Source organism: Momordica charantia (genome assembly GCF_013281855.1).
Source record: "Momordica charantia cultivar OHB3-1 chromosome 7 unlocalized genomic scaffold, Mcharantia_2.0 BLBB01000007.1, whole genome shotgun sequence".
NCBI lineage: Eukaryota > Viridiplantae > Streptophyta > Magnoliopsida > Cucurbitales > Cucurbitaceae > Momordica > Momordica charantia.
This window is the reverse complement of record NW_028275165.1, coordinates 2,104,240-2,236,963: the sequence shown is the minus strand read 5'-3', so window position 1 is coordinate 2,236,963 and position 132,724 is coordinate 2,104,240. Positions and strand designations below refer to the sequence as shown.

At 35.1% G+C, this 132,724-nt stretch overlaps 7 protein-coding genes across 23 annotated transcripts; 2 read left to right on the top strand and 5 right to left on the bottom strand.

Annotated features, from left to right (window-relative positions):
- Positions 1 to 4,419: 4,419 nt before the first annotated feature.
- On the bottom strand, positions 4,420 to 6,259 carry LOC111018593 (uncharacterized). Of its 2 annotated transcripts, XR_002602419.2 has the most exons (4): positions 5,711 to 6,259; positions 5,275 to 5,576; positions 4,999 to 5,062; positions 4,420 to 4,863 (listed from the first exon to the last, which is right to left on the bottom strand). XR_002602419.2 is itself a non-coding variant. In XM_022294744.2 (2 exons), the coding sequence occupies exons 1-2, from the start codon at positions 6,171 to 6,173 to the stop codon at positions 5,497 to 5,499; spliced, it is 543 nt and encodes a 180-aa protein (XP_022150436.1). In that variant the 5' UTR covers positions 6,174 to 6,259; the 3' UTR covers positions 4,420 to 5,496. The 2 variants fall into 2 exon arrangements, 1 of the variants encoding a protein (XP_022150436.1); XM_022294744.2 differs by having other exon boundaries at positions 4,420 to 5,576.
- A 21,923-nt stretch (positions 6,260 to 28,182) lies between these two features.
- On the top strand, positions 28,183 to 36,925 carry LOC111018570 (putative E3 ubiquitin-protein ligase ARI8). 2 transcript variants are annotated; one of them, XM_022294714.2, is made up of 15 exons: positions 28,183 to 28,553; positions 29,788 to 29,912; positions 30,052 to 30,157; positions 30,282 to 30,372; positions 31,204 to 31,376; positions 32,308 to 32,412; positions 32,493 to 32,581; positions 32,960 to 33,067; positions 33,382 to 33,472; positions 33,563 to 33,652; positions 34,542 to 34,589; positions 34,866 to 34,937; positions 35,449 to 35,548; positions 35,627 to 35,753; positions 36,305 to 36,925. In XM_022294714.2, the coding sequence occupies exons 1-15, from the start codon at positions 28,371 to 28,373 to the stop codon at positions 36,573 to 36,575; spliced, it is 1,779 nt and encodes a 592-aa protein (XP_022150406.1). In that variant the 5' UTR covers positions 28,183 to 28,370; the 3' UTR covers positions 36,576 to 36,925. The 2 variants fall into 2 exon arrangements, with proteins under 2 accessions (XP_022150406.1, XP_087982677.1); XM_088126551.1 differs by lacking the exon at positions 34,542 to 34,589.
- A 9,373-nt stretch (positions 36,926 to 46,298) lies between these two features.
- Positions 46,299 to 52,771, bottom strand: LOC111018589 (gamma-secretase subunit APH1-like protein). Of its 3 annotated transcripts, none has more exons than XM_022294739.2 (6): positions 52,522 to 52,756; positions 51,570 to 51,725; positions 50,055 to 50,140; positions 48,605 to 48,730; positions 48,194 to 48,321; positions 46,299 to 46,680 (listed from the first exon to the last, which is right to left on the bottom strand). In XM_022294739.2, the coding sequence occupies exons 1-6, from the start codon at positions 52,632 to 52,634 to the stop codon at positions 46,540 to 46,542; spliced, it is 750 nt and encodes a 249-aa protein (XP_022150431.1). In that variant the 5' UTR covers positions 52,635 to 52,756; the 3' UTR covers positions 46,299 to 46,539. The 3 variants fall into 3 exon arrangements, with proteins under 3 accessions (XP_022150431.1, XP_087982868.1, XP_022150432.1); XM_088126742.1 differs by having other exon boundaries at positions 46,542 to 46,680; positions 48,172 to 48,359; positions 52,522 to 52,771; XM_022294740.2 differs by having other exon boundaries at positions 46,542 to 46,680; positions 48,172 to 48,321; positions 52,522 to 52,759.
- Positions 52,772 to 63,887: 11,116 nt separating this feature from the next.
- LOC111018541 (uncharacterized) lies at positions 63,888 to 94,158 on the top strand. Of its 6 annotated transcripts, none has more exons than XM_022294654.2 (12): positions 63,890 to 64,057; positions 64,124 to 64,262; positions 67,034 to 67,337; positions 68,449 to 68,971; positions 79,111 to 79,261; positions 79,500 to 79,610; positions 86,986 to 87,406; positions 88,707 to 88,940; positions 89,302 to 89,371; positions 90,981 to 91,159; positions 93,196 to 93,262; positions 93,776 to 94,158. In XM_022294654.2, exons 3-12 carry the CDS (start codon positions 67,200 to 67,202, stop codon positions 93,922 to 93,924), a joined length of 2,043 nt encoding a protein of 680 aa, XP_022150346.1. In that variant the 5' UTR covers positions 63,890 to 64,057; positions 64,124 to 64,262; positions 67,034 to 67,199; the 3' UTR covers positions 93,925 to 94,158. The 6 variants fall into 6 exon arrangements, with proteins under 6 accessions (XP_087982567.1, XP_022150346.1, XP_022150347.1 ...); XM_022294655.2 differs by having other exon boundaries at positions 67,019 to 67,337; XM_088126441.1 differs by lacking the exons at positions 93,196 to 93,262; positions 93,776 to 94,158 and adding an exon at positions 92,287 to 92,579 and having other exon boundaries at positions 63,888 to 64,057.
- An 866-nt stretch (positions 94,159 to 95,024) lies between these two features.
- LOC111018594 (uncharacterized) lies at positions 95,025 to 99,395 on the bottom strand. 7 transcript variants are annotated; one of them, XM_022294749.2, is made up of 10 exons: positions 99,233 to 99,395; positions 98,656 to 98,837; positions 98,296 to 98,479; positions 98,029 to 98,204; positions 97,181 to 97,248; positions 96,943 to 97,044; positions 96,615 to 96,770; positions 96,155 to 96,279; positions 95,570 to 95,617; positions 95,025 to 95,421 (listed from the first exon to the last, which is right to left on the bottom strand). In XM_022294749.2, the coding sequence occupies exons 3-9, from the start codon at positions 98,448 to 98,450 to the stop codon at positions 95,572 to 95,574; spliced, it is 828 nt and encodes a 275-aa protein (XP_022150441.1). In that variant the 5' UTR covers positions 98,451 to 98,479; positions 98,656 to 98,837; positions 99,233 to 99,395; the 3' UTR covers positions 95,025 to 95,421; positions 95,570 to 95,571. The 7 variants fall into 7 exon arrangements, 6 of the variants coding, with proteins under 6 accessions (XP_022150441.1, XP_022150440.1, XP_022150437.1 ...); XM_022294748.2 differs by having other exon boundaries at positions 96,160 to 96,279; positions 99,233 to 99,394; XM_022294745.2 differs by having other exon boundaries at positions 95,570 to 95,699; positions 96,160 to 96,279; positions 99,233 to 99,391.
- Positions 99,396 to 102,091: 2,696 nt separating this feature from the next.
- LOC111018545 (cell division cycle protein 48-related / CDC48-like protein) lies at positions 102,092 to 114,780 on the bottom strand. The gene is made up of 12 exons (XM_022294665.2): positions 114,554 to 114,780; positions 114,345 to 114,400; positions 113,223 to 113,500; positions 109,666 to 109,755; positions 107,734 to 109,545; positions 107,461 to 107,649; positions 107,186 to 107,328; positions 105,982 to 106,227; positions 104,949 to 105,135; positions 104,728 to 104,793; positions 104,384 to 104,636; positions 102,092 to 102,661 (listed from the first exon to the last, which is right to left on the bottom strand). Exons 3-12 carry the CDS (start codon positions 113,436 to 113,438, stop codon positions 102,261 to 102,263), a joined length of 3,603 nt encoding a protein of 1,200 aa, XP_022150357.1. The 5' UTR covers positions 113,439 to 113,500; positions 114,345 to 114,400; positions 114,554 to 114,780; the 3' UTR covers positions 102,092 to 102,260.
- Positions 114,781 to 118,049: 3,269 nt separating this feature from the next.
- On the bottom strand, positions 118,050 to 121,882 carry LOC111018576 (uncharacterized). 2 transcript variants are annotated; one of them, XM_088126382.1, is made up of 4 exons: positions 120,845 to 121,882; positions 119,950 to 120,209; positions 118,672 to 118,761; positions 118,050 to 118,537 (listed from the first exon to the last, which is right to left on the bottom strand). In XM_088126382.1, exons 2-4 carry the CDS (start codon positions 120,058 to 120,060, stop codon positions 118,253 to 118,255), a joined length of 486 nt encoding a protein of 161 aa, XP_087982508.1. In that variant the 5' UTR covers positions 120,061 to 120,209; positions 120,845 to 121,882; the 3' UTR covers positions 118,050 to 118,252. The 2 variants fall into 2 exon arrangements, with proteins under 2 accessions (XP_087982508.1, XP_022150415.1); XM_022294723.2 differs by having other exon boundaries at positions 118,052 to 118,537; positions 119,944 to 120,209; positions 120,845 to 121,876.
- Between the last annotated feature and the right edge of the window lie 10,842 nt (positions 121,883 to 132,724).

Sequence of the window (132,724 nt, the reverse complement as noted above, 5' to 3'; positions counted from 1 at the left end):
AAATTTAATATTAATTCAACAAATCAAATCAAATCAAAACTCAAGGTCTAATATTTCATAAAAATTGGGTGTTAAATATTTAAAAAACGTTGTAAATACAGGGGCGTTGAGATAAATGTCATTTACAAAGTGAATTTAATTAATTCACAAACTAAAACTAAAAATGAAAACAATAATAATAATAATAAAATAAAAAATTAATGCTTTAACAATACAAATATAAAATTAGGAATAAACTAATAATAAAATTGCAAACAGCAATGGGGTGGTGGTGCAGTTGGCTAGCGCCTAGTCTCGTAGCTTTAAAGAGAAATCTTGAGGTTGAAAGTTCGAGCCTCTCTCACCACAATTCTTTTTATTTTATTTTATTTTTTATAAATATTGAAGAAAGGACAACAAAGGTAATTTAACTTTTAAAATACTATTAAAAAAATTCATTCTTTATTATTTTATTTTATTTTTTATAAATATTGAAGAAAGGACAACAAAGGTAATTTAACTTTTAAAATACTATTAAAAAAATTCATTCTTTATTATTTTATTTTATTTTTTATAAATATTGAAGAAAGGACAACAAAGGTAATTTAACTTTTAAAATACTATTAAAAAAATTCATTCTTTAACCCTTATATACGATATTCACTAGGTCAATAGCACTCCTTCAAGTAAAAACTTGGAAGGTCATCGACCAAAATGAGCGATTCTTGCTTTTGGTGAAAGAATATCAACGAAGTGGAGTGACTAAACTAATTATTAATATATCGATATTATTAATAAATAAATAAATATCTAGTTAACAATAAAAGAAAAAAAAAGTAAGGTTAACAATCAAAATGACCGTCTACCCTAACATTGAGAGAATAGAACGTTAACTTTTAAAAATTCAGAAACTAAAGTGACCTATTTATTAAAATTCATGGACTAAAATATAATTATTCCAATTATCTATTTAGGCTTTTATTAACAATGTTAATAGCTAGAGACTAATGGAATCCAAATTCAAAGTAATTGATTTTCTTTTCTAACTAAAGACTAAATAAACATGTCTATTAAAATTAAATAACTAAAATGGTTTACTTATTATTACAAATTAAATTAATGCAATAATGTGAACATAGGTAGATTTTCAAAATTGCATCAAGACCCGGTTTACTTAGAATTCAGAATGTGGAATGGGTGATCGAACTCACAATTTCTTGTTTGAAGATATATATCAATTACCAATAAGTTCTACTCGCTTTGACGAGATTTTCCATTTATTTGATGGTCTTTACTAAATTGTAGTAATTAATTAAATTAATTAGTGACTCATCTCAAATTTCGGAATCCCTCCTCCCAAAAGGTAATCTCAGCGCTCTCTTACAACTTAGATCAATTTCATTCATGTTCCTTATTTCGTGGTCCCACATTTTTTTAAATAATTACTTTTTTTTTCTTCCCTCTATTAATGATAGTCTAAGACTCACAACTTTTTAATTAATTATTTTAGATTTTTATTATTTCTTTGTTTATCTATATTACTAATAATTTGTATTCCTAGTTGACGTGATTTTATTGGAAAATTTTACAAATTTTGTTTAATTTTTTAATTTTACTTTGTTATTATTAGTTCATATTAATAAGTTGTTGAAATAGAATTCTTTATTATTAAATATTAGAACAGTAATATTTAATGATATTTTATATGAATAATAATTGTTTTAATAAAACATTCTTTTAGTAGATGTAATTTTTCATTATTTGTTAATATTAAATAATTTGTTGTAACAAAAAATATTTCCTATAAAAAAAATATTAATAAAATAAATTTAAAATTTTTATTATTTTAATTAAAAAAATATTAGCACAACAATATTTTTTAATTAGGTAAAAATAAGAATGAAGTATACTAGTAATTATTATATTCCGATTCTACACAATTTTGGTAAACAACATCAAATAATTTATGATTATGATTCCATAAAAGTTTCTATAAACAATATCAAACGAATAACATTCTAATTTTTTATATGTCAATTAGACCTAAGTTTTGAGCGTTTAAGATAAATGACAATAATAAAGTGATTTAATTAATTCATATACTAAAATGAAAAGAATAATTAAAAAAATATATTTAGATAAAATATATAGTAAACAATTTATAATTAAATAACATGGGGTGGTGGTGCAGTTGGCTAGCGCATAGGTCTCGTAGCTTAAAAGAGATATCCTGAGGTTGAGAGTTTGAGCCTCTCTCACCCCAATAAACTTTTTTTGGTTTAATTTCATTTATTTAATAATTTATATATCAAATAATTTGTACAATTCCCACCCCATATGGTAAATTATATATGGTAAATTTTTAGTTTTTCCTTTCTTTTCTTGTATAATTAATATTTACTTTTACAAATCCTTTAGAATAGACAAACTAATATAAAGGAAATAATTAAAATTACCAAAAAAATAACAATAAGAGAGTGTTCAAAGAATAGTAACAAAAGATGGATGTCTAGTGATTTTTTTTTTGCTTTTTAGTAGATCATAGTGAAAAGCTAATAAGAGATACCACAATATTAATAAGAGAATATATATCGGAGAGAGAAAAAATAAATACATATGGAAAAAGGGAAAAAAAAAAGTCTATTTTAGTCTCTTAAAAAAAATTAAAATTAAAATCCCTTCATCAATATTTTGTCCATGGCAGTTTAATAAATAGATGACGTGACTTTGATTATGTGTATTAACGTGTTGTCTTTTTTTTTCCGACCAAACCGAGCATAGTTCAAGTGACCTAAATTATATTCTTAGTCTGTATGTGTTAACATTAGCTTCAGTCTAGTCCGTATATTTTAGAATGTTTCATTATCATCGTTATCTTTTCATTAAAGTTTATTAGGCATTCCTGCTATAAGGAAGAAATAACATAAATGTTATAAGGAAGAAATAACATAAATCCAACGTGACAAGTTATTTGTGATTATATTCCAAGGAGTCGTAGAAGTCCAACGAGCATTATCGAGTTGCAACCCAAACAATATTAGCTAGCCCTAACCGGCCTTTTTTCTATCTTTTGATAAAAATAATGTTGTAAAATATAAACCAAAATTTTATTCTGGGTGAACCTTTAAACCAATTTAACTCATAGAGTTTTCATTTATTTAAAACCAACCTAATCCAAACAAGTCAACATAAATCGTATGAACTGAGTTGAGTTGATCAGGTTGTTCGGGTCATCAAATTTTTTCCAACATCCTATTTCTCATTCGGGATAAGATTGTCTAGTTCTTAATAGAAATGATCTCACCCAAAATTTAAATTCTTTGAGTGGAAGCAACTTGTTTCAATTTCTTGGCCATTTTTAAACCTTGGAAGAGAATTATCCAAAGAATTATTCCCCATCACTTCATGCAAAACACATCACTTTATGCAAAACACATCAAAACATAATTATTTTTTCTATGTCAAAAACAAGAATTTTGTTTTTGCAATGTTTGACTACAATTTTCTAACACCTATCCCATAAGTAACTTCTTGGAAGTTTCTTTCAAAATACCCGTTTGCAAGAATATCTCAACGATTTCTCACTCCACGTTTGTTGTATTAAAAATGCTCAACTACAAAAATGATCGACTTTTCCCACATGAGTATAGTTTGACAAAAACATCTACTCATTTCTTTGAGGTTGACGGTTCAAATCCCAATAACAATGAAAATATTTTTCAGGCTGAGGTGCAAGAATGACTTCAAAAATTTTCAACAAAAGAAAAAATAGTCCAATTACAATAATGAACTAAAAGCAAATTGGTGATTTACATATAGTCAATTTATTTAATTTACTAGTTTATCAGCTAAAAATACCATAATTTTATATCACTGGAGAAAAAATAAATTAAAAGAAACAAAAATTATCCACTAGAAATTTCTAAAGTTATTTCATCTTCAAATTCAGAACTTCATGAACAAGTTGCAAAATAACCTCAACATTTACAAATCTTAAAAGGTTTCTAAAAACTATTTTGCAGAAGAAGCTATCAAATAGAATTTCTTTCTTTTACCAGAATACATGGATTTCCTAACAAACAACTATGGACTCTATGAGAAAAATGATGCCATCCTTTACCTGCCATAGTTGTGCATCTCAAGCTTACTTCACACCGTCCCGTCCCGCCCCGCCCCAAATGATCAGTATGTTAGTATACAACTCAGAATAAGCTCTGTTCTATCTACATAACAATAAAAACGGGCGATTGATGGATCGTTCGTACTCCAGTTAAAGGAATCCATCATTCACAAGACAAAACCAGAAAGCATCAGGCAAATGGGTAAAAAGCAGTTATCCCCAATCACGGTATTGTCGGGTAAACGGGCATTCGTCCAGCCGTATGTGTGGCTGAACAGAGATAGTTAGCACAATTAAGAACCAACCGAACAAAGGGAACAGAAGTAAAAACAGATTGATTAATTGTCTGCTAGTCGTGTCATTACAAGAAATGATCATTCACAATACAGAACCAGAAAACACTTCCAAGTTAAAGATGCAAACCGATGATAGATCAAGACGAAGCAGGCAGTTCTTCTTCTCCCCTACCTCTCCCAGCAACATTGGGCAGCCATTTGTGTGGAACTAAACAGAATAGTTAGCACTCACAAAGCCACAAAAGTAAGAACCAACCGAATGAGGGGAAACACAAGTCAGAAGGATCAACCGATCCTTCGTTTTCTAGTCATGTCATTACAAGAAACCATGATTCACAATACAAAACCAGTAAACAGATCCTCAAGTTCACAATGTACGCGAATCATAAACCAAGAAGAAGCAGGCAGTTCTCCACCGCCTCTCCCAGCGACATCGAGCAAACGGGTATTCATCCAGCCATGTGTGGACTGAACAGAAATAGTTAGCACAATCTAGCATTGGTTAGCACTCAGGAAGCCACAAAAAGATAATTATGAAAACAAGACCAAAAAATGGAACATCAAAAGAACCATCATGGCATTCTTTTCAGTTGGGTTAGTTACCTCAGCATGTGCAGAGGTGTGAAGCAAAAGGTTGTTGGTGAAGCTTTGATGGGGCTTCTCACCACTGCATAAAAGCCACACTAAACTAACTAAGATTGGAATTGCAAAAAAAACACCAAATTAACAAAGCAGCAATTATAATCAGCAATACCCAACCAAATTTTGAGAGAAACAATGCTTTCTCAATGTTCTACTTATTACAATTTGTTAATATCTTATCCTCCAAAGAATTGAATCAGAATCATAAGTCAAATGGATCATTGGTTGATCTCAAACCTGAGACATTCTTCTTCTCCTTCTTCTTTTTTCTTCTTCCATCATCAAAATCAGACCAAACAGAGACTGTCTCATAAAACCCATCTCAGGCTACAAATGGAAAGTTTTATGGAGATGGTTTTGATTGCAAAGCACAAGCTGAAGAAGAAGATCCATGTCATCTTCTTTAATAATCTTGAAAAATGGTTCATTCACAACAGTCTTTTAACTTTGCAGACTCCTTCAGTTGCATAATCTGACAGTACAAGCCACCGCTTGTGCCCAGTACTTGAGCCTCGCTTTAACATCCTCCGGATGATCACCTGAACACATAACAACAAATTCAAAACTCAATGTTAAGCAAAATTCAATCATATTCAAGCCGAATCATCAGCCCCATAGCAATTCTTTTCAAATTCCGAACATAAACATCAAGATTCTTTTCAAAATCGCTCACCAGGGCTAGAGATCTTCCAGTTCGGAATCGGACTCGAAGGGGAATCCGCCGACTCCGGCGGAGAATTTTCCGGAACCTTCTGGTGATCATCCATAAACTTCTGGCTCATCGAGTAGCAGAGCTCGAGCGCCGGCAAGGTGTTGCAGAGCTCGGGAATCTCATCGTAGCAAAACGCGAAACCTAGATCCACACAGCCCTTAAGCTCCTCGAGATCGTCATCCGTCAAGCTCTTCGTCCTCGCCAAATTCTCCTCATCGGCGGCCTCCACGAAGCCTTCAAGCAAGATCTGGTTCTTCTTCTTCGTCGCCGTCGCGTTCTTCCACTCCGTCGCCTTCTCCGACTCGTCACGATCGTCTTCCGAGCTGAATTCGGATTGGAAATTGAAGATTTGAGCTTCTGGGTCACCTCCAATGGGGGTTCCGGGAGAAATCTGAGATTGGGATTCGTAAGAAAAGGGAGTCATTTCGATTTTTCAATCTGGATTCGGCGGTTCTTCGTTTGAAAACTTTTGATTTCTTCGCCAAACGCGTAGGGAAATAGAAACAAAGTGGCTGCTTATAAAGCTGAGCCCACCTGCTAAGCCAAGAGATTAAAAAATAACAACAACAATAATAATAATAAATTAAAATATGATTTCTTTTATTATTATTATTTTTTTTTGGTTATTAAGTCAATAGATAAATAAATATATTTGAACCATTTTTGTTCGAATAAAGATATCAATACTTGATGGAATGTGATTTTTTTTTTTTTTGAGTTTGGTTAAAATAGCATAAAATAATGGTAGAAACTAGTTTTAAAATTAACGGAAACTATATGAACTAAATTTTAACGTTTGAAAGCAAATATATTAAAATATAATAAGTAAAGTATAAATACCAAAATAATATTTTAATCTATTATCTTTAGTACCGACAAATAAAATTGAAAAAAAAATTTGGTTGCCAAAACTTTGTTGAATAACTTTTTCTTTTTCTATTTTTTCTAAAATCCATGTTGTGTGGAGTAACACGGCGACCAGGGTAGTATTTTAATAGAAGATCTCATGGTAGGTGATACTATGGTATTAAATATGTGGTGACACGTCAATATTTCAATCTACATTTTCATGTATCTATGAGTCCGGCATCGATATGAGAAATAAATCGATATTTCCATACTATTGATAAAATATGAAAATATCACTAAAATGTCGCACGCGCACACACATATATAATATTAACTATTTAAACTTATTTAGAAATTGAAAATGTTTATTTGTTAATTTAAATGTTTTTTACGATTTTTTAATTTCTCTAGCTTTTACAGAAATATCCATCGACATCAACATTTTATCGATATTTCTATGAAATTGAGACCTCGACATTTTGATCGGCATCAACACTTAAAATCTTGGATGGTACCACAAGGTTCCACGTCTTTGTCACTACGTGATCCCAGATCCCAAAAGGGACAAAAGCTACGTCAGATAACTATTTTTGTGTTTTAGTTTTCTGCTTTTTTAAATTAAGTTTTCAAGCACTACTTTTGTAATATGATGCTCTAATTTATTTTAACCAACTCAGGTACATCGATACTTACGTGTAGTCAAATCACGCCAACTCGATTAAGTACGATGCTAGTACACGACATTAAGAAGTTGTAATATGCTAATTGCTTGAACCCAAATAGGGTTAAGCAAACTCAGGGCATTCATTATGCCTCACTTTCCTTAATTGAATGGCTAAAGGAAATTTTAACCTAACAATTTGGTAACATTCATAACCCAACACAATTGTTTTTTTTTTCCCCAAAGGTTCTAGACAATCAATTCATGTTCTCTAACACCTTTCAAACAGGACGATCGTTTTTTTTATCTTAAATAGTATTGATTATTCTCCATTAGAGTACGTTTAGTAACGTTCTTATTACTTATTTCTTACGTCTCGTTTTTAATTTTTGAAAAATATAAGATTTTGGTAATTAAATGTTTTCAAAATTGTGTAATACTTTCAAAAAACAAAAACTTTCTTATTACTTATTTCTTACGTCTCGTTTTTAATTTTTGAAAAATATAAGATTTTGGTAATTAAATGTTTTCAAAATTGTGTAAAAATTTTAGAAATAACAAAATGAAGGTTTTTGTTTTTTGAAAGTATTACTTTATTATTCTAGGCTTACAAATGCGTAAAAAATAGTAAAAGTTAAATATAACATAAAAATTTTGGATATTTAATTTAAAAAATATTTTTTTCAATTTAAAATTTTAAAGAACAAGAAAACCAAAATATTTATGTTTTATTTTTCAATAAAATAAGAAACAAAAAAATAGCTACCAAACAGTTCTGTTTTTGTTTATTAAAAAATAGTAAATGATAAACAAAAACATGAAACGAGAAACAAGAAATATGAATGTTATCACCAAACGAACCCTTAGTTTAAGCATAATTTACATGGCAAAGACATTAATAATTTGTTTATAAGTCTTTAGTATAATTAGTCTTTAACTCATGGTTATGAAAATTATGCTTACTTTCGTGAAAGAAGTTGGGTGTGTGTATGACTCAACGATACAGAGGTGACAGCTATTCGAGATTGCTTGACAGAAGCGATTGAGATTGGATTCTTGAATTTGGAGGTGGATTCTGATTCTCTTTTAGTGGTCATGAAAATTAAGGACTCACACCCAGATAATTTGGAGCAATTGTGAAAGAGATGGTCGATCTTACTCATTTCCTGAAATTTGTTAGTTTCTCCCACTGCCCTCACTCTTGCAACAGAGTTTCACATGATTTGACAATGATGACTGTACATGCTGAGATTTCTCAAGCGCGTAGGAATAATGTCCCTCCCCTATTTTTTTTTTCATTTAGGAATAGTACACATTGCTAGGCCTATTTATTTCAATTTTTGAGTCAGGTTTGGAGTAACTTTTAAATTATAATTTTTATATATATATATAAAAGTCAGAAATTAATTATTTATATGATTTAATAAAAATAAAATTAAAGGGAAAATATTGTTTTTCTTGATTTCTCGCAATTCTCGCAGTTACATTTTTTATTTTTTAAGTGGTCTATGGGATGCATGTGATTTTGATGATGGATGTATGTATCAGCATGATGATATGTACAGCTGGAATGACAGGTTGGTGATGAATGACAACCACGCGTCGACGATTGTGTGGCTGTGATTTCCGATTCCACAGAGATGCACTGTGAGGATATCAAAAACTTTGCGGGTGCGTGACACGTGTTTCCGGCTAAATTACACCTAAAATTTTCATTTCTTGCTTTAACATTTTAAAAGTTTCCATAATGCTTGATACTAACAACTTTATTTTATTTTAATAATAATATTTAAATAAAAGATTAGTCACAGAACATTACAGAGATGCCTCCCAGTGGCGTGACCATCATCCGGGTTCGAGCTTAGGCATCTGACATGTCCGATCTTCAGACTGATACACATAACTGTATGTCTGACCCTCAATCTATAAATAGAGGGTCTCATTTCCATCTCAGGTATCGTATTCTATCATGAACTCTATATTAAATCTGAGCTTACTTAGTAGCTCATTCATCGTGCGAGCGCTCAAGCTATTCTCCTTGTCATACTTTGGCAAGTTTAACCAATTCGAATTTCGTTGCACAAACAACCTCTACTCTATCGTGCAACAAAGGAAACATGGATAAGGAGCGACTCTTTAACAAGTCTTTAGGCAAATATAAAAACGAAAGAATCGATATTACTTATAAGTGAAGAGGAATCTTAAAATTGTTGTTATGATGCAATATGTACATAGTAAAGGAAACGTTAAAATTTTGAAAAAAAAAACATTAAAAGTTTACTTGATGATTAGGCAACGCTCCACGAACCCAATACAATAATTGACTGGGATATAAGCATGTTGGTTGCTCCATTATTTTTAAGTCGAACTCAAAAATTAAGAACTCATTTTAAATATGTGAAATCACTATTCACATCAATTACATCTCATTTTTAAAGCGATGTTTCACTCTTTAAAAATTTCAAACTATTAAAGAGTAGAGTATAGGTTGCATAATTTCTTATTTGTCAAACTCATTTGACATTTTTTTTAATATTCTTGAGTGTCTGGGCCAGCACACCTTGATCGACTAATCTTACGGAACAACCATTTGACCCTACAACACATAGTGTCGGGAAACTCATTTGACATTTCAAGTTTATTTTGAAATTCAATTCCACAGAGCATTTGAGAGGCAAAGATTTGGAAGAAACAACATCATCCAAATGCATGGTCACAAAATTAGCAAGCAATGAGCACTATGCATCTACCTAACTTGCTTTTTCCCCCCTTTTTGTCACAAATTGCAAAAAGGAAAATAAAGCAAAAAACTCTTGATTTATTGTAATAAATTTAATAATCTTATCAAGATTGTTTTAATAATTAATTTCAATAATAGGGATGAAAATTCAATCTCCGTCTTCATGTATGATGATAGTTAATTTTGGTTTAAATACTATTTTGGTCCATGTACTCTCGAAGTATCATTTTGGTCCAGGTACTTAGAGATTATTTTGGTCCCTTCATTTTTCATTTTTATCTCATTTTTTCGATCATAATTTTAACATCACACACTTCATTCACTTAATTTATTGAAATGTAGCTATAATAATTTATGTTAAAATTTTGTAAATAAATAATAAATCGATCACTTTTTAGAAGTACAATGATTGAAAGTATACGTTATTTCGAGTACAGAAAGATTAAAATGAAAAAAAAATTGAAAATATAGGGATCGAAATGAATATTTTGAAATTTCATAAGCTAAAACCAACCAAACTCAAAAGTATTAAGAACAAAATAGGTATAAACTTTGTTCTTTTTTATTATAAATCGATAAAAGTAATATATTTTCTTAATTAGTTTGTTACTTTTAGACTAATAAATGGTTTAATTTAGTCATATAGTATTTTGAAGTCTAAAGTATGTATACATAGAGACCCACACCCACATATACAAATAGATTTTTTTGTTAAATATCTATTTGATAAGCATCTTGTTCTCACATGATCCACTTCAAAAAATCAATAAATTGATTTAGGGATATTGTTTTTATGTTGATAAGTCTTGAATTTTAGGAAAAAGTGTTTACAAATTGTGCATGTTTAGTGTCTTCTGAAATTAAATACGTGTGTTTCATGCATTGAATCCGGTATAAATGAGACTATTTCTTAGGAAAGACTTGTAGACTTGGTTTTGGATAGATAGATGAAATTATGAGGAAATATATATGCTTTATAGGGGAAAAAGAAAGGAAAAAGCAGCAATGCACCTGCTGCATATGACACAGAAGCTATCTTAAAGCTAGCAGCGATGCGTCTGGTGCATCGCCAACACTCCAGAAACTTCAGCATTGCGCCTGGCGCATTCTCCACCTACAAACAAGGGCTTTTGTTGACCGGGCAGTTGGAAGAAATCTCAACCCATCCCTTGATCTGTGCAACCAAATGCTGTTAAGCCCCATTGTAGCTCCTCCACTCAAATACCCAAGATTTTCTCCACCAACTTGCAAGGTTTAGCTTATAAATACCAAGTTCCATCAAGCTTTAAAGGGGAGCTCACTTGACATTTAAATTCCAGCTTGCTTTCTCTCTATAATTTATGCTTTTATAATTTGTTTTGTCTTTAATTGTGTTCAACATTCTTGGAATTATTTTTTGCAATCCCTTTTTGTTGTTATCACTTTTTTTAGATTTTGGTTCTCGATTTTAATTTAGCTATTGTAATTACTCTTAACTTAATATGACATTTTATTTCACTCCATTTCTTATTATTTCTATTTTTCATGTTTCTATGAGTAGCTAATTTGCTTTTCCAACCCTCTTATGAAATGACTTAGTTTCCATCATTTTAATTACATCTATCAGATAGCACGACGTTTACGCTCAAATTGCTTATCTTGATTGAGTTAATTAATCTAGTTGATTTTACTTGCTGACCACTTGTTTAAATCACAACAGTTGAGTTTAATTCTGAAAAGGTTAGAGTGAACAAAGTTCATCAAGATAAAATGGGAAGTTACTTAGTCATAAGAACTTAAACAAGATCCTAGACATAGGCTCTCTTACCCATTAAACGTAAGTTGAAGTTTTAATTACTTAGGATTCTTCTAGTATTTTACAGACATGTTTTAAATACTGGTCTAATCTTCTAAACAAACCAAAAGCGGTATGGAATAGGAGTTGAACCAGTTTGCAATTAGAGAGTAAATTTAGTGTGAGATTCTGATAGATGTAATTCATTTCTCTTAAAACTAGTCAGTAGTATGAGGGTTGGTTTCAAAATTCTATTTTATTAAATTATAAAACGTGCATTTCAACCAATCAATTATTTTTATTCCCAAACTCGATTGCTCATTCCAACAATTTACAAAATCAATTTTAAAAGAAAACTAGTCCCTGTGGAGACAAACTTGGAATATTTCCAGATTATTACTTGTGACAGTGTGCACTTGCACTCATCTCTCTTGCTATTAAGCGGAGGCGCAACATATGTCAAAAGATAAATTTTTAAAATTATACTTATTAAGATTATTATATTAATTTGTTTACAAATGAAGAAGTGTGATATAGCATAGAACAAGAACAATTGAAGAAGGAAACCGAGTCTTGTGTTAAGAACTAAGAAGAAGATATTTGATCCAAAAGATGAAACACACTCAAAAGTATGATCTTTCGTCTTTAAAAGAGGTATTCTAAGATGCAGTTTTGGAAGAAATGATCATCAAATGAGGATATATCTATCATAAAGAGTGATTCTTAGCTTCGATTCAATTTGCTACCATGTAAAATCAATTGAGTAAAAGATAAGAAATATGTTTCATTCTTGTATTTTATTGGATAATTTAAGAATCTCTTAGAAAAATAATTATATTAATCTTCAAAGCCAAAGGTGTAAATTTTATCACTAGAATCTTAATCAATGGAATAATAATTTTTAAGGCTTGAATTGATTGCATCACATATCTGATTTGATGGAAATAAAAAAAAAAAAAAGTTGGATCTAAAATTTTGGAATCAAGAAATGGCATTCCTTTTAACTTTTTATTTATTGGAAAAAAATGGATCTAAAAAAGAGTGGGACCCACAAATGGAGGAAATAAATAATTTACACGAGACCATGCCTTATCCCCCTAACATGACCTATCATTTGAAAAGAGTCACGTGCATAATTATTTGGTTGAGCTCAACTAAGTGTAGGGATCAAAATTAAATATCTTTTTCAAAAATAAATAAGATAAACAAATCGATCAGATCTATAAATTTAGGACCATTTTGCTAATATAGTTATTTGTTTATTGTTTTTAATTTTGAAAAACATACACATTTGGTCATTATTATATAGAATTCCCGACGAAGAAACAAACCTTGCTTTTCTTTTATTCCTAAAAAGTATTATTTTATCATTTTTTACCTTAGACATGCATAATAACTGTTCTAAAACAAATATAACATAAAAATTTTCAATATTTAGTTTGAAAAATTAAATTTCATACAAAACTTTTATTTTTTGAATATAAAATTTTAGAAAACGAGAAACAATAAAAAGTTACCAAACATTCTTTCGTTATTTTTTTAATAGAAAACAAAGAACTACATAATTTTGTTTTTTTTTATTAAAATAGAAGAAATGAGAAAGTCACTAGACATACTTTCGAACCAATAATTTTAAAAGAGACTCGTGCCTAATAATTAGGTGAGCCCATCTAAGTTTCGAGATAAAAGTTAAATGTTTTTCCCTCCCCTATAAAAACCAAATCTACAAATCTAGAATTGAAAAAGGAAAAAAAAATTATCATAAAAAAGAAGAATACATTGAATCCAAAAAAAAAAAAAAAAAAAAGTTGTGTGGGACCCACACGTCAAAAAGGATGAATGATTTATGCATATCCATACATGACATGACCATACATGATTTTTGGGATCGGGAGACACGTGCCTAATAATTGGGTGGGCCCCACCCGACAGAAAACGACAATTATTCCCCACGTGGCTTGTCTGTCACAAGACAATAATTCCCCACCAAAAAAAACCCCAGTCGGCGTAATTTACCACACCGCTAATCATTTCGCGCCACGTGTCGCGGGGCCCACTGACTTGACTGAACAACAGCCATTTGGAGGACGCCACGTGGGCCAGAGCAATTGGCTGTCATTTTACTCGGGAACCGTCCCGGACACGCAATTATGCGGCTGTATTTAGTAATATTCGAATCTAATCTAAGACTAAGGAGGGGCAGATTTGGAAGAAAATTTCTATCGAATCCATTTTTTAAATAATGTAATTTAAGTCGACTAAGGCATTGACAAAGTAAATTTAAATGGTCAAATGTGACTTAATTTTCAAATATATTTCATTTTTTAAAAATGATTTAATGTAATCTAAGTAATTACGTGTTAATTTTCTTCTTTTAAGCTTATTCAACTTTCTACCTTCAAAGGTAGAAATATTTGATTAATCTAAATGAGCTCATTTAGATTAATATAGAGTCCACTTTATAATATATTTAATATTTTTCAATAAAAAATGATGATCTAATTTGATGGTGTTGAAGATGAATTTTCCATCGATGATTTTTTTTCTTATTATTTTTTGAATTCGGGGAGGATAGCATTGGAGAGAGAGAGTTGGGATTAGATGAACGGTGGTGTTTTTTGTTTCTTAAAGAAAGATATACATTTTATTTTATTTCTTAAAGAAAGATATACATCTTATATTTATGTTTCAGGACGAAATTGGTATTTATATTATTTCCTAGTTGAGATTGTCAATTTTTAAAGTATTTAGTATTAATACTAATGGTTTAGTGAAAGATCTTAATAATAATAATGTAAGAAAAGTTGAATTTTTACCATTTGATGTAAGTGGACGAGTCAATTTTAGTTGTGTTACCATTCAAAATATATCCTTAAATAAGTGGCACAATGAAGTTTTTTTTTTTTCTTTTTAAAGATTTGTGATAAAATATGGACATCGAATTATCTTTCCAAGTATTTATAATTGTGTGGAATGCTTTTAATTGGTTTGATTTGAGTTTTTTTTTTCTTTTTTAATAAGTTTGATTGTTTATTTTCTATATCTATTTAAGTTTGTGGCTAGATTTGATTGAGTATTTTCATGATGATTAGGAGTTTGTTTTTTTTCTTTTAACATAATTTTAATTGTTTTGTTAGATGAATTTTATATGATTTATCAATTAACCTGAAATTTAACATTTCAGTATTAAGAAAGTATTAATTGTAACAATAATTCATGATTTAAATTCATGAAAATATAACAAAATCAACTTATCTAGAACTTTCCTTGTCTTGAATATAATTGATTTCTTCAACTATAGACGTTTTTGTCAATATGCGTGTAATAGTTAATTTTGTCTTGGTGCAATATTAGTGAAGTTTCCTACTGATCTTTCCTTCTTTTGCTTCATCAACAAACAATTCCACTCCCATTGATATTTCTTGTCAATTGTTTGGAACAAGTCATATTGTGCTGATAACTCATTTTAAATAGAAGTAGAGAAAAAAAAATTGGAACGGATAATAGGCTCATTCGGAGAGAGTATGAACAATTTTTTAAGATTTTTGACTTCACAAAAATAAACCATGAAAATCATGGGAATTAATAAATAAGACCTTATTTGTTGTTAATTATATTATAATTGACTATTTTTAATTATAAAATCTAAAAATAAAAGTAATATTTTATATGAAATTTTGATGTCCATACATATTCAGGAAAAAAAAAATAATGGAAAACAAAGAGATGTTGATAGAGATTATTTGAATTAATAAATAGAGACTTTTATTATAACTTAATTATGATGCAATTCCTCCTTTTAATCATAATTTTCATAAACCTAGGTTGTTATAGGAAGAAATCCGACTTGTCAGGCATATGGAGAGTGGGCCAGACCAGCCTCATTAAGGAGACAAATTAAACCAGTCATGATCCTAAACTTGTCAGTACATTTCCACCCTAAGTGCGTCCAAACAGTGGATTGACTGAGCGCAATCAACACCATCATAGACTGGCAGTTACACGACCAGAGGTAGGAATCTCGAACCCAGTTACCAAGTTCAACTACCGGCTACAACCTATAAAAGGACACAACACTCGAATATGTTTGAATCCCTTCTGATTCCTACTAATAGTATTACAATTCATTACTAACTTGAACGTCGGAGTACTACTCATCTCTATTTTGCAGGGCATCCACCTTTTGGGAGGGATAAGTCATCTTGCTTGTGCAGGACAAATTAGTGCACGAACATAAAGTAATATTTGTATAGTTACATAATTAAAAGCGATAATATCGAGATACGACAAACCATTAAAAATGTATGTTTCATAATATTAAAATTATATACATAATATAAATATCACAAATTTAATAAACACTTTGCGTAGGTAATTGACATATATCTCCAACTAATAGGGTGTGAATTCGATTCCCACCCCCACATGTTGTACTAAAAAAACACTTTGCAGAGCACGACAGATTGTAAGGGAGAGAAAGACAGAGAGTAATGAAGGGGAGAGAAGAGCACGACGTTCATGACGGTGAGATCAGACTAAGATCGACGTCCACGATTACGACGGTGAGATTCGCGACGCTCGATATTTTTTTTATTCAATAAAAAATTTCTCCCGACGTTTTGAAAACGACAGGAAAAGTCCACTTCTTTCTACGTTTTGAAAACGTCGGGAAGGATTTCTCCCAACGCAGTTTGAAAGACGATTTTCCCGACATTTTTTTTTTTTACTTTTCCCGACGTTTTTCAACATCGGGAAAAGTCTTTTTTTTTCTTGTAGCATGAGAGATTGTAGAGTTTATCGAAATTTCTCAATTTCCTCGAGGCTTGTTGATATTTCCTTGATATTTTCTCACTATCTCGAAAGAATGATATTAATTAACCGCTACTAAAAAAAGAACATTTTAAACAACTAGTAAGAAACACGTGCGTTGCACATAGAATCTTATAGTTCTAAATTAAAGTAAAATAATTAGTGTTTTTTAAGTTTATAATATTATCATTTTGAAGAAAGAAAGTGATTATATATAAATATAAATTCAAGGTATGATATTGTTGTAATAAAAGAAGATGATGAAATATTAGCATGGAAAGTAAGTACAAATTTGAAGTGTAAGAAAGCTGAAAAAGCACCAACGTGCAAGTTTTTTTTTTTTTTTAATGAATGAACGTTCTTAATTTACCTCTAATTTTCTTGATTATAAATTATTATATTACATTTTATCTTTGTTAAATTGTGTGACGTTAAATCATTGAGTTTGTTCATTCTAGAATGAAAAAGAAAGGTAAGAGTAAGAGAAAGAGCAAACCCTAAAATGTCCAACCTGATGATATTGAGAGGGATAAAAATTGTTTGTTTGCCCTAACTTTGTAAAAATAATTACAACATTTCACATATATAAATCAAAAGCATCAGTTTAAAAAATAAATAAATAAAAATCAAACTCATAAGCATTCTTATTATCCAAATTATGAGAATAATCGAATTTTGCTTTATCTAGATTCCATCGACCACCATCTCGACACATCGTACTCTAGAATTTCTTTCAATCTGAACGATGATAAATTTGGGGAAAGTGAACCGATGCCATCAACTCAGCTTTAATTTGGTTTCTCTTCACTATCAATTCTCCTCTCGATCACCCATATGTTCATTGTTGTTGTCGTTGCTAAAGCAAGAAAGTAATTTTCATACCTTCACACCACTTGGAAAATTTTTCACTTTGTTCCATCAACCACCTCTTGATTTTTGGTTGGCATGAGAAAGAGAGGACACATATTTATATATGGATTGGAAGGGGATTAAGAAGATGAAAGGATTGGGGGAGGGTATGTGGTAGATGAAAGGAGTTAAAAAAAAAATCAATGAGAAAGATAAAGTTAATGAAAGAATAATTAAGAGAGAGAAGATTAGTGAGAGAAAATAGGGGAATTTAGAGGGATGAGATCGTGATGGAGAGAAGAGATAAATTGAGAGAGAAAGTTTGTATTTAAATGACACAATTGTTATCAAAAGAAAAATGAAGAGAGTTATAATGAGAGGGCAAAAATGGTATATAGAAATTTCTGCTCATCCCACCGTTTATATATATTACTAGTTAGTATCACGTGCATTGCACGTGGTTATAAATATTTTAATATAATATTTCTAACAATTTAACATATAGAATAACAACTCAACGGAACTTTTAAATGGTACTAATATTTTGTTTCAAATAAAATATATTATTATTTGTTGACATTTTCAATAAAAAAAAAGTACAATAAAATAAGAGGTATAAAAAACATTGAATATACTATAAAATTGAAATAATTAATGTGGTTATCAATTTTTGATAATCAAGGCTATTGTTAATTGATACATAATAAATTAAATTAAATTATGTAACTAAAAATTCGAACCGTAATCAAATAATTTGTTAGATCGTCAAAATTATAATTAAATATTAAATGATTGGAACAAATAAAATTACTTATTTTTACTCTTAACCTACTTTCTAAAATTGAAAAATCAAATATATTTTTTCTATTTTTAAAAGGATGAATATAAATTATACTACACCATTTAAATATAATAATAATTAAAAAATACAATCTATACCTATTGGCACAATTATTAACAACTTTCTTTTTCTTAATCTAAATAGGGATACAATTTAAAAAATGGAGGGTATAATTAAATATATTAAGGTAATATTATGTAGTTAAAGAAATAATGTTTTGATATTAAAAAACTAAAAATAAAATAGACACAATACAACAATTGAAGTTTATGACGTAAATATAAATTAAACTAAAATTGTAAATAAGAAAAAAAATAATCTTATTTAACTATATGAACGAGGATCTATCTCTTTCATCTTAAATTTATTAATTATTAGTTTCAATAATTATTTTTTAAAATATTTTTAAAGTGAGAATTTTATATTGCTCTCCCCTGAACTTCTGCCCACAATGATTCATTACTATCTATGCAAACATAATTTCAATGCAAAATTCATTTGAACCGGACAATTCTTATTCGTTGTCAATTTTTTTTTTAAAGAATACAACAATAATCTTTTTGTGTTTTTTCTTAAATTATTTACTCGTTCTTTTATCTTTTGTATATTATGTAATAAGGAAGAACGAACCAAAATTAAAGAATTGAAATTTGAGAAAGAAATTGAATACTATGTACTGCCATGAAATCATCGAAAAAATGTAGAATAAAGAATCACATGACTAAGAAAAATAAAATAAGAACAATAGCAATCAAAAAGTCATATTAAGATAAATAAGAAAACTAATACTAAAATATAAATCAAACGTGAAAAGAACATTAACTAAATATTAAATTAAACTTGAAAATAACATTAACTAAATATTAAAACACGAAGGTATCATGAATATATAACTTAAAATTAATCCACATAAAAATATTAAAATAATCTAAAAAAATAAATGTTGAAGATAATACGAATATATAATTTTGTTACTCTACCTCTTCGATTAAATATATTTTTGGATTCTCAAATATTCTTGGTTCAGTTTTCACTCATGAAGATAAGAAAAATCTTCATTAATATTCTGAAAATGAGTTTTAGGTCATAGAAGAAAAAAACAATATAATCTTTCATTTTATAGATTATTTGTTATGACACGTATACATGGATAGATGCATCTCTTTATCAAACAGTTACTTTTCATCATATTAACTTCTCTCAACACACCTTTTCACTCGAACAGTTACAACTCTTTTGGATTAAACTCCTTGTTTCATCGAATGATCACAACTTTTTTGAATTAGATTGTTTGTTACGGCACTTATACGTGGATAGATGTATCTCTTCATCAAACAGTTACTTTTCATCAGATTAACTTCTCTCAACACACATTTTCACTCGAATAGTTACAACTCTTTTCGATTAAACTTCTTGTTTCATCGAATGGTCACAACTTTTTTGGATTTGTTATCTCAACAGACACTTTAACTCGAACAGTCGTGTCTCTCGTAGAAAATTGAAGGGCAAAATAGGTATGTATTTAAAAGTTGGGGGCAAAATGGGGAGGTAAAGTTTCTCCTCCATAGCCCCATTTATAAATATAGATATATGATCGATAATTTATCGAACGTTTACTAGTTTCATTGATAACCCAGTTTGGAAACCAAACATCTCTTTAAAATAGAGATTGTAGTCTTCGTTGTTGATATTAATATTTAAATTATCAATATATATGTGTGGGATATGGAAGGGAGAGAAAATTTAAAAAAAAAAACTAGCCATATAATTTATTTAAAATACATAAATAAAATAAAGGAACAATTTTAAAAAAAAGAAAGAATAATAAAACCAACATGTTACGTGTTAAAGATCTCACGTTTAAAAGAAAAGGCACCTTACAATCATTTATAATAAACATGGTTACTCATCTCATTGCCAATTGATTTTGAGATGGAACCGATAAATATTTGATATTGCATGTGAATATATAATAAAATAAATAATTAGTATTCAAAAAATATAATAAAATTAATTAATTAATAATTGTTACCGACAAGATGGGAGTGAAAGTTGGATCCAATAACATTAAAAAAATTATTTATAAAGTCAAAGTCATAGTAAACAAAGAAAGTATGATACCTGAGCTCCCATGGTATTGAAATTTTTCCTATAGGAGTACGAGATGGAAAGAGCAAACTTGTCACACACATCGAAAAAGTTGTGAGGGTGGAGGCAATGTGTACTTTGTGAAAGCTAGAGTCCCCTCTCTATCTCACCAATACGTGCTTTCAAGCTTATTATATGAGCTTTTTGCTAGTGAATATTAAATAATTTTGTAACGGTTGGGTTTTGCAAACAAAGTCTCACATTGGCTAAGTAAGGAAATGATTGTGGGTATATAAGATATAAGACAATTACTCCATTGATATGAGACCTTTTGGGTGGAACCAAAAGCAAAGTCGTGAGAGTTATTCCCAAAGCGGACAATATCATATCATTGTGGAGATATTCGGACAACAAGTGGTATCAGAGCCATGAAAACCAAACTGTGTGGGAGGAATTTTCGAGGGTCAAACAATAGTGATTGGTAAGCTTAATAATCATTACGGAACTTGTGATAGGAATAATGCGGTATCTTTGTTCGAGAGGAGGAGATTGAGGGTACGATAGAATGACACCAAGTGTTCCCATAATGTTGGTCGATAAAGTCTTCAAATGAAAACTTAATGGATCAAAAGATTGTAAATATGGCGACTATATCCTAATATTTTCTTTTCTATTTTTATTATTATTATTTTTTAAATACTTGATTCCTTATCGATGATTATTATTAAAATTTAAATATTTATAACTAAAAGAGAGAAGTGAAAAAATAGAGATTTTTTTTAAATAATGAGTTTTTTTTTTAAACAAAATATAGATCATTGTGGTCATTATTGGTAATTTACCATTGGGCTAACATGTAAAACTCTATACAGAAGTGAAAATATTTATAATTTTTAACATTTTTGAAATTGGGATCTCAACATAGACGAGTCATGTAGCTTCAAATATTTTATATAATGTAAATGAATAAAATACGCTAAACACATCAAATATTTTTTTAATCTTTTAGGTAGTTATCAACTTTGTCCTTAATCTTTTAAAATTCTCAAGTCTACCTTTAATATATATAAAAAAAAATCTAAATTAAGTCCTTCGATAAAAAAAATCTATTATTTTTTAATAAGAACTTTTACGACGATAGTAAATTTGGCATAAACAATAACATATTTATTTCATGATAAAATATTTTGTAACAATAGTACAAATATAATCATGTATATATCAATGATATGCATACATCAATAGTATTTGTATATTAGGAATATCAATGATATAAATATGGTTGGTATATAAATATCATATTTTATTAATTATTCAAAAGTTATATATAAGTGATATACATTGATCAACGATCGATTTTTTAGGTTAATATTGTGGAAATTGGGGAGAGTGGTATATAAGTGATTCTTTTGGGGTGTTCAAGCCAGAAGGTGGAGTTGTTAAGCCTAGAATTATTAAATCTTGGGAGTAAATTTGATGAGTTAATTAGTCTGGAGTAATTTAATATGTGTTCGAGTTGCAGAGCTTTTTAACTTGTAGTCTGAAGTTGGTGTTATGTTCAACTTGTAGAGTTATTAAGTCTGAAGTTGTATAATTTTTTTTTATTATTTAAGTTATCATTAGAGTTAAATTCTAATAATTTTCAATTATTTTTTTTAGAAAGATGTCAATCACTATTTTTTTTTTTACTGATAAAGTAGGGACATCATGTTATTTCTAAAATTTAAATGTTAAGTTATATTATTTTATGAATATTTTTCTAAAATTAAATGAGTCGTAATTACCATCATATGTTGTTTATTTCCTTTATTTCTATTGCATGATCTTAAAATTCTATTTAACAAATTACTTAATTTTTTTTTATACATTTTGTGATTTTAATTTGATGGCCTTGAAAATAAAATACATTCTCTAACTCTTTTAAACTCACTGTATTAAAAATAAAACAATAAATATTTGGATTATTTTAATTAATTAAATTTAAAAACTAAACATTTTTTTAATATAGGCTTTATTTTAGTAACTTCAAAATACAATACAATTTATTTTGTTATTGAATATGACTCATTTAAAACATAAATATATCATTTTGTTGTTCGTTTGAGATTAAGTATCTTTATTTGTATAAATTCAAAATAAACTATTATTTCTATTTTAAGCTCACTCATTTAAAATTATATATTAACTATAATAATAATTCAGTGAAAAGTAAGCTAATTACTTAATTAATTTGATTTTATAAATAGTTTAAATTGAACTATTTAAGCTTGGAATTTTAACTTTTTTATAACAAGACAACTACATATACATATTTCCTTTAAAAAAAACTTATGTAAACATAAAATTGAATTATAATTCAAAAAATCTATAAAATTAAAAATTATATATATATAATAGATTTTCCATTACAATCTAGAAAACTACAATATTGATAATGGTACGTATGGAGGTAGGTAAGCCGAAACAATTAAATTGTAAAAGAAAATTGAATAATTGGAAATTATAAAAAGAATGAAAGTAAGAAATGATATAAAAGAGAGAAATGGTAGAACGCACCAAAATTAAAAAAGAAAAAGAAAAAAAATTAAAAGATATTGTGGGACCCACCAAATTTGAGATGACGTGACCACATTGTAGGGAGATAGATAAGAGAAAAGATATATGATTTGATGTGAGATTCACTTGAATAAAGATAAATAGATAAAATAAAATAAGGTTAGAAGAGTTGAATAGTAAATTTAGTGTTAAAATATGAAATTTTTAAGTCCTCTACTCGAATAAGGAGCGGAGTTTTTTACTCAGCTCCCCTCCTTACAACTCCTTTGCTTGGACGGCCCCTCAGGTTAACATTATACTTTTCAGAATTTTAGTTAATTGTAATAGTTTTTTAGGTTGGGGTCTGATTGTAACGATTTTGGAGTAGTTTGATCAATTTGTAATAATGGCATTAAAGGAATAAATTTGGATTTAATTGATTTAATTGCAACAATTATGTAAGTTTTGGTGATATGATTGATCGAATTAAAATTTATGGGTGTGATTGTGATAACCCAATAATATAATTCAGTATAATTTTAACCATTTACCCTAAAAAAACACAATTTTAACAAGCAAAAATATTTTATTTATAAACCTTTCATTATTATAATTATTTTAGTTAAACAACATGGAAATTGGGAGGAGGAGATTCGAATCTTCGATCTCTTGGTCGATTGTATATATCTCGATCAGTTGAGTTATACTCAAATTGCAAAACGAGCTCTTACAATTTAAGAATGATTATTATTATTTATTATCTATGTTATATTTAATAATTTTAAAATTTTTACTATTAAAATATTTAAAAACACCTACAATTGCATACGAATGTTAATTGGTTACTTCTATGATAATAGGTCGTATTAAATTTTAAAACGCTTTTTATGGACAAAAAAGTGAAATTATCAACCCGAATATAACTTAACTAGTTAGTTAAGACATATATTGTCGGCTAAAAAGTTAAAATTTTGAAGTCTCACTTAATGTATTGTTGAACTAAAAAATAAATAAAAAGATGTCGAACTCACCCTCATTATATACTGTTTTTTTTTTCTTTTTTTTTTGTGAGATAGTGAAATCACTATACATATTAAAAATAATTAATGATGTTGCTTGACTATTTTAATATTAATATTATATTTATCAGTGCGTATAACTCAACTAACCATATTTTTTTATCTCTCAAAATGTTAGAAGTTCAAATTCATAACCGAGGTATTTAATTTAACATGGGGATAGCTTTTAAAACAAATGGTTTTTCCTTTGGAAATATGCATGAGAGAAAGCCCAATAAATGAGTTTTTTTTAATAGCCCAATAAATGAGACTTTAAAACTTAGGCCATGTGGAATCTTTTATTTTTTTGTAGTACAAAAGTTTGATTTAATTATAATATAAGATATGCAATTTTCGATAACTTCAATAACACGAGAAAACTAATGGTACACTTACCAACATGAGCATAGTTGAACGGTAATTGGTATATACTCTAGTATCCCAAATTGTTGTAGTAAAAAAAAAAACACTTACGATATATATTTCTTTTAATTTATAGTATTCTAAAAACATAAATTATTTTTGCATGCATGTATATTTGGGTAAATAATACAATGACAATATTTATCAAAATTTAATATGTTGATAGAAATGTCAACATGCTATACATCTATACAGCAGACTAATAACACTTATTTCCTTTTTTAGAGGTATAAATTAAAATATTTATCTTTTCAATAAAAAAATAATAAATAATAAATAAAATAAATAAATATCAAATGTTTGTTTCGATTTATTAAAAAATAGAAAACAATAAATGAGAACATATTACACTTAAAATCTCAAACTCCGATTTTATAATCAAATAATATGGAAGAATTACTTTCCCAGTCTCAATCTTATTCTCTTATTTAATATTTTGATTATTTTATTCTATATTAACTTATCTTATATACAATACAATAAAAGTTAAATAGTTTTACGTTTATGAAATTTTATTTTAATCTAAAATTTTTAACAGTGTTGTACTTTTTTGAAACCTCATGGGAAATTGACTCAAACGAACTAAAAAGGTTTTCATTTTACTAAAATGTCCTAACATTTTTAAAATTTATTTTTCTAACCCAAATTAATATTATATTCAACTAAAAATAACTGTAAAATCACAATGATACCCCTATTATCTTCTATTCACTCACTTCTTCCATTTATTTGTCTTTCATCCTCAAATTTCTCTCTTCTCCTTTCCGCTCCCATTTCTTCCGTACAATATCATTTCTCACTTCTATTTTGTAAAATTAATTGCAGCGGAACCTTTGATTCGAACTATTATGCTCCTTCTCATTTTATTTATTTATCCTTACTCTTGTTCTTCGATTTTCTTTCTCTTCTCCTATTTTTCAATTTCAATTTTTGTTACTTTATTTCGATTCGAATGAGAATTGATATACAACTCTAATCTCGAATGATTTTTTTTTTATTTGGGTTTGTTGAAATTAGAATGGACATAAATCTCAGACTTGGATCCATCCATATTGCATAAATCTCGACCTATTGATTTTTCTTTTTTATATTGGGTATATGACCATTAATATTAAGCTTGAATCTGACCCAAAATTTCATAAATATCGTCCAAAATTCATAAATCTGGTTCGAGACTCGTGTAAATTCGCCCAGTATTCATGTAAAACTCGGGCGAGTTCGAATATCCTCGCCCAAATTTTGAAATTTCCAGATTCACGAATGAGTCTCAATAACTTGGATGAATTTCAGATAAACTGAAATATTGTTTTATTAATATGTGCAGTACAATTCAAATAATTTTGCTTGGCTTGTTGGTCTTGTGTGCGAACCTTCATCCTTGAGATCGCGGGTACAACTCCAACCGTCGGGCAAGTTTTCTTCAATCTCACCCAAGTTTCACTCAAATTTTTTCATTGAATTAAGGGGTAATTTTTTATTTTCCGCATTTCTAACATGTCAGAAAAAGTTGTTTTAGGTTATAAAAGCATATTTTTAAATAGTAGGTCATAAATTAAAAAACTTATTAGGTTAAATTTATCAGTTTCCCAAACCTTATTGACATTAATTATTTTCAAATATGCACACGTGGCTACTCCAAATTTTCCACGTTGTTTTTTACATTAAAATTTCTCATCGTTTTACCTTTTAGATTTATTTAATTATTAATAATGTATAAATTTATTTATTTATATTTTGACTCCTACAGACAAAATTTCCAAATTTGTATGCTACTTTTTATTTTATTTTATTTTAAATATCATCCCACTTTTATAACTTTTCAAAGTATTGGTTGAAGTTTTTCTATTTTTAACTATTGATAGTTATTTATTATATAATCCTTTAGTATTTTTTAATTTAAAATTATAAAAATATTTAAAAAGGATAAATGGTAGTTGTTGGCAACTGTTTTGGGATCGTTCCATCCCTGAGTGGCTTTGTAATTTAGCAAGGAACGATCTCAAAAGCTTTTAACAAAGATTTTGATTTTTCATTAGTTTATTGGTCTATCTGTATTATAGGAACTAAATCATTACTAATCAATTAAATTGTTGAACATTAAAATTAATTGACTAAACTGTTACCAGTTTAAAAATATAGCGGTTAAATTGTTACAAACTAAAATTTAGACACTAAATTGTTACTTCAACTAAAAATACATGGAAAAAATGTTTGACTAAATTAGAAAAAAAAATACTCATGAAATTTGTCTTTTTTTAAAAACATACTCCTCTCATTTTCAAAAGTTAAATACCGCCATTAATCTTTCAAAAACATTTAAAAAATATCATTCGAACAAATATCTACAAATACTTTGAATGGAAAGTTGACGTGCAAATTAACCTCTCAATTTTGCTCTAAGACTCCGTTTTGTTACCTGTAATTGTAATCAATGAATCGTAATGAAAACTTTTGATTCATTTGATGGTGTTTATCAAATTGTATAAATGTAATCAAATGGTGGGACTCACCTCAAATTTTGTAATCTTATTACATGAAAAGTTGTAATTCCATTACACTCCGACAACCCCATCAATCTCATTCTCATTCCTTATGTCGTGGACCCTACATATATATTATAATTTAATGTACCATCTGTACCCTTTCTCTCTCATATATGGATTAGATCCATATAATTTTTAATTAGTTCTTTTTATACTTTTATAACTTCTACTCCATTTATACTCCAACTTTTATTAGATGAGGTGATTTTATTATATAATATGATAAATTAATATTAATTAATATCAATAATTTTTTTAATAGATATTATTACTTTTAAATATTAGAATAGTAAAACTTAATAATATGTTATATTAAAGTTTGGTTATTCTAATAAAAAATATTCTATTAATATGTAATTTTATTTTAATTATTTATTGAGTATTAATATCAAATAAATTATTATAATAAAAACTATTTACCATCATAGTAATAAATTAAATTAAAATATATTATTATTGTAATTTAAAAAAGGTTAGCACAATGATATATCTTAATTAGCTAAAAAGGAGAAAGGGTATATTAGTAATTGTCTTATATCCGATTCTATATGGTTTTAGTAGACAATATCAAAGGAATTCTAATCACAATTCCATAAAATTTGTAGTAATCAACATCAATAGAATAACATTAGGATGCCTATTGATTTCATTATGATTAATTTTCATTACTATTGATTTCTATTACGATTGTGGATATGTAAACGTGGCCTAAAAGTCTTATACTTTAATTGTAAATAGAGTTTCCTTTCCACTATTTACCCAATTGTCACGTCGTTATGGATTCTGATTTTTGACAAATCAAATTTTGTTCAAAATATTAACTTTAAAATGGTATTTTTGAAACGTTTATGAAAGGTAGTAGAAACAATAGAGGTATTTTTTTTTAAACAAATGGCAAAGCTCATAGAATATTTTTTTGTAATATAGCCGAATGTATTTTAACCTACAAAATACGAGAGTATACTAACCTAAACCTAACTCAACTAGTTAAAGCATATTAACATGGACAAGTATGAGAAGGTTTTGTTGTCTGAGCTCCTAAGGGGCAGTTCGACTAGCAAGCACTCGAGATCTCTTGATCATATCGACTTATAAATCTCATGTTCGAACCTTCCAATCAACTTAATACACAAGACTCTTTATGTCTCTCGGGTCCGAGCCTTGGGACAGGCGCGTAAAACCGAGTCACCGTTATCAAATTATTTTTATATTATTATTATTTTGCATGAGGGGCGTTTATAGGCCCATTTTCCCAAATGCAGCCTTCTGTTTGCGTACACAGAAGAAATCCTCTTCTTAGCTTTCCTCTCTCCCAAAACCAAAAACCAAAACCCCACTCTTCGATTCTCTCTCCTCCTCCACTTTTCCCCTTTCTCTCTCCTCTTTCTTTACCGAACCCCAAAGAATTTGCCATTCCCCAATCGCCAATTTCGACGATTTCCCCATCCGCCATGGATTCTGAGGACGATCTCCATTACTCCACCGACGTCGAATCCCTCGACGATGATTGCGATTTCTACTGCGGCGATATGGACATGGGTATGGGCTACTACAGCGACGACGACGACGATCCTGACGCCGAGGACTTCGTCGAGGACGACACCGATGATTACTTCGACTCCCGCCGCCGCGAGGTTTGGTTTTCCGATTCTTTTAATCGGGTGTCTGCTGTTGTGATTACTTGTGCCCCTTCGTTGCTTTTTTTGTCGAATTGAGGGGTAAAGTCGATCTCTTTGGGCGGCGAGGCAAAGGCAAGGCTGTGATTTTTGAGACAGGAACGGGAGTTTAATGGTTCAAATTTGATCTTTTGGTGATGTTAGTTTTCGAGCTTCTGCTGCCTTTCAAGTTAGTTTAAATGATATGCTTTTCTTTTGATTGGAAGCTAAGTAGGATTGTGTCTGGTGGAAACAAGTATTTGCATAGTAGAAATGACGGTAATTCAGTTTAAAGAAGAAGAAAGGGAGTTCAATAATGTATTTTTTCTTTTGGTGGTAAAACTGTACTATTGGGTTTTTTCATGTGTGGTGTTCTGACTGGTAGAGAAGGGGGAAATTAACTTTAACCTCCTGAAGTTTTATTCTCCACTTGTGTTTTTATAATTGGATATATTACTTGGAAATTATTTGGATAGACATTAGACTTAGCGAGGGAAGTATATTGTGGTAGAATGAAAAATGGGTGGTACTTCTCTCTCTTTCTCTCAATGGATCTTGTTCCTGCCGTTGGTTCTGCTTTGAGTGGTGTACTTGAATTGAAATGTACTTGGAACTCTGTCAAAAATGTCACTTAGCAGTATCTAGGCTTTTTTAAATTGGAACAGAATCTTTTAATCATGACAGACAAATAAATGTACCTTTTTTATTATTTTTGACCAATGTCTCAGCACTGGTTCCTCGTCAGTTGTCAATAGTTTCTAACCTTATCAATCATGTAACTGTCGCATTACCTTTCTTTACCACTTACTTCTGTATCTTTAGTTCAAACGTGGTTGAGCCATTGAGGGTGGAAATAAGCTTTTTTTAATATCAGGGACATGGAGGAGATTCTACTAATTATTGGTGATTAGATGCCATTTTTCAATTATAACCTCTTTTTTCATCTCCTTGATCCATGCTAAGTAGCTCCATCCCATGATCAAGATTTATTTTGAAAATCTCGTGACTTTCTTGGTTTTTCCGTTTTATTTTTAATTTTTAATTTTTATAAGAAACGGATAAGATTTCGTTATCAAAGAGGCCAATACAAAAGAGGGGCTAAGGCCCTTAAAAGCCTACGGCTACAAAAAAATGCTCCAATTGGCGATAATATTCACAAACTATTTTTGCTTATTATTATTATTATTGAATTTTAACTAGTGTCCTTGTGCAGCAAAACTATACCATTCTAAATGAATCAGATATACGGCAGCGCCAAGAGGATGACATTACAAGAATTTCGTCTGTACTTTCTATATCACGTGTAGCTTCAATTGTCTTGCTCCGCCACTTCAATTGGTATGGCCTTTATTTGTTGAATTCTTGTTAGGCCTTTTTCCCCCTGATTTTTGAAATGGTTATTACATTATAAGTTTCAATAATGATGTATTTTTATTGTCACTTTTTTATACATATATGTTATCAATTTGCAATGCAGGAGTGTTACTAAAGTCCATGATGAATGGTTTGCTGATGAAGCTCGAGTAAGAAAACAAGTTGGCTTGTTGGAAGCACCTGTTTTACATGTCTTGAATGCTAGAGAAGTAATTACTGTAGATTTTTGAATCCTCATCTTTTCTTACATAGTTTCTTATGTGTTATGTGTTTTGGTGTCTTTTTGTGTGCATACCACTTGGAAAATATCTTGATGATTGCTTTTGCTGGCAGCGTACTTGTGGAATCTGTTTTGAGTCCTATGCACATAGTAGGATCAAGTCAGCAGCATGTGGTCATCCTTTCTGTGCCTCCTGCTGGGAAGGTTTGTCATAATCTTGTGATATTACAGTACCAATACCTGCTTCTATTCCATCCAAGATTTTTGACGTGAATCTTGTGTCGTGATTTTTTTATATTAAAGTATCCATACCTGTTTGTACTCCAAGTTTAATGACGTGAGTTTTGTTTAAGTAGTTCATCATGTTCTGGACATTCATTAGCATAGTTTGTGTTCTATACTATGGCTGTATTTGTCGAGTTTATATATTTTTCTGACTGACTCTTATATATAACATATGAACACGAACTACTCTTTTGCATGCCTGAGCTTTGTCCAGACACTTGTCAAAGAAATTTAACTCTAGAATCCTTATTGGCTTCCTTATCACTAGCTCCTAACTGTTAACCATGAGTTAGTGTGAATTAGATACTGTATCTGCCACTCATGCACAAGAAATATGAGAAGCTTTTACGTATAACTATATGCTTGAGTTTCTGAAAATAACTCAGGTTACTATCTGATTTTGTTCCTTGATCTGGATAATGAATATAGAAGTCACGATATTTATTCAATTGATTTTCATGCTTTACCTAACATAATATGCACGTAATGTAAGCTTTTTTGTGTTTATTTACCTCGTTCATCTCATGAAATTTGTTTCCACAAGTCTACTTGTCCTTAATTCTGGTAACTAATCCCTATTTTATGTGCTTTATTCATGTGTATATATGTCTACTATTAACTGTCTTGGACTAGTTTTCTTTTATTATTTTTGGAATCACTCCACGTAGTTTACATGACCATATCATTTGTATGTTCAATATTCACCTTTTGATTGACATATCTTATATTCGCACATGGATCTCTGGATAGGTTACATTAGCACAGCAATTAATGATGGTCCTGGATGTCTGACGTTGAGATGTCCTGATCCTTCTTGTGGTGCTGTGGTTGATCAAGACATGATCAATTCATTAACCTCAAATGAAGACAGGGACAAATATGCCCGTTACCTTCTTAGGTCTTATGTTGAAGACAACAAAAAGGTATACCTTGTCTTGTTAGCTTATTGTTTACTTTTGTTTTGAGCTCAATCATACAGTTAATTTGCCTAAGCTTTGTTTTCTTCTTTTCTAATTATTAGCAGAGAGCTAGCTATTCATTCTCAAATCTACATTTTTACATCAATATTTCAACCATACCTGACTAGTAACTGTTACATGTTAAAATATAAGCACAAATACATGATGTCATTTGTCAGCTATGAAACACGGACACACATTTTGGGCGAAGTATCTGTGTGGGACACGTGTCCGACACGGATATGCCCGGACACGTGCCGGACACATGTCATACATGCATTTTGGCGTGTGTTTTTTTTTTTTAAATCGGACACGGGATGGACACGGCAGCTCACTTTTTGTGGGTTTTCTGAGCCCAAATAAGAAGGCCCAATGCCCATTTGTAATTAGAAAAAAAAACAAATAAATGATTAAATAACCTAATTAGCCACCCACCCACGAAAACAAAACACACAGCAGCTACCCACTGCCCTACTGGATGTAATTGACTTCATATTTATGCATTTTAGTGTAGTTAGAATTTTTTGTGTTAAATTTACATATATCCTAAAAAAATATTAAAAAAAATAAATGTATCCCCAACGTGTCCGTGTCCTAATTTTTTAGGAATTGATGTAGCCGTGTCCTATCGTGTCCGTGTCCATGTCACGTATCCATGTCCGTGCTTCTTAGTTTGTCAGTATCTTTCTCTTTTCATATGTGAATAATATTTAACAAATGCCGTGTTTTATCCCCCTACTCGTTAGATACTGTAGCTCTACTTTTATCCACCCAATTTATTGTTCCTTTCTGTTTCATGTTCATTTATGCTGACAGTTGCAGCTTTCTTTGTTATTTATTGTGGTTCCTATCTTTATAATGTTCTCATTTTCACATTCCTCCTTTTTACTGCCAGACAAAATGGTGCCCAGCTCCTGGTTGTGATTGTGCTGTTCTCTTTGATGCTGGTAATGGGAACTATGATGTTTCTTGCCTCTGCACATATGGCTTTTGCTGGAATGTTGGTATCACCAATCTTTTCTATTATAGCTTTTTAAAATTATTTTACATATGTATTTAGCTTTTCTTTTGAATCTTCAGTGTACAGAAGAAGCTCACCGTCCTGTAGATTGTGCTACTGTGGAAAAATGGGTTTTAAAGAACAGTGCTGAGTCTGAAAACATGAACTGGTATTTCTTCTGGCATGTGTAGTCTTCTTTAGTCTTTTTAACACTATCATAAAAGATTTTAAAGTTCAATTTATTTTACCCTTTTCCCTTCCTCACATTTAACGTTAGCTTTTTTGCTGGAGTCTCCTTTTTCACACGCTTTTCTTCTTTTGTATTCTCATTGTTTTGTGTTCTGTTCCTTATGCTCGTGATGTTTTTCCATCTGTTATTCTTTTGCAAAACGTTGTGCATGATTAACAATGATGATGGTAATGTGTTGAGTTTGTGTGTGTAAACATAAGTTTCATTTATATTTTCCAACAAGGCATGACCAAGCGAAAGAAGTTTATAGAAATACCTTACTTTTTTCTGGAATAATTTTTTTAATTATAATTTCAGGATATTAGCTAATTCCAAGCCTTGTCCAAAGTGCAAGCGACCAATTGAGAAAAATCAAGGGTGCATGCACATGACATGCACACCTCCGTGTAAATTTGAATTTTGCTGGTAAGCTTTGACACAGTTGATGAAATGAAGTCATCTCTTCTATTGTTGTTATCGTAATGTAATTTTTTAACATTTAATATAATGATTTCGCATCCTTTCTTTTGGGGGGAAATATTTTTTTAATGGGATTATTTATATTAAGCTAAGAGGTCATAACATGAGTGATTCAGCATATCCAGATTCCTATATATCCACTCATGTTGTGGTAGGGGATAAGACTAAGCAGGGCGAAATGGGGTTTTATTGATTTCATCTTTTGTTGGGCATTTTACAAATAGATTGTTCTTTAATTTTGTTAAATTTATGAAGTGCAGGCTATGTCTTGGTGCATGGTCAGATCATGGCGAAAGAACTGGTGGCTTTTATGCTTGCAACCGATATGAGGTAGCTAAGCAAGATGGTGTGGTAAGAAATTCTCCAACCTATAATCAGTTCCAGTTGTATTCTGTGGAGCTATCCTTGAAATTTATACATTTTTATGCTTTGATATTGTAGTATGATGAGGCTGAGAAAAGGAGAGAAATGGCAAAGAATTCTTTGGAGAGATACACTCACTATTATGAACGTTGGGCAAGCAATCAAACAGTATGCACTATGCAGAAAAACTATCCCCAACTTCGTGTAGCAAATTCTTATCAAAAAACGTTCTGTAGCAAACAGTACATTCGCTCATAATTGCATGTGCTAGTCTATCATTATGTTTTTCTAGTTCTAGCCATGATCTTGATGTTTGTCTTTGAGTTGACGCACGTGATTGTTTCTCCTATATGGTATGCTTCTCTTTATCTTCCCTTTTGACTTGTGACTGCTTGCTGCTTGTCAATGTATCTTAAAACGTTTAGAGAATCTGATGCGTGACATAGTAAAGTTGGGCAGTTGTCTGTCTCATATGATCAGCCAAGAGTAGACCAACCTAAACTCTCAAAGATATTAAAAGGATATGACGATAAAAGTATAATATACAGATTTTTATAATCAATAAAGCTCCGAACTTTATTTGCATTCACGAAATATTCATTTATGCAGATGAGTGGGCAATTTTTCTGGTTAGGTTATTTTACTTATCCTTTGTTATTATTCATAATGTTTATCTTCCTACCTACCATATCAGTAGTAACATATTTCTTTTTTTAGTAGTTAGTTATCGTAAGCCAGATTACTTGTCATTAAGTAATATTGACCAACCATGTGCTGGGTGGCAGAGAGGTCACTGCTGTTCAAACTTCTTTCTACCACTGAGTGGTTCATAAAATCTTCTGTGAAGCCTTTTTAAACTTCTTTGGTCCCTACGTACGGCTGCATTTCTCACCCTCGTTTTTGTGGGTGTGTGTTTTCAATGAGATTTGGTTCTTTTCATTAGGAACTGCTACATAAGCTCTGGTTCTTGAAGTGCATGGAATTTGTCGTTCGGACAGTTCTATTTTATTATTTTATTTTTCGATTTTTGATGTTAGGCTGTCTTTGTCCTTTGCAGTCTAGACAAAAAGCACTAGCAGATTTACATCAAATGCAGAATGTGCATGTGAGTTACTATTTTACTTTACAACTTTTAATTTCATTTAGCTACTGGATTGTCAATGCTCCAGAGCTTTTTATTGTAGAGCCATTTTATCTCAATGAAAGCTCGGTTTCTTATTTAAATAAAAAGATATTTATTGTGTTTGTTTGTTGATGGGTAAATAAAGATCAAATCAGAAGATCCTCTTAGTTTCTATTTGCACGTGATTATACTACTCTGTTTTCTGTGGTTCCAATTAAATCTTGGAGATACTGATTATTATTTCTCGGTCTTTCTTAGATTGAGAAGCTCAGTGATATACACTGCACTCCTGAGTCTCAGCTAAAGTTCATAACAGAGGCTTGGTTACAGGTATGTTCAAAGTTTATCCAACGATGAAACATCAGATTTATTCGGTTTTCGGCACGTAGACTTGCTTCTGATAGGTTTTCAAGTTTGTATATGTATCAATTTTAAAAAGTTATATAGCTTGAGGATCCTCAAGATGTTATAATTTTGATAACCATTTTGTTCTCAGTTTTTTGTTTTTGAAGATTAAGCTAATTAACATCATTCATTTGTTTTGTAATATAATTTCTAAAACATTTTCAAGGTGTCTAAAAGCCAAAATTTAAAAACTAAAAAAACAGTAGTTTTCAAAACTTGGTTATGTATTTGAAATTTGACTAAGAATTCAAATATGTTAAGGAAGATGAAAAATATACCAAAGAAATTGTGAGCAAGCTAACATAATTTTTAAAAACCGAAAACTAAAATTGACAACAGTAAAAAAATATATAATTTTTACAGTTTTGAGATGGGATATTATTTTAGCCCAACTATTTTATGACCCCATATTCACTTTCTTGCCAATTATTTGTAGATAATTGAATGTAGACGAGTTTTGAAATGGACTTATGCATATGGATATTACCTACCGGAACAGGAGCATGCCAAGAGACAGTTTTTCGAGTATTTGCAAGGTAATTCCATTCTCAAGGTATGGCCAAGGAACTTTTTCTTATTCTATGATTGGCTTAAGAAATTTGCTTCTCCTGCAGGTGAGGCCGAGTCTGGATTAGAAAGACTTCATCAATGCGCTGAAAAGGAACTACTACAGTTCCTCAATGCAGAAGGTCCATCAAAAGAATTTAACGACTTCCGCACAAAGCTTGCTGGTCTGACCAGGTAATGAAGCCATATTCATTAATATACAAGTCCGGTTTCATTTTAGGTTAAATTATAAGTTTTGTCTCCTTTAAAATGGTTCTAATAGATTCTTGAACTTAGAAGAATGTATTTCTCTAGTCCGTGAGTCCTTGTACTTCATAGTTTAACAACTACAACCTCTTTGAAATCAATGCACCACATAATCTTTAAATATATTGAGTATGTCATAAAAGTGTTGAATCAATTAATAGGATCTATTAAACACAAAATCAAAAGTTCATAAACTTTTTAGAAACTAGTACAAAGACTAGGAGGTAGACACAATCTTGAAAGTCTAGAGACCGATTAGATTTTTCCTTTTTTTATGGTATAGGAACTAAATAGACACAACTTGAAAGTTTAAGAATTAAACATGTAATTCAATCTTTATTTTTTCTGTTCTGTTCTAGTTCATCACATTCATTTCAGCTCTAAAGTATATATATGGTATACTTTGAAATCAAAATGAGTGTTAGTGTGATGGAATGCTCTATAATTTCGCGACTCATGTATTTGTCTGCTGAATACAGTGTTACTCGAAATTACTTTGAGAACCTGGTTAGAGCATTAGAGAATGGGCTTTCAGATGTGAACTCACACGGAGCGTGCAGCGGCACAACAAGCTCAAAAAACACAGCTGGAAGTAGTAAAGGAGGGAGAGGCGGACGGGGAAAGGGAGTCAGCCGAACCAGCAATTCGAGCAGAAGCGGGGACAGTGCCACTCACTGGTCGTGCGAACACTGTACCTTTGTGAACACAAGATCTGCTACCACGTGCGAGATGTGCCATCAACGCCATTGAAAACCTCTGGTTTCAATCAAAGTAGAGAGAGAGAGAGAGAGAGAGAGAGAGTAATCAACAGTGAGAAGAAATAGAAAAGTGTAATTTGGTGGGTTTGCTGACCCTTTTTCTTCCTGTTGAATATGTGGAAAAAAGAAAAAGAAAAAGAAAAAGAGGGAGTGATTGTGAGAGAGGGAAATATGTCAAATATGATTTGAATGTAAATAGGTGGCAGTATAAATTTAACAAATTTGTGTTGTGCAGAATATGTGGCTTCACTTGCTGGTTTAATGGTGGATACAAGTGAGAGATTATATTACTACTACTACTACTATACTAGTCTTGAAATAATGCATTACTGTTTTCTTCTCTATCATGCCCAATGCCAAGCAACTTCAAGATTATGCTTTTTGTTCATGTAATTTGCTGTATTAGGTATAGGGTGTCTTTTCTTTCCTCCTTGTTTGAGTTCAACTAAGAGCAAGGGATTTGAACCATTGACCTTTTAAGAAGGTAAGGTAAGTAGGATTTTGACCTGTACGTCGTGTTCAGTGGGTATAGAAGTTTTTTTAAGTTCAACTTGTGGATCTAGGGATTTGAACATCAAACTTTTTAGTTGAAGTTGTCTTCAAGAGATAGCTTGGAATCTCAAGGAATATCTTTGAGGTCTTGGGTTTAAATCACATAGAATGCAACTCCATTGAGTAATGATCCATTGTGTATGTACGGGTATGAGGACAGTGTGCATACCTTCTAGGTATAGGGGTATAAATGTCAAAACGTCGTCAACTCTTAGGTAATAAAAAAAATTGTATTTTTTGACAAGTATAGAGGGTTGTAGATTAATAGATTTTACTATTTCATTTAAAATTTTGGGATGGGTTAAATTGAGAGATGTATTTTGATTTCGTTTCATGGTTTGGTTGGTGAATTTGTTAAATTTAATTGACTTTTGTTTGGGTTTAATTTAACTCAATAATAAGATATTTAGGTTATTTAATTCCTACACAAAAATGATAGATATGGTAATAATTTAGGCATTTATATCTTATTTTGTATAAAAAAAAAGGCACGACTTGCACAATCTGAGTTCAGCGTAAAATTGTATTTACTCTTTCCAATGAAAAAAACAACACATATATTTAATTCAGTGGGATGTGAAAACAAATATTAAATGTTATAATCTTCAGAAAAAAAAAATCATTCTACTTTTGCTAAATGTATAGTTTCTTCGCAATTCAGATTATTTCTAAGTTCAAGATAAATTTTAATATATTAGATTCTATGTCACAAATCTTGGGAAGTTGAGATTTTTGACCAATTCCAATAACTACTTTGGACTTTTGACCCCCTTTTGATTTTTACTATTTATGACCCCTCAGATTTCTGACTCCTCCCCTTATTTTGCTTGGTAAAATTACCAAGTTACCCTCAATTTAAAAAAAGAAATCAAACCCAGCCCTCCCCTCCTTTCCCTCCCTGTCTCGGTCCTTCCCTTCCCTCATTCACTATCTCGTTGTCCATCCCAGTCTTCATCCCGGTCTCTCCCTCACAACCAGAAAGTTCATCTCCGTCATTTCTTCTTCGTCTCCCTCACTTCGTCTCTATCAGAGCTTCCCCCTTCCCTAATTGAGGTAATTTTTCTTTCGAACTCGCGATCTTATTGTGAATGATTTTCTACCTTTTTTTCTTCGTTCTTTGCGTGGGTGTGAATGATTTCAACCTTCGGCTCTATCTGAAGTAGCCAAGGTTATTATGAAGTTTGATTTATTGTTGCTTCCATTGTTTTGTTTTAATTTTTGACTTTCAGGGTTCCATCTCGGCTTTAAGCCCGGTGGATTTAGGACTGGGATGAAACCCTGAAAGTCCATTCCAGAAGGATGGACTTTCTTGATTCCATATCTTGTACTTCGACTTTCTGGATTCCATCACAGGCCTCAACCCGGTTCGTTTCTAAGCAATATTGTTTTGTTTTGTTACAGGAGACATGGATATGACACTTAAGATCAACCAAGACAACTGGTTCCTGGCCGCGCTGTCAAATCTCGCTCACGTAGGGAAAACCTCTTCTCGTCTTAAGGCTAGGTTAACTCCCTCTCAGTTAGACATGTTTAGTCAAACATGTTTTGGTCTGATTTTAGGGATGAACGTTGTATTTAACAGTCCGTTGTTCCATCACCTGTTGCTTAGAGAGGTGGAGGAACCTAGAGACGACCTCATTAGCTTTAACCTATTCGGGAATAGGGTCTCTTTTGGGAAGCGGGAGTTCGACCTAATAACCGGTCTTACACACACCATGACTAGGGTAGATGAGGATGTTCGTAACCGGAGACTTAGAATTCTGTATTTTCAAGACAAGGCGAGTGTGAAGTGTTCGGAGTTGGAGAAAATTTTTTTAGAACACACATTCGAAAATGACGAGGACGTTGTGAAGATTGCTATAGTGTACTTCATAGAGCTTGCCATGATGGGCAAGGAAAGGAAGAGAAAATGGACACGAGCCTCCTTGGGATTGTGGATCGGTGGGAAGTTTTCTGTAATTATGACTGGAGTTCAATGATTTTTGAAAGAACTCTCTGGAGCTTGAAGAACGCTCTGAAGGACAAGGTCGAGGCGTACAAACAGAAGGTCGCTATGGACTCGAGCCATGTTGAGACGTATAGCTTGTATGGGTTTCCATACGCTTTTCAGGTTAGTGAAATTTAAATGTAATTTATTATATACTTATGTACCTGTGAAATACCGTAGAGTCTAACTTGACGTGACTGCAGGTTTGGGCATACGAGACAATATCAACCTTGTCGACTCGAGTAGCATTGAGGCTGAATGACGATACTATTCCTCGTCTACTTAGATGGTCATGCACCTATTTGCGTGTTTTTAATGTTTTGGAGCGAGTGGTCTTCGAGAACGTCAAGGTGAGTACAACATGTTCTTATTGTTTTTAGTATTTAATATTAAAATTGACCTAACTATTTGTGTTATACAGTCGAAGGTTGTAGTTCGTTTGGAGGTGACTGATGTCGAACGACAGCACATGGCTCGCGTTATGCATCCACCAGTGGCCCCTGTCGGACCTCCTGCACCCACAGAATTTGCTACAGAACCACTGGCTACTACTTCCACCTCTCAGAAGTCTCCCGTTACTGGTGAGGTTGGGGATCCAGTTGAGCTCGATGATGTAGCAAAGGATGCTTCCTCAGTGGTTGATCATGTAACAGAAGATATTATTGGGACTGATGGAGGACAAGATCAATTGTTACCACAGAAAGGGACGAAGAAGAAGAAGAAAAAGTCGAAGCATAAGTGGAGTCGGGAGCTGCGGAGGCTTGGCAATAGAGTGACGGCCATTGAGACAACTTTGACAGGCATGACGACTGACATAAAGGACATAATGAAGTTTATGAAGAGGCTAACAAAGGTAAGAGTTATTGTATTATCTGAATTTCTTGTTCACATCCGTATATTTATAATTTTTATTACGTAGGTTATGTCGAAGGGCCAGAATAAATATGATAGAAGGGGCGGTGGGCCGGATCAGGATGGTTCTTCGGGCGGACGTGATTCGAGTGGGCGTAACGAGGAGGATATGGACATGGATGAGGATCCGAAGACAGGGAAAGAGCCGAAGACAGGGGACGAGTCGAGGATGGACGAGGATCCGAAGAATTGTGAAGAACCCGCCGACGTCACCGAGAGTGACGTGGAGATGGATCACGCTCTTACCATTGTTGGAGCTACCCAGGAGGTCCCAAGTGGCCACCCTAGTCTGGTCGACGTAATTGAGGTATTTCTGTAATGATACTAACTTTTTTACGTTAACCTAACTTTATTTACTTAAAGCAAATGTTCGTCCATTTTTAGGATCTTACTCTAGGTAAGTGCGCCAGTGACGGGGAGGCAAGTAAGGGGTAGATGGTTAACGTACCAACACCGCAACCTGCAGGGCCACCTAGAAAGCAAACTAATAGGACAGAAAGTCGACCCCTACCCTTATCACATGGAGAAACTCCACACCTGACCATTGTTAAGGTAACTCCAACGTCCAACTCCAACTCCAACGTCATTAAGTCTTGTATTGAACTTCTTTTATACTTGTTACAGGTTGAACCTGAGTTTATTGAAGGCCCACTTGGCCAGGATCTTCGGAAGAGGAAATATCCGTGAAAGTTGCAGACCATATACACGCCCACCGGCCAACGTGGTATCAAAGTTCAAGCGTACGACCCTACATGCCCCATTCCACCGCTCCTGGATGAGGGGTTCCAGAAATGGATGGACGACCCATCAACCGACGGCAATTCCCGTTCAACGTCCGTCGGGATCAAATACAAGAGTTGATTTGGCCTGCTCCTGGATCCTGAGTTTCAACTCGACGACGAGGTTAGTGAAGTTTAGAAGCAGCAAAATTGTTTTTCATTATAGACTTATACTTTTTATAATGTCACATGCAGTATATCGACTCGCTCATGATGTTAACGGCGAGGAAGGTTGAGAAGTGTAAACATCTATTGCGCATGCGATTCGCAATAGGCGACGTACTTCTATCCGTAAGTTCGGCTTACCTTTCACTCATGTAACGAACGATATTACTTCGATACGTGAATGACGTTTGTGGGGGGTTTTTTTTTGCAGAACTTGCTACGACGAACAGACGGACCATATGCAGCTATAAAGCCGGGTGTCCTGCCGACGAAATGTACGTATGATTGGAGGCAAGAGCGTACCATCTTTCGGTACGTGCTTGGTCGACAATCAGACTACGACACCCCATGGAGCGAGGCCGATATCGTGTACACGCCGATGAATATTGGCTGCAACCACTGGGTCATGATCGGGATTGATCTTGTGGAGGGTGATTTAACCGTATGAGACTCACTGCAGTCGATCACCCCGTTGGATGATCTCGAGAAGGCGCTCAAGCCAATGTGCACGATAATCCCGACGATTCTTCATTGGAGCGAGATGCTCGCACTTCGGCCTAACCTGCCTACGGTGCCGTGGAGGGTCCGAAGACGTACTGTACCTCAGCAAGCCGGGTTCACAGATTGCGGCATATTTTGTGTTAGATTTTTCGAGTACGATGTAACTGGGTCAAAGATGGACACTTTGACTCAAAGTAACATTTCTTTATTTCGTCGTCAATATGCTGTACAAATGTGGGCTCGCAGACCCTTTTTCTAGTTGTAATTATTCTTTGTATCGATTTTTTTTCCACCGAGCTAAATATGACCTATCATAATTTGTTTTAGCATACTTATTTTTAGCTGTAGTCACTGATGAACAGTAACATAACATAAAACACGTTTGTAATCATATATGAAAGAATAGCAACCTATTGTTCATGCATGTGCATGGATTCTTACTTGCGGTACAAGCTACCTATTCATATCTACCAAAATACAATGTATTAGTCCTTCTAATAAATTTTTGTTTAAGGTACATAAATGTCTACATATTACAACGTAAATAGCCATAATATTGCTACACAGTATTTAGTGGTTCGCGACAAGTTTTACGATTGTGTCCCGACGTACCACATCGACTGCACTTGCGCGGTGGACGGACCTCGCCTGTGGAAGGAATCCTCACCGTCTGTCACCGTCCAACCCTAACGACCTTCTTCGGTGGTTGAACATCGATATTCACAAACCCCGAAGAACTCTTCCATGTTGAGGATGAACCCACTGGAAATATTGGTTCTGCATATGCCAACATCCAGCTGTTGACCGTGTACGCCTCATCGCATAGTGTGTACGGATTTATGCTACGAGAACTGGCTGTAGCAATAGCATGGGAGCACGGGACTTTAAAATAATCGAACTCCCGACAAGTACATGTCTGCGATTGCAAGTCAACGTCCCCATTGAGGTTCCCGTCGCGTACCTCAAAATTAAACTGGTCGATGTTCATAACAATGTGTCTCCGTGCATTATCCGAAGCTTCGGCAATCATTTCCTCTGCGTAGTCAGACAACGTACTCTGACGTGAAGAAACAAGCGTCCGACGTTCGTAGAACCACCTCTGCAACACACCTCTGATATGATCAAGTAATGCGGTGACTGGCAACTTACGTGCATGCCTGAAAAGGGCATTAACGGACTCTGCAATATTGGTGGTCATTTGTGAGTATCTTAGTTTCGTCTGAAAGCAGCGAGCTCATCGTTCCTTTCCTATAGCTTTCAGATATTCCCTCACTCCCGACTATTGCAAAAGCAACTGGGTATATTTGGTTATTCGCATCAACAGCAGAAGCAGTTAGTAATACACCTCCGTACTTCCCTTTAAGGTGTGCTCCGTCAATAACCAAAACTGGTCGAATGGAACACATAAAACCTCTAATTGATTGACCCATGGCCATGAAGACATATTTGAAGTACTTGCTATCATCCAACTCCAATTCAAATATAGTACCTGGATTCATGATTTTCACGGCTTCCCCATAAGCGGGTAGTAGCCTGTACGATGAAGCTGGATCCCCTCTGATAAGTCGGAGTGCTTCTTCACTCGAACGCCAGGCCTTGTCGTAACTCATATTTACACCGTACTCCTCACGAATATCTTGCATGATGTCCTTCGGCCTGTACGTGCGAGAAACATCAGTAAACTTTGATTGTACTAGATGACCGACCACCCAACTCTTCGCCTGACGATGATCCTGTTTCATAACGGCACCATTGCACTTAGAGTGGACTGCGATATATTTCTTTATCTTAAACAGGTTGCAATCTCTAATCTTAGTGGCTCTAAGTCGCCACGTGCATGTAGGATTGATGCATCGCAGCAAGTATAGTTCCGGCGTAGACTTCTTCACTCGAAACTGAAAGTTCTTCCACAATGCAAGTAAATGCATTTTCATAACTAGTTCCTTCTTCGAGTCGAATACGTCACCCTCCTTAACATCATCGGTCCCAGCCAATTGGACCATGGCTTGCAATCTATCACCTTCTGACTGACTGGTGACTCTATTGCTTGCCATTTCATGGACGACGTCTACAGGATATTCAGCCATTGTATTATGAATTGTTACCTTTTCATGCTCATGTTGCACATCAAGTCGATCACTGGCGTACTCATTTCCATATTCCCCTTCGTCGTCTCCTTCTCCCATGTCGGTCATTGGACGATATGATTCATCACTATCTTCATCCACATTTTCACTTCCATTCCACAAGCCAGGCACATCTCAATCATATGCTCTATCATCTCCCAAATTACAAGGAACAACATCTGACCCTAACGGTGTGAGAGATGCTATATCATGACCAATATGACCAAATTAGGGGGTGGTGGGTGGGAAGAAGAGGGGTTCGACGACGAGGACGGAACTGACGGACTTGAAAATGAGGGTCTCGGAAATAAGGGTTTTGCAAATGGGGGGCACAAGCTGAGGGAATAGGAACATTGGACACGTGTTGGCCTAAATAATATGGGAAAGAAGGCATGTACGGTTCATTCTGATGTACCTTCTTTGGCACGGTAGATATGTATAGCGGCAATTCAGAGACATCTTCACCAGTCAAGAAGAAAGTCAGGTCATCGTCGTCAGTTATTTCCATTACACAAACCTTCCCCTTAAAATTATATACACGTCTAATTATGATATCTTCCTGTAATGGATTTATACTACTTAGCCTACATACATGTCCTAGAAATTCAGCATAGGTGATTTTACTATCCACAGTCAATCCTCTTGTACGACCACCCACGTAATCCTTTTCAATATCTTTCCATTCTCCACCGAATGATATAAAAACACGAGGCATCCTGCAAATAGACCAAAACACAATAATTAAATACAAATCAATAAATTTACAAACAAACAAGAAAAATTCAAGATTTATATTGCATGGTCTCGGTCCCTATCCTGGTCCCGGTCCCAGTCCTTATCCCGGTCCCAATCCCTATCCCGGTCTACCCCAGTTTATCCCCATCTCGGTCCCGGTCCCGGTCGCATCTGGACATGAAGGACCGGGCTTGAGTTTACCTTCTATCTCGGTCTCAAACCCGGTTCTAAATTTCATCCCGGTACCAATCCCGGTCCAAGATAAATTCTAGACTTCATTTCTGTTTTCCGTAAAATAACGTTTTTTTCTAGAAAAATGATAAAATTTTGTATCATTACAAGTTTGAAGAAGTACAATATTCTAAAATGATGAAATGGACATACCTATATTGTGAAAACAATGGATTCGAGATAACGGATTATGTGGGGACCGATCGATTGGATAATGTGGGCCAACAATCACGTGGAGAAAATCTTGAGTATTGGAAAAAAAAAACGTGACTTGCGTGTGTGTGGTGATTTGGAGTTGAAAAAACAAAGTGAGAATTGTTAAGTTGGTGGTTGGTGGGTTGGTTGGAAATTTATTATATCATAAATGCATTTATTATGAAATGAGGGCAATTTAATCAATTTACATGATAAAATAAGAGGAGGGGTCAAAATCTGAGGGGAAGGAGTCATGAATAAATAAAAATAAAAAGGGGGTCAAAAATCCAAAGTGATTATTGAAAGGGGTCAAAAATCCCAATTTCCCACAAATCTTTCAATTTGAGAGGAAATGTAGTAAAAATAACAATAATAAAAATTAAATTGAGATGGAATAAAATGAAAGTTTTGAAATTAAATTAAAATTTTTATACATTTAATTTTAGGATAAAATACACTGTGAGTTCTTTAGTGTCGCTAACGGAATATTGATGGGAAGGAGGGAAGAGAGAAGGAAAAGAGGGGGAAGAGAGAGAAAGAAAATGAAAAATGAAAAAAAAAATGTCACATATATTAAAAATAATATAAAATTAAGTAAATATCAAACTCACTCGAAGAATTAAAAGTCCAGGAAGGATGGCAGGAAGAGAGAGAAGGAAAAATAAAAAGAGAAATGAAAAAAAGATCACATATGTTAAAAAGTAAATAATATAAAATTAAATAAATATCCAATTCAACGCAGCATTCCGTTAGCGAAAGGTCGGAGACAAAACTGTTACTTTTTGAAACTCAAGTTCAAGAATAATAGTGTATTTTCCCCTAAATTTTAAACACTAACCTTTTAGAGTTGTGTCATATAGATCTATAAACTTTAAAAATTAGTTTTGTATATACTAGATTCTTAAGTAATTTTACATTTTTATTTATTCATGAACATATTAGATACAAAATAAAATTGTCTAGTGAGACAAAACCTTTAAATTTTCTACACAATAGATCTATCAATTTTTATAATATCAAACAGATTATGCTTTTATTAATCACAAAATATGATAGTTCGAGACCTATTAGACACAATTAGAAATTGACCGATTAAAATCTTTTTAGAGTATAGAGATGATATAAAGGTTTTCAAAACCCTATTGGAACTTTTTTAAGCACTAAAACACAACTAAAAAAATTAAGAGACACTTATTATTCATAGACTTATAATCTCTATGCTTAAGAAATATTTCTTGTCATTTGTTAATGTATTAATACTTGAGCAAAGGCTGCTAAGAGCAGTTTTCTTTATTCAGAAAGAGACATCTTTCATCAAGAAGAATGAAAGAATTCTAAGGGACATGCGAAAAAATAGCCCAACAAAAGAGAGTCAAACTAAAAGAACGGGCTCCAATCTAGCAAGATCCTAACAAGATCGAATCTAAGGGGTACTTACAAAAATCTTTGGACACTGAAGCCAAAACAAAATCTCTGGATGAACAGGTCAAGAATTCATCATCACATCAGCAATAAAGAAATGCAATCAAAACTTGATGAAATCTGATATCATGTTAATACTCTATTCTTGTTCAGAAGAAATGTAATGGCATTTTCGTAGGCCACAAAGTCATGTTTGTCGTGTTCTTACAAAAATATGGGTGTTTCACTAGCAATTACCCAGATGAATAGTAGATGAAGCAAACAAGGATATTGCACCTGCGGGAATAGATGTTCTCTTCAAGACGCCTTCGAGATGCTGAGTTAGCAATATTACTGCAGAAGATGAGTTCATCATCGGTTACCCTGTCGATTTCGGTTTTCCATCAATCTTCTCCAAACCATTTTCCCACAGTGAATCAATGTTAGAATTGCCATGATATATAGGAGAGGTATACCAATTACACAACCTCCAGATGCAAAGTTTACTAGCGTCTGGAAACAAAAGGTAAACTATGAATCAGAATATTAGGGGGAAAAAGAAAATAAAAGAAATGATTGGATCAGGTGAAATATCAGATCAGTTATACCATGGCATGGCCAAATAATGGAATTTGTTAGTTGTTTCTGAAGTTCTGTATCAATGTAAGAAGTCAATAACATGGCCTTGCCATCTGCCTAAACTTCAAAATTACTAAACTATATGAAGACCAAGGAATCCCAAAAACTCTTCAAAAATTAGCAGTCTATAATAGAGTTCGTTGGGTAACATTACTAGTTTCTAATCTTTTAAAAACATAAGCATTTGGTAACTGTTCCTACTTCCCATTTTTCATTTTTTAGAAATGTTTCCAAAATTGTGTGGAAACAATAAAATCAAGTTCCTTATTTATAGTTCCCGTTTCTATTTTTTTTCCAAAACATAAATATATCTATTAGTTTATCATTATTGACTAATAAATGCATAATAAAAATATAACATAAAAATTGAACATTAAATATTAAAAATTAATTTTCACATAAAAATTTTACTTTTTCTAATTTAAAATTTTAGAGAATGAGAAATACAAAAGGTTTGCAAAAACATGCTCCTGTTTCTTTTATCAATAAAAGAAAAAAGCACAAGAAATAAGAAACAGTTACCAAACATGTTTCTGTTTTTATTTATTAAAAACGAAATGAGAAACAAAAAATGATAAGCAAGAATGTTACCAAACGGACCCATAAAAATATGATTTGTGATGTACTAATCTTAATCTATGAATTTCTTACTTTAAAAAAAAAATAACAAAATCTATGAATTTCAAATGCTGGAAGTACAGAACGTTTATGGGGTGGGTTTAAAGGCAGAATGCGTAAGCTTATACTTGCAGCTATGGGTGCAAAGGAGAAGACGAAAAATGCAGTATTCAAGGCATGGAAATAAAGTTTCGACTCATAATGGATATTTTCCAAGAAAACTATCAACAATCATGAAAATCCAAGGCTTCACTTAGTAACTATTATAATGATGTTGAGACCCTAGAGTCTCTTTTATTAGGCAAACTACAAATATTTCCTGCTCTTTAGTGGAGAGAATCGAAATTGTGAAGTCAAAGTTGGTTGCATTTTGTTATGGAATGAAAAGAAGATTAGGCTGGACACCAAGACTCCTACACAAAGGGGGCAGCCCTCGGATTTTATATGGAAGATTAGGCTGGACACCAAGACTCCTACTCAAAGGGGTCAGCCCTTGTTTGATTAGGCCAGATATACACGTTAATTGGGGTGCATCATGTAACTTCTGTTGGTGTGGTCTTCCCCGGCCATTAGGTTGCTTCTTGTTTTTCCCTTTGAAGTGTATTGTCTCTTACTAAGCAAAACTAAATTTAAAATAAAAACCTAAGTAGCAAAGGTTTGATTGTAAAATCTACACGATGAGCATTTAGGTGAAAGCTACTTTTCTTCATTTGAATTAACTAGAACTGAAAAAAAGAATCAACGAACCAGAGTAAGATTAGGGTTTTACCACCATTCCTGCAGCAAGATGAATGACTGGAACAAAATACTGATCCACTTTCTTCCCCTCAGAATATCCATTAAATGCAATGACCATAGAGAAAGTATGGATTGTAACAAATGCAAGGGCAACGATAGCTGCAGGATTACCAGCAAAATACTGCTTGATAAGTCGCCTTCAATTATCAACTTCAAGTAAAAATATAGAATAACAGCGATTCCTTTACCAGTCTTAAAATGTACAAGAAATTAACGAACAGAAACATGCTATGTGGACAAATGAACTCTCAGAATAGCAGGAACGGTCAAATGCAGGGTTTTGCAAAGCAGAGAATGACAATCATGATTTCTTGGGCAACATATAGCTCACAGTGATATACAAAGTATTTACACAAATAAATATGAGTAAAGCAAGCCTCACCAGAAACAAAAAAAAATGGTAGCTGGGAGCACCTATCAACGAAGTAAGTCGCGGGACCAAACGATGGTGTTAAAAGGCTAAGACAGAAAAACACAGCATGGGCTACACCATGACCCAAACCCCCAGCTGCAAGCAATTGAGAAGTGTGCGTTAGAGCTTATGTAAGATTATAAAACCGCAATGGCTTGGTAAAGTACTAAAATCACCATGACCTCTGTTAAAAGACTATTGTGTCTTCTCAAACTCTCATAAGAAAGGAGAGAAATAATAAATGCCATCTAATTGGCTATGGATTGCTTCAATGAGGCCAAGTTCAAAGCTTCACAATGGTGTACTCTTTCCAACTCATTTGATGTTTATTCACCTAGCATGATTCTTTATAATTGGGAAGCTTTTATCTGAAAGTAGTAATTGTACTTTTATTATGATGCCTTTTGCTCTTTTCTTTACTTTCTATACGAGTTTGTGTCTTTGAACAATTTTTTTCTTTTTCATATATTTAATGAAAAGTTCGTATCTTGTTTTAAAAAAATTACAAAAAATAAATAAATGCCGTCTACTAATTCTCAAATTTAGGACATTTAGACTGATTACCTCCAATACAGAGACAAGTCTTGTCTGTACCACTCAATAAGACTCTGAGTCAGGCTGAAACTTTTAGAAAGTTGTTTTTTCAATGTGCTGGGTCTTTCTAAAGTTTCCACATTAATTAGAGTTCTGGTCAGAAAATTTTAGAGCTTCCATATTTTTCAAAATAAGGCTGTAACTTTACAGTGTGGGAGAATTTATACTATGGCCATCACCCAAAGAAATGTTTGTATTCATCTTCTTCCCATTCTAAGGAAGGAATCGATTGATGACTATAATAACCTAATGGTACATTGTTCTTCTGCTGTGTGTGTATAGGACAATGTTTTTCAGATTTTTAGGGGTTGTCTTTGCATGTAACTTGGTTTCTGGGGGATGACGGATGAGTTACTATTGACCTTTTTGAGGTTGGTCGTTATGGTAAGATCTTCTTGGCGACTAGGTAGTTTGGCTATTCTATGGAGTATTTGGTTGGAGCATTACTACATGATACTTGAAGATGTTTCTTGCAAAGAGGCTTAGAATATTGCAGCAAACCTTAATGATTTCAAGGAGAAACCTAAGAAATTTGGAGTTGCTCAATTGTTTCTCCATCAAGTTCCATCGATAATTTAAATCTCACTTCTCTTTATATGATAATTTGGTATGGGGATCCCTCTGGTTCTTTCCCTTGCATATCATCTTGTATCTTGAATCAAGTCTTTCTATTCTGCCTCGTGATTGTTCTTATCTTGTATGGTTTTGATTTTTATATGGGTAGAACAAACTATCCAAAATTATGAATCTTGCTTTATGAAAACTAATGGTAATTGGTAATAAAGCAAAAAGGTTATAAGTGGAATCATGGGTAATCAAAATTTACCTAGAGCAATCTGCATCTTATCTGTCAAATATAGACGTGGCTTTGAAACTCTGTCAGCAAAGGCATCTAACGTATCTTCTAATTTCCTATAAAATACAATAGCTGAGACATTGTAGGTAAATCATTGTTTATTGATAAAGAATTATACAGTCTACAGGAACCATTTATTCTAGAATTTAATTGACATTAAACTTATATTATAAAGACAAAATAAGTTAATGACAATTTTAATTTTTAAAGTAGTAGATAGGAAGGAAGTATGTCTTAAGACGAAGGTTACAAAAAATAGCCAAAATTTAGCAGGCTACAATAGATCAGAAGGATATCAATACTTGTAAGAGGGCTCCAATTAGCCGCGCCCCCCCCCCCCCCCCCCCCCCCCCAAATAAGATCAAAGTGACACTAAGTTCAAATTAAACCTACCAATTTTAAAAGAGTTGACAGTTCTATATTTAGAATCTAGAATTTATAAGAAAAGGTTGTGTTTTGATTTCTGCGTAGGCACAAAGTAAATGTAACTATGGAGATTAAACAACATCTGCACATATATGTATTAACTGGTTCGTTCTTTATCTCCCAATGAAAATGGGTATTACAAAAAAATTGAAAAAGATAAAAAGATATTGTAACAGTAAGCAATGATCCTAGAACTAAAAGGAAAAAGTAACAGATATTCAACAATGGCTACTCAACAAAAAGGTTGAATTGACGCAGAAAATTAATCATCAAATCCGTCACATGTGTATCTAACAAATCCAAAAGCTCCATTATCCAATTTGGCCAAAATTTCCATCAAAAGTAATGTAAATATATCACATACTAATCAGGCTGAGGTGTTCGTTAATTAGTGTAACCAGGCTGAGGTGTTCGTTGATTAGTTGGCTATTAGTTAAGCTTAAGCTGCAGCTCATGCATATAAAAGTCCAAACATATAAGTAACTTCTTCACTGCTCTGCACACTCTCTTTCTCTTGATACATTGACAAATCATTTAAATTTCAATAAACCTAATCTAACCTACATGCTATCATTTCACGTAGTTTATAGCAAGTTATTGTGTTAAGAGTTTTAAAGAGCGTGTATAGTAAAAAGCAAGGTGAGGCACCTCGAGGTCCTCGACACTAACTGGCGGGCGTGCCATCAATCTTTTTTTGTTCTTTTGTTCTTTCTTAGAAAAACAAGAGGTATATTGCATAAACCCTGTATCTTTAAAAAAAAACCTCCATTTTGTAAATTTTGTTATCTAATTATTCATATATTGCCATTTTCCATACATAAAACTTTTATTATTGTGATTTTTCTATAGTGCACTTCAAGAAAGAAAGAAAAAACAACACTTGCTTTTCTTTGTCCTTTAAGCCTAAGCTCCAAATGAATATTACATGAACCTTGAAAGATACTAGATTATAGCCATGACTGTGAATTATGTAGGGGGAAAATGATAGCACAAATTCAACCCCATAATCCTTAATTCCTCAACTCTCCAAGTGATGTTGTTATGCTATTGTAAACTCACCTGTAGACCTTCCAGAAAAGAACCCGTAGCGCTTCTTGAAAAACGACTGATGTCGATATAAGAACTGCATGAGGCCACAATATTGTTGAGTTCAGTGGAAGAAAGCCCCTCCATAGTGCAGACAGCAAGATCAAACTAATCAGCCATAACAGGGTGCTGCACGCATGAACAATGATAACCATGAAGCAACCATGATTACTAGTTATCCAACAAAATACAGATAGCTAGCAACGACAAGTTTCCTTCTCAATTAAATTACTCGTGCTCTCCCCCTCAAATACCGGTGAGCAACTCCAAAATTGAACCTAAGAAGCTCAATCAAAATAAGCCCAACTTACTAGCAAAAGAAACTCGATAAACTATAACACAATGCAATCAATATGCGACAGTTTTCGTTCCCTCTACCCATCGTGCAACTTGCATAGCTTACCAAAGTCTCCGCTTGGTCACTTGGAAAACGGAGGGAAAAAAACATCAAAAAAGGGGCGATCAAAATAGAACAAAAGACCACTTCAAGCAATAAAACAGTGTCGAAGCCGAGGGGGATGCCCATGGTTTAGCTCTAAGAATCTGAGAACATGATCTGCGACAGCTTTCATTTCCCGCGCCAATTATTCAACTCGCTTAGCTTACCCAAGTTTCAATTTGATCACTAGGAAAGCGAAGGGAGAAAAACAATAAAAGGACCGATCAAACTAGAACAAGAGACCATTTCAAGCCATAAAACAGCGTCGAAACCGAAGAGGATGCCCATGGTTGAGCTTTCAATCCAACAATCTAAAAACATAATCCGCAACAGCTTTCATTTCCCATGCCAATATTCAACTCCCATAGCTTACCCAAGTTTCAATTTGATGAAACTAGAACAAAAGAGCATTTCAAGGAAAATAATAGACGATTGAGGTATCTGGGGTGGGAAAAAAAGCAGAAATGGAGACGGAAATGGGTATACCTTGAGAGGAGAGTGAGAATCAAGAAGGGCTTGTGGGCAATGACGGAGACGAAGAGGGAGAGAGAAGGGCCCAACGCAATCAAAGTGTAGCCGATCCCTGCTGCTACTGTCATCGCCTTCTTCTTCCTTCGCGCTCGGGCTCAGCCCTGTGGGTGCTGCCGCTGCGACCTTCCCAATTTCGACACCAAAATTTTCATCTCAAACAAATTTCCGTAGTTTAACATGAATCTGCATAATTAACCGTAACTAAATAGCCAATCGGAGGCAAGTGGTTCACTTGATCTCGATCGAAATGTGGATGTCTCAGCAATATGGAAATATTGATACAATAGAAGTTAAAAAAACGTAAAAAATATTTAAATTAATAAAGAAGCATTTTCATATTTCTACCTAGGTTAAAAAATAATTAATATTGATATTATGTATATATCAGTGACATTTTGTGATTTTTTTATATTTTGTTGATTTTTTTTACTATAATGGAAATGTCCATTTACCCCTCATGTCAATGTCGAATCCATTAAAACATTGACATGTCGATGTGGACAGATATTTAGAATCATAGAATTAATGCAAACTAATAATAATTATTATATAATTAATAATATAATGTTTCTCGGGTCTATATGACTATGAGTGCTAAAATATAGGAGAGCATGACTATGACTCTAACTCTGGTTGTTAATAAAAAGTGCAGTCAATCTAATTATAGTTTTAAGGGATAAAACACTTTTTTTCGTTACTTTTCCTATCGAATATATGAGTCTAAATCCGAACTATGATTATATGTGTTATATGACTGTAGTATTCTAGTTTTTTTCCATGTAGTTCATATTATTCGAAAAGTTTCGGTTTGTTTTAACATTTCAAAATAAATGAGTAGGAGATTTGAATCTACCTTATTTCGTAAGTTAATCATTGACTATCTTATCAATTGAACTATGTTAGTATGATAATACATAATAAATAATTTACTATGAACTTTGATAATGAATTGGGCCACCTAAGATGGAAAATATCGAAGTTTGTGTTAATTTCTTGAAATTTTTTACTTTTTTTAATTAGATGGTTTAATTCCTTTGTTGAATTTAATATAACTCGCTAACTAATTATATTGTTGCGTAAGTTACAAACGTGAGTGACTTAACTGAAAAATGTTAAAACACAAGTGATTGAATATGACTTTTTTTTTTTGTAAAAACACTCAAACGTATATTTAGCAGACAAATATACAAAGATAAGATTTAAATACCAGTTTGATTCATATAAACTTTTGAGATTTTACATATTTTACTCGTTGAATGTTCACGTTTTGTTTGTTATAGTTCCTAAACTTTCAAAATATTTATCTCAATCCATGAACGTTTAAAAAATAATCAAAATTATGTTTGTTTTGCTGGTAACAAACTCAAGCATGGGTATTAGAGCCAGATGAGTTGATTGAAAATAGTATTGAGTTCGGATGTATTAAGTCGTTTTATTAAAGTCAATGGACTAAAATATATTTATTGAAATTTAAAAAAATAATCAAATAAATCGAAATTTCAATCATTAAATGTAAAAAAAAACACATCGGGCTTGAATTAAATACTACTATCAACTTAAGCATAAGCATAACTCTACCAGTTAAGATATCTATATTCACTTAAAAAGTCGTAAATTCAAATCCTCACCCAAAATACTACGATCTATGTAATAACCATCTATATTTTTGGTGTTTGATACATGTTTCTTTAAGAAAAAAAAAGTTCGATGACAGCATTTTGTATGTTACGTTGTGTTTGGGGGAGAAAATACCCTGCACACGTGGAGGACAGCTATTGGTGTTTTAAGATGACTCATGAGTTATGCCCAACTCGAACCGTCGAGATTACCACCACTAGCATCGACAGGTGATAAGTATAAGGGCCGAGGTGCGACCTGGTCAAGGTCCGATCTACTGGGACGCTCGGCGGGTCCGATGTGAGCAACTGTCAGCGGCGTGATTATCGGGTGTAACCGTCGGTCCCGAGATTACCCGGATGTAACCGTCGGTCCCGAGATCACCGGGTGTAACCGTCGCGAGATTAACGGGACTACCCCCCATAAGTAGAGGACCTCACTCCACACTCAGGTATGGTTTTTTACCTCGAACTAAACTGGGAATCCGACCTATACTGACTTGATCGTCGGAGTGATCGCCTTTTTGTGCAGGTCCGCCAAAGTGTTCAGATCGGTCCGGAGACCGAGTTCGAGCTGCGATCAGAATAAACACTATTGTGCATATTCTTGCATAAACATTTGGCGGCGTCTGTGGGGATAGACATCCTAAGTCATCCCGATCTAAAAAAAATAATATACGCAAAGATGGTGCATCCAGCAAACTCTGCCAATACGACAGAACAGAGGGGTGTGAACACTGACAATGGCCCTCAGCGAGACCTTGGTGCAAGAATAGTCGAGGATCAGGTCCGAGCAGGGCAAGAAGGAGATCTGCTGCGCAGATCTGCCCGCCATGCGAATCAAGAGCTACCACCTGCTCACCCGAAACCCTCAAAGGCCAACAGAGGCCGAGGAGGGACGTCGAGAAAAACCTCCCAAAGGGCCAGTCAGGGAGCAGACCTCGAAGCTCTATCTACTCTCCAGCGCGAGTTGGATGATATGCGCCATCGATTGCGCACAATGGAAGAAATGTACGCCGAGGCAACGCGTGCTAACCGAACTGCGTCTCCCTCTATGGCTCCGGGCGCACCTGGAGAAAAGGGAGCTCCATCTATCCAACCTGGCGATCGCGAGCCCATCCCCAACAATGGAGGAGTGGATTACAGCTTGCGGGATAACGATCTGAGAAAGCATCTCACTGAAAAGAAGAAGAGAGCATCTCGGGAGCCGGAATACTCTCATTCCTACTCTCGAGAATTCTCCAACTCGAACCTAAAGGCTCAATCAAAATACAAGTCTCTAGCACCAGAAGCTATGATCACTAGGGAAGAGTTCGACCTGATGAAACACAAGTTCGATGAGCAGGTCGAGGCGCTTAAGGCCAGGTGCGAGAAGAAAGATTGTTCACTCGACGATGGCGACTTGGGAGAATCGCCATTCACCGCGGACATCCTGGAGGCTCCAATCCCTCCGAAGTTCAAGACTCCCGCCATGAAGCCCTATGACGGGTCTAAGGACCCTAAAGACTATGTTGAGGTCTTCGAGGGTCTCATGGACTTTCAAGCGGCGACAGATGCGATCAAATGCCGCGCCTTCCAGATCGTGCTTACCGGCAGCGCGCGCCTGTGGTACCGAAGACTGCCGGCCAGGTTGATCTTGACCTACTCCCAGCTAAGGAGGGAGTTCATCAGTCAGTTCTCCTCTCGGCATTATGACAGAAAGACAGCGACTCACCTTGCCACCATCAGGCAGAGGGAAGGAGAAACGCTGAGAGAATATGTCACACGGTTCCAGGAGGAGCAACTTAAGGTCGCGCACTGCTCCGATGATTCGGCCATGTGCTACTTCCTCACCGGCCTGGCCGATGAGACCTTGACAGTAAAGCTTGGAAAGGAGGCTCCAGCCACCTTCGTCGAAGTATTGCAGAAGGCGAAAAAAGTCTTTGATGGACAGGAGCTACTCCGAACCAAAACTGGCCGACCTGAGAAGCGGATCGACCAAAGGAAGTTGAACCAGGAGACGATGAGGCCTGATGTCAAGTCCAAGGATAAGGGTCCATCCTCCTCCAGTAGCAGAACAGAGTACCGTAGGACGGAGAGCGGCCCTACCCGGAGCCGACCTTATGAACGGTACACCCCAACCACCATCCCCATCTCCGAGATACTCACGAACATCGAGGAGAGCGGGATGGAAAAACTCCTCAAGCGACCTAAGAAGCTCCGAGGAGACCCAGAAAAACGTAGCAAAGACAAGTACTGCCGCTTTCATCGAGATCACGGCCACAATACGACAAGTTGCTGGGAATTGAAGCACCAGATTGAAGAACTCATTCAAGACGGCTACTTCAAAAAATTTGTGGGCAAACCGAGGGCGAACTCGGTCGAAAAGAAAGAGGAAAGGAAGCGTTCAAGAACGCCGCCTCACCGGGGTGACCGACCTGCGGTCATCAATACTATTTTCGGGGGTCCGAGCGGGGGCCAGTCTGGAAACAAGAGGAAAGAGCTAGCTCGCGAGGCCAGGCGCGAGGTATGCATCATCAGAGAGCAGAAGCCCACTTGCTCCATCACTTTTTGCGACGCCGACCTGGAGGGGGTCCACTTGCCTCACAACGATGCACTGGTGAACGCCCCTCTGATTGATCACGTCCTGGTCCGAAGAGTGTTGGTCGATGGAGGCGCATCTGCCAACATCTTGTCCCTCCCAACATACCTAGCATTGGGATGGACCAGGTCACAACTGAAGAGAAGTCCAACACCCTTGGTTGGATTCTCTGGAGAATCGGTCTCCCCTGAAGGGTGCATCGACCTGCCGGTAACTATCGGGCAAGATGATACCCAAGTAATGCAGATGGCCGAGTTCGTGGTGATCGACGGCAGATCTGCCTATAACGCCATTTTCGAGAAGCTGGCCCTCGCTTTAGTCACCTCGGCCCAAAGACTTAGGCCGTACTTCCAAGCACACACGGTCGTAGTACTTACAAACTTGCCCCTAAAGAGTATCTTCCTTAAGCCTGAAACATCAGGGCGTCTGATGAAGTGGGCATTGGAATTGAGCGAGTACGACATTCAGTTCGAGCCCAGAACTGCGATGAAGGGACAAACAGTGGCAGATTTCATAGCCGAGCTAACGCCACCTTCCGAGCTGAGCGAGTCCGACCTCGCGTGGACAATCTATGTCGACAGATCCTCCAATGAGAGGGTGTGCGGGGCCGGGGTCCTCTTGCTCGCACCAGGAGGCGAGCGATTTGAATATTCCTTGCGGTTTGGCTTCTGGACTTCTAATAACGAGGCCGAGTACAAGGCACTTATTGCCGGTCTACGAATCGTTAGAGCGTTTGGGGTCTCCTGTATTAAGGTCTTCAGAGACTCCCAGCTGGTTGTGAGCCAGATCAAGGACGAGTACCAAGCCAAGGACTCCCGAATGGAGAAGTATTTGGGCAAGGTCGGATCGTACCTCGCCCAGTTCCGAACCTACGAGGTAAGCCGGGTTCCTTGAGCAGAAAATTCTAATACTGATGCCTTGGCCAAATTAGCATCAGCATACGAGACCGACCTGGCCAGGTCGGTCCTCGTTGAGATCTTGGATAATCCATCGATCTCGGAGTCAGATCTGATGAAGATTGGCGCTCCAGAGCCCTCATGGATTGACCCGATTATGAACTTCATTAGGGGCAATTCACCACAAGACCCCAAAGAGCGCAGAAAGTTAGCGAGGAAGGCAGCTCGGTTCATAGTCCGAGGTGGAACGTTGTACCGACGCGGTTTTTCCCTACCTCTACTGAGATGCCTAACCCCTGAAGAGGGCCTATACGTCCTCAGAGAAATCCACGAGGGAGTATGCGGCAATCACTCAGGCGCCCGTTCGATGTCGGCCAAGGTGGTCCGACAAGGATACTATTGGCCGACTCTCAGCCAGAACGCCAAGAAGTTCGTTAGAACTTGCGACAATTGTCAACGCTACGGAAACGTAATCCACCAACCTCCCGAGCTGCTCACCCCCATCTCGGCCCCATGGCCATTCGCGCAGTGGGGTGTAGACATTATTGGTCCTTTCCCTTTGGGCAAAGGCCAGACCAAGTTCGCTGTGGTCGCTGTGGACTATTTCACAAAGTGGGTCGAAGCCGAGGCGCTCTCCCATATAACGGAATCCAGAGTCACGTCCTTCGTATGGACAAATATCATATGTCGCTTTGTTATACCGCAGGCCATTGTGACAGACAATGAGAAGCAGTTCGACAACGCAAAGTTCAAAGATTTTTGCAGCAAGCTTGGCATAAGTCACCTTAGCTCGTCCCCTGCGCATCCGCAAGCAAATGGGCAGGTGGAGGCAGTCAATAAGATCATCAAGTGAGGCATCAAACTTAGACTAAACTTCAAGAAAGGCAGGTGGGCCGAAGTGCTACCAGAGGTTCTATGGTCATACCGGACCACCCAAAGAGAGTCGACGGGTGAGACCCCGTTCTCCCTAGCCTTCGGCTCCGAAGCTGTAGTCCCAGTTGAGATCGGCATGCCATCTGACAGAGTAGAGCATTACGAGCCCACAGCAAATGGGGAAGAGCTGCTCCTCAACCTCGACTTATTGGAGGAAAGAAGAGAAATGGCCCAGCTACGCTTGGTGGAATATCAGGGCAGAATGGCCAGACATTACAACGCCCGCGTTCGACCTCGCACCTTCCGAGTCGGACATCTGGTCTTAAGGAAGGTCCAAACCCATGTGGGTACCCTTGACCCGAACTGGGAAGGGCCGTTTGAAGTTAGGGGAATAGTCCGACCTGAGACGTACATATTGGTCGATCTTAAAGGAGACGTCTTCGCGCACCCATGGAACGCGGAGCACCTGAAGTGTTATTACCCTTGAAATGCCAAAATGGTTCTCAATGGACCTGTAAAAACTTTTTCAATAGGATTATGGTCGGAATAGATGAGATGATTTAATTTCTTGCCTCCGAGTTCGACCAGAAATTAAATGGGGGCCACAGACTCCCATACGATCAAATTCCAACAGTCGGTTAAAATTCAATTCTCCAAAACCTAAGGGTACGAGGTGCGATGCCAAAACCACTGATGAACTTAAAATTCAAACCTTCAAGGTAAAGGGGCGATGTGAACAATTCAGAAAATTCAATCCTCCAAAGCCTAAGGGTACGGGGTGCGATGCCAAAACCACTGATGAACTTAAAATTCAAACCTTCAAGGTAAAGGGGCGATGTGAAAAGTTCAGAATGATCAAGCCTCTGAACCTGAGGGTACGAGGTGCGATATGAAGAACAACTACGGACTTAGGATTTTAGTCTTTTAACGTTTTTAAGTCAAGGGTGCGATGTTAAAAGTCCAGAGTTGGTGCAATGCACTGAATACTAGATAGAGATTCGAATTCAAAATTTTAATAATTTTAATTGAAGGCGCGACCTCAAAGGTAAGAGGTGCGAGGTGACGTTGGCTACAGTTTAAAGAAAAAGCAAAGAAATGAGCGATGTTGTCAACACCAAAGTAAAAACGAATAAGAACTTCTTCATTGAATGGAGAGCAGAGCCAAGGCTTATAGACCTTGCAGCTCTGCCCTAACACTTACAAACAAAAGAGAAGAGAAGAAAGACAGAGGTAGGCCTCAGCTGCTCCTGAGGTGAGGGGACCGTTTGTCTTGCGACCCCAAGAGGGTGATCTCCTAAGAGCCTGTTTGAGCGCCCTCCTGAGTGGTGCCGACCTGGTCCTCTTCGAGATCGGAGTAGTCAGAGTCCAGATCTCTGACATACTTATTCACCAACGCTTGGGGGCCAGGGGTGCCGTTAGGCCCAGAAGCCCACTGCTCGGCATAACTCTTCTTCAGACCACTGAGATCGATCTGAAGGTCAGACATGTCGGAAGTAATGCCCTTCATGAGGAATTTGAAGCCCGCGTCAGAAAAGTCTTTGGCAAATCCGTTGAAGTCAGGATGTTGCCTGAAAGACTCCTCCAGCAGGGCTCCGTTGCCGAAACGCTTATTCGCCGCCTTTAGCTCGGTAGTCGCACGCTTCAGCTCATCGTCCTTCGCTTCAAGCGCCTGAAGCATGTCGTCCTTCTCCTTGAGGAGTTGGAACTTCTCCTTCTCCAGGCCCTTAGTGATGGCATGGGCAGCTCGGAGCTGGGCCTTGCGTTTGTCCTCTTCTCTCTTCAACAGCTCGGCCTTGGCCTCCACCTCGACCTTCAGACTGTTCACCTCAGAGTGAGCCCTTAGCAGCTCATCCTTCATGGTGGAGGAAGCAGCCTCCAAGGCAGCAGAGAATTCCTCTTTCTCCCTCGCCGCCAGAACTTCCCTCCCATCCAGCTCGGCCTTTACAGCTAGGGCCGATTGAATGGAAGCAACAAACGCCTGAGAAAAAACACTAAGAAGAAAATTAGACCGAGCTACTTGTTAGGTAAATTGAGCAAAATAAAGAAACCAATCTCACCTCAGCGGCGTAGTCGATGGTCCTCTGCAGAACGGACCCCGGGTCACTTACAAATTTGGACGCTTTTCTGAGGTAGCGGTCCAAACTTGCAGCTGAGATGCGGGACACCTGGTCCCTCACCCCAGAACTTGATGGTTCAATTCTGAATGGTGCTGTCACGTTGGACGTCCCGCCCATCTTGGCTTCAAGATCGTCCACCCGGTCTGCGAAGCTCGCAGGCAGGACCCCACAAGCTTCGACCTCCAAGGGGAAGGTGATTTTCTTCTTCTTCTTCCTCCGCTTCAGAGGGGCCCCCTCCCCCACCTCCTCGCCCAAGGGCGAGACGTCCACCGCTTCGGTCTGACCCCTTGGGCGCTTCTCCCGCGAAGGACCTCCAGAAGACTCCAGCTCGATCACTGAGGTTGGATCTTCTGAGGCTGGCCCTGCCACAACAGGAGTTGCAGGTTCCGAACTCTGGGCGGCCTCGAGAGCATGGGCTCGGCCCTTGGACTTGCGCTTTACGTTACTCGCAAATCCGCAAACCATGGCTGCGAAACAAAGAACAGAAAGTCAGCACAAAGTTAGGGGAAAGGGGGGTAGCAAGCTTGGCATACCTAGTTCGGAGTTCGGCCTTGAAGTTTCGATGGGACGAACTGCAGGGTTGTAATCCAACAGCCCGGACTCGAGCAGCAGTTTGTCGGTCACCAAGGTTCCGACCTTCCTACCCCTCGGAAAGTGCTCCTTGTAATATTTCAGCGTGTCGAAGGAGGCTTGAGTAAGCTCGGGAACTGGCCGGATTGATACTGCACAAGACAAAATCTGAGTTAGACCTGAATAACAAGAAAGAAAGCTTATCATAAAAAGCAAAAACTACTCCGTACCTAAGTTCCCAAACCTAGTGGGAACGTCAAAGAAGGAACGACCTGACTCGTCCTTTGCAAGCCATTCCCCAGAAGCGTAGAACCACTTCCTCACCCATCCTTTGATGGAGGTCGGCCCCTTAACTATACCCCTTGCGCCTTTCCTTGCGCACATATAGTACCGACCAGGCTTCTTAGTTATCCTTTTCGCTTCGAAGCACGTGAGGAGCTGGTCAACATCCAATAGCTCGGCCTCTTCATTGTCCCGAGCTCGTAACCAAAAAAGGATGGCCAAAGCAAAAATGACACCCCACTCATTGGGGGCCACTTGAGCCGGAGCCAGCCCAGTTCGGAAAAGAAACTCTTGGACGAAAAGGTGAAGGGGAAGTCTGAGGCCGTACTCAAGCATTTTGAAGTAGAGAGTGACCCATCATTCTGGAGGATTGTTAGCTCTCTCCCCCTCCTCTGGAATCCTAAGGAGGATGTTTTCAGGGATAGCGAACCCCCTACGAAGGGGTCCGAGGTAGTGCTCGGGTATCCTAGAAGAGTATTCTAAACCCTGACCCGAGGTGGAAGCATCACTATCCTCCCCGTCGTCGGAGAACCTAAAGTTTTCTATCTCCTCGAGCTCGGACTCTAACCTACGAGCTAAATCCTCATCGGATCCTAAGGCGCTACTAAAAGAGGACGACATGGAAACTATGCTCGAAAGAGAATGAGAGGGAAGAGACCGACCTACCAAGGGTTCGAGCTGCCTTCAGATCGAACTCCAAGAATTCAGGAAGCGTAAGGTATGACCTGAAGGATTGGGGGTATTTATACTCATCGGAAAACTTTCCCCACCGTACACGTGTAGTCAACGAGCGGTTAGGATCTTCCCAAAATCCGAAGCGTCGAAATATTTGAATATTTCGACGATAAATCTACCGCAACAGTTGTATTTTTCCACGAATAGGAAGTCGCCACGTGTCCAAAGCGAATCGAATGAACTTCTCTGCCAGGTCGAGATCGAACCGGACAGAGAGGGGGCCGATGTTTGGGGGAGAAAATACCCTAGACACGTGGAGGACAGCTATTGGTGTTTCAAGATGACTCATGAGTCATGCCCAACTCGAACCGTCAAGATTACCACCACTAGCATCGACATGTGCTAAGTATAAGGGCCGAGGTGCGACCTGGTCAAGGTCCGATCTACTGGGACGCTCAGCGGGTCCGATGTGAGCAACTGTCAGCGGCGTGATTATCGGGTGTAACCGTCGGTCCCGAGATGACCGGATGTAACCGTCGGTCCCGAGATCACCGGGTGTAACCGTCGCGAGATTAACGGGACTACCTCCCATAAGTAGAGGACCTCACTCCACACTCAGGTATGGTTTTTTACCTTGAACTAAACTGGGAATCCGACCTATACTGACTTGATCGTCGGAGTGTTCGCCTTTTTGTGCAGGTCCGCCCAAGTGTTCAGATCGGTCCGGAGACCGAGTTCGAGCTGCGATCAGAATAAACACTGTTGTGCATATTCTTGCATAAACACGTTGGAAATTAAAGAGTTATTGAGAGAAAAATATATATAGAGTAGAGATGAGATAACGTAGTCGTTTTACTTTTACTTTTTTTCTATTTTAGCTATGTATTTTTAAAACCTTCATTTTGATTATATTTAAAACCTTTATTTTGATTATATTTGTCCATTTTGGCTATTGTAGGTTAAAAAATGTCTTGTTTATCTACTTTTAAAAAGTGATACATCAATTTTTTTGTTTTATCCAAATATTATCAAATTTATATTAAAAAGTTGTTGTTAAGTGAAGAAAAATAGAGGAAGTACGTAATCCATAAATATCACTTTTAAAAAGTATAATAACCAGATATGACACAATTGAAAGGTAAGAAAAGTTAAAATATTATCGTCAATTTTAGTAGTGTAATTTCAAAATATTTATTTTTGTCAATATACTCTCAACTGTGGTTAAGTTGAATTCGAGTATTTTAAAAGATTCGTTTTGGTACCCCTACCTTTAAAAAATGACCACTTTTGTCTATCATTTTTATTTTCAATATTTCATCTTTTATATCATAATTTCAACACGATGTTACGCTCAATATAGTTACTTAAATGTAACCATAATTTTATATTAAAAAATTTTCGTCATGTGTAGAATTTGTGTTAAAATTACATAAATAAAAATTAAAATGATCATATTTAAAAATTACATGAATTATAAATAAGCATTTTGAAAGTACATATACTAAAACAAATAAAGAACGAATATTTTAAACTTTCTTGCATAATGGTACAGGAGCAAGAACTTTCGACCTCGTCGTATCACTCGTCTCAAGTATTTTAATAAAAAAAAAAACGGCCAAAATAGTATTTTAATAAAAAAAAATTCACTAACTATGAAATTACAAAAACACCATTGTATGGACCAATTTGGCGCCATTTGAAACAAGAGGAAACAACACAAATCGCATTTTTTGGTCACTTAGACTTCCCTGACAGCCACAGTCTGATCTCTCTGCATTCCAACTTCGCTTTTTTTCACCTCTAATGGCAAATCAACCATCCTTTCAATTTATTTCTCTCTTCTCCAAACCCTAATCTTCACGCTTCACTTCCATTTTCAAGGTACCGAACTTCACCAAACTTCTTCCGCCTTTGTTTTGTTTTAATTTCGATTTTATGCTTGATTAGGATGTGGTAGCGGCTGCTTTTGAATGTCGAAGTTTTCGTCTCCCGTTTCGTTTGGTATAACATGCATTAGGATCGGGTAAAAGTTGGCTGTTGGTTTCTGGGTGAAGTCGTTCTCGAATGGGAGCTTCAGCTTTATAGGGTAATCAGTTTTGTGATTTTCGTTCTTTTATAGTGTGATTGCGGCACAGTTCATTCAGCCTTCTTTGGGATTTTTGTCTGAGTTTATGGCGGAGTAGGATGCGGTGATGGTTTGTCTTCCGGAGCTTAGCTTTTTTGGGGCGTTTTTGCTTTTGAATGTTGAGTTTTTTTCTCCCATTTATTTGGATATGACATGCGTTAGGTTCAACGTGTTTTTATTTTCTGAGGGAAGTTAATAGATTCTGTGGAAGTTAGTTTATTAGGGGTAAAATCGTTCTAGAATTGGAGCTTTATAAGAGGTAATCAGTTTTGTGTGTGCTTGTGTTTATTTATTTATTTTTATTATTTTTTTTAGTGTGATCGAGGCACAGTTCATTCATTCAACTAATCTGCTGGACACCTTTGTAAATTGTCTAGTATCGAAAAAATCTTAGAATGTTCAGGCCTGTTTGATGATGTTACTGTTTTCTGCCTGCTGTCTATGAGAAATAGGTGCATCTGTAACTTTAATTCTTTTATCAGATGTCTCTGAAGAGACCTGAAACTTTCATTTTCTCCATTCCTCATAAGTCCATGAACTTCTAAAAGTATTTAGTAGATTTCGTTTGAAACCTATTAAATATAAAATTAAGTTTTGTGTTTAATAGGTCTCTAACCTTTCAATTTTGTGTCTAATAGGGCTAGGAATTAAAAAAAAAAGTCTAATAAAAAAGCTTAGGGATCTACTTGACACTTTTAAAAGTTCATTGACTTATTAGATAGAAGATTAAAAGTTTAGGGACCCATCAGACACAATTCTGAAAATTTAGGAACCAAATTTATAATTTAACCTAAATGTTATAAAGCTACATTAAAAAAATGTTATATAAAGAAAAAAAAAAGTTTTCATGTTTTATCTGAAATTAAATCTGAGTGTGTGTGTATAATTTGAAGACTACAAAAATGTAAACTAGAAGTACTCAAAGGAAAAAATAATTGTAAACTAGAAATGATGATCTAAAATGTTTATGTTTCTATCTCTCTTTTAAATTAAAAAAGTAATTGTATAACACTAACAGTATAAGTAATAAATGGTTACATAAGCATAAAATTAATTTTGTTTTTCTTTCTTTAAAATAGGAAAAAGAAATAAGAAACAAAAAATAATGTCTTTTCAATATCTTAAGGAGGTCATTGGTGGTTGACTAAGATATGAACTCATAACTTAACCATGACATATTCCTTTTTTTTTTGTGTTTTTGTTTGATACAGATGAAATACTATCCTTATTCTCATTTTGGTTCCTTTTGCCTTCTGCTTCCCTTTTTTATTATTGCCCTCTTGTATTCTTTCATTAAAAGTTGTGTTTTTTATAACAAAAAAAAAAACGACGACACAATTCTTAAAAAAAAAACTATGATATCACTGGACACATGTTGTTAACCCTACAACAGAAGTCAAAATGGAACAACTAGAAGGGTTTCTCACATCCACAGATTCAACGTGTGGCTCTCTAATTTTACACACTTGGTACAAGATAACTTGGATCTAGTTTGACTAATTTCTTTTTAAGGTAGTTATACTGTATGTTTTACTACCAATCAAGCAGCTAAAGTCTACACCTGAATTAATTTTTTATTTCTATTTTATATTTTATTCGTATCTTGTTCAAAAAAAAAAAAAAACCTCTGTGCCAAGAGTCTGTCTATTATGATATGATTTATGTTATTATTAACTTATCAGATAAGAGATTGCATTCGGTGGCCTCAGTGTTGGAGAATGGGGGGGAAGGGTTGTCCTGGTCCTTGTCCTTGGGTCTCACTTGGTCTTTGACAGATAGGGAAGCGCGGGAAGTGTTCGAGTTGATCCTTTTGCTCTCTGTTTGTTCCCTCTTTTGTGATAGAAGGGATTGTCGTGTTTGGTCCCCTAACCCTTCTAGGGGCTTCTCGTCCAGTTCCTTCTTCAACCTTTTATGTTCCCCTTCTCTTCCCTCGGCATCCCCAACGTTTACCGCGTTGTGGAAAGTGAGGATCCCAAAGAAGATAAAATTTTTCGTGTGGCAGGTCTTACTCGGGAAAGTTAACACCATGGATTGTATTCAAAAGAGCTCGGCCGCTTGCTTGGGGCCGCATTGGTGCGTTCTTTGTAAGCAGGATTCCGAGGATCTTGATCATATCTTATGGCAGTGCCAGTATTTCCAGAGAATTTGCGGTCGGTTCTTTGAGTTGGTTGGTATTTCTTGGGCTCGTCATAGAGAGTGGGGTTCGATGGTGGAGGAAGTGCTTATGTCCTCTCCTTTCTGTGAGAAAGGGAGTTTCCTTTGGCAGGCAGGTTTCTTTGGGATCATGTGGGGGATTGGTTGGAGAGAAACAATAGAATTTTAGGGGGGTGGAAAGAGAGTGGGAGTCTGATTGGGACCTCATAAGGTTTAATGTTTCTTTATGGGAGCTTGTTTCGAAATTGTTTTGTAACTATCAGTTAGGTCATATTCTTTTGGATGGGAGACCCTTGCTTTAGTTTGGCTTCCCTCTTTAGGGCTTTGTTTTTGTATGCCCATGTACATCCGTTTTGTTTTCATTATTCTCAATGAAAAGTTCGGTTTCTTATTAAAAAAAAAAATTTCTGTTATTATTAACTTTAATTTAAGGAACATAAAGAATTGGATAATTGTTTTTTATTTACTTGTGAATATTCATTCTTAATTGCCTTGCCACACGGCTAAAATGGCAATTATTGTTTATTGGATGGAGAGAAGATTCTGAAGTGGTGTTAATTCAGCTGTTCATCTGGCAGTTGTTTTATGGGGCTCTGGATTTTTCATTCCAAGCAGCACCAACTAAGTTTGAATCCTTATATGTTATTTTACACCAATGATGAAAAGTCTTGCCCCTGATTTTAGAAGAGAATTTCATTTATGAGAAATTGAGGAACAGTAGTGGTCCAGAAGAACATCCTTACCATGAGTGCACTAGGTGTTTGTCCTACCGAGGATGCCATACATGCATTGTTAGATTATTTAGTTGAACCTATGCTGCCTGCAAAGTCATCTTCGAGAGATAATCCACCACAATCTTTACAGCAATCAGTTGCAAAGCAGGTACTTCTAAAATTGACTTTTGTGTGTTTAATATTATTATTTCATTCACTTTCAATCTTGATAATGTTCGAACATTTTAATCTGGCTCATAATTTTTTTTGGTTTTGGACTGGGTGACGCATGTTGGATTACTGGAAACATAAAAGTTATACAATGAGCAATCTTTTCTTATTTTATTTTATTTATTTATATCCACGAATGTACGAATTAGCTTACGCATACATCGAAAAAGTTCATGAGACAACAGTCTGGCCTGACTACATTTGATTGCTAATGGAACTCCTAGAATTTTAGATCTTAGGTAGGTTGGTACCGTAGTTTGAACTCATTCCCTCTAAGCCGTTTACCTTTTTATAGGCTTCAATTGACTATTAGGTCAACCTACGATGGCTAGTGATATATGTTTCAATTTCCTTATTTTGAAAGTACCAACAGTTTTATGAGAATACTGTTGCTTATGCAAAAGATATAATTTCCATCAGTCGCCTCCTTCAACTATCTATGTGCTTTAATATCTTTGATCTTTTGAAAGTACCAGACTAAAATATATAATCTTCTCCAGAAAACTCTCTTTCACACGCACATGAAGGAAGATTAGAAAGAAGGCACATAAAGGGAGGAGGGAGAAGAGAGACTATGTATCCTGCTCTTCTCCTTGGTTATGGAAATTACAAGAAATGTCCATCCAGAAACTCTATGTGAGAAAATTGGTTAATTTATTTTCCAATATTTGAAACATCCACAAATATAAAGTAATTCCTGTGGTCCGAAAACACTTTAGACACTCCTGCTACTTTTGCAAGTTTATGATTTTTTTATCTGTCTCATTTAGACTTTTTAATTTAGCTCCATTGTTCGTCCAAAAAAAAAGCACCATTGTTCTGGCAGGAAAGTTAGGATTTTCCTTCCTTCCTTTTTGGGCATTTAACTAGAATATAAATTGACTATTGTCGATCATATGGTTAAGATAGAATAGGTTTTGAAGTAGGTTAGTTTTAACTTCTTGTAGCAGCTTGTTACCCACCACTTCTTCCCGAAAGAAAAACTTGTAAAGAGAGAGAATGAAAGCGTCATCTAACTTTGTGTTTTATCCTTGGATCTACTCCGTAAGGTGCATGCCGTTGTTATATTGTACAACTACTACCACCGGAAACAACATCCACACCTTGAACTTTTGAGTTTTGAGGCATTTTGCAAGTTGGCTGTGGTCGTAAAACCAGCTTTATTGTCTCACATGAAACTCATGCAAAGCTCAGATGATACTGAATTGGAAAACCCTGAGAAGCAGCTTTCTCCAGCAGAAAAAGCAATTATGGATGCATGTGACATAGCCACTTGTCTAGAGGCATCAAAAGATGAAAACGTAGAGGGCTGGCCTCTTTCAAAGGTTGCTGTTCTTTTAATTGACTCCAGGAAGGAGTGTTGCCATTTGCTATTTAGTTTCATCACTCAAGGAGTTTGGTCTGTGATTGAACAAGATTTGGATACCTCTGAGTGCCAACCAGAAACTGTGGAAGAGGAAAAACATGTAAACAAAAAGAGAAGAGTGATTAAGAAACCTTCAAAAGAGGTGTCAGTTGTTGATGAAGCTAAGACACAGCAGCTTGCATATTCAGCAGTTAAGGAGGCAACTGGTGTGTATCTTACTGCATTAACTCTTTAGATAGTTCAGTTACTTGTTTCTTATTCTTATACTAAACAGGTTATACGTATGTTAAGGAAAATTGCTTTATTTCCTACATTTTTACTTTATATGAGACGTTCCCCCCTTGTTGATTTTTGATTTGAAGATACCTTTTAGAATACTAATGATTTATTGCAGAGATAGTTATCTCATCTATATCTTCTTCCCCAATTAAGCAACTGTGAGGTTACTGGTTAGGGAATGCAGATTGTCTTCATCCCTTATTTAATTTTTTTTCTTTTCCTGAATTAGATTATTATATAATTATCGTATTGGTTATGTGTTTTATGTACCCTTTCTGTTCTCTTTTGTAATTACCTCAAGAAAAGGGGAAGAGCTTGGTTTTATCATGACATATTTTGGAGCATGTATAAAAAATAAAAAAGACTTTTTAAGTGGGACCTATCATTTAGTTTACGGTATCTATATGTAAAGAATGCTTTCTTTGATGATGAGTTGGAAGAAGAGGCTTATATGAGACTTTCCTTGGATTTGAATGAGAATTAAGGGAGGATGAGATATACAAATCTAAGCGACCTTAATGAGTTTCAATTATCATCAACGTCCTTCAAATAAAATTACAGGGTATTTAAAGGCAAACCATTAGACAAGATGAATCTTAACAAACATGGAAGGAAAACATTAAAACAGTACATATAGCTTTATTAACTGCAACAGTGGGTAACTAAATAAATATCAGTAACTATTTCTGTGGGGGTGTTAGTTTGCAAGCATGATTTGAGACAGTTATTGGAAGGCTTTGGAAGTGTATATGGCTCTTAGCAGGTTGTGTGAGTCTTTGATTTAGGTGTTGATTTACCCTCCTTAAAGATAGGGGCGACTGGTGGGCTGATTTCTTTTTTTGCTGTCTTATGAAACATTCAGCTGGAGAGAATAGGAAAGTTTTTAGAGGCGTGGAGAGTTTTGAGGAGAATGTTGGGTTTTGGCTAGGTTCAATACCTCTGTTTGAGTTTCTGTAACTATGACATTTAGTGCTTTTCTCTCATTTTTATGAATTGGAAGAAGGTTTGGGTTTTGGCTAGGTTCAATACCTCTGTTTGAGTTTCTGTAACTATGACATTTAGTGCTTTTCTCTCATTTTTATAAATTGGAGTCCCTTTTTTGTAATGTTTTATAATTAGGTAGCTTTCTCAGGGACGGCAAAAATACCCGTGGGACCCGATCCCTTGAGGTACCCGACCCGATGGGGTCGGGGATCGGTCCCCCCGCCCTGTCCCCGTCCCCGGCCGCGCCCCGTTTGATTTTTTATTGCTTTTTCTAATTTTTTATATAATATTATTAATATATATTAATTTTATAAATACTTTTTAATTAAAAAAAAACTCAAGCCAACACCTCATTTAGCCACTTTTTGTTCACTTTTTATACTAATAATAACAAAAAAAATTAATTAAAAAAATTTAAATTAAAAAATTAAAAAAATAGATTTATAACGGGGACAGGTTCCCCGCTCCGATCGGGGAATCCCCGCCTCGTCATCGCCCCCAAAATTTCAGGGACGGGGGCGGGGATGGGGGAAAAAATCCCCAACGGGGCGGGGATGGGGATGGCCCCCCGGCCCCGCCCCGTCCCGTTGCCATCCCTAGCTTTCTGCATCATGGCCATTTTGTATGGGGCTTTCCTTTTTTTCTCCAACGCTTTTGTATTTTTTTTCTTTCATTTTACTCAATAAAAGTTGGCTTTTCATTAAAGAAAAAACACTTTGAACAAAAAAAGGGGCAACCAAATGGGAGGGAAAATTACAAAAAAGAATCCAGATCGTGAACAATAAAAGAAAAGAGAGAAGAAAATCCCAAAATTATACAGCCAGAGGCCCAATCGTTCACCCCCTTATCCATTAATTTTTGAGTCCTCGTCATGTCCCAATGGTGGTTTTTTGTCTTTGTTGCATGCATTCACTGGATGAGTGATGTTTGACCATGGTTGAAAATTTGCCATTTTCGGCCTTGTGTTTTTAACTTTGGGTCAGTTACTTTTCTGCTATGCTGCTTTGTACTCTTGGTACTGGTTGCCTTATGTTCAATCACTACCCTTTCCTTCCCTTTAGCGTCTTTAAAAGTACTTGTTCCAACTTCTTTACTGCCTTCTTTGTTGAATATGGCATGTCTCCGAGTTGTTCCAGCCCCTTTACTTTTCATCATGACCTTCATTATCGATTCTGCAGCATGTCTTGAATATATTTTCCAAAGACCAATCCTCGTGTCTGTAAACAAACATCAGTATGTATGTAAAGTCCAACAAATGAACTTGATACGAACCAGCCCTATTTTTTATTGATATTTAGGGAGAGAATTACAGTGTCAAAGGGAGACATATGAGAGCTCTCTACCTTTCCACTGACCTAACTACCTAGCCAAAAAGATACCTTCTCTCCTACAGCCAATATATATGCGCACACAAAATACCCAAAATAGCCCTTACGATAGATCCCTGTCAATCCTCATGCACTCTCTTCTTCCTGGAAGGCACATTCTTACATTACCCCCCACCCCCCACCCCCCACGGTGAAAATCAGGAAATTGGACAGCTATAGTAGAAGTTGGCTCCCAATTAGCATCCTGTCCAGAAGAGTCCTTCCAGCAACCTGAAACAGCAGCTTGAACGCCCAATATTTCTTTGGTGATGGAATAATAGGGGAGGTGTGCTCGTTTGCTTTTCAAAGTTGGGAAACTTGAAAAACAGGACGGATGGTGGTTTGTCTGCAACAGGCCCAATTTTCTCAATCACTCGGAACGGGCCAACAAAACGTGGTGCAAGTTTTGCATTAGAGTGTTGAGCCAGTGTCCCTTGCCTAGGTAAACCCAATTGCTTACAAGCAGCTCAACATCATGGTGCAAAATTGTGCATGCGAAATACTACCTTTTGCAGCATGATTATCACTGGCCCTCCTTCTAGCAGAAATTCATCCAAGGCCCCGTGGATTACTATTTCAAATCTGTCCAGTAGAGTCCTAGAGAGAACAAAGAGGAAAATTGGGACGATTGAAAGAAGGAATGATTGAAACGATTGAAAGAAGGAAAAGAATGGCCTAAGGACAAGGGACGTGACGTCCCCTTCCCAAAAGAACACTAAAAGAGAAGAGCTCTCTGATCCTGTAAAACCATAGAGAGATTGTAATTTTTTTTGAACAAGATACAAACTTCTCATTGAAATAATTGAAAGGAAAAAAATGTTCAAAGATACGAACTCTTGAAAGAGTGAAACAAAAGAAAAGAACACAAAAACTTAATAAGTGTAGAGACGAAGGTTGGAGAGAATCCAATGTTCTGTATTCTCATTATTAAAGTCTATATATATATATATAGACAAATATACAAGGTTGACCTAATCCTATAAGGAGAAGGTAAATGACAAATTAATATTAATACAAGAATATAAAATATACTAATCTATATACTCTAACACTCTCCCTCAAGTTGGTGCATATATGTTAATCATGCCCAACTTGTTAGACAAATAATCTATTCGTGCTCCATTCAATGCTTTAGTAAACATATCTCTTAGCTGATCTCCACTCTTCACATACCCTGTAGCCACTAATCCTTACTGTATTTTCTCACGTACATAATGACAATCAACTTCAATGTGTTTGGTTCGTTCATGAAATACTGGATTAGATGCAATATGAAGAGCTGCTTGATTATCACACCAAAGTTTCATTGGAGTGGTGATGCCAAATCCCAATTCAGTCAGAAGCTGATGTATCCATACTAATTCACACACCGACTGTGCCATAGCTCTATATTCTGATTCAGCACTCGAACGCGACACCACGTTTTGTTTCTTACTTTTCCAAGAAACTAAATTACCTCCGACAGATACACAATATCCTGAGGTTGATCTTCTATCTTCCTTAGAACCTGCCCAATCAGCATCTGAAAAACATTCAATATTAAGATGACCATGATCTTTATATAACAAGCCACGTCCATGAGCACCTTTCAAATAACATAGAATATGTTCCAATGCGATCCAATGGTCAGTCGTAGGAGAACTCATAAACTGACTCATAATACTGACTGGATAAGCTATGTCTGGCCTCGTAACCGTAAGATAATTCAGCTTCCCTACTAATCTCCTATACTTCTCAGTATCTTTCAACAACTCCCCTTCCTTTGTAAGTTGTAAATTAGGTATCATTGGGGTACTACGCGGCTTAGCAGCTAACTTTCCTGTTTCAGTTAACAAGTCAAGTACATACTTTCTTTGTGACAAAAGGATCCCCTTCTTGTTCCTTGTTACTTCAATTCCTAAGAAATATTTCAACATTCCCAAATCTTTAGTATGAAATTGACTATGAAGAAAAGACTTGAGTGATAGGATGCCTGATGAATCATTACCAGTAATCACAATATCATCAACATATACCGCTAGTAAGATAACACCAGACTCAGATCTTTTATAAAAAACAGAATGATCTGACTTATTCTTCTTCATTCCAAAATTCTCAATCACCTGATTGAATTTTCCAAACCATGCTCGCGGACTTTGTTTCAACCCATATAAGGATTTACGAAGGCCACATACCTTTCCATTCTCCCCCTGAGCAACAAAACTTGGTGGTTGCTCTATATAAACTTCTTCTTGAAGATCACCATGGAGGAATGCATTTTTAATATCAAGCTGATGCAAGGGCCAATGGTGAATAGATGCCAATGAAATGAATAACCTGACAGAAGTCAATTTAGCAACTGGAGAAAAAGTATCAGAATAATCAATTCCGTAAGTCTGTGCATATCCTTTAGCAACAAGGCGAGCTTTCAAACGGGCAATTGATCCATCCGGATGAACTTTAACAGCAAACACCCATTTACAACCGATAGGTTTCTTTCTTGTAGGAAGAGACATTAAATCCCAAGTACCGTTGTCATCTAAGGCAGTCATCTCCTCCAACATAGAAGCCCGCCAACCAGGATGAGACAAAGCTTTATGAACAGTTTTAGGAATAGATACAGATTCAAGGGATGCAATAAACGAACAAGTAGATGATGATAAATGGTTATATGAAACAAAAGAAGAAACAGGATAAGTACACTTACGCTTACCTTTTCGAAGGGCAATAGGAAGGTCATCACTTGTTCCTGGATCCACAGGCAAAGAAGCTGCTGGTATAGGGCATGAGTCCGTAGGAGGTTGCCGACGAGAATAAACTTGAGTAATAGTGGGGAGAGAAGGATCAGGCGCAGATGGAGATGTATTGCTAGGAAGTTCTTCAGTAGAAGTAGAGACAATAGAATAGACAAGAAATGTATCATCTTCCTGTGACTGCTCCCCCTGGCTGGTACTCAAGGACGATGAAAAAGAAGTATTTTCAAAGAACGTAACGTCAGGAGAGTCAAGATATCTATTGAGATCAGGACAATAACATCGATATCCTTTTTGAACACGAGAGTAACCAAGGAAAATGCATTTCAATGACTTAGGGTCTAATTTGGTGAGTTGGAGGCGAACATCTCGAACGAAACAAGTGCAACCAAATATTTTAGGTTTAATAGGAAATAAAGGTTGCGTAGGACATAGGGTACGATAAGGTATTCCACCCTTAAGAACTGACGAAGGCATGCGATTAATCAAGAAGCAAGCCGTCGAAACAGCATCAGCCTAAAAGTATTTTGGAACATGCATTTGAAACATTAAGGCTCTTGCTGTTTCGAGAAGATGTCTATTTTTCCTTTCTGCAACTCCATTTTGAGACGGAGTATCAACACACGAGGATTGATGAATAATACCATGTTCACTTAAATAGGAGCCAAGAGCACCAGAAAAATATTCCTTAGCATTATCACTTCGTAGAATTTCAGCATGAAAGTTACGAAAATGAGAAAGTAACTCAGAACGATGTTTCATCAAATATAACCAAGTTACACGAGAGAAATCATCGACAAAAGTAACAAAATACCGAAATCCATTTTTGGACTCAATAGGACAAGGACCCCAAACATTAGAATGAATTAATTCAAAAAGAGCATTAGCTCGTGTATTGACTCTAGGATAGGAAGTGAGACGATGAAACTTAGAAAATTGACATGACTCACAATCTAAAGAATGCAAACTATGAAATTGAGGACGGAGACTCTTTAACACGGAGAGAGATGGATGACCCAAACGACAATGTTCTTCGAATGGAGTTGGCACTCAAGTGCAAACGGTGGCTGTAGGTATTTGTGTATCAAACGTGTAGAGGCCATTAGATTCATGCCCTTTACCAATAGTCTTCTTCGTTGTAAGATCCTGAAATAAGCAATAACCAGGAAAGAATAAGACACAACAATTGAGATCACAAGTAAGTTTACTGACAGATATCAAATTAAAAGAAAGTTGTGGCAAATTTAAAACAGAGGTCAATGAAAGAGTTTTGGAGAGATGAACTGTGCCAGAGCCAAGAACAGGAGAAGTGGTGCCATCCGCTATTGTAACATCAGGTAAAGATGTAGATGGTGAAAAGGTAGCAAATAAATTGGGGTTACCTGACATATGATTCGTAGTACCAGAGTCAATGACCCATTTTGACGCGGAGGAAATAAGACATTTATTGGTATTACCTGAATCAGCAATGACAGTGATTGGATTAGAGGATGATGGCATCAATGACTCTTGATACTGTTGGAATTTAGCAAACTCTTCTGCAGAAATCGTTACCATTAATTTCTTCTCAACTTCAACAATATGGACACAAACAAAAACGACACTGAAACAGACCAAACCAAATCTGAAGGAGGAAAGGGAATTGAACTAAACCAATTGAACAGAGCCAAGTGAACCAAACCAATTGAACTGAAACAAACGAACCGGACCAGAATCGGTATAAATCAACCAAACCGAACCGGAATGTGACGAACCAGGCCGAACTGAACCTGAATCGGATGAACCAAACTACTTGAAACCAAACCGGTTGAACTGGACCGCTTGAATCGGATCAGGTGTTAAGTGCTACCCCATGACAACCCGAGGGGCGAAGGCAACGGGTGGCGACTGGCGGTGATGAAAGCACACGGCGCGGCGTTTGGCGGCGAGATGAAACCTACGAACAACAATCGGAAAACAGCTGGCAAATCAACAAACGACGGCAGTCGACGGCGGCGGCGGTGGTGGTCGGCAGCAGCCGGAAGTGGTGGTCGGCGGTGACCGGCGGTGGTGGTCGGCGACGGCCGGCTGTGGTGCCGGTGGTGACGACGGTCGTAGTGAGTTGTGTTGGATAGCAATAAACAAAAACCCTAAGGGACAAAACCCGAATGGGCACAAAACCCTAATGGGCATCAAAATCCTAATGGACACTTAGAAAAACCTAGAGTTCTGATACCATGTGGAGACTAAGGTTGGAGAGAATCCAATGTTCTGTATTCTCATTAAAGTCTATATATATATAGACAAATATATAAGGTTGACCTAATCCTATAAGGAGAAGGTAAATGACAAATTAATATTAATACAAGAATATAAAATATACTAATCTATATACTCTAACAATAAGGTACAGTAAAAGCTTTCCAATTAGAACATATCAAACTAGGAGTGTAACTTTTAAAGATGGACGATAAGGAACACCATTGAGAAGCTTTAAACTTAGCTAGACTGAAACGCATCTCTGGAGATTGTCTCTTTTCTTCGAAAACTTTGGGATTCCTTTTGTACCACAACTCATAAAGTACTGCCTTTATAGCATTGAGCCAAAGAAGGTTGACTTCAGGATTAAAGGCTGGCTCGAGAAGAAGCTGAAGGACATTGTCAGCATCTATGTTTCCAAACACCCAAGTCAGATTAAACTCTTCAAAGATTAGTTCCCAGCACTGTGAGCAAAGGGACATAGGAAAAAGATGTGATCCAAGCTCTCTTCATTGGATTGACAAAGGGGGCAAATTGAGGGCAAAAGGATATAACCAGGAAGCTTCCTTTGTAGGATATCTTCTTTTGTAGGATATCTGCGAGATTGTAATTACAAAAGAATTTTTGTAATTAGAAAATTTTGATGTTTGGATCAGTGGTTATCCGAGAGATGATATCTTGGTTGCTTTCTTTGGCGGTTTATTGGTCTTTTTGGAGAAAGGGTTGGTTTTGGGTGCAACACTTTTTCTTAGAGGAGTGGAAGAAATCAGATTCTTGTTTTTATTTTGTTCTGCGATTATGCCTTGTTGGTATCAAGCAGGAAATTCCTTCTAGTTTGGAGTCAGATGAAATTAAGTGGAGTCCTCTTTTTGGGTCGTTGTCTCAAGGAAAAAGCAAGTCATTGGTGGATAGTTTCTGTCTAGCCAAGTTTAAAGCATCCCTTTTAGATTTCTAGTTTTTCATCCTTTTTGTTATGTTGTTTTGGGTGGCCTTTACTGCTCCCGTTTAATTCTTGTTTGCTTTAAGTGCTCTCTTTAGGAAGCTTGTCTCTTTTAGTTTTTCTCACTTGCTCCTTCGGGAGTTTGTATCTTTGAACAATTTTTGTTCTTTTCCATACTTTCAATGAAAAGTTCGTATCTTGTTAAAAAAAAGTAATTACAGAAGAGCTCTCAAATCCTGTAAAACCATATAGAAGCAAGATAGACTATATGTGTATGGAGTGTTAAATTCCCAATAAATTCTAAATTTTTCCTTTGGGAGCTATGTCATGGAGGCATGAATAAGGGCGAGAGGATCCGAATGAGAAGACCTTATTGCTAATTATCTCCTGGCTGGTGTGTTTTATGTAGAAAGGATTCAGAGGTCCAAAGCAATGTTTTAAAAGGCTTTTGAGGCTTACGCCTTTAGGCCCGCCTCGAGGCAAGGCTCTAACTTTTAGCCTCAAATCTTACGCCTTCTTTGGACTATAAGAGGCTTACGCCTCGCATAGAAGAGGCTTACGCCTCTTTGAAAACGCACTGAGGCTTAAAGTATACGCCTCGTGTATTAATTTTTCCAATTCTTAAAAAATATCAAGGTTTTTTTTCTATGGAATCCTAAGCAAGAGTTGTAAGTGTAACAATTCAATCTATTACTACTTTTACTACCTAGACTTTAAAAATATTGAAGACAACAATTTATAGAATAAGTAAGTTCTATTGGTGATAATAGTAGTGATGTTATGATGTTTTTTTAGAATTTTTTTTGAGTGACAAGCAACAGGCGGATATTTTGATAATTTTATATAACTATTATGTTTGGTAATACTTGACCACACAAATTTAGGATTTGTTTAATTCTTTTAATTAAAATTGAGGCTTACGCCTCATACCGCCTTGAGGCTTACGCCTCGCGTTTTCAAGAGAAAAAGCCTCGAGGCCGCCTTTAGCCTTTTAAAACATTGGTCCAAAGCCATCTCTTCATTCACTGCACATTTGCCCACAGATTTTGGTTGAACATGAATCGGGGTTACACTTATGCAGCACCAGACAGCATCATGACTTCCTTGCAAGCACTCTTAGAAGGCCATTCTTTCAAAGATGCTATGATAGGCTCTATGGACTCACATTAGTAGGGCTTTCTTTTGAAATCTTTGGCGTGAAAGGAAGAACCGTGCTTTCAACAATATGGCCCCTTCTTTTGATACTTTTTTTTTTATTTGATATTATTTACAGCTCCCCTTGGTGTAAACATCTATATCCTTTCAAGGTTGTATCATCACTAACCTAATTGAAGGGTGGAGGAGTTTTTCGTAATCCGCCATTGGTGGTTGGAAGGCCTTCCCTTCCTTTTGTTCTTTTCATTACATCAATGAAATCTCAGTTTCATTTTCAAAAAAAAGAAAAACTGATTAGTCTTCTATACACATAACTGCTAAAAGATGCAAGTTCAATAGTAAAATTGGTCATTCAGTTAAAATATACCTTTTATGTCCTTTTAAAAGATTTCAATTATTCTTAGGTCCCGCTTGAATGTATTCTTGGATTCGTGTAGTTATTACATGTCTACTTATCAATGAAAAGTTTGTTTCTTGAAAAAAAAAGTTATTACATGTCTGCCTTATGCTGCAACGGAGTGGAAGCAAAGTTCATTAAGGCCATCCTTTCTGTTGCTATTATCACTCTTGTGGTCCTATATTATGGATATGGCACTTATCTTTGGTGCTTATGGATACTTGCTAATCCTAGTTATTTTCATGCTAAACAGGGATTAATCAAAGAGATCTCAAAATTTTGGATGGTCATGTTGTATACTCTCTAAGTAAAGAAAAATCAGCGGTCCGCTTTTATATGATTCAGTGCACCCAATCAGCGACCGAAGATGTAATTCAAGTTCCCATAAAAGATGCTATGGACAGGTTTTACTATTTTTCTTTGACACCAATCCCCATCTTTAAATTTGTATCTTGGTTTATTCTCTACTGTCCCTCCAGCTGAAAAGCTAATATGATTAAGTCAGTAATTGGACAGAGTTAAAAGAAAAACTGGAATTTGGTATTTGGTTTGAATGAATGTTCCAGGAGATCACATGCAATAAAAGTCGAATGCATGGATACCTTTTTTGCTCATGACTTTTGTCGTTTCTATTGGCAATAGTTTGCAGGGTTCGTTGTTTAGAAAAGATGGTAGGAGATGGAGCATTACCTCAAAAGTTGAGCACTTCCACATTCTTCCTTATGCTAAGATGGTGCTAACTTGGTTGCAAAGGTATACACTTAATTGCTATTGATATTTTATCGTTTATATAACTTGATACTTATAGCTTGATTGTTGTGTCCTTGCTTATTTCTGCTCCCTGTTGCTGTATCCGACCTCTTTGCTCTTGCCAGTTGCCAGTGATGTGAGGGTTAACTATTATTGGATACTTGTTGGAAATTGAACCTCCTGAGTTATTCATCTAGCTCTTCATTAGTTACTATTTTTTTTCTTTAACTTGATTCGGCTTTCTGTTGCTGTATACAATCTCCTGGGTCTTGCTAATTACCTGTGATGTGAGGGTTAACTATTATTGGATACTTGCTGGAAATTGAACCTTCTGAAACATTCACGTAGCTTTTACTTAGTTCATTATTACTCTTTTCTTGAGCCCCACCGCCCCCCCCCCCCCCAAAAAAAAAAAAATTATAACTCCTTTCTTTCACTTGATTCCACCATAGAAATATTTGCTTTAACCTGTACTTCTAAATAAAAATAATAACACATTCATGTTGTTTTTGTTGTTGATTTTTTTTTTTATAAAATAAATAATTATATTTTAGGTCTTTCTTTTAATTCCTCACCAGATATTCTATTCTGACCTTAACTTTGTTTCATATTAAGTAATTTGGATAGAGAAATTCCCAAAAGGTTTGAGGTATTTGCTTTGGTATATGTATATTTTTTAATGAGAAACCATACGTTTAGAAAAGTGAAAGAAAAAAGATGAAGGTACAAGGGCATATAAAAAACCAGCATTACAATAGGAGGCCCACCTAAAGAAAGGGGCTCCAATCCATAAAGATAACGCCTTATTTGATAATTACAAAAACAATTTCAATACCAACCTCCACCGAGAAGTATTCAACCTAATAAGCTCTCATACAAACTCCATAGATCTCTCCACCTCCTAAAAGTTATATTATTTCTCTCCCTCCATATCCAAGCCTGCCGCAAAAATCTTCCCTTATCTCGAAAAGTAGGGAAGAAGGGAACAACACCTCTTCCATTGGAGACTGACAATCCCACTTCTATCAAAGCCCGACAATCCCTGTGACGATCCCAAGGTACCCTAAAGAGTTAAAGAAAACGACCCTAGATATCATGGGTGAACTGGCAACACCACCCAGGTATTTGGTGTTGCATGTAGGAGAATCTACTAATGCATTTCAAGATGTTTTTCCTTCTGTTTCTTGTCCAATATTTTTGTACTCAACAAATGTATTTGTTGTAAAAAAGGAAGCCTTTCCCTTTTACCACATCTGTGCTTCCTTTGTCATAAGGAATATTCACTGGCTTTGTCATGAGCCAGTGAATCATATCATTCTTCTGTTAGGTACCCGAATACAAGAACCTAACAAGAACACTATATTGCAATACAAAAGAGTAATTACAATACCGATGGCCTTTCGAGAGGGCTATCTCTCTCCCAAGAACTCTCTCAAGTTCCTTACCAAAATACAATTCTCCAAGATCCCCCCTCCTCTCCCTACTACCCTTATTTATAACAACTCACCCTAACTAATTATCATTCTAATTACCATACTACCCCTTCCTACTAACAAACTAATATTCTCTAATAGGACTCTCACATTACCCCGCCCTTCAAAGACACCTTGTCCTCAAGGTGTGAATACACAAACACAAAATGATTAACACCACAAATTTAGAAACCCAACTAAATATCAACTAAAAAAATTAAACCCTAGCTGCCCTAGTGGGGCGTGCAGGAGAAATTGATGACTGGTGGTGTGCGACCGAGGACAGCGGACGGTGGCGTGCGGCATACGATGGCGAGCGGCAGTGCTGCGCGACAGCGACGGCAGGTGAACGTGTACGGCAGCGTACGGCGGATGGTGGCGGCTGTAGATGGCGATGGGATGAAAATCGTAGGTGGTTGGCGATGGTAGGGACAATGGAAGCGCGTGTTTGCGACGGCGGACGATGGTCGGAAGCAAACAATGGTGGACACGATGGTGGCAAGATCGGCAGCAGACGGAGGAGGATGCACAAGTGGCGGACGGCGGCGTGACACGATCTGCTGCGTTGGGGAAGGGCTACTGTGGCGGGTAGGGTTTCTCTCGTCTTAGGATGATGCCACTTTGATTCGGGTTGTGGGTTTGAGTTCAAATTAGATATTAACCCGGCTCGTAACTTACCTTGCTCGTACGCCTCCTTTTCTGCCTTTGACAATTGGGCCCCAACAATTCTATTAGAAGTCAGCCCACATAGCCCATGGCCCCATGAGTCTTCCCCCTCATCATTCATGTAATTAGGGTTTTCTTTTCCCTTCTCTCGCACGTGACCTATTGTCTCATTGGCTGCGCAGTCACGAATCTTGCATCGGCGCCCCCACCAAGCCTTCTTCTCCGACCTTTCCAGCCTTCGCCGATGGTGATGGCCGTCGTCAACTTCCTGACTCCCTTTTTTCTTATTTTCGACATGAACAGCAACCTTTTCCCCATTCTTTTGGTTACTAAAACTCCTCCTTAGACTCACTTGCCCCGGAACCGACCATGGCCGACCTCCCTTCGGCCCTCCAACTTCCGTCGCAAGTTGTCTCCTCCCCGTTTCCTCGCGCCCAACCTTCCAATTTTGTCGCCGTTCTCTTTCAAATCGTAGCCGAGCCTTTCTTCCTGATGATATTCGTTCTCTCTTCCTTTTCCGTCGCTTCTTCATTGGTAAACCATCGTGCAAAACTGATCCAGCCATTCTCGGACTCTTGTCGTTCCTTCTTAAACATTCAATTGCTTCTTCGTCCTTCCTTTTGCAATTTCGCTGTTGTTGCATTCTTTCTCTCTTCTTTGGCTTCTTCATACTTTGTTGAGGGAAGTTTTTCTCCTCTGTTTTCCATGAATCACTGCACGCTGACTTTTCCACACCTCGATTGATTTTCCATCGCACTCCAGTCCACATTCTCGGGTCTGATCGTCGGCTTCCAGCAATCCTTCGTCCCTGCTTCCGAATGCTCTTCGCCGTTGCTTCTTCCTTCCTTGACCTCTCTTTTTCCTCCCTAACAGTAAACCTCTTTTGCATTTCTTTTGTGATTCGAACCATTTCATTTGAACGTTTTGTCATTTCTCTCAACAATTCCTGCAACTCCATTCCTATCAATAATCCCCGTATTCTCGTAACTGCCTCGAATGAAAGATTCAGATTCATGGCCAGGACGAACTTGCTCTGATACCAATTTGTTAGGTACCCGAATACAAGAACCTAACAAGAACACTATATTGCAACACGAAAGAGTAATTACAATACCGATGGCTTTTCGAGAGGGCTATCTCTCTCCCAAGAACTCTCTCAAGTTCCTTACCAAAATACAATTCTCCAAGATCCCCCCCTCCTCTCCCTACTACCCTTATTTATAACAACTCACCCTAACTAATTATCATTCTAATTACCATACTACCCCTTCCTACTAACAAACTAATATTCTCTAATAGGACTCTCACATCTTCATTGTGAGAAGTTTATTTTTTTACTTTTCCTAGTCAAAGAATGTAACTTGTAAATTTATTTGGTATGCACTCTCGTGGATAAGCTTCCTTTTTTTGTTAGAGATGAGAACTTTTAGGCGAAAACTTTTTTCAATTTGGCTCCGTATGGGAGGTTGTACGCTTGAACAAAGTTGTAACTTTTCAACCATCAACTTGAACTTTTTGGACAAAGTTCTGGGAAAGCATCTTCAAGATTGATTTTGAGAAAGAATATGATCACATTGACTGGAATTTTTTGGACAAAGTTTTTGGAAAGAAAGCTTCAATTATAAGTGGCACCCTTGGATCTGATCTTGTATTAGAACGGTTAAATACTCCATCCTTACTAATGGTCAGCTGGAAGGTAGAAAGAATCCATGCCTCAAGAGGCATGAGACAAGGTGATCCCTCTCCCCTCTCCCTTTTTCTTTTTTTTCTTTAAACAAGAAATGAACTTTTCATTGATATGTGAAAAGGAACAAAAATTGTTCAAAGATACAAACTACCTAGGAGTAAAAAACAAAAGAGACAGAGAAAGAAGCTAAAGAAAAAGAGGCATCCCTCTTTTGATAATGAAAGTGATGTTTCTTATGAAAGAAAAAAGGCATCCCAAGAAGAACAAATAACCCCTTTCCTCTTTCTTTTGGTGGTGGATATCGTGAGTAGTATCATTTCGAGAGGGGTGGAGGGGAATGTAATTGAGGGCTTTTTAGATTGGTAGGAATACCTTGCATTTGTCCCACCTCTAGTTTGCTGATGTTACCATATTCTTCTGTTCGGGTAAGGAGGAGTCTTTTGTTAATCTTAAAATGATTCTGATATTTTTTTTAGTCTATTTCTGGCCTGAAGATTAACAGAGACAAATGCCTGGTGTTAGGGATTAACTGCGACCAGGTTAAGTTGGATAAGTGGGCCTCCTTGGTAGGGTGTGAGGTTGGTTCTTTTCCTTCTTCCTATTTGGGTCTTCCTCTTGGGCATAATCCTAAAAGTGTTTCTTATTGGGATCAGTAGTTGAAAAGGTAAAAAACGTCTCTCTTCTTGGAAGTAAAGCTTTTTCTCTAAGGGGTAGACTAACTCTTTAAGTCTTATCTAGTCCATCTTGAGTGGTATTCCAATTTACTTCCTCTTATTGTTTAAGGTGCCTGCTGCAGTTAGCAATACCTTAGAAAAGGTCACAATTTCTTATGAGAGGGGATAGAGGAAGGGAAGAGTTCTCACATGGTCAGTTGGGATTTGGTGTCTTGGTCGTTGGATCGAGGGGGTTTAGGCACCAACAACGTGAGGGTGCAAAACAAGGCCTTGTTGGCGAGTGGATATGACGGTTCCCTCGGGAGTCTTGTCTCTTTGTGACATAAAATTATTGTGAGCAGGTATGGTCTTTGTACCTTTGAGTGGATCTTAGAGGGGGTTGATAGGCACTTCTAGAAATCTATGGAAAGCTATCTCTAATAGCTTCCCTTTGTTCTCTTAGTTTATCTTTTGTTTTGTGGGAGTTGAGTTGAATACGTATTCTTGGGAGGATAGATGGTTGGGGGTTTCATCGTCGGTATCATTTATCATTGATGATGCATCAATCGGTAGCTTTTGTTCTACCATATCATGGGTCTTCTTTTTCCCCTGTTTTCAGTTTTCGTCGACCCATATCTGACATGAAAATGACATATTTTAGCTCTCTTTGTCTTTGATTTTGTACTTCTTATTTTCCTAGGGAGAAGGGATAGTCGTTTGTGGGGTCCTAGTCCTTCGAAAGGGTTTTCGTGCAGGTCTTTCTTCCTTTGCTTGATGGATCCCTTTCCCTCAGTTCCCTTGTGGAAGGTTAGAATTCCAAAGAAGGTTAAATTTTTCGTGTGGCAGGTTCTTCATGGTATAGTTGATACTCAAGATCTGGTATCGATGAGGTCCTCCTCGTTGATGGAGCCACAATGTTGTATTCTTTGTAGGGAGGTGGCGGAGGGTCTGGATCATCTACTGCCATTTTGCTTCTTTGGTTTGGCACTCTTTTTTTTGGTGAGTTTGGTTTTAGCCTCGCTTGTCTGGGCGACGTGGGCGTAGACGGAGGAGATGCTCACTAGTCCGCCCTTTCGTGATAAAGAATGTTTTCTTTGACTCGTCGGAGTTTGTACTATTTTATGGAGCTTGTGGATAGAGAGAAAGAATAGAATTATTAGAGGGTTGGAGAGATTTGGGAGGAGGTTTGGTCTCTTATTAGATTTCATGTTTCTCTTCGAGTCTCGATGGTTCAAAGACTTTTGTAATTATCCATTAGGTCTTATTTTGTTAGATTGAAGTCCAATTTTCTAGGTTGGCTCCTTTTGCTAGAGCTAGTTTTTTGTATGCTCCTCTCGTATTCTTTCATTTTTATCTCAATGAAAGCTTGATATCTTTTCTATTAAAAAATTTGAAGTAGAAAAGAGGTGGGAAAATTCCTACTAGATGGAGCCTGCAAAAAAGAGAGAAACTTCAAAAAAGAGAGAAACTTCAATTGGTATTTGTTGAGAATCCATATAAATGAATTAAATTTACCCAACCCATCAGCTAAGCTTTTGGGTTGAGTGGTGGTTTGTTCATCTTTAACAAGGTATCAGAGTGGGAGGTCCTGTGTTCGAACCTCTGCGTTGTTGTTTCCTCCCCATTTATTATGATTTCCACCTATTGGGCCTTGTCAATTATCCAAGCCCACAAGTGAGGGGAAGTGTTGAGAATCCACATAAATGAATTAAATTTACCCAACTCATCATCTTAAGCTTTTGGGTTGAGTGGTGGTTTGCGTTGTTGTTTCCTCCCCATTTATTATGATTTCCACCTATTGGGCCTTGTCAATTATCCAAGCCCACAAGTGAGGGGAAGTGTTGAGAATCCACATAAATGAATTAAATTTACCCAACCCATCATCTTAAGCTTTTGGGTTGAGTGGTGGTTTGTTCATCTTTAACCGTATTAATCACAAAAGATTCATAACTACGCACGTGTTTGGATAGATACTCCAAGTATGAAGATAAGAATAAAGATTAAGAAACATATAAAGAAAAAGATAATGATAAATTTAGAGACAGACTAATTTGCCTATCGTAAGATAAATAAATAAAGGCATATTTGTAAACATATTGTGGGTGGTGTGCAAAGTAGGTCGTGAGCAAAGTAGGTTGTTTGACATGGGACTGGCAGTTTATTAGAGGTTTACCTTGTAAGGAAGGACAAGGTACATATCTCCCACATACAATCTGTGAATGATACATTGCTTTCATGCAAGGATGATAAGGAAGAGCTGCACCATCTATTCTCGGCACTCAAGGATTTCGAGGCTTCATCCAGCCTAAAGATATATTGTGAGAAGATTCTAATTTGTGGTATAAACATCCCAAGCCACATGGTTTCAATAGTTTGCTGCCAGGGTAAAGTGTAAATTTTGTAAGCTGTGCTTGTCTTATTTGGGCATGCCTTTTGGAGACGTCAAAGAAGGGTTGGGTTTTGGAAACTTGTGGAGGAAAAAAAAAATCTTATTTAAGGTTGCTAGATGGAGGGAAATTTTCTTATCTAAGAGTGGAAGGTTGACTTTGTGTTGAGCGGTCCTAGCAACTTATCCAACTAAAAACCTACCGTCTTTCTATATAATTCTATCTTGCTTGAGGATTGGTAGTGTGGAAAATTGACTTGCAAGTTTAAGATCTTGGCTGCAAATCTCCTTGATTTCCAGGCATCGATCCTCAGTCATTTATCCTAAATCTCCCATTTTAATAGTTCAATTCAGCATTTTCTTATGATTGAAATATCTATATTAAGGAGTAATCACATAAGTGAGAATAAAGGAAGTTAATTTTGCTACGTAATGGGAAGCATTATTATTCTTTTTGACTTGTATATGAAAAGGTAATTGCATGCTAATATCTCTTATCCTCTCTTTCATATAGGGAAACTTCAAGAGATAGTTTGCGAGTCGTAAGTGGAGAAAAGATGGATGAAAACTTGAGCAAGCTTGAGAGAATAGATGCACCTAGGAAGCTTGAAATTCAAAACGACCAAGATGGTGATAGTGCAAACGATTTGAGTAAAGGGACTAGCATTTATGGTGAAGGATTGGAGAAATTGCACAATAAAACTAATCATGTGGGTAGTTTGCATGATGCAATCTGCAGGCCCCAGATTACTAACGTGGATGACTTGGTTCCCTCCTATCCAGTGGACAAGAAAAAGGATGTACCCAATACTAGCCAAGTTATTGTTTCATATACAAAGAAAAGAAATGCTCGACAAGTTGACAATGGCCATGAAGTGATGATCCCATGTACAGGGAATGAATCGAATGCCTCAGAAAGTGGTATCAAAATCAAGGTAATACGTTGAAGTCTCTTCATATACTTATCTAGTCTTTATTATATATTTATCTTAGTGATCTTAGATACATATCTTTGCTTCATTTTGTATTTGTTAAATCACCAATCAACTCAAAAGTTTAAATTGATGGGTTATGATAAATTTAATATTTTATAGATACCTTAACACCTCTCTCATTTGTGCGCTTGGAAATTTGCACAAGGCCGAGCTAGTGTTAATCAATATTAAATGGGTAGGAAATGTGATGTATTCAGGTGTAGAGAATTTTATTGAATCAAATGAAAAGTATCTCTCAAAGAGAACCACAACCTCTATTCATAAAAAGAGGCCACAAAAACAACTTTCGACCACCTAACAACCTACATTTAACTACTTAACAACCTACTTATAAATTTAATAGCTAAGGAAATGATTAGGTTCTATTTACTTACGAGGAATCATAATGCAATCAATTAGAACGAGAATATTATTTCTTTGCGTTTTTTACTTAAAATTTTCTAGAATTGGAATTAGAAACCCATAGATATTGTTTACTAAAACTGTCTAAAATCGAAATAGGAATGAGATATATAACAATTACTAGTATACCTCTTTCTTATTTGAGGGACGGGTATGTTATAGTCATGCTTAAGATTTTTTTTAAGAATGAAAGAACTTGAAATTTCTCCCAGGATTTAATGTGATGCAATCTTACTATTATAAGAACTCTCAACCAAGAATTTTTACTATTATGCATTTAAATCAATAAAAAAAATTATTATAAATGATTTTGATTTTTGACTGAATAAAATAATTCAAATTATTAGTTTAAGTTTTTGAATTCAGTATTCATTTTACTTGGAACCAAAGTAAGAGTTCTTGCAGTCAAATTCTTGCATGGCCACATCTTTACTTCAAGATTAATTATCCCTACCTTTTGAGTTTTTTTTGACAGAGTTATAGTGTTAGCTCTTAGCTGGTGTAAATGTTATCACACACCCTTTAGTAGTTACAATCTCAATGACCTTATTTATAGTTGGAAGGAGTTCTTGTAAGTTGCCTATGAAGCCTTTTGTATATTTCCAAAATTAACGAAATATTGTGTTTCATATAAAAAAAATCTGTGTATGAGCTTGTTAATCAAAGGAAAATTTCAATCAGCACATGGCTAAGTGCTAGTTAATAATTTTGTGAATAAATAATCTTGACCCAATAACTCAAGCCTTACAGATTGTATAATCTGATAGCTTTAATAAATTAATTTTAACTTTATCTTATTTTATTTATAATTTAGCTGATGGCATGATTTACATTCCAGGATGGAGTATTGGCAACAAACCCGTGTATTGCTGAATGCAGTGGTGAAAAGATTGCTTCTGGAAACTTCTCTGACAATGTTTCATTTGATCAAAATAGGAACGGTGATCATGCTCTTATCACCTGTCAATCAAACATAGAGCACCTTTCGAAACTACAGGCCATTCTAGTTTCAAAAGAAACAGCATTATCACAAGCTGCAATTAGAGCTCTAATAAGAAAGAGGGATAAACTGGTACAGACATACGCATTCATTATATATTAAGTTTAGGGTTTATCTTTGTCCCATGAATTTAGTTCAATTTAGAAACTTTCTTCAAAGTTCAGCACAATGCAAATGATGACAATTTGTAATATATAATAAAGAACTGTGAGCTTCCACCATAATTATAAAAGAGAAATGGGTGGTGAACTGATTTAAATCTCAAGTTCTCCTTCGCACAACCTTGCTATGGTATCTTGATATATGTATTACCTAACTATGGTATTTAGCAATCCTTTTTCCCTCTCTTTGACTGAGGGTTTCATATAGATTGAGCCCTTTCGAATATCGATAGTACATAATCGTTATTTTGACCCATTCCTTCTGTTTGCAGTCCCATCAGCAGCGCATCATTGAAGATGAGATAGCTCAGTGTGATAAAAAGGTGCAGACAATATTAAGGGGTATGGTTTTGATGCACTGTTTCTCTTCCCTCCCTTTGTTCTTCCTGTTTTGTTTTGTTTGTTTGACATGTTTCAAGTACAAAGCCTTTAGAAATTTAGATAATATCCTTCTCCAAATACCAGCAATCCTCTGTCCAGCTTCAATTTTACTTGATGAACTCTCCGGTTACCTTACAAAACTTTCGTTATTGAGTTGCACCTTCAACTATCTATCATTTATGGTCTTATAATCCCGTGCTGCACCCAAGATTAAATTATTTTTCAGTATTGCTTTGAGACTAAGATTTGAAGGATCGTCATGATCTCTTTTCTAAGGATCATCAGGATCCTGGGATGCCAATGGCAGTAAAGTTTCACTCCCCTTGTCTGGTGAACGTTATTTGCAGGTGCTATCTATTTTCTTGGTGAATGTTATTTGCAGGTGCTATCTATTTTCTTTCGCAAAATAAGACCATGCATTGTGTATAGCGTAAAAAAAGGCATTTTTTTTTCTTTCTTTGTTACCATAACTCTGAAAAGCTTATGCTTGAAACTGGAAGGATTAGTATGCAAAAAGTCAATAAATTTTTTACTTGGGTTAAGAGTTGGAGCATGTTTGAACTCGTGTTTAAGTGTTCTATTTAACAACACTTTATGCAAAAAAACTGTGTCAAAGTGTTTCATAATTTCTGCAAAAAGTAAGTTTCTAAATAGTACTTAGTGTTTTGCGATTTCTTTTTATAAAGTAATATTGAACTTTAAGATGTTGTAAATATGGTACATACATGTGTAAACAATTTTTCTTTAGGTTGTTATTGACTAACATGATTCATAATATTTTTCTTACTAACTCCATGGTAATAGAATATGCAATATCAGTTATATTAAAAAAAAAATTTCTTTCTTTTTCTCTTTTGCTCTCTACATTTCTTTCTTTCTTTTCTTGCCTTACCCTGTCACGTTTTGAGTCTTAAGTATTTGATCTTGTTGTTAAGTTGGAGTCTGAAACTTAGATTAAATGTATAAATTTAGTAGTCGCAGTATAGCATCGCATGTCCGCATCAAAATATTTGATATTTGATATTAATATTGCTTTTACTAAATTGTTTGATATTTAGATTGAGCTAAATTTTCAACAATATTTGTGAATCGATGAATTGTGTAAAGTTAGAACAAGTAATATTAGAAATTCAGAATTAAATTTAAATATGTACTGAAAGAAATTCAAAATTTTTATTGGTACATCCTAGTATTTCAGATAAAAGAAAAGTGTTTGATAGTGTATTAGTGCTGTTAGCAAAAACATGTACTGGGTGCTTCTCTTAATCTACGTACTCATCATTGTTTTTAATTTTTAAGTAACACTAAAGTACATGTAGCTTACATCATTGGGTGTGTTTTTTAAGCATTTAAAAGAAGTGCCTTGAAAACACTTCCAAAAAGACTTTTACCATAAATTTGAAATTTAAGTTTTACTTCGTTCCATTGGTTTGCTTTCTTATTCTGTTCTGATCCTCAATTTTTTTTAGATTTTATTTTGACCTCCTTCCGTACGATCGAGTTAATCAATAAGTCATCATACTTAGCCAAAGAAAATATCTGAATTACATTCATATTTTGGTTGCTAAAGGTGATGAAGATGATTTGGTTATAAAGCTGGATTCTGTGATTGAGTGCTGTAATGATGTATGTCTAAGAAATACTGCCGAAGATGGATCTTATCAATGCTTTAAAGAAAACTGCTCATCTCAATATGTTACGAGGAAGAGATTATCAGAAGCAGTTCTCTGTGTACGAAGTCCATGTCAGGTGGGTGAGCCGTGATAATGATATTACATCTCTTCATATTCAAGTGTAGTTGCATGGTTGTGTCTATGGTATATTTATGTCCTAATATATATATATATTTTTCTTTTGGACAAGAAACAACTTTTCGTTGATATAGGAAAAGAAAAATATTTTTTATTTGTCTTAGTGTTGTCCATGGCACTTATGTCTTAGGCCCCTTCTGTTTTTCCATAGAGATACCACTATAACATATATTATTGTGATCATTAGTAAGAAAACCTTTTCTTTGAACAAGAAACGAACTTATTGATATATGAAAAGGAACCTAAAATATTTAAAGATACAAACTCCAAAGAGGTGAAAGAGACAAAAAAGTTAAAATAAGAAAGTAAAACAAAATAAAATAAAATACAGTCATAAGCAAGATAACACTAGTGAAAATTACAAAGGAGCAATAAAAGCTTCCCAATTAGAGTAGATCATGCTAGAAGAGTAATTTGCAAAAATATTGGAAAGAGCACACCATTAGTAAGAAAACCTTTAGGCTTGTTATTTAAGATCTTATAATGAAAGGAAGATGGGAAGTTATTACCCTGGTTGACCTAGTGGTGAAGTTAAAAAGTTAAAGGGAGTTTGGGGTTTTGACTTATGAGATACAGTATAGAAAAAAAAAGGATTTTGTTGCTAAGAATTTGACCAAATAGAATTGCCCAGCTACTATTAGAGGCTATCAGTTTTGGGAGTTTCTGGTCATCAGTTTCGGGTAAAATAAGGTTTTTGTGGTTAATACAAGTATAACAATTCATCAGCAAGATAACACTGTTAACCCCTGAATCTGTGAAAGTTTTGCAGCTGTTTGCTACATTTGGCGATATTGGGATTTATTTATTTTATTTTTTGAACTTCTTTATGGTCCGTCTCATATGGAAGAGACTTCTGACATTTCTATTTTTATGACTTCTTACTGTAGAGCATTCTCTTAATATCTTTTGTAACTGGGAACGGGCACCTACTATCTCATAGATTTTTTATTTTTTTAAATTTATTAATTTATTTATTATAGAAAGAATGTGTTCCTCATAAAAGAAAAAATTGAAACTTAGTATATGAGATTTGTTGTCAATACAAATTTTATCTTTCTATTTCAGGATGATGTTAGGCCTCCAATAGTAAGAGTGTACGTGAGGAGGGGTAGAAAGTGAAATGTATCCTTTGAAAGTTAGTTAGGTTAGACCATGCTTGTATTGTCTATGTAGGGGAATGATGCAAGTGTGAGGGAAGAGGAATCTTGTGTGAAGTTTGTATAGGGAGATAAGCTGGTCCTCAAGTTTTGTAAGGTGCTTGGTTCACCTCTTTCTTTGTGTATAGTAATAATATCGGTGTTGATACTATACTTTTTGTTTATGATAGTTGTAAAAAAAAAAACCAAAACGAAATTTAAGAGACTTCAACTTGAAACTTGATCTCTTGTACCTGTAATTTGAACTTTTTTTGAAATTGGCTTAATTGATCCCTCTGCCAACTAGGTTCTTCAAATTAAACAGTAATATACACATGGACTTCTTTTTCTTGAATGACTTTCCTTTCTTTGATGAGGGACACGAGTATTAATGTCAAGTCGCGATGGCCTGAAAGTAATAAATGTTCACATTTTACCCAGGATGCAGTGAATGGATCATAAAAAAGCTTGTAAGTTGTAATGCCATTGTTTTAGATATGCAGTTGAGGTTGCTGCTAAGATACTATTTGTTATGTATGGCCAACTTAGGTTAATAAAATGTATTGTGTATTGACCTCTTTATTTTTCAGGTGTTTAACTAGAACTGTATCTTGCATGATAAATATATTGAGACAGTCTAATTCAATTTCGAAAAGCAATTAGCATAAGGTTTCAGAGACAGTCTAAAATGGTGCTGTTGGAATGTACAGTTAATGTTAAATATTGCATACAGGCATTTAAGAGAATTTGGTAGTCTGCTATACATTTTTCTTTCATTCCTTCCACATTTGTTTGCATTTGGAGTTATAGTTTTAATCGTGATCTGTTGACTTGGCAGGAACTGGATGCTATATGTCATAAAAATAATTGGATATTGCCAGTTTACAGCATTTCGTCGTCAGATGGTAAAATCTTTGTAGATTCAATTGGTTAATTACTGATGGAGAAACATTAAATTCTTCTTTTCTAATGTTCACTATTAAGTCTTTCAAGTAAATCATATGAAACGAATTATCCAATATATTGCTGGGAAAATCTCTAGTAGTTCTGTAGGACGTACCCATCCATCCACATATAATTTTTTAATATTGTTGGACTCCACCATTTCTAAATGATGCTGGCGTGGCTGACAATAGTCATACCAGAATAGAAAATTTTCCTTTTTTCATCCGATTTATAGGGTGGACTCTCCATCTTCGATCTTGAAATATTCTACAAGTATAAAGTATTTACTTAAAACGAGTACAATGGATTGCAAATTTTTTGCCTCATTCTCTCTCTCTCTCCTGTTTTTTCTGGTCCTGCCTTTTGGGGTGGGTTGGTTTTTTCTATATGTGCATGTCTGATGATGCAGTACTTGCACTTTGAAATCATTAGTCAGCAACTAATATGGAATAGTATTGCTTGTTCTTTTGAAGGTGGATTCCAAGCTAATGTATTTGTAAAAGGGCTGGATTTTGAGTATTCAAGCTGCAGCGAGACGTGTTCGAATCCACGGGAAGCGAGGGCATCGGCTGCAACGAAGATGTTAGGTCAGCTATGGAGTATAGCAAGCCAGCGCAAGTAGTAGTTATAGGGGGCCTTTAATGTAGAATTTTGTAGTATGGCTTTGCCTGTAATGGTTATCTTTTGTGCCCTCCAAAAATGACAAACTTATGCTCTCCAACACTTCTTTTAACCCTAGGTGTATAAGGGTTATTATTATTATAATTTTTATTTTTATTTTGCTGATGGAACAAATGAACCTAAAAAAGAAAGGTTTTGGAGAGCAATCAAGACAACTATTTGAAGTTGTGTTCAATTTTGTTCTCTTTGTTATCATCCCACTCTCTTGTGTTCATGGTTGGTTTTTCCAATTTAGGATTCGTTTGATTTTGATTTTGAATTTTTAAAAAATTATACGTAATTTTTCTAACAATTTCTTCAATTTGTGATCTATTTCTACAAACATCCATAAGAGATATTGGCCAAAATTTGAAGGTAGGCTTCATTTGGAAACTATTTTTTGAAGTTTGTTTTGTTTTGTTTGCAGAAGAAATGAAATTGCTTTTTCTTGGACTTGTGATGCAATTATGCCAAAGGTAATATTCTTTACATGTACCTCGTCATTATCTGAACAATAGTTCTGAATTTTGAAAATAAAAACGTTTTTTAGATAAGATGTTTACCGACACCCATCTTTTGCTTATCACTATTAAGTTTTTGACAGGTAGAAGATAGAATTATCTTTTGCTTATCACTATTAAGTTTTTGACTGGTAGAAGATAGAATTAGAAAAAAAGTACTTAATTTATATGAATTACGAGTTCGCTATGATTTTAAAAGGTTTATTGGTGTGTTTCATTCAAATATTGAATTTTCATTTTTCCAATTCAGCCCCTCTTCCTCTTTCTTTTAACTCCTTCCGAAGTTTATGTCTTTGAACAAATGAAAATTTTGTATCCAACCCATTAAAAGCACTTTTAGAACCGAAGCTGGAAACTCAGACTCGAGAGTAACTACAAACATCTCAAGCCCTTACCACCAAAATATTGAAGACACTTTTAAACTATTGAGTATGCCGATTGTAATGGAACTCTAGTATCACATCTCTTTTTTTTTTTTCTTTTTTTGGATTGAAAATAATTTCATTGATGAAATGTTAAGAAAGGGCAAACTCACCCAAAGGATTACAAAAACTTCTCTAATTGAATGTGAGAAAATTTAAGCTGTAATTACAAAAGTGATGCTCATTTTTGCACCCCTAAAGAGTCAACAAAAGGATTACATCAAAAAGGTCTTCCTAGGACTTTTCTTTGTCTTGAAAAATCCTAGTGTCCCATTCATTCCAAATGAGAGCTCTAGATAAGTTCAACCGTAATGTCTTCTTTTCCTTTCTGTATCGACGATCTTTGAGAGCGAGCGACACCCAACCGTGTTGCATGTTTTCAAGTTAAAGAAAACTTTACACTTGATTAAGCAAAGCCACTGATCGGCAGAGCTGCCTCAGTTCCAGAAACACATTCATCCTCCACGTATGGAATTGTTCTCCACACGTTCAACTTCATGGGAGAACTCGCTTCTCCTGTACATTACCGGAATACAAGCAATAGTCAAATGTCACAAATTGAATTTCACCAGCTTGACTAGTCAAGATATTAGTAAACTTTTAAAAGGACGGAGGTTCAAATCTCTGCTCCACTCCTTGTACTAGTAAAAGAAGTGAGTTTTACCTCTAATGTTTCTGTCTCTTTCCAAGCAAACAGCAGCATAATGAGAACCTGACAACTCCATCAATGCAAACGTCAGATCTCTCGAGCAGTTCCCAGGATCATCACAAGACTCTACACTTATTTCAGAAGCCTAGCGAAACATAGCCCAAAACATTTAGGAAAATTCACAGGTACAGTATATTCACCAGAAGGAAAATTTGTTACTTGCTAAAGTAGATCTATAAATTGCTCAAGATAAAATGTGTTCTTTAAACTAGAGGAACTAAATTACTACAAACTAAAGAATCATATTCAACCTGACAACTTTTTTTATAAAAGTTAAGACTAAACCATTACAAATTATAAATGGCAGGAATTAAATCGTTACCTATTAAAGTTTTTTTTTTGGACTAAATTGTTATAAATTTTAAACTACAAGCATTAAATTATTACATATTAAAGATAAAAGGACTAAATGATTGAAAGTAGGACTAAACATGTTTATTAACCTAAAAAACCTTGTTAAACAATTACAGCAGTTCGCATTTGCCCTCCATTTCAAATCTTTCTGTTTTTCTCAGATTTACTTCAAGTGTTGATGAATACCTTACCTCGTCATCCGTTATACACCCAGGAAGACATGAACCTCCAGCAGTTGTGTTAAACTGAATAGTGAAAGTCTTGAAAGGATTAGCTGAGAAGCCCCTACCCAACGCTTTAACATATGCCTCCTACAAAAGTTTTTCTATATGAATTCTAGTTACATCAACAAAAAGAAAAATGAAGAAAAAATAATTTTCAAATGCATAAGGGACTTTGTAGAGTCGTAGACTGTCAGAAATTTCCAATGATCAATCAATATTATCCAGATTATAGCTTAGAAGTAGAAAATATTGGAAGAAGCAAAAGAACATGCAGCATCTCTGATGCAAAAAGTTCTAATAAAATTCACTACAACAAAAGAATAAAGTAACCTGTACTTTGTTTTTCAGACTTGCCTAAAATCTCTAATGCAGCTGCAAGTAGAAAATTGATGCTTCATGGATGCTCGGGCAACCGTGCTCACCTTCAGAGTCCATAATTTTATAAATTCCTGCCGCTGGCTTTCAGGATCTGAAATAGCAGATAAAACTTCTATTTCATTCGGAGAAAAATATCGTTTAGCAAAAGCTACGATGTCGTTTTTAATCTTTCGTGTCTTCTCTTCCACATCTATACCAATCTGAATTACAAATACCACACCAGTTAAGTATGTTTGACAATACAAAGTATTTACTCGAAAGAAAAAAATACAATGTAGATATTTTGGAAGTTCAAAGACCAAAACACAAAGTAGATATTGCATAAGCAACAAATATGCATGTGCATTGTGCATGTAAATTTAGTACACTTACTGAAGAATTCAGAGTCACTCCACATGCTATCAAGGATGAAGTATGTGAGATGTTGAATTGCAATGGTGGTAGACACTGTTCGCTGCTATTTTGCCAGTCTAACTATTCATTATACGACATATCAAATCAATATGAATAAATGAAAAAATGAAGTTAAACAGAACAACAACAAAAATCCTTAACTAGTAAACAAAGTCGAACGTAATCGGCACATAAATAAGAAACAAAGAGAAATCACCTCAGGCTTCCCAAACATGTTCTTTTTAAACTTCAAGGCTTGTGGATCAATTTGACAATGTGTCAGATCTAGAAAGAAAATAGCATATTTCAAGCATAACGGTAAAATATTTGCATGGAATATTTAAAATATATGGATAATACCACCGTGTCCCGCCATCCTAGGAGATCTCATTGTGCAAGTATTAAAATATTAGGGGGAAAAAAGGTTAAATCATAAATTTGGTCCCTATGGTTTGGGCCATTTGACCATAGTTTCAATTGGTATCTATAGTTTTAAAAGTTTTAATTAAGTCCTTATGGTTTGAGTTTAGTTCAATATAGTTCCTATGATTTCAAAAGCTTCAATTTGGTCTCTATGGTTTATTTAAAACACACCAATCATACTTGTCATTACTATATTAGAATTCAAGGCTAGTAAAACTAGAAGAAAATAGGTTGATTTTTTGGGTGGATAAACGATAGTTTTAGGGACGATTTATGAGGTTTAACTAAACCATAGAAACTAAATTTAAACTTTTTTATTTTTATTTTTATAAAAAACCGAACTTTTCATTCAGACTAATGAAAATAAAAAACAAATACACAGGCATACAAAAACAAAAGTCCTAAAAGAGAAGCCCTACCTAAAGAAAGGGCTTCCAATCCAAAAGAACAGAACCTATCTGATAATTTGATAATTACAAAAAAGCTTAGAAACAGAGCCCCACAAAGAAACATTAAATCTAATAAGATCCCATACAGACCCTCTATCTCCCTCCACCCCCCTAAAGATCATGCTAAAAACCCTAAGGACTGAGTGCGTAAATTAACCTAAAAATAAACTACAAATGAGATAAGAAGACTTACATCTTGAAATGGAAGTGCGAACCAAAGCACGGGCTAGCAAGGCTCTTTTTTGAAGCTCCCCTCCATCCATTTTCATAATATTCTCTTTTTCATCCGGTGATAATATATTTAAATATTGATTCTGAAGACGTGTACTCTTTACTTCATCAGGTAAGATATACCAGATATGGGCTTCCCTGCATACCAGATATAAACATTGAAATATTGTTAACTAAAGAGTATTTCTAACAATCCACATTCAAATAATAATAACCATCTCATTCATACATTTTAGATGGATGCTGCATTGGAACAATAGGGGATGCAGCAGTAGCGAAACTCCTTGGGAAGCAGTGCATGTTTGTTCTTGTACTTGCCCTGCTTAGAGATGGAAACATAGATGCCGAGAACTGCAAATATGATCGATCATTGATAGATGTCATCTTAGGAACATGGTTCCATTACAAATAAACTGTTACAAGTGAGATTATTGAATTGAGCATATAAATAAGGAGGAACCAAGTGTAGAAACATTCAAATACATAAACTATACGGCAACTGAAGTCAAATTAAAAACAAAAGCAAGAGTTATAAACCATACTAGGTGCCACCTTGAAAAAATGCATTCCTAAATTACATATTCAGTACCTATACAAGTAGTCGTGCCGATGCAGCTACTGCATCCGGTGTTTGGGTGAGTCGCCGGTGCAAGAGAGAGACGTTCCGTGGGTGTTAGTTCTACCACCGCCGCAAGTCTTGACGCCAAACCTGCTGGATTCGGTGCGTGATTGCGTCACCGACGCAGGACGGTCTGCTCGCCGGAGATGTGCCTGAGATTTGAGAAAGAGATAAATTGTTAATCCTAAATCGAAAGTTGCTTATAGGTAAAATTATACGAAATTCCTAAGTCCCCTCCAATTTCTATCATTCTGATTTTTCTTAAATAGAAATTGAACCAAGGCTACCAAGAGCCAAATAGACAGCATGAGCAAGGTGAAATCAAGCAAAATCATCCAAACAAAAACGCAAATTAATATAAGGGCACAAGGGGCAGAGAAGAAAACATGGAGTCCGCAAAACTAATATGAGAGGGAGCAAGGCGATTTAGGGCCATGGCGTTCGGGAATCATATCATATACGACAATTTGAACTCGAGATCATCAAAACCTAGATAACTTCAGACATGATGAGATGAAATTGAAGATTACGGAGGAAGAGAAATTACCTATAATCGTGGAATCAGACTCTCGTTAACTGTCACCAGATGAAGATCAGACGAAAATATTTTCAAGAAATTTGGTAGCTCTTCGTTTTTCTCAGCTCCTCTCAGTTTTTCCTATCACTGTGAAACATTTGGTTTTTCTTAAATTTCCATCTTTAATCGTCTCAAATTTTATGAATGAAAAACTTTAAGAAATTTATTTTTTAAAAAACACAACAAATAAGTATTTCATCATTAAATAATTTAAGTAATATCTTTTTAATATTTTTTTTATACTATATTGTTTCTTTGTTTCTTTTTTCTAGTACATGATACTGTTTCACTCGATATCCAATTTATAGACATATGAAAATATCGACATGTTGATCTAAAAAATTTAACACCCTGTAATAATTATAATTTTAAAATAAAACAGTATCATTTTCTTTAAAAAATAATATAGTTTAAACTTTTTAATAAGAAAATTTTTTAAATTTTTATATAAAATAATTTCATCTTATTAATATCTCAATTTTTAAAAAACAAAATAATATCACTTAAAAAAAATAATAGCATCTTGATATTTTTATTTGTCTTATCCAAATTATTAACGATCTTTCAAATTAAAAATTAGAGTTTTACGATGAAGGGTAAAGATGTTCGTTATAGATTTGAGTCAGAATATCCATTTCTTCGATTGATTCTTTGTTACTATTCAGAAAATAAACAATAGGTAGTGATAAGAGGGTCATTTTGTGACAAGCAGATAAGTTATATATAGCGAAGATAATATCATTTTATTTGCTTCAATATCGTTGATCACGCAAATTATTAACTATGTAGACAAATTAACTAAATTTTATAGGACGATTGGTAAATATAGCAAATAATTAATTGTAAATATAGCAAATACTAGATGACCAACTCAAAGTCGGTGATACTCTAAAATTTGGCGATTTTCTAAAAATGAGAAAAACCATCGCGTTGATATACCGAAAATTAAATATATCACTAATATATTTATTGTGATTGATGTACTTCCTATTACATATATCAATTTATATCAGTAATATACCTAATATGAAATATATCATTGCTATACTTGATATATAAATAGAAAATTTACAATATTACTTTGAACAAAATCTTTAAAACTTGAACCCAAAAATTTATTGTGATATGCCGATTATTCATATATTTAGTTTATTGGTATACTTTATATTAAATTATATAAGTTACAAAATATCAAATATATTAGTGATATCAAATATATTAGTGATATCAAATGAAATCTATCATGTTAATTAAAACCAAAATTTTTAACTCGAAGATCTAAAATGAATTATTCCTTTAGTGTGATTAATATATTTCATATTAAGTATATCAATAATAAATTATGTGACAGATTAGGGAATGGATCAATGAACGGACCGACACTATAGCCTGAAATCATACGAACAAAATTAAGAGCTCAATTATAATAAGTCCAAAGTTAAAATACGTTTGACGAGGAGCACTCCAATTTTTTATTATACATTTATAGAAAAATGGAATAATTATTACTTTCATGTTTATGAATTTGCAATTTGATCAATCCTCAAATCTAGACTCTTGAATTTGCATTTGTTTGATGATATTCTAAAAAGAAGTTTCTTAAAAAAGACTGGAAAAGGCAACATTTTTATCGGGAAATTGGGGTTTCTAACCCCATTATATAATTCATTTGGATTTTTGACCTCTTTTTTAAAAAAACTAATTTGTGACCCCTACTGTTTTAATTTGTGACCCCTTTTCACTTCTTGTCTTTGTAAAATTACCAAAATATCCTTATTTATTTTAAGTTATCCACCAATCTCTTCTCTCAACCCTTAGCATTTTTTTTTAAATTTTGAATCTAATATAAATCTAATATAGATTAATTTATAACAAACGAATCTACACAAAAAAAAATTTGTAGATTAAATTCTCCAACTAAATTAGGGTGAAAAAAAGATTTGCATAATCCAAGAATAAATGCATAAGATTTGTTCGGAATTAATTACAAAAAAAATTAAGGTTTCATAAATGTCATGCCAAAATTGCATTAAATGACCGAGATTTAATTGACAATAAAGGCTAAAAGAAACTAGAATTAAGAGGGAGAAAATGCAAAAAAAAAAAAAAATCTGGAATTTGGGATCCCGGATTGGAGGATCCCGGTCCGGGTTAGAAGGATCCCGGTCCGGGATTGAACCATCCCGGACTGGGATTGCAGAATCTCGGACCGAATAGTAACCTGGTCCGGGTTTCTGCAATCCCGGTCCGGGATCCCAAATTCCAGAAATTTTTTTTTTGTGCATTTTCTCCCCTTGAGCATTTAATACAATAGTGTCCCGAGATTTTTGTAATCTTGTCTTTTTTGTAATTAAATTCGCACAAATTATGTAATTATGTAAGTTTTTTTTTATTTTTTCCATATTAAACTTTTAATTTACTATTTGAGTTAGATATTTTTCTTAAAAATTAGATTTTTTAAGGTTGGAATTAATTATTGTGAGAAATTTGTGGAGGGAATAAAAGATTTGTAAAGAGATTTGTGGAGGGAGATGTTGATTTTGAAACATGAGGGTACTACGGTAATTTTATATTTAAAAATTATGAAATTATTAATAAATAAGGAAAAGTGGGATCATGGATTAATTTTTTTTCAAAATGGGATTATAAATTCAAATTGTTGGAGGGATCAAAATTTCAAATTTCCCATTTTTATCTCTCACTGAACTCAGCTTCCTCCTAATTCTAAAGCAAATTTTTTATCATTCTAAATCCACTTACAATCTCACAGTGAAACCATTAGAACATAATTAATCATTAAACCAAACACAAATTTTAGAGAGAGAGAGAGAGAGAGAATCACTCAACAGATTTCCATTGCAATGAAATTCCCGACTTTACATAAACCTAATAAAGGAAACCTTTCTTTTTCTTTTTCTTTTTTTCTAACCTTTTTTTTTTCCTTTTGTGGTGGTGGGGGTTAAGGATTCATTTGTAATAATAATAATAATAATAATAATCAGAAATTAGATTCATCCTCCGCAAATTTCAACAAAAACTTCAAAATTGAATCCTTAGGATCATCCTTGCCTCCTTTACCTTTAATCTTGAAAACACCCTTCATTATTTGAGTATATAGTCTTTCGAGCTCCGGAATCCCGTACTTCTCGGTCCGCTCCACAAAAACTTTCTTCACTGACTTGACATGGCTTGAAACATAGCAATCCGATACCGAAGCGTCTTGTGAACCGTTCCATTCTGTTTGATCTGAGGCTTCTCCACCAGAAGCTTCACACTGATTCCCACTGCCCAAACACGCTTTTGAACTTTCACGACTGACTTCGTTTGTGTCGGGCTCCTGTGATGGTTTCGGTGCAACAGAATCTTGATGCGCTGGAGGAGGTGGTGGTTGTTTCTCTTCTGTTTGTAAAGTTGATAGTCAAAAAGTGAATACCAAAAAGACAAGGAAAGAAAATATAGCAACAAAAAGCCAAAAGAGCAACCAAGTTTTCAACAATTAAATTGCATCTCAAAACCATTAAAAATAGCCCACGAGCCAAAATCAGGGTAACCAGTTAAGTCCCGACAAGAAGTCCGAGACAGAGAAATGTAAAAATTCGGTTGTACAAACCAATTCTAGAGGGAACAACCATTGAGATATATTGAATGTTCCGATTAATATTGATAGTCAATTTGTTGGGTCTTATGCTAAGTATTGAGCGAAGGGATTGCAATTACGAAGAGGTGTAGATTCTTATAAATATCGAAGTTCGAGTGTTTGAGGCTGAAGCCACTTTCTTTAAGTAACCAAAAGCAGACCACCAAAAGAGTGTTCTTCACTTTTCTCACCAAAAAACGTGCACGACTTTTATTTGGCTCCTAAGATATGTAATATACTCCAACCATCAAAGCCTTGATATTTTCTAAGCTTGCAGATACAGGATCAGCAATTGAAAGCAGGAGGTCAAGCTTGGAAAGGAAAAGTACCTAATAAGGGTCAAAAATTTTCTTAATGGATATTCTCTTTGGAAGGAACAAACCTGGCATAATGATCTATATGGCTTGTTTAATCTCAGAAGGAGTTTTACTAGTTTCAGCAAGCACGAATGAGGAACAGCTTATTTGCCATCAGGGGTTTAGAAAAACAAGTTAATAAGGGAGAATGGTATCAAATCTATATTTTGAGAGCTTTATGGGAGAGAAATCAAATAATATTCAATGAGAAGAATAGGAATTGGGAGAACGTGTACTTTAAAGCTAGGTCAAATGCTTCTACATGACGCTTCTGTCATCTTCTGTAATTGTACTCCATTAATAATCAACTCAAACTAGTCACTCAAATTCTAATGAATTTTAATATATAAAAACCAGAAGTAGATGTAAAATGAAAAAGAAAACTTCTAAACCACGGGTGGAAACTAGTGTTCAAAAGGCATTTCAAAAAGTAGTTTTTTGGATATATCCATTCAGACATAAAAAGCACGTTTGGGAATAGTGTTCAAAAACTAATTTTCAATTTCTCTTGACAACTGTGTGTTTGGGCCAAACAATACGAATTTGGACAAATGTAACAAAATACCATGTGATTGAATAAAATTAAAGTGAACATTTAATATCCTAAATAAGCAGAAAGTAGGCACTATGATTTGAACCTATAACCAAAAGCAAAACCATAGCTTGGATAAGGACAAAGTTGAGATTCAAGCTGTTCGTGATAGTAAGCTTGAGCCATATTTTTTCAGAATACAAAGCCCTGTTTCTTGGAGTTATTCTTAAGATGTTCCTGAGGTTAAAGATCCTCAACTTCTTTTTGAAGCTGGTTCCTTGCAAGCAGGAGGCTTATTCTGAAAGTTTGAAGCTCCGGATTTATCTAAAGCTTTTCTTCCCTTTTCTGTTTTTTATCCACATCTTGTTCATTGGGGTTGTTTTTCCTCTTTGGGTTCTTTCTTTTTCTTTTCTTTCTTTCATTTTTCTCCCTTCTTGGGAGGTTGTATGATTGTATCATTTGAATAATTTTGGTTATTTTTTAGTCCGTATCTTGTTCAAAAAAAAAAAAAAAGCAGAAGAATGTCTTCAACATTTCCTAATTTAAGAAATATATAAAAAGTGAACTTTTAATTGGCATGTATTAAATCTCAGTACCTGCATGATGAGCAGTATCGACATTCTTCTTTGGCCGTTTTAATGCCTCATAACTTCGATTAAAATCAACCTCTGGCTGGACATTACGCAATCGAGCACTAGTTCTAGTAACAGCTCCCAGCTGCACAACTGGGGTTGATCGAAACATAGTTCCCCCAAGTTCCTCTGGCATGTTCAATGGACCACCTTGGGCAAATATCTTGTCACAGAATGCAATCAGCGCAGGATCCATCTGTGTCAGCATCCCATGCACCTGTGGATAGGATATAGATACCCATGCTGATAAGGCCACTCAACTTTAGAAGAAATTCACGACAAACAAACAAACAAACAAACAAACTTACTGCATCTCGAAGCTCATAAGCCCTACTAACAATCCTAGTACCATTGTAATCATCTCCATTGTAAGCCTGAAACAAATACAAGGCATATAAGAACACAATGTTCAAAAACAGGCATAGGTCAGAAAAGCTCAGTAGAAGTGAACTTTTTTTTTTAAAGTTGGGAAGGGGGATGAGAATCAAAAACATTGGTTTCAAAAAAAATCTTTTGCTAAAAGTAGTACCTTCGCATTAGAAACAATAAGATCGACATCTTGTAGAAATGCTGAACATGTAATGTACTGCCCAGAGTCAACACGTTGAAGCAATGTAGCCATGTCCATTGGGTTCTGGACGACTGAGCGGTAATTGGGAGCTTCCTCATCCAGAACTGGGTAATGGAAGACACTAAATCTTTTATCATATAAAATCCTGCAAAACATGAAATACAAGATTAATTGTTACATGAAAGAACATAGCAAATTGTTCTATCAAAACCTTGAAATTTGCCAACCTCTTGAAGACTAGTTAAAAGTAAATTAAAATAAAACCTATAAATGGTATTCCCAATGAATTTTTGAACTGAAAAGTGAGATAGATGATTTGTGATCCCTTGTTTGCCAAAGGTCAGTAACCATTGTGCTCAAACCCCCTTTTTTCCTTCAGATACATTTTTCTTAAAATTTTACCACGTGTTTAACACATACATGGGACTTCTGTAAAAGAAAAAGGCACAATTCCAGGTCATAAAAAAAATGAGCAAACAATGCTGAAACCCAATAGAATATTTTTGTTCCTAAATTTGGGTGATCAATTCTTGTACTGTATGAAAGAGAATTCTGTTACCCCAATGCCGAAAACAGAAGAGTCAAAAGCCAACATGAGGCATTGAGGTTCAAATCCCCACACCTCATATTTGTTGTACTGAAAAAACAGAAGAGTCAAAACGGGTAAAGGGCTCATTTGTTCAATAACTATTCTGATTTAGATTTCCATTTTTAAAAATTAAGTTTATTCACTCTTAATTTCTTTATTTTGTAATCTACTTTCTCAAAGATGATCTAATGAAATTGCCACAAGAGAGTATGCAGACTACAATAAATCAGCTCCCAACAAATCAGTGATAATGTGCCTTGAAAAGAAAATTAAAGAATAAAGATAACTTTTTAGAGTGACTGACTTATAATCTGTAAGGCAGCAAATAAGGCTCAGTAATACATAATAAAATGATGTTAATTTTAGCATAGGTAATACTGGAACGAGTGAAGTCCATCTCACCTGTTGCAAACATCTCTAAGGCACATTCGTAAACGCCGAAGGGCATGCTGTTCAGCCTCTACCTTGGCTTTTAACTCAGAAATATTTGGTCCACTGGCTACTACTGGAGCCTTGGGAAGTTCAGGAAGGGATCCAGACACCAGCACTTTTTTCTCCATACCCTCCAGCAAAACTGAGGAAGCAGCCTCAATTAAATGGGTAAAAAACAGAGACTTATCTTCACTGGATGGAGGACTGATTTGATAGCTGCTAATTAAAAAGAAATAATTAAATAAAAAAAAAACTATTAGGCACAATAAATTTTTCATGAACAGAAAGACAATGCATCAGGCGATATAATTTTTCATACAAAAAGATTCAAAAAGATAGATACCATCAACAAAACATTATCAGATTTAGAAGAGACATAAAAAAGAATTACATAAATATCGTGGTTGTTTATAGTGTATGCATACAAATCTTAAATTTCCAAATCAACTCACATAAAAATATTTAATTCATCATTTTCTTCAAATCAGTCAGCATATACACCAAGTAAACTTTAGATTATTTCCTATTGTATATTCACCCGGGGAAAAGAAGAATAAGCCTTATGAAATTATTCATCTCTTTATAACCAACAACCAAGTTCTTTTTTCCTTAATAAACCACTTTTAAAAGAATAAAAATACAGATGGCCATACAAAAACACAGGAACTGTCCAAAAATAATTACAAAAAAGGACGCCCATTATTGGTAGAGTTTTTTAAAGTGTGAGGTGCACTAATGAGCTAAGGGCTTAACTCTTAAGCGAGAAGTGCAAAGAAAATAAACGGCTCTTTTTGTGAGGCACATAACAAATGTTTTATATATGGTAAATATAGTATTATGAATATTGAATAATGAAATAATAAAAATTAAAATATAGAGCTTTTGTATTTAATTAGGGATAAAAATGAGATTTCTAAAAAGTAATTCATAGATTATTCATTAAAAAATTTTGAAAATGAGGGCCTCAGGCGCATTAAAGTGCTTTAGCAAGGGAGTCTCACAGTAAGGAGCTCAAAGACCAAATTAAGCTGATAGCTGTTAGTTTGTTCCATAACATAATTTCAAAGTTCTTTAGAAGCAAGAAAAGATCTGGTTTTAAAATATGTATCATATGATAAGAAAACAAAGTTTGATTTCATAGTAATAATTTCATTCAAAGTAAATGAAGGCATACATCACGCGATCAGGAAAAATCAAGGAAGCTTTCTCATCAACTTCAGGAAGTGAAACTAAGGATGTTCCGAGCAGTAATATGGGTAGGTCAGAAGGTAGCTCCTCTAACAAAGTCAATAAAACAGCTCTCAATTGCTCGTCTGCCTGAAATGTCAACCAATGAACCAACTCAGCATAATAAATTACTTTAGAACAGTAGCAAACTAAAAAAAGTAACTTAAATTTATTTTTATATTGATTAAAGATTAAATATAAATATCTTGACTAACGACTCACTGTCTCCCACCAACGATGGAACTGAGGTAGGTAGAGTATCGATGGAGTAGTCCTTCTTGCTTCACCAAATATATGTACCAGTGCTTCCTCAGGTGTCTTTGCACTAGGATCAGAAAGCAATGATGGAAGTCCCAGAGAATGAACAGGAAACTTCTCCAATTCATGTAAAATTGCAGGGCCAAGGTGATCCTGTAAAACTAAAACAGTAAGTACATTTAGTTGGTTGTTCCAAAGGGATCATAGGAAAATATCAAGAGGTTCCAAGATAATTACCAACCCAACGTCTTCGCCACCACAAAGTAAAAGTCGAGGTCTAAACACTAGGGGAATTGCCGAGCCATAAGAAAGCATGGAAAGTTTGTCCAACTCAGATGATGCTGCTAAGGGAAAGGCATCAGATAAAATATTCATGGCTTTATGGAGATGTCTTTGCAGACATGGTGCAACTACAGAAGATAGTGGCCGAGAATGCACTACAGCACCTCGATGAGCAGCAGGAGTAATTGTAGACATGGCTTCAAAGAAATGATACTTTTCAACCTTGACTGACTCAACATCTATTAGAAACTTGTCATCACTAGTGTAAACCTGAGGATACTTTTGGCGGAAAGCTCGAATGGCAGCTTCCGTGCAGAGGGCCTTCAAATCAGCACCGCAATAACCTACACAGGTAGCAGCAAGTTCTGATCTAAGCTCCTCTGAAGGAGGATTCTTCCATTTGCGTGTGTGAATGGCTAATATCTCAGCACGTGCATCACAACCTGGCAATGGAAAGTTAAATTCACGATCAAATCGACCGGGGCGGCGTAGGGCTCCATCGATGGCATCAATCCGATTAGTAGCTCCAATCAATACAACCTGCCCACGAGAGTCTAGCCCATCCATCAAAGCAAGCAATGTGGAAACAATGGAATTATGAATTTGCTCCTGTTTACTAGATCTAACAGGAGCGAGCCCGTCAATTTCATCGAAGAATATGATAGAGGGCTGATTCCTTTGTGCTTCTTCAAAAAGTAGTTTCAGTTGTCGCTCAGCCTCACCGACCCACTTGCTTAGAACATCAGCACCCTTCCGCATGTAGAAACTAACCTTTTGGCCAGCCTTTGATGCGGCACAAGCTAGTGCTCTAGCAATTAATGTTTTCCCAGTGCCTGGAGGACCACATAACAGCACCCCTCTTGGTGGAGTTATATGATAACTTGCAAAGAAATCTGGGTAAAGTAAAGGAAAGAATACCATCTCCTTCAAAGCATCAATATATTTTGACAACCCACCAATGTCATCAAAGCTAACACTTTCATCAACTTGTACTGGTTGAATATCTGCCCCTCCCTTCGAGCTTGGTCCAGCAGTTTGAATACCAGAAGTTAAACTCATGAATGCATCACTTTGATGACCCCAACCAGATGCTGCAATATTCAACCCCCAAGATGCCGTCCCATGCATATCCAATCCTCCAAACAGCCAAGGTGGTCCAGATCTACTTCCACCTCGAGCCCATGGTATACCAGGAGCTTGGTCTAGCTCATCAACCAGAAGAGAATCATCAGAATCTTCAATCCTTGCCATACGACGTTTATGAACTCTTGATCCACCCCTCCTAACATCTCTTCCAACCTTAGTCCCCATCCCTTGATGTAAAACTCGACGAGGAGATCTTGGTCTTGGTTTACCTTCACCTATAGAGAGTCTCCGAGCATCTTGACGATTTCGGAGATCATATCTTCTTCGTCCCTCCTGTTCTTCTTCACCTCCTTCATCATCACCATCTTCCTCACCCTCGTCCTCAGGTTCAGGCTCAGGCTCGCCCTCATCATCATTTTGAATATCATCCACATCATTATCCTCAATATCATTCCCATTTTCCATATCATCCTGGCTCGCTTTATCCTCTGAGCTACCAGGCTCATCATCAGATTCTGAATTCAAATTCTCTCTAGAAACTAATCGTGAATGACGTGGTCGTAATCCCTCACGCCTAGGAGTAGGTTTGTTCTCCATGTTCTTTTTATGCTTTGGAGAAGAAAAAACATCTTTGTTTGAGTTACTATCCCTCCGACTCCTCAACATTTTATACTTGGGATTCTGTGACAAGTTATGCAGCTTCAGTTTAGGTTATATTTCCGTAATACATTTCAAAACATCAAACAAATCGAAGTTAAGTCAAAGAAGAAAAAGAAGTATCGAAACAACACTAAGTCTCACCATGAAGTCTCCATCTTCAGAATCAGTGTAACCACCAAAATTTGGACGCCTCCTTTTTTGTCTTGTAGAACGCCGAAGATTTTCAGCTGGCTGCAAAGACACACATAATAAATATAAACTTCTGAGATCCAAAGTTCAACAGAGAAGAATCCTATATAGAAAAGGCATATAGTAACTTGTACTAAAAAAGAAGAAAAATCCTTTTACAGTCTACTATCATTTTTCATACTCTACCAAGCAAGTCAATTATTATTATTATTATTTTTTTTTCAACAAGAAACAAACTTCTCATTGAAATAATGAAAAGGAACAAAATTGTTCAAAATACAAACTCTCGAAAGAGTGAAAGCAAACCTTGAAACAAAAATAAAGCTAAAACTTAAAACACTGCCATAAAAACATCCCAATTAGAGTAAATTAGACTAGGGGAATAAGATTTAAATAACGGCGATAAGGAACTCCATTGTCAATTTTAATCTTGATCAATCAATTTTCATCAAATTAAACCTTAAACTTGAATAAGTTTAGAAATTAACACCTCCCCTGAACCAAATAAGAAAACTATCTGTCAATTAAACAAAAAATCACATTATATTCAACCATAAACGCCAAAAATAGAAACATAGAAATACCCAAACCAAGCCATGAAAATATAAAAATGTAACCACAACATAAAGCAGGTAAAAGTGTAGCCAAACTCAACCCCCAAAAATAATAAATCTTACTAAAAAGCATTCTACATAGGTAAAACGATCAGTAGCCAACAGAATAGCCTGATCTTTCCAAAAGAATGCCTACAGTTAGCCACAATTCTTCAGAAGAAAAAATTAAAAAAAAAAAAAAAAAACTCAAGCAATCAACAGGATTTTTTTTTTTTTTTAATTAATAGACCCAATTCATACCATCAAATTCAGAACTACATAACCACCAATCAAGGATATTAATTTCATTTTCACCATTTATTTAGACAGAATTTTCAATTTGATAAAATTAAAACTACAAGGTTTTTTTTTTAATTAGAAACATGGGACACTTTCATTGATGAGATTATACAGAAACGGGAGAGAGAGCAATCCCAACCTAGGGAGCTAAAAAATGACCTCCAATTAGCCAAAAGACAAAAAGCACCCCTCCCCCAAAACGCCCCTAACCTATTATTCCCTACACAATGGTCCAAACCCCCCCCCCCCCCCCCCACTCCCCAACTAACTTCCATACAGGATGCTCTCTCTCCCCTTAACCGTTGTGGTTACTTCCCTTTCTACCCCACCTGGAAAATGGATTCACAACCGAGGTCTCACAAAGATTAACTTGGCAAAATCTTTGGTGGTTGGTTTGAACGTAAAAGAAGAGGAGGTGTTGTCCACTGGGGCGGTGAGGTAGGTTCCTGGCCCTTTTCTTATCTGGGTATGCTTTAGGAGGTAGAGCTAATAAGTTGGCTTTTTGGGAGACTATTGAAGAGAAAGTGGCAATGAAATTGCCAAGCTGGAAATCTCTTCTTCTTTCGAGAGGAGGCAAATTAACGATGGCCACCTAAGTCCTTTCGAGCATCCCCCTACTTCCTCTCAATCTTCAAATACTTGGGGAAAGACTAATCAGGAACTTCTATTAGAAAGGCGACAAGGAGGAAGGAGGCCGGAATCCTATTAGTAGGGAGGTTACTGCTATGCCTACTAGATTGGAGTGGGTTTAGGCCGTTTGGCTACAAAAAATACTGCTCTTTTAGCAAAATAGGGATGGTGGTCCTTAATGGAAAAGGGGACACCCCCTTTGGAGATCAATTATAGCTAGCAAAGACCAGCTGTTATCCCATGAGTGGTGACCGATTATTAAAGGAGGATGCAATCACAGAGGTTCATGGGTTAACGTCCTCAAACGCTACTTCAATGCAGATGAATTTTACAAAATCAAGGTGGGCAAAGGGGATAAGGTGCATTTTTAGAAAGACCTACGGCTCCTAAATGGATCTCTTCTCAATGCTTTTCCTACGTTCTCAATGCTTTTCCTAGATTATTTAGAGTGACCAACTCAGAGCAGGTGATAGCTCAATGTTGGTTTGAAAATCAAAGAGGTTGGGACCTACTTTTCAAAAGAAATCTTTCAGGCTTGGAGGTGGAGGAATGGTTTGAACTCTCAAACACCTTGGCAGATTTTGCTCCCACCAATCATAAAGATGTAAAAGTCTGGACTCTTGACGGCTCAAATCTTTCATGCCTAAGCTAGTTAATCATCAGGCATTGATGCAACCTAGCATTGGGAATGTTATTTGGCAGCTGGAAATTCCAAAAAAGTTAATGTATTCTAGTGGATTTTTGCTAAAAAGAGGCTTATGACATACTGCAGACTTCGGCAATTGATGCCCATAGTGAACCTCTCTTCTAATTGGTGTGTTCTCTGTAGAAATAGTGGAGAAGACTTAACCCACCTCTTTTTAAATTGCCCTTTCATAGCTGCTTGTTGAGCAGAGTTGTTATGTATCTTCAGCTCATAGTTGGGACACATTTTAAAGGCCAAGCGAGTATCCTATGGTCCAATGCGGTGGCTAGTTTGCTGTGGAGAGTGTGGTATGGAAGAAACAAAAGGATCTTCCCAAAGATGATTCCAATAGAGCCATATTTTGGGAGCTTGTTCAAATTTTTGTATCCTCGAGGTCTTCTATTAATAAACCTTTTTGTAATTATGGTGTGACTCAAATGTTTGCCAATTGGGAGTCTTTTTTGTAACCTTTGGGCATTCGGGGATATCATAACCCTCCTTTTGTATTTTTCCCTTTTGATATTGAAAGTTTCGTTTCTTATAAAAAAAATAAAAATACACAAAAGGTGGTGGAAGTTCACCCATAAAAAAACACTTATGAGGCATAAGCCCAAAAGTAGGAATTAAATTGGGTGAGGTTAAAAGATCCTCCCAAACACCTTCTACACCTCCAAGCTACTAATATTCCTTTCAAGTCAAATGTGACATAGACCATCAAAAAACTACCTACCAAAGGAAACAGAAAACATAGACTTTCACATAATAGGGGATTAATAATGCTCCTGTTAGCATGTAACTACAATCAAGAAAGTGATCAATAGATAAGCCTCCCATTTGCACAAAACACACCACTTCGGTTAAAATACAAAATATCATTTGAAGATATTATCATAGCAGTTTATCATCCAATGGTAGACAAGCCAACCCATACTACCTACTCAAAATAAATTTTAAAGATAATATACTCCACTTTCATAATCCTATAATCCTCTAAAGATGATGCCTTCCTCCAAAAAGACAAAAAATATAAAAGGGAACAAGTATCCTTCTTTCGAGGCAACTGAGATTACCAAAAAGCCTCTTTAGTTGGCTGTAATGTAAAAAAAATATAAGAGAGTCTGGCTTTCAAATTTTTTTCTCCCATCCAGCCATATTTCCAAAGAGTGTTTTTTTTTACAAGATCGTCTATCTTTCAAATGGTTGGAACTAGGAGATTAACCTTAAACAAGTATTTATTCTAGCTGAACGCAAAGTCAATGAGACTTTTTGAATTGAAATAAGATCTAGGATGTAGTTCTCACAACAACATTTGCAGTAGGCACGGATTGCTTCTTCGGACGAAGCATCTTGGCAATTCTAGTAGCTGGTGTCCTTTTCTTGTTGGGTTTGAAGGTTGTAGAAGAACCATAATATACATATGGACGACCATATGATATTGGCCTTCTCCTCGGTCGAGCACTTGTGCGTAGTGGGCTGGAGACTGGTCCATCCCCTAAACCAGTTTGTTTCGGATACATGGGTGATGCAAGAGCTAGATTGGATTGATAGAATTTCCCATGAATGCGTTTGAAGACAAAACCTGACAAGTAATTAACCTCATCAATCTTTAGCCAATGACTTGGAAAACAAACATATAATAAAATGCTTTAGTCAACATTCGTTTTCATTGTTGTCCGTAATTACATCTCATAAATGAAATTGTTCTTTTCAAAAAAAAAAAAAAACAACCATTTCCATAAGAATAATCTCTTAAATTTTAAGATATACAACCAACATCATGGTCAGAAAACCACTATGCAATATAATTACATTTTGCAAGTTACCAAGACATTACCAATGATAAAAGGGTGAGGAAGTGCAATAACATATCCTCTGCTCCATTAGCCAAATAGAAAAGGTAATTAAAGCCCAATAATGAACAACGAAAAGGTACCAAGACTAGACCTAGACGGCACAAATTATTACACAAGACCCACATTCCTAACCATGACTAGAGGGGCACGTCTCAATCTTATGCCTATCTATTTCTTCAATCAGTAACAAAAATATTCTAGTCAATCTTATCCTAAAAATAATGGTTATCAGAGGTAATAATGTTGTAGATTTGATCATTGAATTGAAGTGCACTAGTAATATCCCCTCTGGACCTGAGATTCGGTACAAATATATAAGGTGCAAACTCCACTAATCACTTGTGTTTACTTCCTTAATAATTTTCATGTCCTCGTATGATCATATACTTAATGGTATGACTGCTACGAAGAACCATACATTCCACGAATAAGAAGCTAATTATGAGTTTAAAACATCGAAATACCGCGCAATATCTCTCATCAACCAAATATTGTCCATGATTTAAGCATTTGAGCAAGCATATATAATAGCAGACATTCAGCAGTTGCATTGCATGCTATTAAACAAACCTTGGTTCCTTCTGCCACGCTTCCACTCTGTCACCCCAGCATCAGCAACACGCCGCCTTCAACAATTAAAAAAAAAAACAACAAAAAACAGTCTGATCAACTTTCACCACACAGTAGTAAACATTCTCCGAGCTGAAAATGAACGAACAATTGAAATATGGGGAGAGAGAAACGAAGAAAAAACGAGAGGAGGAGTGTGGAGAAGGTACCGATGGTGGTTGAAACAGATTGAAATTGCAGAAATTACGTTGAGTGAGCGAGCTCCATGCGAGGAAGACGACGAAGACTGGGGGAAGATCGAGCCTGGCGTGAGAAGAAAAAATAAAATTTCTCTCTCTGCGGGGAAGAGGGAAGAGCGAGTGCATGGCCACAGCTAGGGCTTTCGTGGGCCGTCCTTTTACGGGCCCTTATTGGGCCGTCGATGACATCGCACTCGGATCCTACTGTCGACCCGACCCGGAACGCTTCAAAATTGTAAGCACATATATATTAGATATCCATCGAGATTTTTGCATGTTTAAAGGTTCAATATTGACATTTATATAGTGTAGCCAAAAACAAAAATAGACAAAATATAGAAAATAGCACTAATATGACAACAAAATACTAATATTAATATTTTTATTAATTTTTTATTTTATAATTTTTTTCTTAAATACCTATTTACATCGACATTTTTTTAAGTACAACATGTAGGAGTAGGGGATCGAACTCATAACCTATTGGTTGGAGATAAATCAATGGTAAAATTGAGAATGTTAAAATATTAAACACCAAATCGAGAATTACTATTTGATATATTTATATTTAAAAAAGTACTAAAAATATTTAGGTGTATTACATGTGAGATGTATTTTACTGTATGTTTTTATATTATAAAAGTTGATTTGACACTGATTTTATGTTTTGGTTTTTAGGAGTTATTTTGAAAACGACGAACTTAAAGTACAGAATATAGATTTTCGAAACTAGTTGTTCTTTTTTAAAACCACAGCATTTTAATTCGAGATAGATATCTTAACAAATTGATCCATTTTTTTTTAAATAAGAAAAATAATTAGGAGAAAACAAAAAGTATATTTTTCATTTTCTAAATTTGACTTAATTTATTTTCTTCTAAATATGATAGTGAATAATAATAATTAATAATCTTAATTTCTAAGAACAAAATTTTTTCAAAGCAAGATGCTTGTAATATACTTTCATTAATCATTATTGCTATTTTTTTAATTTTTCTTTTACAAAATGAAACCTTATATTTGTAATATCCGACAAATAATTTAAAAAGTTATTATATTTTATTTAAAAATAAATAAATTATCTCGCAACATCCAATACATAGATTGCTAATAAAAATAGCATTCCAACCTATTAACTCCATCGAAAATTTTCATATTAATAATACGAACATAGTTCAACATTCTCTATGTTAAAAAAAAAAAATTTTATTTCTCAAAAAAAAAATGTATATATATTTTTGACTAAAAAGTAAAAGTAAAAAGATGTGGAATTTAAATCATCATTCAATTTAAAGGATTGGTTCATAAGTACTCACCATTGTGCGGCGTCTCTGAAACCACGGCGGCGGCGGCAGCGGGCGGCTCCTCGGGGAAGGGAAGCGTCCGGCGGGTTCTGCGGCGGCGCGGTGACATAGCGGCGGAGTTCATCTGGTTCGCTAATGCGGTTTGCGAGAGGAATGGTGAAGAAAAGATGAAGGAGATTGGATTTGGGGCTACTTAAAGAAATTGGAAACCCTAGAAATTCGATTAGGGAAGAAGGAAGAGCAAAAAATTGCTGAATTTCTGATAAATTATACTATTGTGATTTGCTTTCCTTTTCTGTTTCTCAGTAATCCATCGCCTTTCTTTATGGTATTTTTTCTTTTTCTCAGTCATCACGTTTGTTGATCTCTAAATTTTCGGTTTTATTTTATTTTTGTTACTTTGGATTTTTATTTCTTTTTATTTCTATACTTAAAAAAATGACTATATTGGTTATTTTTTATTTTTATGTCATTTATTTTAACATAATGTTTTAGTTACTAAATTTTGGAATGTAGTGGTAAATGTGTACTAAATGGTTTCATATGTTGTACGTTGATGTCGACATTCGAAGAGTCCATGTGTCCTTCAATCAGGGATCTTCGGACAAATTTAACTTGGAGCAACGAATCTTGACACCTATGTCCTACAACGATCAAGTTAATAATCACGAGAGAGGAGAGAAATGGTAAACACCCTAATATTTAGTGACAGCTTTTTCACTTATCTTATGGTCATGGTATCTCGTATCTTTTATAGATGTCAGAGATGACCAGGAGGAGAGTCATTAGGGGACATTCCCGCCACCCTGAACCGCTACAAATATCTTGTAGTGGGGTGTATCGCGTACTTGCCTACACGTCCCTGCCATAATCAACACGTTGCTCCCTCCGTTGGTCATACGTTTATAGGGGTTTGATCCACGGACGTTTTGAAGGTACATAAATTAAAATGAATAAAAGTTAAAAGTACAGAGACCATAACAACGTTTTGAAAGTAAGACCAAAATCAACCAAAGTCGAAACTACAATGATCAAAATAATATTTAAACCTGATATTTATTTTTACTTTTGGCTATTAGTTTTTTTCCCCTTTTTTTAACAAATAATATCTTTGAAGTTTGCCCTATATATAAATAATACCTCTATCATATTAAAATTAGTTTCAATACTACACATTTTCACAAAAGTTTTAAAAATACCTAGAATATGGAATGACACGGCAATTGACATCCAAATTTTGTCCAAAAATTTTGATAGTTAATTTGCTTCCCTATTGTCTACCAAAATATGATGTCAATTAAAAAAACGATAACTTCTTTTATATTTTCGCTTTTTTAGACATAATTGAACAAACTTCTATGTTAATTATCACGTCTCTATGAAAATTCATAGTAGTACTTAAACTTTTAAAATAACGATGATTTTTTATATAAAATGATAAAATTTTGGATTTTTTTTATTTAGCCTTACATATTTTCTTAACATAATTTCATTTCTTTTTGAAAGAAAAAGAAATGGTTAATTACACAAAAGTTTCTATAGTTTTTTTCACGATGATAAAATTGCACAAACAAAAAAGAAGGGAACAAAAAAGATCCTAGAAATTGAATTTTGATTTTTGCAAAGGAAAATGATGGATCATACACGTAAAATTCATGAAATTGAAATGTTTTACCATGGAAGTGGAAGAGGATCACATTCCAAAATTATTTTTAAACCAATTTTAATTATTCAAATTTTGTAACTTTAAAATTTTAAAACCTTTTTCATTATTTAACTTTTTTAAATATGGAATATGCGTTTTCCTGCTTATTTGTCCATGTTTAGTTTAGTTTTTTTTTAATATTATATAAATTATATTTAAATATTAGTTAAAAGTTAAAACTTATGATATGTCACAATTCTCCATATATTAAAACTTAATAATTTTAAACTTAATAATTTTAATACTCATTTTGATTCACGAGTTAACAAACCTTATACAAAACGTCAAAAATAAGGAATAGAAGAAGGGAGTTACGTTTCTCTATTTCTTTTCATTTGCTAGGTGATTTGACTAGATTTTTTTTTCCCAAGAGCGTAGGTCAACTGAAACGAGTGATTTGAATTTACATCTCACGTGTTGTTAAACAAAATTATGAAATAAAACATAATATAAGTTAAAATTTCAAATTTATAATTGGCGAGAACAAATCTTTTTACTCACTAAAATTTTAAAAGATAATTAGAATTTAGCTCCGATTGTACAACGCAGTAAAATAATAGTCGGTAGACATCAAAACTCTACACTAAACAACTCTGCATCCCAAACACAAACTAAACAACTCAAAATCCTACCATTTAACTGGTAGGATTTTTTTAATTATTACTTGATTTCACCTCTTTTGTTGTCGTCATCTTCCTCGCCTTCATCCTCTTGTTCATCTTCCTCGCTCTCGTCCTCAGATTCAGGCTCAAGCTCGCCCTCACCCTCGCCCTCATCATCATTTTGAATATCATCCACATCAGTATCCTCTATATCATTCCCATTTCCAATATCATCTTGGCTCGTTTCGTCCTCTGAACTACTAGGTTCATTATCTAATATCAAACTCAAAACTTTTTTCGAGTTACAATCCCTCTGACTCCTCAGCATTTTATACTTGAGATTCTGTGACAAGTTACTGAGCTTTAGTCTAGGTGTAAATGAAGGTTATATTTCCGTAATACATTTCGAAGCATCAAACCAATCAAAGAGTTAAGTTGAAGAAGAAAAAGAAGTACCAGAACAACATTTAGTCTCACCATTAAGTCTTCATCTTCGGAATCAGTGTAAACGCTAACATATGGATGCCTCCTTTTTCGTCGTTCAGAAAGCCTAAGTCCTTTACCTGGCTGCAAATACACACATGAGAAATATAAACGTTTGAGATCCAATGAAGTTCAAAAGAGAAAAGGCACATAATCATTAACTTGCACGATTTTACTTACTCTACCGAGCAAGTCAATTTTCATCAAATTTAACCTTAAACTTGAATAAGTTTAGAAACTAATACCTCCATAAACCAAATAAGTAAACTATTCATCAATTAGACAAAAAATGACATTATATTCAACTAATAAAACACAAAAAATCAAACATAGAAATATCCAAACCAAACCAATGACAACATAGAAACCTAACCACAACATAAAGCAGGTAAATGAGTAGTCAAACTCAACCCCAAAATTAACGAATCCAACTAAAAAGCATTCGACATAAGCAAAATCATCAGTAGCCAACAAAATAGCCAGAAAAATGGAACTTTTTCATTGATGAGATGAAAAAATATATATATATTTGGAACCGAAATACTCTAATGAAGATGATGTATTCCATTTTCATAATCCTATAAGCTATAACCCTCTAAAGACGACGCATTCCTCCAAAAGACAAAAAATACAAAAGGGAACAAACATCCTTAAATTATAAGAACGCCTGGCTTCAATTGTTTTCCTCCCAACCAGCCATATTTTCAAAGTGTCTTATATGTTGTTATACTTAAAGAATTCCTATACACAAAATCAAGCTGCGTATGGTTGGAGATTAACCTTAAACCTAAGAAGCACCAAATTCGACACGACATGGACACGGTGACACGTCATTTCTAAATATACACTTTTTTAAATATATATCATTTTTATACAGGAAAGAAACTCAAAGTCAATAAGCTTATGCATTTTTATGCTTAAAAAATGAGTTTCATTTATTTTCCCCTCAAATTTGTATATTTTGTCCTATATTACTATTTATGTCTATTTTTGTGTTTAGCAAGTGTTTGATACGACGTGCCTAATAAGTATCAAATCTATATTCACTTTGTACAACTAGTGTGTGACACACATCTATTGAGCTAACAAGTGTTTGATACGTGTCCAGCAAGTGTCCGAGTGTCAAAGTGTCCAACACGAACACATTATCCAAAATGAAGTGTTCGTGCGTCTTAGCCTTATACTAATATTTGTCCTAGCTGAAGGCAATGTCAAATGTCAATAAGACCTTTTGAATTGAAATAAGATCTAGGATATAGTTCTCACAACAACATTTGCAGTTGGCATGGGTTGCATCTTCGGACGTAGCATCTTGGCAATTCTAGTAGTTGGTGTTCTTTTTGTTGTCGGTTCTGAAGGTTGCAGAAGAGCCATAAAATACATGTGAATGGCAAAAAAATGGCCTTCTTCTTGGTCGAGCACACGAGGCTGGAGGCTGGTCCATCCCCTAAACCAGTTTGTTTCGAATACATGGGCGATGCAAGCTAAATTTGATTTATAGAATTTCCCCTGAATGCTTTCGTAGACAAAACCTGACAATTAATTAACCTCGTCAATCTTCAGCCACTGTCTTGGCAAACAAAAATATAATAAAATGCTTTACTCAACATTCAGTTTCATTAGTGTCAGTATTAACATCTCATCAATAAAATTGTTTCTTATAAAAGAAAAAGCATCCATTTTCATAACAATAAACTTGGTCAGAAAACCACTATGAAATATAATTACATTTTGTTGAGGAAGTGCAATAGCATATCCTCTGCTCCATTAGCCGAAGAGAAAAGGTAATTAAAGACAAATCATGAACAACTAAAAGTTACCAAGACTATAGGGCACGAATTATTACACAAGACCCACATTCCTAATCATGGTTTTGTAAATCTTATCCTAAAGATAGTGGTTATCAGACGTAATGTTGTAGATTTGATCATTGAATCGAAGTGCACTGTATATGACATTCTGTACAAATACATAAGGTGAAAACTCCAATATTGCTCATTGATCATATACTTAATGGTATGTGTGCTATGAAGAAATATATATTCCACGAAGAAGAAGCTAATTATGAGTTTAAAAACACTGAAATACAGCGCAATGTCTCTCATTAACCAAATATTGTACGATTTATGCATCTGAGCAACCTTCATTGCATGCTATTAGAACGAACCTTAGCTCCTTCTGCCTCGCATGGCGCTGCATGTTGCCCCAGAATCTCAGCTCATTGCGGTTTGCGAGAGGAAGCGTGAAAATGTGAAGTTTCATTGTATTTGGGGATACTTGAAGAAATTTGAAACCCTAGAAATTCGATTAGGGAAGGAGAGAGAGGAAAATTTTGCTGAATTTCTGAGAAATTAAAACGATTACGATTCGCTTTCCTTCTGTGTTTCTCTGTAATCTAGCCTTTCGTTATAGAAATTTTTTGATGACTGTAACTTCAAAACGTTTACTTTGATCCGGCCCCGTCCCACTCGGCTCGGAGATATTGCTCACCAATGGTTACAGACAGTGGTGACCACACACCATAATTAAAATCCGTGAATGTATTTCGCGAATCATTCGATGATGTGTTGAGGGAGAATTCTCAATTGTGACTGATTTTCTACCATGATAGAGATAAATTCTCCAAATCATTCTGACAAATCTCAATACAATAAAGTCGAATAGCCTCAACAAATTCTAAAACGATGTTCGAGCCGATCGCTACGGCACTTCCGCCGTCGCGCACGTTTTGCTCCGTCATCATTACCTCTAGACCATGAAAATTTTATGAACAAGGATGCAACCAAGATGAAGAGTCAACCCACGAAATCACAAGCGGTTGTCCTACTCAATTTTGCGCTTGATAACTCTTCAAAATGCCCGTATCACGAAGCCATGAACCATAAATAATATTGTTGCCTTTGATTTTGTCAGCCGCAACAGAACTATTGGCAACTAACAAAGAGATTCCCGACACCCGACCACCATCCACCATCACAAAAACCAGTGGGAAAGAAGGATCCTCCCGAAAAATCAACTCAACTACACAATAACAAGAGGGGTCTCTATTATATCTCGATCCATACCGCTTACTTCTTGGAAAAAAAAAAGAAGCATGGAAGAACTGCTTTGCACAGAAAACGCACGCCATCCCTGGGAGGATAAGGAAATGAGGTAAGCAGGCCACTGCCCTTTCCTCTCTATTGTTTTCTCTGCCTCCTTTGGAAAAACTCAATCTTTCACCAGGGAGGAGATAAAAAGAAAAAACTCATATTATTGCTCAATTTTTATTTACTTATCAAATGTATTTTTCTTAAACCGTATTTACCTATCAAAGGTTGTGTGTCTAATTTTCCTATTCTATTTATCAAAATAGAGAGTGAAGAACAGTGAAAGGGATCAAATCTCACTTATTTGAGGGTTTAACTTTAACAATTCACGAGGGTAAGGATATCTTTCTAAATTGACATGTTTTTATGTTTCATGTTTAATTTGTTTGGTTTTATCCGTATGAGTTTTTTTCTAATTATTATTATTTTTTCGGGTACATGATAAGCAAACTTAAGAAAGAAAAATAGAACCGAAGTAATTAAAGAGAAAATTTTAGAAGGAAACTTCTTAGTCCAAACGCGATCCAATTGTCGAACAACCGCCATTCGAGCCAATTTATGAGCTATTGCATTACGTTTACAGTTGGTGAAGGAGAAACGAACCAAACCCGACAAGGAGCAACGCCTACGAATCTCAGTAATAAAACACCCCACCTCAGACAAATCTTCAGAATCCTGCATGAGGGACCAAAAACATCATAAGGAATCTGACTCGAGAAAGGATGGGTCGGAAGCCCGCCTTGTAAGCCAAATGGAGACCACGAAGAAGTGCCAGAGCTTCCGCCAAATTGATTGAAACACAGTGGGAGAGTGACATCGAAGCTGCCAGAAGAAGATGGCTGTCGACATCACAAATAACCACGCCAATCCTGCCATGGAGCGAATCCATGAGAAACCCAGCATCATATTCACCTTGAACCTACCATCTGGTGGGGGCTGCCAACGACATAAGAGATGATCACCATAAGGAGGAGCCACCACCCTAAAACACGGGAGATTTGCCGACTTGTAGGAACGTATATAACCTAATGCCCAATTCCCAAGAGAAACTAAGGGTTGTTTACCCAATGTACGAACACGATTTTGGGAATTCCAGATAGTCTACCAGAAAACTGAGAGCTCCTCAAAGTCTAAAGCCGTGAGTAGATCGTGTAATTCAAATAATATAAAGAACACACTTGGCAAAGTTCATTGGAGATAAAAAGAGCAAACTTCAAATGAGCCCAAAAGCTCAAAAATGATGCAGCACATATAACGATTTTTTCTTTTTATTATATCAACAAAAAAATTTATTCCTTTTTCAAAAATTTTGTTTTTCATAAGTGTTTATGAAAGTTTGAATTTAAGACCCGTTTAATTATCATTTCGTCTCTAATTTTATGTTTAAAATATTTAGGTTGTGAGCCTAATTATCTAGGCACACATAATGACAATAAAAATAAAATAATTTATGGTGATATGATAATAACTAATTACATTTATTTAGAAACGAAAAGACAAACCTCCTAGAACTTCAAACGAAAACTATCGTCATTGGGCTAGGGAAAACCTTTGGCACCATTGCTTCATTCTACAGTAGTTTTGTTTTAACTCAAATGTCACATCAATTAAAATTAAGTCACGTCAGCATTCTATTAGAACTCAAAAAAAAAAAAAAACTATTATTAAACTTAGAGACCAAAATTGTATCTTATCCTAAAAAAAAAATACTTAACAATGATTCATATAAGTGAATTTGGAAAGATTCAAAAACATCATGATCAATCACTTACGAGTGATTATGATTTTTTGTAAAAAAAAAAAAGTTAATAAGAAATTGGTTTTTAAAATGGAGAACGACTTTACATGGGTAATTCTTCAAGTTCTAGAGTTGAGGGACGGAGAAAAGTGGTGGTGAAAATTACTTCTGGCAAAGAACTAACCCTTAATGAAGTGCTTCATGTTACAAACATTCGCAAAAACCTAGTGTCTGGTTCTCTACTTAGCAAAAATGGGTTCAAATTGGTCTTTGTTTCTGATAAGTTTGTACTAAGCATGATGTTTTATGTGGGAAAATGTTATTTGAGTGATGGTCTCTTTAAGATGAATGTACTGATTGTTGTACCGAAGTCCTCTACTATTAATAATAAGACTGTTTCTTCTGCTTACTTAATTGACTCTTCTCATATTTGGCATGAGCGATTGGACCATGTTAATTACAAAACTTTAAAGAAGCTGTATAATATGGATTTAATACCTAATTTCATATTAGATCATAATAAAAAATGTGAAATATGTGTTAAATCAAAGATGACAAAACCTCCCTTTCATTCTGTAGAAAGAAAAATTGAACCTCTTGAATTAATTCACAGCAATATATGTGATTTGAAATTTTTGCTTACGAGAGGAGGTAAAAAATATTTTATAATATTTATTGATGACTCATGTATATTTGTTAAAAAAGTAAAGATGAAGCCATTGAACACTACAAGGCTGAAGTGGAAAATCAACTAGGAAAAAAGATTAAAATATTTCGAAGTGATCGAAGAGGAGAGTATGAATCACCTTTTGAAGGTTTTTGTTCGGAAAATGAAATTGTACATCAAACTAAAGTGATGTGAACCAAGGAAGCACCATTGTCATGCCTCAAGGACCCATAACGAGATCAAGAGCCAAGAAGCTACAACAAGCTTTACTTTCTCATGTTCAATACTTGGTGAGCTCGACTAGGGATGATCAAGAGAGAGATGAAACTTTTCAAGTAAATATCTTCCAAGTAGAGCTTAAGGGAGGCGTTGCATTAAATGAACTCTAAGTTCATTTAAAGGAGCTGAAGTTGAAGTGGAGTTTAACTCAAGTTGCATTCAATGAAGCCAAGTTAAATTCAAGGAACTCAAGTTGCATTAAATGAACTTAAGTGCATCTCAAACTTCATTTATTGCAAGTCATTCATCAATTAATGGAACTACACTTCAAACTACTTTAAGTGAAACTTCATTTACAATTGGGAGGTTACAAAGACTTTGAAGGGTGACCAAGACTTCAATTCTCGGATTTAAACCTCTTTTTATTATATTTTCAGTTTTAAACATTTCATTTATGTGTTTTAAGTTATATTTTAGCTAGTGGATGTTATGACCATTATGTAATTAGGAGTTACAACCTTTCAAATGCCTTTGGGTTACTTTTAGGGTTGTTTTGGAGGCTATAGATAGCCTAGCTTGTTTTCTTTGAAATAGAGATTTTATGATTGAATGAAAGTTGTTATTTTGCTTCAAAAGCCTAGAGCTTGTTTTTCTTTGCAATTCTTGAGTGTTAGATTTGCATGCTAGAGTCATTCAAGTAGCCTTGATCAAGCTATCTTGTGGAGTGGTTCGAATCTTGAGTTTAGAAACAAGTTTTCTCTACTCTTGATCTTGATCATCAAGGTAAATTCGTTCTAACTTCTTCCTTGGGTTGACATCATCTTGATTTGGGGGTTTTAGCATTTGTGATCTAGGGGTTTGCATAACCATAAGAGTTCTTAGATCCAATTAGCTATCGTTTTCTTAACATTTGGTATCAGAGCTATGGTCCTTAGGGAGGGAGAGTTGGTGACGGACGATGAGGAGGATGTTGGATCGATATGGCAACCCTAGAAGGGGGTGAATAGAGTTTAATTAACAAAATATAAACTTTTTAATAAATGAGTTCAATTTAAACAAAAATAATACACTTTTTGAGATATGCAATTTTAACAAAGTAAGATAAAATGAATTCTAAGGCAAACAAGAGAAATTTAAAGCAAACAATCAAATTCTAAGATTAATTGCAAAAATAAATAAGAGAGAGGGTTAGAGAAATTTGACACCAGAAATTTTTATAGTGGTTCGGCACAACTGTCCTACTCCACTTCCCAAGCACCTCTTGGGTTGTAAATTGAAATTCTGACTCTTTCTACGGTAGGAGTCAAACCGGTACACTGCTCTTCACAAGAGCAAAGACGATCCTCTCCACGGTGAGGATCACACCATTACAATGAGTTGAAGATTTTGAAACACACACTTACAAACTCTCAAATAAAGTAAATATACAAATTTGAGCTCACAAAAATTTCAATCCTCACAACAATAAATTTCTCTCACAAATAAGATGGAAAGAAAAATTGAGAACTTGAAGAGATTAACAAATGAGAATTTTGAAGTTATGGAGGATTGAGAATAAGAGAATTGTTGTATATTTTTTAAGAAGAAGTTGAGTTTAAATAGAGGGAAGAAAATGGTAAAAAAATCAAGTTTAATTTTGAACCATTAGATCTTAATTATTAAAAATGAAGGGTTGAGATAATTTTCAAAAAAAATAAATTAAGAATAATATATATATATATATAATAATGATAAAATAAAATAAAATAAAATAAAAATATATATATATACATAAAGATGTGACAGAATTATATATAATAATAATAATAATAATAATAATAATAATAATAATAATAATAATATATGTGTGTGAGAAAACGGTAAAAAATTCAAACTTTTTTTTTAAACCAAAGTTACCGTTGGTAACTTTTGAAATCTTTTCTTTTCTTTTCTTTTTTTAATTTTTTTTTCTTTTGCAATATATATATTTTAAAAAGAAGCTTGTCATTTGTTTGTCAAGCTTACGAACTGTCCACGTCATCTTCTCGGGTATTTTTCTTTCTTGTTTTGATCGTAACTTCTCCGTTTGAGCTCCGTTTTGGATGATCTAACAGTCATTTGAATCGTTGTAACGAGCTCTACGTTGTGGACACTTTAAAAATACAAAAAATGTCAATAAATAAAATTAAGTTTGTTATCATCAAAACATTAATGAATTAATTAATTAAAATTAATTAATTTGAGATTAAGAGCCAAAAAGCCAACAGAGGAAGATGAGGTAATAGAGAAAGAAAATGATGATTGTGATAGTGAGGAGTATAGTGAAGAGGACCCTACACATATGTCCTTAGTCACTAAGAGAGCTTTAAGCACCCAAGTTAAGGAGGATAGCTTAGACCAAAGAGAACTTATTTCACATTAGGTGCCTTGTTCAATCTGTACCTTGTAGTATTGTGATCGACAGCACCAATGTTGTGAGTTCAATTATGGTCAAAAGACTTAATTTAGAGACTAAACCACATCCTAGACCGTATAAGCTTCAATGGTTGAGTGATTGCGGGGAGGTAAGGGTGAATAAGCAAGTTCTTGTTTCTTTTACCATTGGAAAGTATGCTGATGATGTTTTGTGTGATGTTGTCTCAATGCATGCCGGAGATATTTTGTTAGGGAGACCATGGCAATCTGATCGTTGGGTAATGTATGATGGTTCTGCTAATCGTTATCATTTTACTCATAATGGTAGGAAAACTACTCTTGTACCTTAGTCTCTAAAAGATGTATATGTTGATCAATGTAAACTTGAAACGAAAAGGCAAGAGGTCGATGCAAAAGCAAAAGAAATGAAAGAAAAAGAATTGAGAGAAAAAAAGAGTTTGAGTGAAAAGCAAGAGAGTAGCAATCGACCTAGTGAGAAAAATGAGAGAAAAGCCAAATGTGTGAGCTTGTGTGCTAGAATGAGTGAGGTTAGGAATGCTTTGATTGCAAAACGAAATATCCTTGTACTTCTGTACAAAGGATCTTGTTTCCTTACTAACGAGCTTAACCCTTCTTTGCCTAGTGTTTTTGTTGCCCTTTTGCAGGAATTTGAGGAATTATTTCCCGAGCAGATGCCAAGTGGATTGCCATCACTTAGGGGGATCGAGCACAAGATTGACTTCATTCTGGGAGCGACCATTCCAAACTGTCCGGCGTATAGGACTAATCCTAGCGAGGCCGAAGAGATACAAAGGCAAGTGAATGACCTCCTTGCCAAAGGGTATGTACGCGAGAGTTTGAGTCCATGTTCTGTTCCGATTAATCTTGTACCTAAGAAAGATGGGTCATGGCATCTGTGTGTTGATTGTAGGGCTATAAACAAGATAAATATTAAGTATAGGTATCCAATTTCTAGATTAGATGATATGATTGATGAGTTGCATGGATGTAGTCTCTTTATTAAGAATGATTTGAAATCGGGTTATCATCAAATTCGCATGCATATTGGGGATGAATGGAAAACTGCTTTCAAAACTAAGTATGGTATTTATGAATGGTTAGTTATGCCTTTTGGATTGACTAATGCACCTAGTACATTCATGAGGTTAATGAATCATGTCTTGCGTGAATACTTAGGGAAGTTTGTGGTTGTATATTTTGATGATATTCTTGTTTACTCTAAGTCATTAAATGAACATGTTAAGCATGTACGTTCTGTTTTTACTACTTTGAAAAAGGAGTGTTTGTATGCAAACTTAAAGAAATGTAGTATTTGTATGGAAAAAGTTAACTTTCTTGGTTTTGTAGTTTCATCTAAAGGTGTTGAGGTTGATGAGGAAAAGGTAAAGGCTATAAGGGATTGGCCTACATCTAAAAGTGTAAGTGAGGTAAGAAGTTTTCATGGACTTGCGGGTTTCCATCGTAGGTTCATAAAAGACCTTAGTACAATTGCTTTACCTTTGAATGAACTTGTTAAGAAAAATGTTACTTTTGTGTGGGGAGAGGACCAAGAACGTGCTTTTACCACTTTGAAAGAAAAATTGAGTTCCGCTCCACTCTTGCATTACCTAATTTTGACTTAACTTTTGAAATTGAATGTGATGGTAGTGGGGTAGGTATAGGTGATGTTTTAATGCAAAATCAAAGACCTTTAATGTTCTTTAGTGAGAAGTTGAATGATGCTTCTTTGAAGTATCCCACTTATGACAAAGAACTTTATGCTTTGGTTCGTGCATTACAAACATGGCAACATTATCTTTGGCCTAAAGAGTTTGTTATCCATACTGATCATGAAAGTTTAAAACACTTAAGAGGTCAAGATAAGCTAAATCGTCGCCATGCTAAGTGAGTGTAGTTCATTGAGACATTTCCTTATGTCATTAAGTATAAACAAGGTAAATAGAATGTAGTTGCTGATGCTTTGTCTCGAAGGTATGCTCTTTTTAACACTTTGAATGCTAAACTACTTGGATTTGAGCATATTAAAACCTTGTACCATGATGATCCTTCTTTTGGTTCTATTTTTTATTCTCTTGAAAATGGTACTGTTTTGGATGAGTACAACTTGTTTGATGAATTTCTTTTTAAGAAAGGTAAGTTGTACATTCCAACTTGCTCTATTCGTGAATTGCTTGTTAAAGAAGGTCATGGAGGAGAATTAATGGGGCATTTTGGAGTAGCAAAAACATGTGACATGCTTTCTGAGCATTTTTATTGGCCTAGGATGAGACATGACATTCATAAAGTTTGTGAGCATTGCATTTAATGTAGGCAAGCTAAATCTAGACTTAAACCGCATGGCTTATATTCTCCTTTGTCCATTCCAATTGCTCCTTGGTTGGATATATCAATGGATTGTGTCTTAGGTTTACCAAAGACTAGGAAATGTAGAGATAGTATATTTGTGGTTGTTGATAGATTTAGTAAAATGGCTCATTTCATTCCATGTCACAAAACTGATGATGCTAAACACATTGCGGATTTGTTCTTTAGAGAGATTGTTCGATTGCATGGCATTCCTTATAGCATTGTTAGTGATTGGGATGTAAAATTCTTGAGTCATTTTTGGCGTGTCTTATGGGGAAAGTTAGGTACTAAGCTAGTCTATTCTACTACATGTCACCCTCAAACGGATGGTCAAACTGAGGGAGTAAATAGGACATTAATTACTATGCTTAGGGCTGTTATTGATAAAACTATCAAATCTTGGGAGGATTGTTTGCCATTTGTTGAATTTGCTTACAATAGGGCTGTCCATAGTACTATTAAGTGCACTCCTTTTGAAATTGTTTATGGCTTTAATCCTATAACACCTCTTGATTTGCTACCTTTGCCACCTACTGAATTTGTGAATTTTGATGCTAATGCTAAGGTTGAATACGTTCAAAAGCTATACAAGGAGGTCAATGAGAGGATTGAGAAACAAAATGCCGATATTGCTTCCAGATTTAATAAGGGACAAAGGCATCTTATATTCAACCCGAGAGATTGGGTGTGGGTGCACTCTCGAAAGGAAAGATTTCCCGTCAAACGACATTCTAAGCTCAATCCTAGAGGAAATGGTCCATTTCAAGTTCTCGAGTGCATCAATGACAATGCTTATAAAATTGATTTACCAGGTGAGTATGGTGTTAGTGCAACCTTTAATGTTGTTGATTTGAATCCTTTTGATGTAGGTGATGGCTATGATTCAAGGACGAATCCTTCTCAAGAAACGGAGGATGATGTGAACCAAGGAAGCACCATTGTCATGCCTCAAGGACCCATAACGAGATCAAGAGCCAAGAAGCTACAACAAGCTTTACTTTCTCATGTTCAATACTTGGTGAGCTCGGCTAGGGATGATCAAGAGAGAGATGGAACTTTTCAAGTAAATATCTTCCGAGTAGAGCTTAAGAGAGGCGTTGCATTAAATGAACTCTAAGTTCATTTAAAGGAGCTGAAGTTGAAGTGGAGTTTAACTCAAGTTGCATTCAATAAAGCCAAGTTCAATTCAAGGAACTCAAGTTGTATTAAATAAATTTAAGTGCATCTCAAGCTTCATTTATTGCAAGTCATCCATCAATCAATGGAACTACACTTCAAACTACTTTAAGTGAAACTTCATTTACAATTGGGAGGTTACAAAGACTTTGAAGGGTGACCAAGACTTCAATTCTCGGATTTAAACCTCTTTTTATTATATTTTCAGTTTTAAACATTTCATTTATGTGTTTTAAGTTACATTTTAGTTAGTTGATGTTATGGCCATCATGTAATTAGATGTTACAACCTTTCAAATGTCTTTGGATTACTTTTACGGTTGTTTTGGAGGCTATAAATAGCCTAGCTTGTTTCCTTTGAAATAGAGATTTTATGATTGAATGAAAGTTGTTATTTTGCTTCAAAAGCTTAGAGCTTGTTTTTCTTTGCAATTCTTGAGTGTTAGATTTGCATGCTAGAGTCATTCAAGTAGCCTTGATCAAGCTATCTTGTGGAGTGGTTCGAATCTTGAGTTTAGAAACAAGTTTTCTCTACTCTTGATCTTGATCATTAAGGTAAATTCGTTCTAACTTCTTCCTTGGGTTGAAATCCATTTGTGATCTAGGGGTTTGCATAACCATAAGGGTTCTTAGATCCAATTGACTATCGTTTTCTTATCATAAAGCTTCTTATTCTCCTCAATCAAATGACATTGCAGAACGGAAAAATCGAACATTTAAAGAAATGATGAATGCCATATTGATTAGTTCAGGATTACCACAAAATTTGTGAGGGGAAGCGTTGCTTACATCAAATTACATCCTAAATAAAATTCAGGAAAACACAAGAAATTCTATATGAATTATGGAATGGACGAAAACCGACTTATAAATTTATTGGCAAAGGTGGCTACCCAAAATGGTTAAAATAGGGCAAAAAACGGTTTACTGTGTTTTTATTGGGTATGTAATTAATAGTAGTGCATATCGGTGTCTTGTACATAAGAGAATCCTGACATACATGCAAATACAATTATTGAGTCACGGAGTGCATCATTTTTTGAAAATGTGTTTCTTTATAATATGAAAAACGAGTCAAATATAAGGAAAATGACATATGAATCATCATCTAATCAAGAAAATTTGGATGAGATTTAAGAGCCAAGACGTAGTAAGAGAACAAGAGTTGAAAAGACTTTTGGGCAAGATTTTCTAACATATTTGTTAGAAAATGAACCCCGAACACTTGTTAAATCAATTTCTTCTCTAGAAGCACCATATTGGAAAGATGCTATATAAAAAGTGAAATTGATTCCATTATGCATAATCATACATGTGAATTGGTTGATATTCTTCATGGTACTAAATCATTGGGTTGTAAATAGATTTTTAAGAGGAAGACGAAAGCAGATGGAACAATGGATAAGTATAAGGCTCACCTTGTAGCAAAAGGCTATAAACAAAAGAAGTGTTGGATTATTTTGATACATATTCACTCGTTATTAGAACTTCTATCCGCGTGTTAATAGCCTTAGCAACTTTATACAACCTTGAAATACATCAAATGGACGTAAAAACAGTTTTCTTAAATGGTGAATTAGAGGAAGAAATATATATGGAACAACCAGATGATTTTGTTGTTCCTGGACAAGACAAGAAAGTATGTAACCTGATTAAATCTCTTCATGGTTTGAAACAGGCGTCCAAGCAATGACATGAAAAGTTTGACCATGTTATGATAACAAATGGCTTCAAAATCAATGAATGTGACAAATGTGTCTATATGTTAAAGGAACTCAAATGGAGTTCTAACTATATGCTGGTATGGTGATATGTTAATAATTGGTAGCAATAAAGAAATTATTTTTGCTACAAAACAAATATTGACTAGAAAGTTTGAAATGAAAGATATGGGTGTCGCATATGTTATTTTGGGTCAAAATCCATAGAACGCTACGTTGGGTTTGAATTGTTTATTTTCGTGTTTCCTTAAGTTTCTCTATATATTTCTCTAACAATACTTCGACTAAAAGTACTTATTCTCGGATAAGGGGCGACTTTCACGTCCAGTTCGGAGGGTGAGGATATCCCGACCCAAAATCACATGCCTAGCCTAACATGGAAGTATAACTTATGGATTTTTGTTATTTTTTCAACATTGGAGATGAAATAAGGACTCTAAAGGTGAGTTTGATTTAACTTTTAGTTTAAGCACGTTTTCACAAAATACTAATCATGCATTTGGTTACTTTTTTTTTATAACTACTTTTAATAATTAATTTGTTTTAATTTGGTTGGTTATGCTACGTTCTAAAGTAATTCTACGGATCACAAATATGTTTTTTTTTCCTTACTATATACTTTAAAGCAATTTTCGATCCATCACTTTAGAGTCACCTTCTAAATAATAATCTTTTAA

What these genes read in the sequence shown, in the direction of transcription:
- LOC111018589 (XM_022294739.2), bottom strand. Translation starts at nt 52,634, where the DNA reads ATGACAGTAGCAGCAGGGATCGGCTACACTTTGATTGCGTTGGGCCCT. An exon ending in CTTTTCTGGAAGGTCTACAG is followed by an intron (nt 50,141 to 51,569) that starts GTGAGTTTACAA and finishes TGTATTTTATAG; the next exon opens with GAAATTAGAAGATACGTTAG. An exon ending in TAAGATGCAGATTGCTCTAG is followed by an intron (nt 48,731 to 50,054) that starts GTAAATTTTGAT and finishes AATTGCTTGCAG; the next exon opens with CTGGGGGTTTGGGTCATGGT.
- LOC111018593 (XM_022294744.2), bottom strand. Translation starts at nt 6,173, where the DNA reads ATGACTCCCTTTTCTTACGAATCCCAATCTCAGATTTCTCCCGGAACC. An exon ending in CTGGAAGATCTCTAGCCCTG is followed by an intron (nt 5,577 to 5,710) that starts GTGAGCGATTTT and finishes TTATGTGTTCAG; the next exon opens with GTGATCATCCGGAGGATGTT.
- LOC111018594 (XM_022294745.2), bottom strand. Translation starts at nt 98,450, where the DNA reads ATGACATCTATCAATGATCGATCATATTTGCAGTTCTCGGCATCTATG. An exon ending in TCGCACTTCCATTTCAAGAT is followed by an intron (nt 97,249 to 98,028) that starts GTAAGTCTTCTT and finishes TTTTCTTTCTAG; the next exon opens with ATCTGACACATTGTCAAATT. An exon ending in GAGTGACTCTGAATTCTTCA is followed by an intron (nt 96,771 to 96,942) that starts GTAAGTGTACTA and finishes TTTGTAATTCAG; the next exon opens with ATTGGTATAGATGTGGAAGA.
- LOC111018570 (XM_022294714.2), top strand. Translation starts at nt 28,371, where the DNA reads ATGGATTCTGAGGACGATCTCCATTACTCCACCGACGTCGAATCCCTC. An exon ending in CATATGGCTTTTGCTGGAAT is followed by an intron (nt 32,413 to 32,492) that starts GTTGGTATCACC and finishes TTGAATCTTCAG; the next exon opens with TGTACAGAAGAAGCTCACCG. An exon ending in TAGCTAAGCAAGATGGTGTG is followed by an intron (nt 33,473 to 33,562) that starts GTAAGAAATTCT and finishes TTGATATTGTAG; the next exon opens with TATGATGAGGCTGAGAAAAG.
- LOC111018545 (XM_022294665.2), bottom strand. Translation starts at nt 113,438, where the DNA reads ATGTATCCGAAACAAACTGGTTTAGGGGATGGACCAGTCTCCAGCCCA. An exon ending in GTGGCGAAGACGTTGGGTTG is followed by an intron (nt 107,650 to 107,733) that starts GTAATTATCTTG and finishes TTAGTTTTACAG; the next exon opens with GATCACCTTGGCCCTGCAAT. An exon ending in CTTAGAGATGTTTGCAACAG is followed by an intron (nt 105,136 to 105,981) that starts GTGAGATGGACT and finishes CATGTTTTGCAG; the next exon opens with GATTTTATATGATAAAAGAT.
- LOC111018541 (XM_022294656.2), top strand. Translation starts at nt 67,200, where the DNA reads ATGAGTGCACTAGGTGTTTGTCCTACCGAGGATGCCATACATGCATTG. An exon ending in AGCAATCAGTTGCAAAGCAG is followed by an intron (nt 67,338 to 68,448) that starts GTACTTCTAAAA and finishes CTACTCCGTAAG; the next exon opens with GTGCATGCCGTTGTTATATT. An exon ending in CAGCATTTCGTCGTCAGATG is followed by an intron (nt 93,263 to 93,775) that starts GTAAAATCTTTG and finishes GTTCTTTTGAAG; the next exon opens with GTGGATTCCAAGCTAATGTA.
- LOC111018576 (XM_022294723.2), bottom strand. Translation starts at nt 120,060, where the DNA reads ATGTATTTTATGGCTCTTCTGCAACCTTCAGAACCGACAACAAAAAGA. An exon ending in TGCCAACTGCAAATGTTGTT is followed by an intron (nt 118,762 to 119,943) that starts GTGAGAACTATA and finishes GTGTATTTGCAG; the next exon opens with CCAGGTAAAGGACTTAGGCT. An exon ending in CCGAAGATGAAGACTTAATG is followed by an intron (nt 118,538 to 118,671) that starts GTGAGACTAAAT and finishes AACTTGTCACAG; the next exon opens with AATCTCAAGTATAAAATGCT.